The following is a 144179-nucleotide window of genomic DNA, read 5'->3' as shown; positions in this document are numbered from 1 at the left end:
TATATGTGATGGTAAAGTCATATTGTGAGAAAAAATGCGCCCACCGGGCTTGTCTGGAATTGATGCAATCCATTGACTGTAAAACTTGTAAATTCTTATGGTCGGTCCGGATTACAAAAGGGTGGTTGCACCCCTGTAAGAGGTGTCTCCAGACTTCACAGGCTTTTTTCATGGCTAGTAGTTCACGTTCTATTACTGAATAATTCCGTTGACTCGGAGTGAGAGTTTTTGATAGATATGCTATTGGGTGTTCCGCGTTGTCATGCTCTTGTAGTAGAACTGCTCCTATTGCTGCGGCAGAGGCATCTGTCTCAACAATAAAAGGTTTGCTTTGGTCTGGCTGGCATAGGATGGGAGCGCTGCAGAAGCTCTTCTTCAAGAGTTGAAAGCTTTCTTCAGCCTGTGGGCTCCAAATGAAAGGCACAGATGTCTTCTTTAACAAATTGGTAATTGGTAGGACAGTGTTGGAAAAACCTGGCACGAAACGCCTATAAAAATTAGCCAGGCCCAGGAATCTCTGAACTTCTTTGACTGAGGAAGGAGCCTGCCAATGGAGAATGGCCTCAACCTTCTTTTGATCCATTTGTACTCCTTGTGGTGAGAGGATAAACCCTAAGTAAGGGATCGAGGATACCCCAAAAACACACTTTTCACGTTTGGCCAATAAATGATGTTTTTTAAGGCGCTCCAGGACCTCAGTGAGATGTAGTAGATGTTCTGACATAGACTGTGAAAAAACAAGTATGTCGTCAAGGTAAACCACAACTGAAATAAACAATAAATCAGAGAATATTCGGTCTATGAACCTTTGGAATATAGCGGGAGCATTGACCAGTCCGAAAGGCATAACGTAGTATTCGTATAGGCCGAATGGTGTCCTGAAAGCCGTCTTCCATTCATCTCCTGGACTCACTCTGAGTAAATGATATGCATTGCGCAGATCCAATTTAGAGAAGACTGTTGCTCCCTGTACAGATTCCAAAATGTCAGGAATGAGGGGCATGGGATATCTATCCTTACAAGTGACTTTATTGAGTCCCCTGTAATCGATGCATGGTCTGAGGTCCTTAGAATCCCTCTTTGGAATAAAAAACAAGGGAGCACCCGCCGGGGATTTAGAGGGTCTGATGAGACCGTTGCACAAGTTGTCATCCAGATATTTTCGTAAAGCGTCCTTTTCAGTCTTGGATAAAGCAAACATTCGTCCAAATGGGACCAGGGCATTAGGTATTAGCTCGATAGAGCAGTCCTCCGGTCTGTGAGGTGGTAATGCCATTGGAGCGGATTCAGCAAACACCATAGGGTATTCTTCCAATACCGAGTCAATGGAAAGCACCCCTATACTCGTGGGGAGAACAGTGGGAGATATCTTTACCTCCTGGTAATGTGCTTCTTTAAAGCAGTGTGTCTGGCAATAGCTGGAATTAAACTGCAAAGTGTTAGACTTCCAGTCGACATGGGGATTATGTTGTCGCAACCAGGTAATCCCCAAGATAAGAGGAAAATGGGCTGCTCGAATGATGTCAAAAGTAATGACTTCTGAATGTTGAAATATAGTCAGAGGAAGGGGTTCGGTTGTCTGAACAATGAGTCCTGAACTCAAAGGTGTGCCGTCTACTCCTTCTACTTTCTGACCGTGGCTGCGGTCTATCCGTGAAGCACCCACTTTGTCTACCCAAAGGGTGTCAGCGAAGTTTCCTGCGGCACCGCAATCCAAGAGAGCCAGCGTCTCTACGGGGCTGCCATTGATAGTAACCTGGACCGTTATAACCATCAGGCGGGAATCTTCAGAAGGGTTCGAGGAATCAATAGACATAGTAACGTAGGGACTGGAAGATTGCCCTCGATAACCCGTCCCCACTAGGTTCGAGGGTTTGCGTTTTCCGCCGGTTTCTTGGTTAGTTCAGAACAATTATGCACCGTGTGGCGATCAGAGGCACAGTAGGCACATAGGCCCTGTTCCCTTCTCCTCCTTCTTTCTTCAGGTGTTAAAGAACGGCGAGTAGTGCCGATTTGCATGGGCTCATCGTGAGGTTTGGGCGCTGCCGAAGGAGGTGAGGAGGTCCTTGAAAAGGAGGTACGTGCTTTTCTTCTTTCTTGACGCCTTTCTTGCATCCTGAACTCCATCTGAAGGGCGGCCGTCATAAGATCCTGCAGGGAAGTAGGCCGAGGAAAGTGAGCCATTTCATCTTTTAATTCTTCTCGAAGTCCTCTGCGGAACAAAATAAATTGAGACTGTTCAGACCAACCCGTCTCCATGGCCAATCTCTTAAATGAGGAGATATAAGACAGCACATCAAACTGTCCTTGACGAATGTCCATCAAGTCTTCACCAGCTGCCATTGAGACTTCGGGTCTCTCAAAGGTTTGTTTAACAAAAGCAATGAATGCATCGAAATTCTGAAGGACAGGGTCATTTCCGGTGACTAGAGGGGTGGCCCAAGCTAGAGCGTTCCCTGTCATATTAGACACCAGGAATCCAACCTTGGCATGATCTGAGGCGTAGGTGCGGGTTCTGAAGGAAAAATACACCCTGCAAGCGTCAAGAAATTCTTTTAGGGTCTTGGGGGAACCATCATACTTCCCTGAAGACAAAGGCATAGGGGGCAGGTCTGTGTTGGGGGGCTCCCTTACTGCCACCATTTGTTTTAACAGATTGTTTTCAGTTTTCATATTCTGCATTTCTAGAGAAAGGCTTTGTACCGCAGCGATTAGTTCCTGCACTTGCTCAGGAGTAGCCATGATTGGTGTTTGTTGGCGTTGCAAACTGTCAGCTTCCGATTCTACCACTGGTGTAATACCCTTCTTTCTCTCTTCAACCTCCTCACCTGTGGAGTCGAAATCCTCTTCAGCTGGACTGAGTGCTCGATGCGCCGTATAATCCTTTTCCTTTTTTCGAGGTTGAGAGTGTCTCCCACAAGAGGAAGCCACAGTGAGAGCGTGTAAATGCGCCCTGACCGTGTCCCCCTCCCGGGAGAGACAGGAAGGGGGAAAAAAGCCAGAGTAGGCAAAAAACCCCTTGGACCGGTAAGTATCCTGATGGCCGCTGGACGTGTATGCAGATGAATGATGGGAGAAGGCAGCAACCGGAACCAGGTGGAATTATAATGCAGCGAAAAACGCCAAAAGGTAAAGAAAACAAAGTAAAGGCAAAGAGCTGGAACTAAGGAATGGAGGTAGAGAGGAAACGAAAGACTGGGACCGGAGTAGGACCGGTAATAAGGACGGAAAGAGTAAGAGAAAAAATGCTCGAGGAGCAAAAGGTAAACAGCGTGTAGCAAGACCGCGGCAGCGAGGAAAAGCAGCTGACCGTGGAAGGTTGCAACGCGCTGTGCTCAGGGAGAGGAGTGGTTAAATAGCGCTACGGCGGAGAAGACTAGACCGCATAGAGAGAACGTAGCGTCAGCGTGACGGGAATCAGGAAGTCCCTAAGCGGCAGCGGGGCCAAAGACGCCAGGTGCGGAGGCGGCGCATGACAATACCCTTGGCACACCATAGCGGTTGATTTCATTGTGGAACTTCCTCCATCTGAAGAATATACCTGTATCATGGTTGTAGTGGACTGTTTTTCCAAAGCAGCGCATTTTGTTCCATTCTTTAAAATACCAACTGCTACTCAGATGGCATCGGCATTTCTTTTGGAGATATACAGGTTACACGGACTACCGCAAAAAATCATATCCGACCGAGGGTCTCAGTTCTTGTCATCATTCTGGCGTCAATTGTGCAGCCATCTCGGCATTCATCGTGCACTCAGTTCTGGATATCATCCTCACACCAACGGCCAGACAGAAAGGACTAACCAGACTCTGGAACAATATCTTCGCTGTTTTGCCAATGCCACTCAATCCAATTGGAAGTCTCACCTGGTTTTTGCTGAAGTCTCCTATAACAACGCAGTCCATTCAGCTACGGGACTGAGTCCGTTTTTCTGTTTGTCTGGCTTACATCCTAGATTGGTACCCTTTTGTCCTGTACCTTCGAGTGTGGTTCCCTCTGCTGATTGGCTCATCACTTCCATTCAAGATCAACACTCCTTGGCTCGCAGTACTTTGGCAGAGGTCCAGACTCGGATGAAGAGACAGGCTGATAAGGGGAGGTCACCTGAACCTGCTTTTCAGGTGGGGGATTTAGTTTGGTTGTCCTCAAAACATCTTCCCATTCGCAATCTACCCACCAAATTGGCTCCCCGGTATTTTGGCCCTTTCAAGATCACTAAACGTCTGTCTGCTGTGGCTTTCCGTTTGCAACTGCCTCAAACTTGGCGGGTGCATCCGGTTTTTCATGTCTCCTTGTTAAAGCCATACGTGGTGGACACATTTGGCCGATCTACTCCTCGTCCAGCGCCTGTTGTTATCCGGGGGTCTCCCGAATTTGAGGTACAGGAAATATGCGATTCTCGCATCAGGCGAGGGGTGTTGCAGTATTTGGTGGACTGGAAAGGCTACCCAGCCTGTGATAGAACTTGGGAACCACACAGTCATGTACATGCCCCCCGCCTGGTCCGAGATTTCTATCGCCGTTTTCCTTGGAAACCTGGGGCTTCTGGGCTTTCTGGGAGGGGGCAAAGTGTTACCACCTCACCTACCTGTCAGAGGGGGCGCGGTTATGGGTTCCGACGCGCCCCCTCCTGGCGTTGTTATCCCCGATACCGGTTGGGGGGATCGCGGCCATCCGCGGCACCCAGCGTTTCCGGGGTTTCTGTGTCCCGGGGTCTGCGCATGCGCGGAAAGCCGCGTCTCGGTCTCCGCGCATGCGCAGTCCACAAGCTTGCTTCCCAAGCCTCGTTCCGGACGCGGCAGCACTCGGGACAGCACGGCTTGCGTTCCAAGCCTCCTGAGTGCTGCCGGTCCTATTTAAGCAGCGAGATCTCGAAACTCAACGCGTCTCAACGCGGTTTGTTTTGCGGATCGTGTCCTCGCTCCTGAAGCCTGCCTTCCAGCCCTTACCTGCCTCAGCCTGCCTTCCAGCCCTTACCTGCCTCAGCCTGCCTTCCAGCCCTTACCTGCCTCAGCCTGCCTTCCAGCCCTTAACTGCCTCAGCCTGCCTTCCAGCTCCTACCTGCCTCAGCCTGCCTTCCAGTCCTTACCTACCTCAGCCTGCCTTCCAGTCCTTACCTGCCTCCAATCTACTCTTCAGTCCTGCTCATCTGGCTCGCCTTCCAAGACCTGCCTGCCTCTTCCTTTCCGCCTACCTGCTGCCTCCAGATTGCGTCTTCTGTAATATACTACTGCAATCAGTCTGCAATCCTACCTGGCATATTGTTACATTCTGCAAGAACAAGGAAGGTGTACTTTTGGGGCGTTGGGAGCTGGTCCACCTCTAACCCTGTTGACTTCAGGGGAAGGGATGCGCTGGTTTCTCGCGTTTCATAATCTACAATAACCTATCGGACAGCCTGGCGACCTCACCACGAACAACTACCGGAAGCCCAGGTACTCAGCGACCTAGAGACGCCATCTTTAACACCTACTGCAAAACATAATTCCAACCAAAAAACTACTTCTAGCGGACAAACCTGCTTCTGACAATCACCTACCCACCTTTAATGAGAACACAAACCCCATATTCTACTTTACTCCTGTCTCACAAGAATTTGTGTTTGACACCATATCCAAGCTCAAAGCATCTAACTGCAAAGGAGATTTTGTCCCAGCAAAAGTAGTTAAATCATGTGCACACACACTGACACCCATCATAACTAACTTTGTAAATGAATTATTTAATACCAAACTGGTTCCAGCCAGCATTAAGGAAGCGTGGGTTACACCACTCCTAAAAATATTTTTTTTTTAAATCAGCCTCGACCCTGCTATGCCCAATACTTATAGGCCATTAAGCACCGGAGAAGAGAGGGGGAGGCCTGGGGAGGCACTCGGCGAAGCCAAGTCTGTGGAGCAGGCCTGACGCTGGAGGACATAAGCAGCCTTACCACCCAAGAGGGTCCATTATTGGGTCTGCCAGAACTGACGCTGGGGCAGATCGCACTGCCTAATCTCCCGAACTGCAGTGCACATCAAGTCGCCTCTCAGAGGTACGACCACATTCACACACAAGGGAAGCAGAGTGCCCCAACAAAGGGAAGGCATCAAACATCCAACTTCAAGGTAAACTGGCGGGAGCACAAAGGTAACCTTGGACGGCCACCTGACGAGGTGAAAAGGGGAAGACGTCGCATAGACTGGCACAGCAAAGCGTGCCAAGTAAATCGAAAAGTGGAAGACGGAGACAGACCAGCATCGGCTCCTTTGCCAAGAAGTCTGGCGAGAGGCAATCCACTTCACTGGGTGGAACCATGGCCTTGAACAGCACTGCACAGCAGGGTGGGAACAATGGCGAGAGCCCAATCTTGGAAGCCATAGCGGCCCTGAAGACATCCCTGGAAAACAAAATGGACACAGTTATGGTGGACATGGGTCTCCTCCGGCAAGATGTAAAGACCCTGGCGGACAGAGTGGGTACGGCAGAACAACAGATGCAGCAAAATACCACCGATATTGCAACTACCCAGACCCAAATGTCCGATGTGCTGCAATGGGTGCAGGTCCTGGAACAAAGGGCAGAGGACGCCGAAGGGAGAGCCCGGAGGATTAATATCTGGATTGTCGGGCTGCCGGAAGGAGAGGAGGGCAACAACCCCACAAACTATGTTGAGAACCTGCTGCTGCAGGAGATCGGGGTAGGAGTACTGTCCCAAGACTTTGAGGTGGAGAGAGCCCATAGAGCCCTGATTAGGAGACCCCAACCGGGAGCTCCCTGAGATCAATGATCGCAAAAATACTGAACTTCAAAGACCGGGAGAAAATATTGACATTTTCCAGGGAAGAAGGAGTAGTAACAAGGAACTCCTCCAGCATACAATATACCCGGATTATACAGTGCTGGTACAGAGGCAACGGGCACGATATGGCCCCCACCAAAGAACACCTTAAAGCAGCAGGTATACGCTACATGCTGCTGTACCCGGCAAAACTGAAGGTAATATGAGATGGCAGATCGCACTTCTTTGAGACAACAGAAGAGGCCCATGCATGGATGGTCCAACAGGGTATCCCGCAACAGAGACCCAGAAATGCCAATAATAATGAGAATCCACCTTGGAGACAGCAGGAATGAGCCTACCATGGGACAAGACAGCCCGACACCATAGACAGCAAGCCAGAAGGAATATAGTAGTTTGTTTATTAGTTATAGTTAGAAGGTTGTTTAGTTGGTTGGAGAAAGGCACGAATAGTGGAAGAAACCGCACACAAAGAAACACGAGGCACGGTGAGAGTAGTGACGGAATTTAGGAGGAGCAAAGGAAGCCAACACAGAAAACGTTCCCTAGCCTGGGGCCCCTGACAGCGTCAGCACACAAAGACATTAACGGGGGAAAGAAGACAACATGCCCGAAGGGCAGTATGACAGCGCAGACTGGAGCCAGAGCAACAAGGATTAAGCAGGAGACCTTGCAGGAATACAGGTTAAAGGCCTGACCACAGGGCACACCAAAAAAATGGGGCCGGACGAGGTAACCATTGCAACCTGGAACGTCAGGGGTCTCCACGCTTATGTCAAGAGACTCAGAGTGTACGCCTGTCTGAACAGGATGAAAGTAAAAATAGCTTTATTACAAGAAACTCACTTGATCCGTGAGAAGCAAACTAAAGAGGCCAAGAAATGGGGGTGCCAAATGTACAGCTCGACATACTCTAACTATGCCAGGGTGGTACTGATATGGGTTGTTTCGGGGGTCCCATTTCAATTGATTAAGCAAGAAAACGACCAGGAAGGCACATTTGTGATAATACAGGCAATGCTGGAGAACGAGGAATTATGTTTGATAAACACATACGCCCCGAATCATAATGCAACAGACTTCTTCAGGAAAATAGCACCACGGCTAGCTCAATACAGAGAGGCGACGTTCATCTGGGCAGGTGACTTTAATTACACACTGGACCCGCCTATGGACAGATCTGATGACAAATACAGGAAGCCGGCGCTGCCAGCAAGAGCCTTACAGAAGATACTTAGTCAACTGCACCTGGAAGACGTCAGGAGGAAGCTACATGGACAAGGGGCGCTCCTCACAGGATATTGACACGCATAGACTATCTGTTCACAGGCACCGAATCTCTGGGTGAATTCATGGGGATTAACATTAGGGAACGGACACTATCAGACCATGCACCACTCCTTGCGACATGGGCTCATACCCACGTGGCGACTGAGGGCGGAGGCATTGAAAGAGGGAGAGCTTCAGGAACACATGCAAGATCCGATAGATGATTACTTCGAGCATAACGCAGGAAGCGTAGAGAGTAACAGTATACTCTGGGATGCCTTTAAGGTAGTGGTAAGGGAAGCAGCAATGGGAAAAATGGGAGGATTAAGAGGAGGCACCCCGGCGGACCTTGGGGAAGTGGAGAAAGAGATTGAAGTAGCAGAGCACCAAGTGGGTATAACTGGGAGGGAATCTGGGGTACTCACTAGGTTGAGACTGAAATGTTTAGCTATCTGGGAGAGACTGGGGAGATTGGATTATGGGAAGAACATACAGAGACTCCACGCTGAGCTCCCATCGGGCAAAATCCCAGGACCCAACGGACTCCCAGGTGATTTTTATAAGGAATACAAGGGCACCTTAGCATCGAGGCTGTTGGATACTTATCAAGAGGCATTCAAGAAAAGGCAGCTGCCTAATAGCATGTCAGAATCGGTCATCATACCTGTCCTGAAACCGGGGAAATAACCACTAGACTGCGCCTCCTATAGGCCAATCTCCATGATTAATCAAGACTCTAAAATCCTCATGGCAGTGCTCGCCAATCGACTCAAGTAGGTGATACCCACACTAATCCACTCGGACCAAACAGGCTATGTCCCATGAAGGAATACGACGTGGAATCTACAAAGACTCCACCATGTGGTAGACCAAACAAACCAGAGATGAGGCAAGAAAGCCATAGCATCACGAGACACTGTCAAAGCCTTCAACTCCGTAAATTGGGAGTGGCTGATGAGTGCCCTTGCCTACTTTGGGATAGTAGAGGGGTTCCTCCATTGGGTCAAGCTGCTTTATAAGGATCCCAGAGCGAGGGTGAAAACTGGGAGACATATCTCAGAGGCTTGGAAGATCTATAGAGGCACAGAGCAGGGTTACCCACTGTCACCAAAGTTGTACATACTGGCCCTTGAACCGTTGGCTGTCTTCCTTCAGGCCAAATACGGGGGCACTGGGATAGACGTAGATGGGGACGTACACCAAATCTTGTTATATGCGGATGACATGCTCCTCTTAGTGTAAAGCCCACGGATAAATCGGCCAAGCCTACTGGAAGCGATATATACATACACCAGACTTTCAGGGATAGCTATCAACAAAGACAAGTCCTTACTCTTCCCCCTAGCCGATCTCAGATGGGTCCCCTTGAACCAACTCCCAGACCTGGTACTCACATGGGCACCACACTCCTTCCGTTATTTGGGGATAGAAGTGCACCATAACATTCTGGATACACATAATTCTAATACACGGGAGGCCCTCGAGAAGACACAGAAGGCCATGACCTTCTGGAAACCATTCCCGCTTGGGATGATGGGGAGGGCGGCCCTGCTGAAGATGACAGTATTGCCACGGATGCCGTACCACTTGACAAATATCCTGCACATTATACCTAAGGTATTCTTCACACAATTAAACACAATGGTAAGGGAATTTCTGAGGGGAGGAGAGAGGAATAGGATTGCGCTGGATACCCTGCAAAGAGACTATGAAGCAGGGGGCATCAGACTGCCGGACTTTGAGTGGTACTACCCAGCAGGACAACTGCAATTTGTGGATAGATGGCTGGGGGAGGAGACATCAGTAGATTCACTACTCTTCCAGCCGGCGCTGAAGCAATATTACCTGAGAGAGACGTTATGGATCGACACGTCCCTGATCAAGACCTTACCAAATAAGATCACACTGGGCCTGACCTTGTGGAACAGAGCATGGAAATTCCAGGGAGTACAGAACCCCTGCTCCGCTCAGATCCCCCTCACAGGATTTGTAGGCAAGGACACAAGGACCCTCGAAATATATAGATCCCATTGGGAAGCGAAAGGCATAGCGCAGCTATGAGACTTGAGAAAAGAAGAAGGACACTGGGTGGAATTCCATTAGTTGATGGCGGAGCACGACAAACAGAGGACAGTTCATACTATACAACAGGATAGCCTAGAAAATCAAAAACAGATGGCCAGAACTCCTAGATGATGAGGACCCGAAGGGAAATCTAGATGCATGGTATGATGTATCGGAAGGGGGTCATACGGTCTCTAGACTATATCAGCAGCTGCTGACATCTAACGAGCGGGAGCTGCAAATGAGAGAACGCTGGGAAGAGCAGCTCCAGAGGCCCTTCACAGACCAGGAGTGGTCCAGGGTCCTGAAATACCCCAAGAAGGTGTCCAGAAACGCAAGATTTAAACAGGCACAACTATACCTCATGCACCAAGCAAATCTGACACCCAAAAGAATTACTGCGATGGGAGTTAGGGAGCCACGGAGCTGCCCAAATTGCGCTGAGGGGGAAGCAGACATTCTGCACATGTTTTGGACCTGCTTGGTGATAAATACGTTTTGGGAAAGAATCAAGCAAAGGGCGGAGGAGGGTGGAATCCACATGCAAGCATGGACCGCTGAATCCAACCTACGGTGCCTCTTTCCTAGAGGCGACAGAGAACACATCTGGCCAAGGTGAAGGACCTAGTGTGCATTTTTGCAAAGCGCTGCATAGCAATGGCATGGAACTCCAACTCGGGACCGAACATAGATTCGTGGTGGGCAGACCTCAATAAATGTACGGTGGCGGAGACAGCAGTGTGGACGAGGGCGGTGCAGAGAGGAGAAGGGGAGAGTGGACACAAAATACTGGCATGGAACTCCATGATACAGGACTTATCCAGACACAGGGAAGAGAGCAGCACAGATGAACCTGGGGAAGCGGAAGAGCACAATACTGAGAACAGACAAACGAGCAGAACACCCCCGGCCAGATCGAACACATGGAATTAGACGTGAGATCGGACTGGATATGAGGGTTGGCCAGAGATCACGGAGCACAGCCACAGGACCATGCCATGAAGAATGATGACTTAGGGAGGAATCCACAAAGGAGTGCCAGAGTGATTGTTATGTTTTGTTTGTTGTTGGTTTTGGTTAATGTTGTAAAACAATAAAGAGGTTTTTTTTAAAAAGATGCAATTATGGGTTTTGTTTTCAGTAGAAGAGATCTGTAGCTCTCCTCTTGATGTTTTCCCAGGGGGTCATTCCCCCTAAGGTTTCACATTTGAGGCTCTCTCAGTGTGTTTTCCAAGGGGTCTCATATGTTGGGATTCCCTACTCTGTATCCCCTATTGATTTTTACAGGGATTGGGGAAAAGTTTACACACACAAAGGTTAATTTGTCTTCGCAGGAGATAAGAGGTAACATTTTGTATCTGCCTTCCATACAAGGCAAAATAAAAAAGCACCAACCCAAGGGATATTGGACTCTTATTTGCAATGAGATTAAAACCTTGTCCTTTCCCTGTAGGAAATAAGCCTGAGGGCAACGTCCTTTTGAATGGGTGAAATGGCTCGAGAGGTCAGAGAAGAAAATTGCACTCCCACAGCCTCATTATGAGTTTGGAGGCAGCCATGCCCTTAAGAAGGGTATGGCTGCCTCCAAACTCCGGTCCGGGTTCCCTGAATGGGGAAATACCGGACCATTCTGACTTTGGAGGGCCGGTATTTCCCCATTCAGGGAACCCAGACATCCCCATTCGAGCCCCCATAGGGCTCAATGGGAATGGGGAGGGAGCTAGCAACGGGCCCGTCAATAACAGGCCTGTTGTTAGCTCCATGGTCCCCTCGCGGGACCCGCTAAGGATGTCTGGTTTTAGCAAACATCCATAGCAGGTCCCGCAAGGGCACCTCGTAATAGGGCGGTATGGGTTTAACGGTGGCGGCACCTTTACCGGCGCCGTTAAACCCATACCGCCATGGTCGTAATGAACCCCCCCCCCCAGTCTTTGTTTCAAGGGCTGAAAGGGTGTTGCAGGGCTTTCCACAAATTTCTCCCCATTAAAGGGGAAAGGGGTCTGATGAGGTCTGCCTTTTGACTGCAAGATGTTTGAGTCACCTGTGAGAAAATTGTTGTTTTGCTCGTTCTCCATCTCTGAGGGTAGGACATGAAAATAGATTCTCAACATGTTAGTGGGCTCTCCAACTATTATCAATTGGATCATATCCCACCCCTTACACCATATGTGAGGACCTGATGGTGGCAACAAGTAAGACAGACACAAGTGATCACAGTTCATGGGTGTTTATTGGAAAAACACCTACTCTAAACCTAAATCTAAGATGCGAGCAAGCGTCAACCATCAAATGAAAAATAAGACAGTCCTAGTGGCGTTGCGTCAAATAAAAGGGCCTGTACTAAGAAACCTATTGCCAAGCTTCATAACTAATAGAAAAAGAGTGTGAGATGGTTCTCATGAAAAGAAAGAAGTGTTCGCAAATAATATGTTAGGATGCCATAGCCTGGATCTCCCTTCCCCACGCTTTGGACACGGGTTAAGATAGGAGTTGGAGCACAATACAGTCCCTGGCTTCTCCAGCACAAGATGACACTTATAATGGCCGCTCTCAGGACCGTCAATGGCCAAGTCTCGAATCCTTGAAACTATCTTGTCTCCAAGGACCTGATGTCTTCAAGTAACAAAAACAAAAGTTCCTTTAACAAATGAAAAGTTTGTTTCCATTGTTCACTGGGTGATGGGTTCCCCCTGGCACCTCCTCTTCTTGGAGCTGACACTTTTCGATTGTTTACCACAGTTTCACGTCAAGTGATGGCTTAACACTTGGGTCCCCCTCTTGTGAGCACAGACAATTCTTAACCCCTGGGTCCCCCTCGGTCGGGCTCGGACCCCTCTTGACTACCAGTGCTTGGGTGATGGCTTCACCCCTGGATCTCCCTCTTCTGGGCGTAGACTCCTTGCGATTAATAGCCACAGTTCTACTAAATAATGAACAAACACAAAGTTCTATTCTACATGTCCTGAGTAGGTTGGGAGTGCAAAAAATAATAATCAGAGGGACGGGATGCAGAAGGATGGTGAGTATTCGAATGGAGACCAGTGAAACAAGGATTCTGGGAGTTATGCTTTTTTGGGGATACTGGGTTTGGGACCCTAGAGGATTGATTACGTACAGAGAAATCTTTTTAATACAAGCCAGAGTGAACCCGACGGAGGGAGGCTGATACTCGATAAAAGGTCTGAGCCCGGAAGAGGAGGACTCAGGGGTGAAGAATTCTCACCTAAAGTATATACAGAGAGGAACTTTTGTTTATTATTTTGACCACATCAGGTCCTCGGAGGCAAGAGACATTTTGTAGAAAAGAGACTTAACCACCGAAGGTCCTGATAGCTGAAGCTGGAACTGTGTTCCCGTGCTAAGAAAGCTCAAGCATGTGCTGTGCTCAGGAATCCCGCCTTGTCCTGTGCTCAAAACGTGGGGGATTCCCCCGTCTACCACAGCAAAAACAAAGAGGTGATGGCTGGAAGGTTTAGACAGAATCTTAACCACTGGCATTGCTCGGGGCAACCCTCCAGACCATCGTTCTTCGCCTGCCAAGCCATTACAGAAGGGGAAAGACCATATGCAAATCAGGCTTGGCCCCACCCCAAAAGGGGAAGTCCAGCCCGAACTGGTAGGTCACATCCCTTCTGCATGAGACCGCAAGCATCCCCCAAACATGTTTCACCTTTGTTGGGGCTCATCAGTGAGGAGTAGCTTGGGTCTCTAGGTCCAGCAGGCACGGGACCCACGTCTGGGCATACCCGTCCCACTCGGGCTGACAAAGCAAAAACAAAGAGGTGATGGCTGGAAGGTTTAGACAGAATCTTAACCACTGGCATTGCTCTGTGCAACCCTCCAGACCATCGTTCTTCGCCTGCCAAGCCATTACAGAAGGGGAAAGACCATATGCAAATCAGGCTTGGCCCCACCCCAAAAGGGGAAGTCCAGCCCGAACTGCTAGGTCACATCGCTTCTGCACAAGACCACAAGCATCCCCAAACATGTTTCACCCTTGTTGGGGCTCATCAGTGAGGAGTAGCTTGGGTCTCTAGGCCCAGCAGGCACGGGACCCACGTCTGGGCATACCCGTCCCACTCGGGGTGACAAAGCAAAAACAAAGAGGTGATGGCTGGAAGGTTTAGACAGAATCTTAACCACTGGCATTGCTCGGGGCAACCCTCCAGACCATCGTTCTTCGCCTGCCAAGCCATAACAGAAGGGGAAAGACCATATGTAAATCAGGCTTGGCCCCACCCTAAAAGGGGAAGTCCAGCCCGAACTGCTAGGTCACCTCCCTTCTGCACGAGACCACAAGCATCCCCAAACATGTTTCACCCTTGTTGGGGCTCATCAGTGAGGAGTAGCTTGGATCTTGTTGACTTACTCGCCGACACACGTAGCATTAAATCATATGTTTATTGAGAATACATGTACGGCGGCAGGCTCCGCCACGGAGACTCAAACAAACTGTCTCCCAGAACCTTTCATCCACACACTCCATGCTGGAATGTCATGATATCACAATGGTGACTTGCATATGTACTTCGCCTAAACTAATGCATGAATACTTGAACTATGTACATACAGCATAATGATAACTGGTTGCATTACTCTATTTTTGCTTACCATCTTAACACATCTCCCTCCTTCAAACACAAAGTTTTACTCAACATAATCTCTTAACCATGAAGGTTTGCTCCTTGTTCTCCTCGTACCTTCATCACTATTCTCTGGCTCAACACGGCTGTTCCCAGAATCCTGTGTTTTATTTACAATACTATCTTGACTCTCACACTCTGGAAAATCTTCATTGAAATCACCCTTTACTAAACTTGACATTGACCAACATTCTCCTCCTTCTAATATCACCACATTGTTTCTTACCTTAGCTATTCTTTTTGGCCCTAAGAACTTGCTAACAGTGCACTTAGGTGACAATCTGGGATTCCTTATATACACCCACTCACCTTCCTTCACATCCAACCTCTTACATTTCTTGTCAGAATTGAACCTGTTTTCATAACCATTTTGAGCCTCCTTGATTAATGTCACAATCTTACTTCTATCAATGTTGACTGACTTATCCAAATTCAACCACCCTGGACACAATTGAGAGCCAGGTTGCCTCCCTTTAAGAGACATAAAGGGAGAAATCTTGGTTACAGTATGCGGTGTGATACAATAGCCCCAAATCATTTCTCTTAGAAGTTTCTTCCAATCTAACCTCGCAGCCATGGCCAGTTGTAACCCTCCCTTTATAAACCTGTTCGCTCTTTCCACAAGTCCATTAGCCCTAGGGTGATAAAGGGCCGTTCTATAATGTCTTACACCATACTTCCTGAAAAACTCCATCATCTTACAAGAAGTGAATTGGACACCATTGTCCGATATCAATTCTGTCGGAAAGCCCTCCTTGTAAAAAATATCTTCAAAGAATGCAATCATCTGTTCAGTTGTAGCTTCTCTAATAGCCCTGTACTCAATCCACTTGGTGTGATAATCTACCATAACTATTAGGTATTTGAGGTCCTCTCCCAAGTCTTGCAAAGGGCCTATTAAGTCTACCGCCACCTTCTTCCAAGGCTCAGTGGGAACACTGACTGGTTTCAAGGGTGCAACTCTTACAACCTTGGTTTTATCACTCCTTATACAATCATAACAATCTCTCACACACCTGTCAACTTCCCCATCCATTCCTGGCCACCAATAGGACTCTCTAATCTGTCTCTTTGTGCCAGCCATACCTAAATGTCCTTGATGAGCTAAATTTACCAGTGTAGGCCTGATACCACCAGGTGGTATGACTTTCAAACCTTTTCTAAGATGAATCCCATCTTCTGACATGCTGAGTTCATCCTTTACATTATAATAGCATTCAAAACTTTTTTCCACCTCTGTCTTGCGAGGCCACCCTGCCTTGGTCCAAATCTTGACCTGTTGCAATACCATGTCTTCTTTGCTAGCAGACTCCCACTCTTCCTTGCTTATGGCATTATTTTCCACTTCAGCAATTACCACCCTCTGCTCATAATGTACACCCTCAACCTCTTTCTCCTCAGCTGGTAGTCTAGATAAGCAATCCGCAACTACATTGTTTTTTCCTGCCACATGTACAATCTTAAAGTCATAGCCTAACAAGTCCACCATCCACCTTGACACTCTGGGCGAGCTTTTAGACCATTCAACACCACCTAGTAATTGAACTAAGGGCTTATGATCAGTTTTGACCAGAAATGTTTGCCCCCACAAGAAGAATTTAAAATGAGCCACGGCCCAAAACACCGCCAAAGCTTCCCTCTCGATCACTGAGTAATTGATCTCTGCTCCCCTCAGTGGTCTTGATGCAAATGCTATTATGTGTTCTACTTTATCAGAGTCATGTTGTGTCAACACCGCCCCCAAACCTTGGTTGCTTGCATCCACTTCTAATACTGTCTTCCTTCCCACTACAAATCCTCCTAGCGAAGGAGCTCCAATGATACTCTCCTTGATTTTCTCAAAAGCTGCTTGACAGTCACTTGACCATTCAAATCTTATATTCTTCTTAAGTAAGTCTCTCAACGGTGTGGAAATTGTGGCAAAGTTGTTAACAAACTTATGATAGTATTCTGCTAATCCCATAAACGACCTTAGCTGATCTTTGTCACAAGGTTGGGGCGCTTTACTTATACTATCTACCAGCGATTTCTTAGGAGAAATACCATCTTTTGATATTCTATGACCCAGGTAGTCCACTTCCTGAACAGCAATTCTACATTTACTCCTCTGTACAGTTAGGCCAGCTCTCTTAAGTCTATTCAACACAGCTCTGAGATGATCATCATGTTCTGCCTCCGTGTCCGCAAACACCAGGATATCATCCTGGAAAACTGTCACGCTTTTTAAACCCCTAAGTACCTCTTCCATAATCCTTTGAAACACAGAAGCCGCAGAGGCTAATCCAAATGGCATTCTTTTGAATTGGAAAATGCCATCTGGTGTGATGAATGCCGTAAGATGCTGCGAACTCTCTGATAGCGGAACTTGATGATACGCTGCTGATAGGTCTATAATGGAAAAAAACTTTGGTTCACCTAATGTGGACAATGTCTCAGGAATGTTAGGAAGAGGATGCTTTTCCACTACAATGTTTTGGTTGAGACTGCGCAGGTCGACACACAGCCTTAAATTTCCATTCGACTTGGCCACCAACACAATAGGTGATAACCACTCCGTGGCAACTACTGGTTCTATCACACCTTTTCTTATCAAGTCCTTGAGTTCTCCAGTTAATTGACTCTTCATTCTCAATGGGACTTGCCTCACCTTGTGTTGAATGGGTTGTGCCCCTTTTTTGAGTTTGATGTGGTGTTCAAAGTTTTTTAGTTTCCCAAGTTCCTCCGAAAATACTTCAGGAAAATTCCTTGACCAAATGTCTCCTATTTCCGCTATGGATATGGGATTTGATGCACTAGCTTGAATCCTCACACCAAGATTCTTTTGCTCCTCCCATCCTAATAAGGATGAACCTCTTCTGGACACAATTATGTTGGCTTGACAAACTTTTCCTTTGTAGGCGATTATGGCTGGAAACTCCCCCATGATGTCAATGGCCGATTCTGCATATCCACATGCTTTGACATTCGTGGATCTAATCAATTTTTCTTCTTTCTTTAATACGTTTACTAGAGTGTCTCTAGATACTATTGTCCAGGGAGAACATGTGTCAACCTTCATCTCTACGTCACACCCATCCACTTGGAATATATCACTTGGACCATTTCCTTCACCTTGAATGGTGGAAATCTCAAATACAAACTTTGCGTTTGGTTCCTGATTAGCCGAGATCTCCTGAATATTATAATTTCTCTTGACTTCCTCTTCATGGTTAGATCTTGCGTCCACCGTTGATTCTATCAGGTTTACTGAGCCAGCTTTGCAAAAATTGGCGAAATGTCCTTTTCCTTTGCACCTGAAACATTCTGCATATCTAGCCGGACATGATGGAAAGTTTGCACTATGTCTAAAATTCCCACATCTAAAACAGGAACCCTTCGCACTCCAGTTCCCTCTTCTTGGATTAAGGGAGTTACTTCTCTTCCTCTGGTCAACTGAGCAAACTGACATGGCCGTGGTAATTTGTTTATCATCTTTAAGTTCTTTCACGTAATGAGATGTCCGCTCTATACTTCTTGCCATATCCAATGCCTCCTCCAACTTCATGTCCCTTGCTAGGAGCTTTTCTTGAATTTTTGGGTTATTGGTGCATCTAAGTAGTTGATCCCTTATTAAAGAATCTGCCAACTGTTCGAATTCGCACGAATAACTCAATGACCTGAGACACGCTACATATGACTCCACTGACTCATTCTGTTCTTGCGTTCTTTGGAAAAACTTGTGCCTTTCAAAGCTTATGTTTTTTTTCGGTTCAAAATGATCCCGTAACTTCTTCACTGTTTGGTCATAAATGTCAGCATCATTATCATCCAATGTTTGACTGCCAGCTAAACCATCCAGAATTCTGCGTCCCTCAACCCCCAGGTTGTGTATTAACAGAGCTTTTTTACGTGCTGGGGAAAACCTGTCACCTCCTATAGCCACTAAATAATTTTCAAAAGCGTCCTTCCATTTGTCCCATGTGAGGAAGGGCCTACCAGGCTCCTCCAAAAATGATCTGGGAGGTGGAATTGCTGTGGCCATGATGGTCTTACTGCTAGCTGACCAAAATAGCAGTTAAATGTAAGTTGCAACAAGTATATATTTGCTTTGATTCCCAAGTTGCTGCAGGCGATCTGTTAACTGAGCTGCCGTGGCTTTAATTGCCTGTGTAGATGTATCTTGAGCAGCCTCAACAATGTACTGTATTGAACAAACCAACAATGGCCTGTACTTTTCTTCAGAGATGCAGCACGATGAGTTCTGTTGGTTTACTTTGTTTTCCTGAGGCAGCTGAGTGCTGGTTGCTAGGAAACCCACGTCACAATGGCCTGTTTACTTTAGGATTAGGCCTTGCTGACGCTCCCAGCTCATCTTTCATGAATGCACGATACTTAAACAAACATTTTAAGGGCTGGCAGGGATCACTGTATAATTCACTTGCCTTTGTTCTGCTGTGTGCGCACCAGATCGCTGCGTAAATCACTTGCCTTTGCTCTGAAATTCCCTTCCACTTTACATCAAAGCCTGCCACCGCCGCGAAGGGAAACGCTCGTTAATTCAATGATTTACAGCTCAGTCCACAGCAATCGACGCGCGCGGAGCCCACATCCCATCCTCGTCGCCAATGTTGACTTACTCGCCGACACACGTAGCATTAAATCATATGTTTATTGAGAATACATGTACGGCGGCAGGCTCCGCCACGGAGACTCAAACAAACTGTCTCCCAGAACCTTTCATCCACACACTCCATGCTGGAATGTCATGATATCACAATGGTGACTTGCATATGTACTTCGCCTAAACTAATGCATGAATACTTGAACTATGTACATACAGCATAATGATAACTGGTTGCATTACTCTATTTTTGCTTACCATCTTAACAGGTCTCTAGGCCCAGCAGGCACAGGACCCACGTCTGGGCATACCCGTCCCTCTCGGGGTGACAAAGCAAAAACAAAGAGGTGATGGCTGGAAGGTTTAGACAGAATCTTAACCACTGGCATTGCTCGGGGCAAGCCTCCAGACCATCGTTCTTCGCCTGCCAAGCCATTACAGAAGGGGAAAGACCATATGTAAATCAGGCTTGGCCCCACCCCAAAAGGGGAAGTCCAGCCCGAACTGCTAGGTCACATCCCTTCTGCACGAGACCACAAGCATCCCCAAACATGTTTCACCCTTGTTGGGGCTCATCAGTGAGGAGTAGCTTGGGTCTCTAGGCCCAGCAGGCACGGGACCCACGTCTGGGCATACCCGTCCCACTCGGGGTGACAAAGCAAAAACAAAGAGGTGATGGCTGGAAGGTTTAGACAGAATCTTAACCACTGGCATTGCTCGGGGCAACCCTCCAGACCATTGTTCTTCGCCTGCCAAGCCATTACAGAAGGGGAAAGACCATATGCAAATCAGGCTTGGCCCCACCCCAAAAGGGGAAGTCCAGCCCGAACTGCTAGGTCACATCCCTTCTGCACGAGACCACAAGCATCCCCAAACATGTTTCACCCTTGTTGGGGCTCATCAGTGAAGAGTAGCTTGGGTCTCTAGGCCCAGCAGGCACGGGACCCACGTCTGGGCATACCCGTCCCACTCGGGGTGACAACGCAAAAACAAAGAGGTGATGGCTGGAAGGTTTAGACAGAATCTTAACCACTGGCATTGCTCGGGGCAACCCTCCAGACCATCGTTCTTCACCTGCCAAGCCATTACAGAAGGGAAAAGACCATATGCATATCGGGCTTGGCCCCACCCCAAAAGGGGAAGTCCAGCCCGAACTGCTAGGTCACATCCTTTCTGCACGAGACCACAAGCATCCCCAAACATGTTTCACCCTTGTTGGGGCTCATCAGTGAGGAGTAGCTTGGGTCTCTAGGCCCAGCAGGCACGGGACCCACGTCTGGGATACCCGTCCCACTCGGGGTGACAAAGCAAAAACAAAGAGGTGATGGCTGGAAGGTTTAGACAGAATCTTAACCACTGGCGTTGCTCGGGGCAACCCTCCAGACCATCGTTCTTCACCTGCCAAGCCATTACAGAAGGGGAAAGACCATATGCATATCAGGCTTGGTCCCACCCGAAAAGGGGAAGTCCAGCCCGAACTGCTAGGTCACATCCCTTCTGCACGAGACCACAAGCATCCCCAAACATGTTTCACCCTTGTTGGGGCTGATCAGTGAGGAGTAGCTTGGGTCTCTAGGCCCAGCAGGCACGGGACCCACATCTGGGCATACCCGTCCCACTCGGGGTGACAAAGCAAAAACAAAGAGGTGATGGCTGGAAGGTTTAGACAGAATCTTAACCACTGGCATTGCTCGGGGCAACCCTCCAGACCATCGTTCTTCGCCTGCCAAGCCATTACAGAAGGGCAAAGACCATATGCAAATCAAGCTTGGCCCCACCCCAAAAGGGGAAGTCCAGCCCGAACTGCTAGGTCACATCCCTTCTGCACGAGACCACAATCATCCCCAAACATGTTTCACCCTTGTTGGGGCTCATCAGTGAGGAGTAGCTTGGGTCTCTAGGCCCAGCAGGCACGGGACCCACGTCTGGGATACCCGTCCCACTCGGGGTGACAAAGCAAAAACAAAGAGGTGATGGCTGGAAGGTTTAGACAGAATCTTAACCACTGGCGTTGCTCGGGGCAACCCTCCAGACCATCGTTCTTCACCTGCCAAGCCATTACAGAAGGGGAAAGACCATATGCATATCAGGCTTGGTCCCACCCGAAAAGGGGAAGTCCAGCCCGAACTGCTAGGTCACATCCCTTCTGCACGAGACCACAAGCATCCCCAAACATGTTTCACCCTTGTTGGGGCTGATCAGTGAGGAGTAGCTTGGGTCTCTAGGCCCAGCAGGCACGGGACCCACGTCTGGGCATACCCGTCCCACTCGGGGTGACAAAGCAAAAACAAAGAGGTGATGGCTGCAAGGTTTAGACAGAATCTTAACCACTGGCATTGCTCGGGGCAACCCTCCAGACCATCGTTCTTCGCCTGCCAAGCCATTACAGAAGGGCAAAGACCATATGCAAATCAAGCTTGGCCCCACCCCAAAAGGGGAAGTCCAGCCCGAACTGCTAGGTCACATCCCTTCTGCACGAGACCACAAGCATCCCCAAACATGTTTCACCCTTGTTGGGGCTCATCAGTGAGGAGTAGCTTGGGTCTCTAGGCCCAGCAGGCACGGGACCCACGTCTGGGCATACCCATCCCACTCGGGGTGACAAAGCAAAAACAAAGAGGTGATGGCTGGAAGGTTTAGACAGAATCTTAACCACTGGCGTTGCTCGGGGCAACCCTCCAGACCATTGTTCTTCGCCTGCCAAGCCATTACAGAAGGGGAAAGACCATATGCAAATCAGGCCTGGCCCCACCCCAAAAGGGGAAGTCCAGCCCGAACTGCTAGGTCACATCCCTTCTGCACGAGACAAGCATCCTCAGACATGTTTCACCCTTGTTGGGGCTCATCAGTGAGGAGTAGCTTGGGTCTATAGGCACAGCAGGCATGGGACCCACGTCTGGGCATACCCGTCCCACTCGGGATGACAAAGCAAAAACAAAGAGGTTATGGCTGGAAGGTTTAGACAGAATCTTAACCACTGGCGTTGCTCGGGGCAACCACAGCCTGACTTATCATTTGCGGACACGTATTTCTTTCTTGTGAACACTATCCCACACTCTTTTTGGTATTTAGTTGAGAGGATTTGCAATAGCTTTTTTTTAGACTAGGCTCTTTTATCTGACAAGACGCCACTAGGAATGCCTTACTATTATTTGATGGTCGTAGCTTTATCCCATCTTAGATTGAGTTTTAGATTAGGCGTTTTTCCAACCTGTAGAAGCAGTTTAATAAACACCCTTGGACTGTGATCACTTGTGTCTGCCTTTACTGTTGCCACCATGAGTTCCTCACAGTTTCCACAAATGGAAAATTGGATAGAAACCAATTGTCTCAGTTTGAAAGCCTCAAAAACAGAGTCGCTAATAATACCTGCACGACTATCTGCGACTTCCACTTTCAATGTCTCACAAGTAGTTCCATTTCACAAAGTAAACATCAAATTCCAGAAATCAGTACATACTTTGGGAGTCTATTTTGACTCTCATTTTCAAATGACCCAACATGTCAATAAAGAAGTTAGTTCTTCTAACTACTACCTGATACGGAGACAAATGAGGCCTTTTAACTCGGAGCATCACGCAGCAGCCATAGCTCCAGCAGCCATTAGTTCCAGAATTGACTACGGAAATGCATTATTGTTTGGAGCACCCCAATATGCGACAACTATTGTGACGAATCACAGGATTCTGTCACTTCTCCCCAAGGGGAGTCTTTCCTTGTGAATCTGGGGGGGTGAACCTGCTACGCAATACCCTCCCAAGGATTGAGGCAAGCCGACCTCACTGGGAAAGAATCCCCTTTGGGGACAAGGACTCCTATTCCAGTGAGGAACTCCCTAAACTCAAGATCATCATACCCTCTTTTACAAGATCTTGTGAAGGAAGACAGTAAGACCAAGCCCAGGTTTGTTATTGTCAACCAAGTATACCGTTAAGATCTCTAAGAGAAACTGGGACTTAGAGTCAGGGCACTCCCGTTTTCTTGAATGTTTACCATAACAACGGCTGTCCGTATAGTTAGTCCTTCATTTGTGTTGAGAACCGTTACTATGGTTACCTTAGAGACACTGGATCCATCACAAGACCTTCATTTGCTGTCGCAGACCCGACCCACAAGACACATATCCTTGCACAAAGGGTACGACTCGATTCTATACATTGATCGCGTCATTGCGATGTGTACACAATACAGCTATTTACCCTTATTATATCAGCTAGTGCTTTTTCACACGGTTTTGCAGCGCGTCACTTTAGTGTCCTACGCATTCTCCACGGTGACCATTCTGGAACTCGACCGTCCACGAGCTTCCCGTTTCTATGGACAGACCTGCAGTTTAAAGCCCATTCTCATACATTACAGGTAATCATTTAGACACACTTTTATGAATAATTAAAAATGTGCCTTTTAGAACCTTTTAGGAACTGAAAGAGTCACATCAGAATGAGCTTCTTTTTCAGGATGAAAAGCATATTTCTTTCATACATGGTTTTATAACCATTGTGACAACATGGGTAATTATGTTAAATGTTTGTATGTACAACACAACCGTAGTTAGACTATTCTCTTTACTTGCCATTTTCCGGTTACTTTCTCTATAGACACATTACCACAATGGGACCTCATGAGCCATACACTACTTTCAAGTGGAATTCCCTTGTTGTTTTAGGTAGTGCTCTCTATATTCTTTTTTTCACTTGACTCTATTCCATTAACAGTCACACCTTAACGAGGCATATGCTGCACATTTCTCACAATTAACAGAGCACACGGTGTACCATTTGGGTTTAGGGTTTCTTTCCTTTAATATTACTTTATTTCACATGGTTGGGAGTAATTCCTATACACATTTGCTTTATCTTGGCCCTATATCGCTTTTGTTTATAGTAATAAGATTGAGGCAACGTTTGATGGATGTTCTATTGGACGTTCAGTACTTTTAATTATGTTCATGCCCTGAAGATTGAAGTAAGTACTGATACATTGTCATCATTTGAAATTGCCTATACACTTGAAGAACATAGTTATACATTATACTGACAGACTGTCAATATTATAGCGCAGATGAAGGAAATGCGCCTGATGAAGGGAACCTGAATCCCGAAACGCGTTGTGCTGACGACTACAAATATAAAGTTAAACGCTTTTTCACATTGAATTTATGTTGAATTGTATTATTATTATTGTTACCACAGAGACACATTATTGAGTCCCATAGGCCGCCAGAGTACACAACTCATTAAGTTTAAAGCACTCATGATTGTATTTAAAGCTCTTTATTTGCAGCACAAATTCCGGTTGTACTCTGAGATCCAGCTACACCTCGACTGCAAGTATCATGACATGAAAGCGCTCTGGAGCAATGGGGCGATCTTATCACGTGCAGGCAGCCGAGCTCTGGAAGACTCTCCTAAAGGACCTCCACAGAAGAGCTTCCTCGTGACTTTGGGCTTCTTTTGCTGGTCGCTGGCACTCCCCAATGCTAAGGCCACAGCACAGCAGAGAGATGTGAAGAAGTGCCAGTGTTTATTTCTACTTCCGGGTGACATGGTCTCATTCACTTCCGGTGTCAATGAGGCTTCCCCGGATGTTTTTCCAGACGCTCGCGCGCTGCAGAGGAAATAGTATAGGTGAGCACGGTTCAGGGCACACGGTGCTGAGGCAGAGAAGCACGCGGTGCTGAGGCACGGAGGCACACGGGCCTAAAAAAGGGAGGCTGATTTTCAGACTAAAAACCACTGCCAGGTCAGAGGGGAAAATAAGCGCAACTCTCCTTCGAAACAAGCCCAAAACACGCGGCCTCCCATTCAAACAAGCGCAGGCCTAAAACACTGCGGATAGGCCTCAAAAGTCAGACACACAGCAACATACATAATATGTTAGAACAATAGGAATGTATTCCCAATTTTAATATTCTGACAATTAGTGTCTCTGTGAGTCTGTCTCCTCTCTGGCCCTTGGTGAGTTGCTCTCCTTTGGTCCTCAGCTCTGTGAGTCTGTCACAGTCTCCCCTCTGGTCCTTGGTGAGTTGCTCCCCTTTGGTCCTCAGCTCTGTGAGTCTGTCTCCCCTCTGGTCCTTGGTGAGTTGCTCCCCTTTGGTCCTCAGCTCTGTGAGTCTGTCTCCCCTCTGGCCCTTGGTGAGTTGCTCCCCTTTGGTCCTCAGCTCTGTGAGTCTGTCTCCCCTCTGGCCCTTGGTGAGTTGCTCTCCTTTGGTTCTCAGCTCTGTGAGTCTGTCACAGTCTCCCCTCTGGTCCTTGGTGAGTTGCTCTCCTTTGGTCCTCAGCTCTGTGAGTCTGTCTTCCCTCTGGTCCTTGGTGAGTTGCTCCCCTTTGGTCCTCAGCTCTGTGAGTCTGTCTCCCCTCTGGCCCTTGGTGAGTTGCTCCCCTTTGGTCCTCAGCTCTGTGAGTCTGTCTCCCCTCTGGCCCTTGGTGAGTTGCTCCCTTTTGGTCCTCAGCTCTGTGAGTCTGTCTCCCCTCTGGTCCTTGGTAAGTTGCTCCCCTTTGGTCCTCAGTCCTGTGAGTCTGTTTCCCATCTGGGCTTTGGCTCTCTTGTATAGCTGCCAGGGAGCCCCACATCACACATATGACATATGTGACAATGTGGGTCAGTCTCTGCATTTCCTTTTGAATGCTAGACTGACATTTTGGTCCTTCCCATTATAGGTATGCGCCTACAAGTACCAGCATGCACGTGAAAACCAAGGCCTGTATCCTGGTATCATGCATGCAAAGGGTCCATTGGGCAGCTTTGCCCTTGTGAGGTGCTCCTCTGACCTATCGTGCCTCTGGACCTTGATTGCATGGTGAGTCATTTTCCTCTGATCCAGGGCTCACTTGCAGAGATGCCAAATGTCATATGTGACAACGTAAGCCACTCTGTGCAGTTCTCGTTCAATGCTGGGTTTGGTATTTTTGTTCTTCCCACTATAAGTCTGGGCCTAAATGTACCAGAATGCAAAGGGAACGTCCTGGTCTGGCTCATGGTGTCACGCCTAACACACAACGTTTCAGAGCGCGACAAGGGAAGGGGAAAAGGGTAGAGCATAACAACGATGTGCAAGTGCATCGGAGAGGGGGTGACAGAAAGACATGGAAGGGGGGAGAAAAGGAGTATGTGGAGCAAGGAGAAAACCGATAAATAATAATAAATTAATGAATAATAAAGGCAACAAACAATGGTAGTGCAACCAGCAAGTGGCAAGTGCTGGGTTTAAGGCAGCAGACTGGGTAGGTCTGATAAGTGCAGGAAGGAAAGCGGGGGGACTGTATGGGTACAGATACAGACCCAGTAGAAGGGATGGCCCGGAGGCAGTGCACAAGGGTGGCAGGGTGAGCAGGTACCTGGGCCCGGAGGACAGAGGGTAGACAGGTGCACGGTGCCTCTGGTCTGTCACTTCTCTAATCGTTGACTGCCTGGTGAGTCACTCAACTGTGGTCAGTGGTAAAACAGACTCTGGTCATTGGCTCCCTTGTGAGTTGCATCTCTGGTAGCATCATGGCAGCTTGGGTTGTGGTTGTCTTTGCGGGTGCAAGTCCGTCTGCATTGTACCATAATACCAAGCTGTGATTTCTCATTTCTTTTGCTAAAAAATGGTTTCAATTATATGCAAATAATCCCATGTAAAATTCGGCAGTGCTAGATCAGTCCTCATTTTAACTTTGTATTCTGGGACCTCTTGCCCCACACTGTCTAAATAAAGAAAGCGATCTATCGGAGCGTATAACAACTGTTAAGAAAGATTACCTTTATGTGTAATTTTCCACCCATTTGTAAACCCCCCCTCAACTTTTTGCTGTTGTCTGACCATCCTAGCCTGACTTTTGCCAGTGGAGCCCAGCCTTCTGCTGCACTCCGCTGGGCTTTTGCTCATTTTGTTATGGGGAAAGTGGCATGGCCTTAAGACAGTCAGTACTGGGAGACTTTGTTTCCCTTAGTCTTTCACTTTGTTGCTATTCGTTAGTAACCTTTTATCAGTGCACAAAGTACCTTATGGTACAGGGCGCTGGGGTCCCTTTTTCATTTTCAAGGTCCGAGACAACCTCAAATGATTTTTTGGTGAATGTACAGATATGCCTTGGACAGAGCTGTTACTTTTTATGTGTTTTCAACTCTTTTCAATGGTCGAAAGGTCCAAACTGCGCTTACCGCGTTTGGCCCTGGACAGTGGTCAGTGCCTAAAATGGCCATGCCACAAGGTCCTTTGGCCATCTTGTCCCTTTGCCTTCCTCAGGTCGAGCAGACCCCCGCGCAAACTGAAGCTTTCGCAGTCTTCTGCATTCCTTTTCTATGTGCGCCCAGGATGTGGGCTTGAGCGGTCTAGGCTCAATACACTTCCTGGGTGGCAGGTTGTTTGGTCTGCTGGGATGACTGGGACCACCATGATCTGTGATTGGTCTTTGTCTGGGATGTCTGATGTGAGCAGATTTCCTATTGGTTTGTCTTCGTTTTGGCGTGAAGGAGATTTTGGATAAGAGAAGGTATCTTATCTTGGTTTTGTTATTATTGCTGAATAATTACTTTGTGTTTGACTTAAAAGGCCTTTAATAAATGTGGATATATATTTTTGATTTACACCTGAGTCATGTGTGGTGTTTACTGTGTGTGCTCGGCCTTTAATAAATGTGTATATATATTTTTGATTTACACCTGAGTCATGTGTGGTGTTTACTGTGTGTGCTCATTGTGGTCTTTCGATCACACGCACCCCTCCTGACACCTAGTCTGGACCGCTGCTAATGCTACTGTGATTGGTCTGGCTTGTCCAGAAGGTTACCCTTTTCCAAGAAACTAGGTTGGCCTTCTGAAACTCTGCCCACCAGAGTACAGAAATCCATCTTAACAACAATGCATGTTGGTTTGAGGCAGGGATGAACTTTAGCGCCCTGTCTTTTCAACCTATATGTCTCCGATGCTGGTGAATATTTGACGGATGCCGGGTTGATCGCCCCTAAGATTGGGCCCAATAAAGTGCAATGGTTGGCTTATGCTGACGACTTCCTATTATTTGATAACACAAAAGTCGGATTGCAATGACTTTTCGCAACCTTTTCCAAGTATGCAAAAGAGAACAGCTTACTAATTAATCCACAAAAAAACAGGATTCTGGCTATGTCTAGGGCAAGAAAATGAAATAGTGAGCTATGGTCCATAGAAATACTCCTATAAGCACCTTTTTGAGCTTTGTCGATCTGGGTTTTCACTTTGGTGTGCAGCCTGGTCTGAAGAATCTTCGTGAAATACTAGTGAATAAGTCAACAATTCTTATCAATCAAGGACTTTCACATCTGCACGTTTTCAGACCCTGTAGGCTTCCATGTTGTTCCTAATTAACTGTGAAAAGGACTGATTGGTGTCTGGCCATCGTCCCAGATAATGGTCATCACAGATGTGTTGTTGATGATTATTGTCCAATTACGGTTGAAGAAGCCGTCAACTGGAAGATTGAACCCATGACAGGCTCACGTTGGTAGAATATAACTAAGAAAAATCGAGAATGCAAAAATATACTTCAGTGCCCAGTTTACAATACAAAATATGCAGTACATTAATATGTTCACTATCAATTTACGTTACCATTAACACATACAGTGTCTAGACTCTATTCTTGGCATCTATTTAAACATTCATCCGTCCCATTTTTAATCCTGTAGCATACATCACACATGCCATCCTCACTCGCCTAAATATTACGTAGGGGTATACTTACATTATGTCTTGAGGTTCCATTCTCTCTGTGACGGATGACGAACCGCTTTGAATGACAGATCTTAGTAATAGAAACGTCATTTTCCTATGTCCGCATTCAATATAATGGGCCTCATCACGGGTTGGGCATAGCAGTATAAATACGGCGGTAATGCTATTACTGCTCCGCCCAATCCAGAGTTTTGGCAAAGGTCAGAGCACTCACCTCCAGCTTTGAGCTGGGGTGAATGTGCCGATTTTCTGCCCATTTTTTGCACATTTACCACATAGTATGGACTCATGAAAACATGGGGATTAACAGCATTGCCGCAACTTGTGATCCGTCGCTAATAGCAAAGTTGTGACCACACTCTTTCTGGGCGCAGACTTGCCTATACAGCGACAGGGCAATGCCTGAAACAAAAATGCAAATTGATCATGTGGGACAGTTTTTGGGGTCAAAGTGAGCCACTTTTTTTCTCAAAAAACATTCGAATACATTTCATGAAAACGGGCTTTTCCACCTTGACCCCACATGGGGTCCAGCCGCCAGGGTCAGCTCCTTTGTTGCCAGGCTGAGTCTGGGCACATGGGTGGACCCGGCGCTACCTTGGTGCAGTTGGCAAGCGTCCCGAGTTCCTGACACTAGAAGCAAGGTCTGAAAAAAATGGCCAAACCATCAACCTGGAAGCATCGACCATCAGGACAACCAGCCGACCTCCGGAATAGTGTAAAGGACTCTCCCAGATGAAAATAAATGTCTCTACCGCCATGGAACCCCTCCAGGCACTCTAGCCCCCTTTCCTTTGGGTAATTAGACCATGGGTACGTAGACTACCTGGGGTGGAACAGAAATCCCACAAGACCTCTGTTATTTAGCGTTCATTACTAATATTGTTATCCCGAAAACCTTACTCCATTTGCAGCCTGTGTCTTTTCTTGCTGAGGTCGCCTCTCCCGTTTCCGGCCTAATAGAAAATGGATAAATGGTGACTTGCATGTGGCCAAAAAACAGACCTTGAAACTATGGGAGGTGGCCCCACACTCGAACATTGCCGCTGGGTTCAGGATCTCCTTGTCCCTTCTGCATGGGATAGTGTCTTGAACTGTAGGAAGATTGCTCAAGAGGATTACAAACCTATCTTCACTACCTTCAATAAATGATATGCCAGATTTCTTCATGGGTGCGTTGTCAACTTGTGTGCACCATTTCTCCCTAACATTTCCTGTGTCATTGAAGTCTGTCAAGAGAGAACATATAGGCTGTTGGTGGGGATTTAATATTATTGACTGCAATAAGCTTTTTATTTCTTCCTGCATAGAGGTACACACCTGCCTTGGCTTCAGTGTAATTAGAACCTTACTATTGCCTGGAATTTGGAATGTGTTCACAATAAAACGTTGTTTTGAAAAGTCACAATATTACTGAAAAAAAACTTTCTAACTGCTTCCACAAATAAACCAAAAAATATATCGCACAGAAAAGACACATTCCAAAATAAAAAAATTCGCACAACAGGAAACATTCTACAATTCCACTGTGAAAAGAATATATAATTTCCGTGAATAATGCAGAGCATGCAATATGTGTCCACAAATGGTACAAACTAAAGGACCACAAAGGGAATGAAATACTTCCAATATGCCTTTTTCTCCAGTAACGCTCTTCTCTTTTGTGGCTCCTCTTCAATGTATTGGTGTCGGCGGAATAGGATGTTGGTGTTGGGGGTGTCACGGTATTAGTTTTATGATGGTACGATAACCTTCTTGCCAAATGACGGTATACCATGGTTATCGCGGTATAGCAGGTGTAGTTAACCAATCTTAACAAATATTTTCTAAAAGGTCATATACATTGTCAGATTTAGCATCACAAACAAAACCAGGCACCCAGGGCCAGAATTGGACTTTTCAACTTACTTTCCACTGAAATGCCATCCCTTGCTTCCACCAAACACAAACACGTGTGGAGGGGGGGGAGGGGCTGCTGCAACTGGCAAAGCAAACTGAATAGCTTTTCTTAAGTGCTCATTTTAGCTTTTAGCTCCCCCACTGGCTACTGGTGAAGATGAACATGTTGCCATCTTTATAACCTGCATGCCACAGATCAATGGAGGCTGATGGTAGTATAAGCTTGTGCGCATACACACACATGCACACGCACGCTCTCTTTACGTTACAGCCTTTAGTTTACTTGCGGGCCAAAAGAAGGTGTTCATGTAATCACAGAGATGTTACCCTTTGGTATGGCAGCAGGGAATACCCACAGAGATGAGTGAATTTCGCAGTGTGACTTATTGTATGTAAATTCAATGATAGAGCTAGGCAAATACCCCATTGTCTTATGTTTAGCTAACATTATCCATTATAAATATATATACCCCAAAGTAAACACTTTCCAATCTTGGAACTGTATTTATTCTTCCTATTGCTAACATATTGATTTTGTGTCGGGCACATGTGATTTATGGAATGGCATTAAAAACTGCTCCAACTGAAACTACTTGGCAGATGGCACATCCAACAGTGCAAGACCAAGACTGTGCAGCACTTGCTTACTGCAGCCTTTCCAAATTAGATAGAAAAGCGCACTTAACGGTATGAAAGGTATACCGGTATAAACAATGTGACGGTTATTATTGTTCAATTGAGTGGTTCACGGTATCTTTAACGGTATACCGTTATACCGTTACATCCCTAGTCGGTGTGTCCTCTCTTGTTTGGTTTGGCATCTTTCTCTAATGGTTTCCAGTTGCTCAGGACTCATACTCTCTCTGAAGTTGCTGTGAGCTTCTCTTGGTCTGGAGCGTCTCCCACTGTTGCGCGTTCCTCACCCTCCAGCTGATTCTCTCCTTCTTGGTTGCACTGTATTTAGGTTCCTCCCTGAACGGAGGAGGAGATTCCATTGGTTCGATGTTTCAAAAAAAGACAGTAACGGGTACAGGCCAGAAACCAAGCCATCCACTTTAGGGGCCCTGGTCGTTTCCATGGTCAGTTCCCATATAGCCCATAAGTGTCTGGGACCTTGCAATGGGGAGGTGAAAGGGAATCCCTACTTGGACATTCCTTTTCCCCATAGGGTGGGCTCAGCCCCCAGTGGGGACCCCACTGGCACTGTCCCCTAGGAGGGTATTGCATATTAGGCTCATCTCCCTAGTCCCAAAGAGGGTGCCCCCCCCCTTGGGGAGGAGGGACACATTCCCTGGATTTGTCACAGTACGTACATGCATTATTTAAGGCGACTAATTGTTGGTATTCATTGAAAGGATACGCCTAGAAAAGAGGGGTCATGGGAAGAGGACATAACATAGCATTTGGATATATTTACTCTGCACGGTGGTTATAAACATTCTTTTCAATTTTTCCTCTTTCTAGACGCCTGCAACCTGGACAATCAACGGGAAAAGAAAAGATATAATTGTCTTACTTACCGGGGACCTCCAAGCACAAAACAAAACAATCAGGTAATCTGATTGGGATTACAAGATTACCTAAAGTGTTAATATAAAGTAACGTTTTTTTTCACACAAGAACATTGGTAAGAAAAATAAACATTTTTTGTAATAGTTATTTAAAGTACAGTAAATGTGCCAACTACCGTAAACCCTAGACAGAAGAACACCCTTTCTCTGTGTGGGGTGCCTGTCCCTAGGAAGGCGGTGGTGGATCGCCTATCTAATAGAGATAGAGAAGAGAACTATCCCTGTATCTACAATGTATGCTGGTATTATATTGGAAACTGAGTAGGAGCCGTCTCTGAAGTTGCACAGTCCCACTTTTAAGTCTGTTGCAACCAGTTCGTACCACCAAGAGCAACACCACCAGGCAGAACAGTTTTAACTACACTGCTACAATATCCAAGCCAAGTCACCTTTCCCCTAGATCATCTGGAAAAGCAACTATACAAACCTGGATCCCCTGGTGCCCTGACCAGCTCTCACAGCCTGGAGCCTCTACAACAAAGACAAGCTCTCGCAGCCTGAAGCCTCTGCAAGCCTGACCAGCTCACGCAGCCTGGAGCCTCTGCAAGCCGGACTGGCTCTCGCAGCCTGGAGCCTCTGCAGGCCGCACCAGCTCTGGCAGCCTGGAGCCTTTGCAGGCCGCACCAGCTCTGGCAGCCTGGAGCCTCTGCAGGCCAGACCAGCTCTCGCAGCCTGGAGCCTCTGAAAGCCAGACGAGCTCTCGCATCCTGGAGCCTCTGAAAGCCAGACCAGCTCTCGCAGCCTGGAGCCTCTGAAAGCCAGACCAGCTCTCGCAGCCTGGAGCCTCTGCAAACCAGACCAGCTCTCGCAGACAGCAGCCTCTGTCAGGACCCTGACCCCCAAAACTATGAAACACATGAAGCAATCGGCTTGCTAGCAAGTAAAGGCAATATTCTGGCGGCATCCAGCAGGAACGCAGGTGCTTGTATGATCCATAAATCTGTGTCTGCTGTATCTGAAGTCCCTAAAATGGCCCTCTTGGCTACACTACAGCGCCTGGAAGGAAAAATAGATCACTTGCAGAGTACAATGGAGGGCATGCCCGTTACGGTTACAGAGCTCATGAAGCAAATCTGGCTAACAAGGGCCGAGGACAACTTGAAGGATAATGCAGTATCTGTGGAGATTCGGAGTCCAGTCTCAAGCAGGGACAGTAATGTCAGCACATTTCCAAGAGAGATGAGCCTATTTCTTCAACCAGGATTTCATCATGTACCAGGACAGCAACAGGACCAGTGTGTACAACCAGGCATGACCACTGGGCAGGACCAACACATTCTGTGTGCACAAACTGTGTGCACTGATGAGCACAGCCAACAACAGGACCAGTGGATGCAACCAGTCTTCCCCAATGGAGATGACCAGCAACACAACCAGTGCATTAAAGAAATGTTCCCTGATGAACAGAACCTCGATTTGAGCCCCAAGCTCGAACTACTCTGTCCTGATGACCAGGAGCAAGAAGAGACGCAACTACGTCAGAGCATGATTTCTGATGAAACGAGTCAAGAACTGAACTGCAAACTTGAACTATTGGGCGCTGATGAGCTGATAGGCATCTCTGGTCAGTACTACGAACCAGACCCAGTGGTACCACTTTGTTGTGATGTAGATGAAGACGACCAGCTAGAACCAGGGTCTCCTGATGGTCCAGTCGCAGGTCAGGAGCACAATTCCCGACCACTGTGTCCTACTGGGCATTGTTCACCTGATGCGTTGCCCTCCCTGGGATCAGATACTCTTCCTGTAGATGAAGCCGTCTTCACAAACTCACTGGTGAGAACAAATGCAGAATCCAGCGTTCTGAAAGCCGCCCAAGGTGTGTATGTTTTATCAATTGTTATGCATTTGTAGTTTGGGATTTTATGTAGTGCAAATCTACCTGGGAAGCAGCAGAGCCCTGCACATGTCAGTATTTATTCATTCTTAGTTTGTAGGGGAGACACCCACAATGTAAGAACAGTTGTCCTTTTTTTAAAAAAAATAGACATATGCATTGGAAAGATGTAGCCACAATCATTTAAATGTACCAAATAATGTAATGTAAATGGTCAACTTTTTTACTGCTGAACTATGCACATGAACACCCGTGTCAACATAATGAATCATCTGAGCAGCTCTCGGGGTCCGTCTGTGAAGCTAATGATTAATATGTGTGGCTAGAAGGCTCTTTTGTGAAGCCTTCCATTAACTTAAGATGGTGACTCAAGGGGAGGCAGAGTTTAGAGTTTACATTTTAAGTGCATCATATTGGGGGTCATTATGAACCTGGTGGTAGCGCTGCCGGCGGAGTCATTTTTCTACCGGCACCCGGCTTCTGGCACTTACTGGGGCATTCTGGCCCTGGCAGATCCGGTAATTCCCCGAAGTCCGGTGCCGGTAATGATTAGTTCCGATTCCCATTTGAGCCCCATAGGGCTCAGTGGGAATGTGGAGGAGGGTAGCACCGGCACTGTTAATAACGGTCCCGGTGCTACTGTCATGTTCTGCAAGTGGGTGCCGGTCCATCAGACCTGCGGGAAAGTAAGGCAAGCGCTCGCAGAACTCATAGTATGGTGGTACGGTAGCAACTGTGCTGGGAGCTTACCGGCACCGTTGTTACTGTACCGCCATACTTGGAATGAGGCCCATTGTCTTTAAAGCTTCTGTGCTAAAACCCAGAGCTGCCTACCATTTGAGGAACCCAGACGTTTATCCAGGTTATCACGAAGGCGGTTGAGCAGGATGGCATGGTTGACCGTGTCAAAGGCGGAAGAGATATCGAGTAAGATGAGGGCAGAAGGGATGTTATAGTCAAGGTTGAAGAGCAGGGCTTCATGGATGTTCGGGAGAGCAGTTTCCATGCTACTCGCAGCTCTGAAGCCAGAATGATGGTCATGGAGACAACCAAAAGAGTCAGTGTTGAGGTTAAGCTGGGAGATGGCTAGCTTTTCCAGGAGTTTGCCCAGGAAAGTGATAGAAATCGGCGATAGTTAGCCAGGAAAGAGGGGTCGGCTGTGGGTTTTTTGAGAAGTGAGTGTACAAGAGAGTGCTTTAGAGGGGAGGGGAAGGCTCCAGAGGCAAAGTAATGGTTACAGAAGTTGGGCAGAGTCAGAGCAAGGGTGTCAGTGTGGTCTTTGATGGTTTTGGACAAACAGGGAAGAATTTGTTTGACAAGAGTTTCATAGATCGGTCTTGTCTGGAAATCTTGTTGGGGAGAATAGAGGAAAAGATGAGAAGGAGGGAGGAGAAGCGGCTGCAGGGGGGCCAGAGGAGTCAGAGAGAGAGAGAGAGGGTGGAGGAGGAGGAGAGGACAAGAGGGTGGTCAAGATGTCCTGGGTTTTTGAGATGAAATGAGTGGCCAGGGCCATGCAAAGAGCCTGGGAGGCGATAAGAGAGGTAGAGACTGCAGCAGGGTTGGCCAGCTCCTTGCAGATTTTAAATTGTTCGGCCGAGTTGTTAGATGTGGCAGAAACGTGTGCTTGGATATGGGCTCTCTTCTTAGTGCAGACAAGGAGCCAGTATTGCCTTTGCAGCAGGCGGCAGCCATTTTTTCATAGGATGCACAAGAAGCCTGCCATTTCCTCTCAGCCACCCTACACTTGTGTTCTTGGGTGGCTAGGTCAGAGTCGTAACAAGAAATGCACTTGGCTTTGGGCTTCAAGCGGATCCTCATGACAGGGGCAAGAACATCAAGAGTATCCGAGATAGCGGAATAGAGCGTGGAAAGGGCTCTGTCAGAATATGTGTCAGCCGGAGGAGGAGGGGGAGAGAAAGTGGTAGCGGAAGCCTCAACTGACACATGCTTCATGGGTCGGATGATTGTGAAGGTAGGTGGAAATGTTGGAATTGGCATGGCCTGAGGGGTAGCGAGGAAGAGATGGGAGGAAAGGAGAGAGTGATCACTCCAGGAGAGAAATGTGATGAAAGGGATAGAGAGGTGAGGTCTGAAGAGATCAGAGCATCCAGAGTGTGTCCTGCAGAGTGAGTCGGGCCAGAGGGGAGAATAGAAAGCGAGAGAGTCGCAGAGGTCAAAACATTGTCTGGATGAGGGACAGGAAGCATCCAGTTGCACACAAATCCATCCTGACCAGTGTTTGGAGCATATATTGTAGCAATAGTAATCAGGGTCCCACCGAAGATGCCTTTTAATGCAATAAAAAGTCCCTCCTTATCTTTGATCACCTTTTGCACTTCTATCCCCGCTCACTCCCTTAACCATCAACCCAACCCTTCCATTTTAATCAATGCCGTTGCACTGCATAAGAGCAAATACGCACTCTGCTCAAGTCCTTCAAAAGTAAATAGGCCTCTTCAAAAGGCAACCACCTCGGGTATTGTGGTTGGCAACATAAAGTCCACCTTCTTTCTTTTGGCCGTGACAACTTCCTTCAATATCTTTGGGTACCTGATAAAATATAAAACGATAGAGCTGAAAAGCCGGCCCTTCTTAGCCGGTAAGGTGCTCAGCATGTTCAACGCTCGCTGCTGTGATCTGCATGTCGCAGGTTCGAATCCCGGTAAGGGCAACGCGACCTTTCATCCTTCCAAGGTCGATAAATGAGTACTAACTTTAGTTGGGATGATTAATGTATCTAAGTATGTTCTATGTACAGCGCTTAAGCGCAATCGCTATCTAAATAACAAATCAATTCCTAGCTCACATTGACGCTGGGGAATTCTCCCACCCACTCCCAAACAACAACATAAACCAAAAATAGAACAATAGAAATGTAAATCTTCAGGGATCCGTTCATTGAACCCAAATCAGTCTCTGAGTATACTATATCGCAGATAGACCGGCAACAATCCCTCAACATAGCAGGGCATCAAAATCCCTAAAAGTGGATTCACTTTGCGCCCTTAATGCACCCCCAGCCCAGCCTTGCTATGTTCTTCAATTCCCCCATCACCAATTCCCCAGCCCCTCAACCTCAACCCTCAAAACCCTCTTGATGATATCCATGATCCATCTCCCTATCAATACATTAAGGAAGGCATGGTATCAAAGCAAGACAGACGCAAGTGATCACAGTTCAAGGGTGTTTATTTAACTGTTAATCTGGAAACGCTGTGTCAGAGGAAATATTGCTGCTTTGTTATCCGAGACCTCTGTTATCACTTTAAAGGCTAGTTGAACGGCCACGGAGGAAATGCAAGGTTAAAAGCAGAACGTATCCACCCATGTGGCGTTAAGCCCGCTGTGGAGTCAAGGGCGTTTTGTGGCTGTTGGGCTGTTTGGCAAGTGGCAGAGTGGAAACTAGCCCGCTGGTAATTTAACACAGAATTAGAAACACACTCTTGAGCCCGACCACGTACGGAGAGTCACCGCCTTGTATGTTTGAAAAATACTCGGAAGTAAGTTTGCAGTTTGGTACTTCTGAAAGAGTCCATCTGGCTGGGGGGAGAGTCGGATTTAGGCAGCTCCTTGCGCTGTCGGGCGTGCCCTGCCTTGACTGTCCCCCTTCTTTTCTCTGGAATTACACTTCGTAGGCTGCACACTGCTACGGACTGTGTTTGGTACTGTTATTGAAGGGGAGATTATTGCTCTGCAAACAGCATTGTATAACGACCTTTAGGTTGGCGTCTGCTCGTTATGGTGTAAACGAGCATTATAAGTGCTCTTAATTGAATACACTATTGTTTGTCAAATTTTGGAACTGTGTATGCTACATTTATAATTAATTAAAAATCTGTTCCTGGAATCCAGACAACAGGTGATTGGAGGTTACGAGGATTCTCTCCCTCCTCGGTAGGACTAACAAGTGATTCTATTGGATGAATGTTTTGAACACTCACATTGTGGATTTAATGGTGCCAGTTGGATTATATATATCGATTGCTCTCTTCCACACGGTGGTTGCGAAGGAGTCCCCCCCCATCCTGTGCTTATTGTATTGATATTTTATACTTAAATGTACCTTATGGACATATAGACCCTGTGTCTACACTCTGTATATTGTTCCTTCTCTCCTGCTAATACACAGACCCTTTGTGATTTATATACCATTGTTGTGTAGGTCAGTGAAAGCTAGAAATCCGGTGATTGGAGGCTGCGAGGGAACCTCTCCTCCATTGGTGGGATTAATAAACATCCCTAGTAGATGTATGCTTCTTATTACCTACATTGTAGAATAGAGGGTGTTAGTTGCATTGTCTATATTTATTGCATCATTTCGGACGGGTGGCTTCTCCCCTGTGAAGGTGTAATGTTATTTGGTATTTATCTGTATACCCTTACGGTTACATCGTTCTTTTCTGTTGATATTTTGCACATTGCACTTTACCTTTGTGGTCACATAGATCCCAGGGGCTTGTAAAGCATTGTAGTGTAATTACATTGGGACAAAGAAGTGGATACTTCTGTGGCTTCAACTCTTCTTGATCCCCTTGTGTAATAGATAGGATTAGTATTTAAGGAGAGTAATATGGGATTGAATTTGCAGTCAAGAAAAGGCAAGGGAAATACGCCATCTGATCAAACAAAACAAGTGTAATAAGGGGTTGAAAAAGGGAAAGGTAAGAAGGGTAGAGGAAAACAAGATACAAGTCAGATGGTACAGGACAAACTGACCTTAGATCAACCAAAAAGAATGAGTTTCCTTACAAGAAATCACAACCATAAGGAACCTTTGATGGATGATATTCATCTTGCCCCAGAAAATAGCTCGATGATAGATAACAATTCCCTGATGAATCTTGTACAAGATTTCAGACGACAATCATTGGGATTACAGACAGATGTGGGCATGTCACATGTCGAAACAAGTACTGAAATTGCCATAAATATGAATAATGTGATTGGTATGAATCTGTCTGCTACACTTGATCTGGGAAAACGTTCCCAGGAAGATGTGGAAAGTATTGATGGCGAAGGGACCTGGAATGATTCAGGAAGTTTAATAGAACATTTGTTTAACCTGGAATCCGGTAGTAGAAGTGATAATTCCCTAAATTAAGAGAAAAGACGGATGCCTTGACAGCTACAATTGATGTACTTTTAGGTGTATGTACCAAACTATTGAAAGAACAAAACGAGATTAAAATATTGGTACATCAGACCATAGAGAATACAAAAGCTTTGGGAATATTGATCGAGGAAAACAGCAAAAAATGTACAAATTGTAAGAAAGATGAATTTAGGGTTGGGAATGATGGTATGGGTTATTTGAATGGACTGTGTTTGGTAGTAGAAGAAGATAGTGAGAAACACAAAATACAGGAGTAAGGGAATTTGTAACAAGGGCGTATCTGAGTGGAAATTATTGGAAATAAGGATAATTATGATGAGGGAATGAGTGAACCAAAATCTTCCTATTGGTCAAAGAAACGAACAAGACGAAGACGTAATTACATTGAAGCCACCAGAAGTAGGAGGGCTATGGTCAATGTTCCAAAGAATATGTGTGTAAAAAGGAATTGTGTTGCTTTGGCTGTAACTGTACCTACAGATATTGAATGTGTGGAAGTAGGAAATAGATTTTAAATCGCTGACTCCCAAAAGAAAATGGCTGAAGAGAACACTCCCCCAAAAAAAGATGGGGGTCTAGAAAAGTGGCTGAAAGGAAAATCCCATGAGCCTGATGTGGTGGAGATAGAAGAAGAGAATGATTTGGAAATTGAAGTGTGATGCCTAAATATCCCCATGAATAAAGTAGCCCAGTGTTAGGGAGAATTCTCAGAAATGTGCTAATTCCTCTCTACCTTAGAGACCCCCGGCACTTTTGCTGGAATCTAGGACTTTACATTTTTAACCTGGCGAGAGTGAGACCTTTTTCCCACTCTCTCATGTATTTTTCTGTGATTTAAACTCTGTGGGCCTCATTAAGAGGTTGGAGGTAAGGGATTACCGGCACCGGTAATCCCTTACCTCCATATTCCGAGGTCCCTTAGCGGGTCCCGCAATGGCCGCCTGGTTTTAGCAGGCACCCTTAGCGGGAGCCGCTAAGGGACCAGAGAGCTAATAACGGGTCCGCTAGTGGGCCCATTATTAGCTCCATCCCCATTCCCATTGAGCCCTATGGGGGCTCGAATGGGAATGGGGAATGGTTCTCGGAATGGGGACTTACCGGGTCCTCCAAGGTTGGAATGACCCGGTAAGTCCCTATTCCGCCAACCCGGACCCAGAATGCGGTAAGGGGGTAGCCATGGTGCTAATAGCTAATACATTGTAACGTTCTAGACCCAGCACACGCTATCTTACAGTAGGGTGCTGGAGGGATTACTTAGTAGCCCCTTTGTCTAGCTTTTCATGTAACATTTTTTATGTTGCCCTTTACACAATTAATGGCTGGTGGCAGTGGTTACGTTTTACTACTGTATCAAGTCTTTACCACAGGCTGCAATCGCAGCTACAGTAAAGCACCCATGGCTGCCATTTTTATCAAAATGTTCCCGGTCTTCTTTTTCATTATTTATTGTTGTTTTCGTCCTTCTTGAGATTTATTCTGTGCGCCAAACCAGGTTTGGTCCATTTCTTTGTTTTTGTCTTTGGCGGGCTTCACAAGTGAATCCCGCCTCTGGCTCCAGAATGTCTGGTGGGGGCAGGAAGTGAGGGAGGTGCCCGAAACTCCCTGTACTCGGTCTCCTAGGAGACAGGAATGCACTCTAAGGTGATTGGCCGACTTTGCAAGTCCGCTGCATTTGTGACCCTCTTGCCCCTGAAGCCTGCTGCAGTGAAACTGGGGCGATGCCCCTGGGGCGATTTCATCCACCCATAGCGGAGAAATCGCCACTGTCCCGTTTGGGGATAACCGCTGTATCTCAGGAACTAAAAGGTGCAGAGGCGTCCTTTTTGCTGCAATTCGAACCTGAAAGCCAAGTGGACTAACCTGCTGAAGTTTGGGTCCGCCTGTATCACATACCGCTGAGTACTCAATACCCCAACCGGTGGCCCCTAGCACGAGGGCCCATTTTTACGCATGAGTGGCCCCTGCGGGCCCCTCTCCTATCCACTGCCGAACTCTCGAATTGCCTCAGCCTTCGAGTGGAGGTCCTTCTTGAATAGTGGGAACCTATTCATCACCTTACCCACCTTCCTGAGCTGCTAGAGACCCCTGAAGAGACCCCATTTTGGCCATTGGAACAACCGTGTGCATTTGCATTGCATGTACTATTGAGCACAAGGCTGCCTTCTTCTTAGGGCTTGGACTGCCTCTTAGTTAGGTGTATTGTCAATGCTGAAGGGGCCTAAAGACTATCTGCACTGCCTGTTTCCTTCCCCTCCAGGTTGTCAACATATTTCGTGCATTTAACCCTTTGGTCCCCAGTGGTCTTGTATATATATTGTATTGATTGTGATGTGTTGATTTACTTAGTGTTACTGCGATTCTTTTGCTATGGTCTATGTTACAAAGGCCTTGTAAAATGTGTCTATACTTTTGATATAACACCTGTCTGGAGTAATTTGTAAGTGTCCTTGCTCTGTGTGTTCATTGAAGTCTTTCAGTCACCCTCACCCCTCCTGAGAATTAGGGCCTCATTACGAGTTTGGCGGCAGCCATGGAGCTATTAGCTCCATGGCTCCTGCCAAACCGGGCTCCTTTACCGGGTTCCCTGAATTGGGAATTACCGGGCCATTCCGTGTTCGGAGGGCCCGGTAATTCCTCCCTCAGGGAACCCGGGCCCGGACCTTCCCCATTTCCATTTGAGCCCCCATAGGGCTCAATGGGAGAGGGAGCTAACAACGGGCCGATTACGACCGGCCCGTTGTTAGCTCCCTCTTCCCCTCGCTGGGCCCGGAAATGACGCCTGGTTTTACCAGGCGTCCTTACCGGGTCCTGCGATGGGACCTCGTAATCAGGCGGAATGGTGTTAACGGGTCTGCACCCATTAGCGGAACCAGTTAACCCATTCCGCCTGACTTATAATGAGGCCCTTAGTCTTGACCGCCTGCCAAAGCTACCTTGGTTGGTCTAGCTTGTCCAGAGGTTACCCTGTTCCAAGAAACTAAGCTGGCCTTCTGAACTTCTGCCCACCACGTCAGAGTTTAGAAATCCATCTTAACACTTGTCAGTGTGAATCTCTGTGTAACTCCACTACTGCTCACATTGACCCCTCTTGAGATATGTCAACTAGAATTCAAACGCACTGTGGGGTGAGACAAGGCGGTGTACCGGCACCCTGGATCTTTAATCAATTTCTGTCTGATGTGGAAGAAAGTTTGATTAAAGAGGGGTTTTTGGCCCCAAGATTAGGCCTAAGCAAAATCGTATGGTTGGCCTATAGGGACGACTTTTTGTTGTTTGATTGTTCCAGGGTGGGTTTGCAGCGCCTTTTGGACACTTTTGCAAAATATGCAAAAGAAAGCCTTCTTGTTATTAACCTGAATAAAACTAAAATCCATGCATTCACGAAGGCACAAGATAAGAACCTGCACCCTACCTGGAGCTTGGAGGGAAGTAGGGTTGCCATTTCCCCTAGTGCCACTTATTTAGGCTAGCATGTTGGCACACACAAGGGTGCTAAAACTCAGTTGGAAATTGTCACACATAAAGCTAAGCTTTTCGAAAATCAGATATTGAAAATTGACCGTAAATATGGGAGATGCTCTATAAAACCAGCTCTTATGTTCTTTGAGGCAAAGATAGTCCCTAAACTGGTATATGGTCTAGAACTGTGTACTGATGTAATATTGAACAAGTTGAATCAAATAGAAGGTGGGATCTGGAGACGGATCCTCGGTATACCCAACGCCGTGCCCTTAACCGCGAGTCTTTCAAAGTACTTGCCAATTTAAACAGAGGCTTCTGAAGGGAGATAAGGTCTTGCTGGTCACAGTTATTCTATGGCAAGTGCGTGCTTTACAATATCACAGTTCGCGTGGCGTTCCCCTCAGCCAGTTCACACTTTCCACAGTTCACAATTTCTACAGCTTGTCAACGACTTTCGACTGTACAAGGGGTTTGGCTTGACCCTTGTATGACCACCTTGACACCCCACGCTGGCCTTCTCTATGGCCTCTTGGTATTTGTAGTTTTAATCTCTTTCAGCTCAATATTTTCTTTGTTCAGGAGTGGGGTACCAGCCAGAGACCTTCGAATGAGCACCCACATGGCGCCGGACTATTCTATCTCTGTACCAGGTTTGTTCACAAAAGACCTCTGTATCTTAATCTTCTGAATGTTGCCACTGCAACCTTGAGCTTAACACAGTCAGGCCCACTATCCGGTTCTTCCAACTCACCGGCTGTGCTGAACTTGTTGGCGTTTCTTTTGCCGCTGAAATCACGGATGGTACCACAATGGCAACTGCATCTTCCTGCCCTGGCTATCAGTGTGGGAGGGTTCCACGTACCACTGACCTCAGTCACACCATTCGCCAGCTGCGATTCCCGGCCTTATGTTTCTTTTGTCGTAAGCTTTGCGGGTCTGGGTTGGAAAGTGCAAGGCCGACTCCCTCCTTGACGTCCTTTCAGGTCTCGCCACCTTTCTCCTCCGTTTGTACTGCGTCCTGGAATGGCTGCTTCCTCGTGCTTTCGGCTTTGCTCAGAGTGTGCTCTTGTTTGTTTGTTTATTTATTTATTTGGTATTGCGCACCAAACTCTTGGGTAGCCGGGCGCAGCAGAGGTCAAGACAACTTAAGCTTAGTTACAGAATGTGTACAAAGAATCATATAATATACAAAACAGTTGGAAAATAGGTGCTGCCAGGATAGTTGCAATGGCATACGGAAGGAAGCACGGTAAGAGACATGCAGCAGAGACAACAGTGCAAGGTACCGAGAGGTAAGCTAAAGGTCATTCGTTCGTAGCCATTTAATTACATTGAGTCTAAATTTGGAATACGGTTGTTCCTTTCTGAGGTCATGCGGTAGTGCATTCCAAGTTTGTGCTGCAATAACTGGGAAGCTAGATCCTCCAGCTGTGACACGTTTAAATCTAGCCATTTCCAAGGTATGGGCATTGGCTGCTCTCGTTGGGCGTGTGGACGATGTTCTGTTTATCCTTTCAGCAAGGTAGGGTGGGGCTAAGTTCTTTAAGCATTTGGAGGTGAGGGAGGCTGTTTTTAGGAGTATCCTGTCAGATATTTTTAGCCAATGAACCTCTCTTCTTGCATCTGAGATGTGTTCTCTCATAGGGATATTCAGAGCTGCTCTTAGGGCATTATGCTGTTATTATCTTATGCTCTGCCATTTATCCCAATGGGGAAGGGAAATGGTAGTGAGGTGTGTGTAGTAGGTTGCAATTACCTGACTCTGCCTGACCCTTGTGTTGGGACATGTCAGGTAAACGGCTCTGGTATTAGTCCTTTGTCACTTACAGTGTGAGAAAGTGTTCATGTTGTAAAAGGGGGGGGGAAGGGTAGAGTTTCTAAGTATCCTGCTGGGCAGGAGGGGGGAAAATGTGTCATAAGGAAGGAGATACTGTGTCTCATCCTTCGGTGTCCCACTTCCACTCTCCAAATACCCCCCCCCCCCAATCCAGTTCAATCCAGTTGATCCTCTTGCACTGGTCCACCCCCAGGAACTGGATCCAATAGCGATGGCCGTGTCCTGGTCACCTAGATGACAGATCTCTGGGGACTAGCGGGTGAGACACCTTCAGGGTTCTCACAATACCCTCATCCCTGTTTAGTACCAGAATATAAAGAGCGAGGACCCCAGGGGTCTCTTCCTCTCGAGAGAGGAGTCGAGACCTTAGAACACTCCCAACTTCTGATTTTACCTGGCAGCATAGCTTGACCTCCAAGTTGCTTATCGGTCTCCAGCCCTTCTGAATCAAGACATAACAAAGTCACACCTTCATGAGGTATCGTGATGCACCTCTGGATGCCTTCAAATGTAAATGAGGCCAAACGGAAATGTCCAACGATATTGAATATCTCGCCTCTGAAGCTCCGTCACCACTGGATTTATTTCTTTACATTTTTTTGTTGAGTGCTTGCCGCCAAGTCCTGGAACAATTGTACTTCTTTGCCGTTCACTCAGAGAGAATCACCTTTTATAGCCGCCAATAGGATGTACTCTTTTTGAGGCTATGATGAAAGAGCTACAATACATCCTTTGGTCTACAGTCTCTTGGGGCTAGATCAGGCCCTCCTTTAGGCTTATCCATATGCATCCAGCACAGCAGAGATCAGCCCCCTCCTCTATAGATGGGCAATCGCAAAATGGGATCACAGGAAAAGCTTCAGACCCAACTCAGGAAATCGAATCTCAAAATATCTCTGCAACTTGGGTCTTTTCCAAGCCACTCTGCGCTGGTGCCTTTCCCCGAATTGTAACAATAGCGCAGATACTGCGGTTGCACTTCTCAGCGACCCCAAAGTAGAAGCTATATGGCACACCCACTAGCCTCCAAAAATAAGCTCCACTTTCACCCTTTCATTCAGGAGACCATCAAGCACTGCCACCTGTTCCTGCAATGAGAGTTAATAGGCTCTATTTTGCATTGGTCTTCCCCAGAGCCATAGCAGAAGCAACATGAGAGCTTCACGGGGATAGCGCCTGGAGAAGAGTATCAACGGAACCCTTCGCCATTTCATTCCTCACATGCACTGCCATCTGCTCCCTGTCTGGAGCTCAGAGTCCGACCCCATGAACAGCTCAAGTCTACACCTTTGCGTACCCCACAACCTCTGAAACCTGTCAGGTTGCCTCTCGGGGAACCAGAGGTCAAAGCTGCTCTTAGCTACTTCACTAGCGCTGCCACCAAGGGTGAAGGAGAATGTCACCAGTGTCAACACAACAGGATGACTGGAGTCTACCCTTCATCACAGAGGGAGAGGAAGAGAGAAACCATTACTATTTGTGCTCTGAACGGGCCTTCAGAAGGAGGTGCACAGAAGCTCACGTCCGTCTTGTCCCTGCCCCACCTTGGAATCCTTCTTTCCCTTCTTAAGCAGTCTTCCAGATTTCTAAACTCTTTTACAGTTGGGCAGCTGGTACAGGCTGGCTGAGGTTCGAGCAGGATCTCCCTCTTTCCCGAGCTGCAGGAGCAGCCCAATGTATCCACACACACTGCCTGGTGCAAGGTAAGCCTGGAGGCTACACCTTTTATTATTAGGCACTGCTCATCACCACTGTCCAAAATGCCATATTTTTCCATTTAAATGAGGCGTTATCCAAGCGTTGCCTCTGCAAGCATTCTGGCCCTCTGCACTGCTGAACAGAAAAACGAAATGAATGCAATCTAAATTCGTATTTGCAAAACACGAGGCTTTTGCCACTTTAAGATGGCCATTGCCGCTTTGGCTGCTTGATCTCCACCTGGTCCCAAGGCCAGAAGCCCGCCTTGCCTCGTGATTGGCTTGCCTGTGAGTGCGCCAACCATCCATCTACCAAGGTGAGCCCCCTTCATCAATCCTGTCCGGCCACTCCACCACTTCACTGCAGCGTTCTTACTTAGAGTCAAGGCTCACAGCTGCACCACCCTTGCATCACCAACGTTAAATGACGAACACCTGCGATTTCAACACGCCAAAGAGCATTACTTAATGCCCGAGCATCTCCAATCCTCATACGAACTATTGAACTGTCCTTCCTTCGAGTGTTATGCAGATGATCACACAACCTCTGCATCCGAATGTACGTTCACTATGCTATCATGCTAACTTGCGCCCTCACTGGTTACCCATACTTGCACTATTAACCCACCCTGCGTTTTTAACTGCCCTGCCATCAATGCAAATCTGCTCTGAATAAGCCTGACTATTGCTCCATTTAACATGTGCTGACTGCACAGTGTTTGATTGCCTGCGCTGCTTCTAACAAGTCTGGCTACTGACTCCTCTACTGTTTGATTGTTGCTACGTTATTAGCCTGCCCTGCCTCTGCGAGCGACACAAGCCTATGCGAACCTTGCCTATGTGAACCCTGCCTGCAATGTGTATCCTGCAACTTGTATCCTGCAACTTGTCATTGTGTGCCTTGCCGTTGTTAGCTGTATTGTAATAGCCTGCAATAGTTGCATCTAGACTGTGTACCCTCAGCCTGACATTGTGCGCCATGCCTTGATAGCAACATTAGCCCATGTGCCCTGCCTTGGCTAGCTACATTAGACTACGAGTGCCTTGCCTTGTGATAGCTGCATCCAGATTATCTGATCTCGCTTCTCAGTACACATGTGCCCTACTTTGATTATTGTTTCTAGCTCATTTTGTGCCTCGCTAGCATTAGATAGCTGTGCCCGCCTAGATCACTCTCATTCTTGGCTGTATTTTGATTCTCAAATCTAGATGTACTGACAGACTTAGTTTCTATGACCTGCTACTTCGCCTGCCCACCTAGAAAACTAGACTAATTAGCCTTTCGCCTAGTTCAGGATACCCTACACATTATATAATGCACCTTTTATTGGCCAACCTAGTACACTTGGGCACTTTACTCATACTACTGGAACTTCACAGTATGTCGCCCTTTACAGGAACTATAATACAACAACCCATGATACAATGTAACATAGCCGAGAGAAATGTAAGATTACGAACACGACTACCGAGAATCTTTGATCCTCTTACCAAATATGAAACAAACAACCTTCGAACCAAAATGGCCACTGAACCCAAGCCCAAACCTAGCTTTCACAACTACAAAAGGCAGAACAACCTTCAAATAAATAGAGAATAAAGCTGCCCCTCCACAGCGTCAATAAACCTTATCTCACTCCCACCCACAAACTCTGCATCCAAACTTAAAGGAGCCTTAATAAACGCTAGATCCCTAGTCGCCCATGCCATAGAAATATCTGAAGTCATCTCTACTGAAGACTACGACTTCCTAGCCATAACAGAAACATGGCTGCATGAGGCCTCATGCCCAGCTCTATCACTAGCTGTTCCTGAGAACTACACTATCCTCAGAACGGATAGATGTGGAGCTCGAGGTGGCGGACTAGCCATCATCGCCAAAACTAAGCTTGATATGAGACTTACTCCTTCACCGACCATTGAATCTTGCAAGATAATGTCCACTAAGACTCCCACAGCCAACTCTCAAACTCCATCTGATATATAGACCTCCTGGTCCCATCAAGACTTTGATAGAAGACTTATCTACCACCCTATCAGAAAATCTCAAGGACACCACCCAATCAATATAACTTGGCGACCTTAACATTGGCTTCAATAATATCAATGGCCCACAAGCCATAGCTGCCTGAACTGGGCTACACCCAAAGAGTGTTTGAGCCACACATATCAAAGGGAGAACCCTAGATTGGATTGCTGACCATAACTGCAAATCTCCACCCTCACTATCTCTCCCCAAATATGGACCGATCACCATCTAATTTCATTCTCATTGGACGCTACTACTCCTAAACTGCAACAACCTTGTGCACCACCTGCACTTACCAGAAACAAAAAAAATATGACACTAGACAAACTACTCCCCGGGATCATGCCCACTTTGAACGCTTTACCTAACAACCTAAACCCCAATGAATTAGTGGAAGAATTTAATAACATTATGAACAAAACCCTCAATGATATCGCTCCACTTAAACTTAGAAACAGCAAACCACAGAGCCACCTGAACAACTGGTTCACCCCTCTCCTAAAAAATCTCAGATTAGAAAAAAGGAAATGGGAAAATACGTGGAAAGCCCACCCCACTCCGGAAAATAAACTGAAATTAACTAACATCTCATCTCAATATAAAAAAGAAATCATCTCAGCTAAACAAGAGACCTACAACAACAGAATTACGCAAGCTAATTCAAGCACAAAAGAACTGTTCTCCATACTCAGAGAACTGGAAAATCCCATAAAACCTCAAGATAACTGCACTAAAGATAAAAAATAGTGCTCTGAAATCCAGCATGCATTATCCAATAAAGTCCTAAACCTCCAAAAAAAAATAGAACTAAAACGAGAGACCTTAGCATCGGCCACATCATCCTCTTCTAAAACGCCTCCAACCACCCAATTCCACTTCTCCAAAGTCTCTATACTAGAGGTGGAGAAAGTAATACAGGTACCATCCCGAGCAACCTAAAAGAGTCCTGGGTGCTCCCACTCCTTAAAAAGGCAACCTCAGACCCAGCTATTCCCACTAATTATAGACCAATTACTACCGTACCGTTCCTACTAAAGATTCTGGACAAGGTGGCATATATCCAAATCCAGAACTTCCTGGAACAAAACCATCTACTTGGCTCCCGTCAATCCGGTTTCCGTCCACGACACGGCACAGAAACTGCATTGATTGATCTAAAGCCCAAACAGATAAAGTACGAGATTCTGGTAAACCAGCTCTTCTCCTCCTATTAGATTTATCTGCCGCATTTGACTTAGTAGATCATAACGTCTTGTGTAACCACCTAGATACAGCAGCACAATTCTCTACTGAGGCTATAGTGTGGATCCAATCATTCCTTAGTGACCGCACCATGAGGGTCTTCTCACCCACTGCAGCTGCAGACCCCATCCCCATCACTTGCGGCGTGCCAAAGGGATCTTACGTTTCACCAACGCTTTATAACATTTTCACTAAGACCCTGTTTGATGACTTGGACCACCTGGGTATCGTGTACACTAACTACGCTGACGATACCCAGATCCTCCTACCACTCACAGGGGACTACGAAAAGGACTCAGCACTAGTGAACAAAATCTACAGCATCGTTCAGGCATGGATGGCAACCCATGGCCTATGCCTGAACGAGGATAAAACTGAGCTACTTATCCTAGGCACTGCTTCCCTCATTAAAAAACTAAGTACAAACTACTCCTCCTTCATCATCTATGAGAACTGCATACAAGTAGCCAAAGAAGTAAAAACGTTAGGTATATACCTTGACTCCACCTTATCATTCTCCAAACAAGTAAATTCCCTAGCCTCATCAACAGCTTACACATGTAAACTAATCGGAGCAGGAAAACAATTCTTACCTCAGCACAGTTGTCAAACACTAGCCAGAGCCCTAATCATCTCCAAACTAGACTACTGCAACGCATTGTACATAGGAGCTACTAAATCCACCATAAACAAAATTCAGATACAGCAAAACAATGCCCTCCGAGCAGCATTGAACATTCCCAAGAGAGAACACATCTCAGAAACAAGAAGGAAACACAAATGGCTCTCCACCTATGAGAAAATCAGACTCAAAACTGCATCCCTCACATACAAATCACTTTATAATAAAGCCCCACAATACTTAAAGGACAGATTCACCAGAACACACTCCACCAGACATACTAGACTAGCCAACACCAATCGCCTCCAAGTACCCCGATTCAAACTCGCCACCATAGGCGGAGCTAGCTTCCCAGTCAAAGCTGCTCAATTGTGGAATGAACTACCTATCACTGCGAGGCTAGAACAATCTTTCACCAAATTCAGACAATATGTGATCAACTGGTTGACAACAACAAATGATAAATGAATGTGTTGTTACCATGTTTTACTCGCCTGTAAACCTACAACTATTGTAACCTGTAACCGTGCTCTAAGCTGTACATCTTCTTACCTTCTGCGCCCTTATACCCCAGGGTCCGGTGCGCATAATAAATACTAAACAAACAAACAAACAAACAAGTGGATCTAGGTCACGTGACCTCTTCCCACCCCACCTGCTTAGCCCCTGCCCTTCCTTTTGTAACTGTCAGCTCACCGGGCGTTCCTCTCACTGGCATCCGAAGTGAAGAGCAATCAAAGAACAGGGCAATTCCTGTTATGGCCTGAAAAGAGCCACTGGTTAGTCACTCTCCCTGGTGGACATCTCTGTGCATCTCCTCCCCACAGCCCATTTCCCATCGTCTCCAGAGATCACATAGCCAAACCCCAAAGCAGCCTCAGCCAGCAATCCAGGTGAATGTTCTCAGTATCCCTTGTACGGCCCTGTAACTCGCACCTACTTTTGCATCCACCGTGTAATGATAATTAACACCTGCTCAACAGTCACTCACACCGCACACCTCGCAAGCCTCATAACCAGCAACTCTCTCAACACCATATTCATTACGAAAAGAGGTTTTTACCCTCCTCCCCAACATTTCTGACATTGTCCTACCACAGGGCTACAGTAGTCAAACTAGAGGAGCAGTCCTCCATACCATCAACTGGCCCTGAACAGTAATCTTCACCGCCACACACACCTTCTGTGATTCACTTTCATGCCGGTTTCCCAACCCTGGCAATGACCTGATTACATTCCACCTTATTTACAAGCCATCCCAGGGGAGTGGTAACTTCATGGATGATCTCTCCAACTTTCTCTGCTCTGCAACCCAACAACAAGCAGAACACCCACGTCACTCTCTTCTCCTTCACTGACACCATTTGCCATAAACATAGCCTACTCTTCCGCAAAGGCAAGGCACTTGATCTCCTCTTTACCACCTCTTTGCTCTGCTCGTGCTCATAACCCTGTCTCCCTCTGACTGGATCCGATGGAGTCATCACTGTTTTCCCGACAGTGACCTCCTCCCATGTGACCAGGTGACAGCCGCCGCAGCCAGGGTGTATCTAGGCTATGAGGGAGGATCACATGGGAGGAGACAACTACCGGGGAGAGGTCATGACTTCATTGGACGAAATGCGGTATCCCACTGCCTTTCCCATGAGAAAGACCCTCTAATGCCCAAGACTCGGCAGCTCCAAGAGGCAGCATTCTCCAGACCTGGACCTGAGAGGAAGCAGGCGTGTTACTGCAGAGCCACGAAAGAAGCAGGAAGGACATCTGCATGGGCCAGAGTGGGGAAAAAAGCAGCAGAGCCGCCCCACTGAAACACGAACAGGAGCAGAGACATTGGAGAGACCTGGTGAGCGGACCAGAAGGAAGTGGGGATCCCCGGCGTTCTGGCAACCACGCCAACATCAATTTGAATGTAATGAGATTTATAATACAGAGAATAGAAGACGTTTGAGTGCAGAAAGGCAAAGTACAGATTCAAACCCCAATGACATATCGATGCATGAGTGAAAGTGTGGGGCAAATTTTGAACAACAGTTACCGCAGCAACATGTATTGAGCCAAAAGCGGTACATGCAGTTTTGGTGATACAAAGGAACCGTAAAATGCATAAGAAGTCCTGGCAAGACAAGTTAAACCACAAGAGAAGTCTTGGCAGGTGTCAGGAATAGCGTTCCTGACACTGGGCACAATACACCTGCCAAAACAGCTATTTCTCATTTCTGTGCTAATTCCTTTCAGCCTTAGAGACCCCCAGCTCTTTGGCTGGACTTTAGGACTTTGGATCTTTAAGCCTGGAGATAGTGAGCCTTTTATTCTCACTCTCTCGTGTATTTTGATCAGATTTGGATTCTGTGTTAACTTTGTTTCTGGAGTCTGACGAACTCCATAGGCATCTACTTTTTGTATGGTGACGCACAGCACCCTCAGTGCAGTGTCGCAAAGAAAGCCTTTAGATTTCTCTTAAAGGTTTAAATACCTTTTCTTGGGTGAACTAGTGTTCCAAGAAATAGTAAAGTGAAATTGACTTAACTTGTAGGTCCAGCACACCCCATTTTATGTGGCGTGCTGGGGGGTTACTTAGTAGCCCCTTGTTCCCACTTACTCATGTAAACATTGTTATATTACCCTCACTACTTTAAATGGCTGGGGGCAGTGGTTTAGTTTTCATACCATTGTGCTTTTTGACCACAGGCTGAATCCTCTGCTGCAGAATAACACCCACGGGTGACCATGTCAAAATGATCCCTGTTTTTTTTGTGCCATTTCTTGTTTGCAAGGCCTTTTTTGGGTTTTACTCTGCACACCAAACCAGGTATAACCCTTTTGTTCGCTTTGCCTTTGACAGGCAACCTGAATGCACCCAGACCTGATTGGCTGGCTGTCTGTCTTGCAGGACAGCCACACTGCTGTGTGAGTGACAGCTAGGCTGTGCATGAATGGGAGAAACCTGCATAAAAGGCGAGACTTCTTGAACTGAAGACAGTCGACCACTGGAAGAAACATCCGACAAAGGAATCATGAAGAGAAGCTTGCTGCATCCTCTGGACAGCTGAACTGCTTGTTGAAGTCCTGCTGCTGTGCTGAAACTGCTTTTCCGAATCGACTAGAGAAGCTCTGGAAAGGGCCACTTCTTGCCTTTAGTTAGTGGGACTAACTGACCCCAAGACTAACTTTGCTGGAGGACCTTCCCCAACTGGCTGTACTTCTTTGCTGCTGCTGGAACCGAGTGCCAGGGGTCGAGAAACCCATAGTCGAGTACAAAGTCTTTAAACAAGTCAGAAGCTCTAGAAAGATCCAGAGGATCCTCTCAAAGCAGGACGACCCAAGCTCGAGTCACCTTACCAGAGTGCTGGACTCAAGGAGTGAAAGAAGGCCATCTTGTGCCTGAGATCCGCAGTGGTGCGATTTGCCGGTAGCTAAAACCGCAAAGTGCTGCTGAACTGAAAAGAGCCCGTAGCTGCCGCCAACCTTCAAACTGCAGTGCAGGAGTCCTCCAGCCGTCCTCCCTCTGGACCCCACTACTGAGGCCCAGGAACAGAGGATCTGCAACTCTGCAACCAGGACAGAAACCAGCTGGCTCCTCTTCTTCGAACCTAAGGTACTGTTCTAACCTTTGTCTGTAGCTTGCTTGTCTCAGTTGAGATGTGCAGTAGCTGCCTTTCTATGAGCTATTGTAGCTCTTTTCACAAGTGTAACAGCTTGTGGCCCAACCGTGATTTACTACAACAAACTCTCTGTGTGCAAGACTTTTGTGCTATCTAAGAAGTGCCGCAGCTCCATGGACATTGTTCAAAAGGACTATCTGTCCTGGCTCCCTGCAGACTCTTCTAAACCCATTGACTTTGATTCTTACTGTCCCTCATAGGCGATACATAGGTTTTTAACTAATATTGCTGGGAAAGGGTTTATCTACGCTTCATTGGGGGATTTTATAAGTGCTCATGCTCTGAGAACCTGTTAACCCTTTCCCTCCCCTTAACCTTTCCTCTTTTTCAACCTCAGAATTTTACAAAGTACAAAAGTGATATATAAATGCCAATACTGTCCTAGTTAGTGAAGTCACCTCTGGGTGTAGGAAGTGTGTATGAAGCATCTCTAAAGAGTATTTTGCCTTGATTCTGAGAAAGTATTTTGAAGTGTATTTTTATTGTTGCACATTGCCATTTTTAAAGAATACTTATTTAAAACTGACCGTTAAATAATTATTTTACAAGAAAACCTTGAGTGAAGTGTTATTTGGATACTTGTATTTGAGGATTTCGATGCTCCAGCTCTACAGCTCACATTTACCCCTCTTGAGATAAGTCTTGCTGCTCAGTCACTCTACCAACTTGTATAGTACAGACCTATACCAATAGGTGGGCTACCTAATGCCAAGAGAACAAGACTGGTGTAGTCTCCCACAGAGTTACTGCATTAAATCTTGCTGAACATTCCTGTAGCAGATAACTGCCCAAACATCTGTGGCAACCTAGATGGACTTCAAGATATGGGCCGCGATAAGTTCGTTACACAGTCATGGTTTGCTTTGTATCTGCCGTTCCAAGATGGGGGGCCTTCGAATACCTATATCCGTGCCCATCGTAAAATGGCTGCCATGACAGGCCAATGCCCTTCCTTCACCCAGAGAACCACAGAGCCTCACCTCCCAGAAATTGCTATTTAAATGCACGTTGGCAGAAACTGTGCATCTTGCAATCTGGAAATGCGACTATCATCAAGTCACACTGAGATATCGAGGAAAGAAGCAGACCTGACTTCATAGGTAATTAGTCAGGTATTTAGTAATTAAACCGCCGCAAGCGCGACACATGCAAACCGCTTTGTTCCTTGACACTGCGCTTCCTGCTGTCTCTGTTTTTTCTTTTTGGAACCTTACCCCGCAGTTTGTTTCCTACAAACGTACCTTGTGTACCCTAAAATCCGTGCACAAACACATGATCTCAGATGCCAGTCCGCTTGGTACACCTTCACTATTCATACTCGTACGACCCTTTGTATATAACCCTTGATTAACATAAAGGATGTAGACAACTGCAGAACTACTAGGAGCCTCCCATTCCTTTGGAAGCTTCTCAAGAAAGTAGTTGCAACCCAGCAGATTGCCAGAATCAACCAGCTTGGTCTCCTCCACGATTTCCAGTCTGGCTTCCAGCCCAAATGCAGCACTGAGATTGCAACTGAAGGCAAGTCCCAGTTTATACTCATGCCAGAAAGAATACAACCCTCCAGGGAAAAAGGCCAAGAGATTGCTTGCAAGGATAACAAGGTTCAATTGTACAAAAGTAAACAGGTTCAGCGGAGGACTCTGCTGCTCGAGAACGTTCTAACTCAAACATGATCATTCGTACATTATAAACGGCCACAGCATCACTGATGCCGTCATGCATAATATCTAAACCCGCACAGCTGGTTGGCAAGACAGTATGCATGGTCCTGCAGCATAGGGTATACCAGGCTATGATTGGTTCTCAACTCCGCTGTCTGTCTTTCCGCACGTGGGTCAGCTGGGCTCATCTCTTCAGGGACCAAAGGTTGGGCGCTTCACATGGTGCTGTTCCAAGGCTATTCCAAGGCTATTCCACTGGCCCGCCGCCTGCTCCGAAGGCAATACTGACTCTCTGTCCTCACTAAGAAGAGAGCTCACATTCAACCCTGCGTCTCTGCGGCATCTAACAACTCGGCTGAACTTTTTGCGAGGAACATAACAATCCTGCCGCAGTCTCTACCTCTCCTGTCCCCTCCCTGTGTCATGAACCGCCGAATTCGTCCATTCTGGACTTCATGGTCCATGATGCATTGCGGTATGAACTCCGTGATCCTTCCAACATGGCCGACAGTTCCGACAGTTCCGATACGCTTCACACCAGCCCTTGCACATTACGTTTGACTTCCTAGAAAACAGCCACGCCCCCGCGGCTCTTCACGTCTCAACGCTACTGCTTGGAGTAGTTAGACGTGTGTTGTCGGAGCCCGCTTCCATGCTCTTTGATTCCCTTTTTCCTTTCTTCCTATTCCTGGACCCCTGCTTGTTTCCTTCCTTACCTCTTATCCGTGGCTTATTCCTGGATTTATCCTGTGCTCTGTCCTACGGCCCCTTGGTTCCTTCCGAGTCTGGAACTCTATCTCCTTCCTGGCTCCACGTCCTGGATACTGAACGCTACCCGGAGAAGGGCAGCCGGAGAACTCACGGTGGAATCCGAAGACCCACGCCCAGGCCTATACAAGTCTCGGACAGTACGAAAGAAGGAAGCCACTTCCAAGAAGGTTGCAAGTAAAGAGAAACAGGTGAGAAGGGGAGAAACTTGTGACCGATTGAGACGCCTCAAACCAGATACAAAATCAGATATGGGAGCCGCAGTTCAAGACCTTATGAGAGGTATGCAAGAATTAACCACTGAAGTCCAAAACCTCAAGGCTGAGAATGCGGCATTAAAGCAGTTAGTCTTATCTCGCGACTCTGCAGCCAAGGAAAGTGTCCTGGTAGGGGGAGTAGTGGACAAATATGACGGATCATCAAACATCCTACGTGCCTTCCTTGATTCTTGTTTAGTACATTTCACCTTCAAACCGTACTATTTTTCCACCCCACGAGCAAAGGTCGGATTCATGATATCTCATCTCACGGGTAATGCCTTAACCTGGGCAACTCCCTTAGTCAATACGCGGGATCCTTTCCTGGATGATTACGATGGGTTTGTGGAAGCACTTAAGGCCATGTTTGACCGTCCAGAACTCGTCTATACTGCAGAAGAAAGATTGCTTGAATTCCAACAAGGGACTCAGGATATGCACACTTATGTGACTCGCTTTAAACAGCTAGTAAAGGAAGCCGATTGGTCCCAAGAAGCCAGCTTCACCCTCTTTCGAAGAGGTTTAAATGACGAGATAAAGGATGAATTGGATTAGCTCGTCCAAGTTCCTTCCAAGCTCTCATGGACCTCTCCCTACAGATCGATTTCCGGATCCAGGAAAGAAAGTCAGAGAAAAGGAAGTCTAAATCAACATACCCAAAGGCAGCCATAGGTTATCCCTGCCCAAAAGAAACAGCTGCTTCACAAGCCTCAGATCCAGAGCCCATGCAACTAAGGCGCCTTCCGAGGACCAATTTCTCCCCAAGAAAGGATTCGTCGGATTAATACCGGACTGTGCATGTATTGTGCCTCTGATAAACACCTTGTAAAAGAATGTCCTATAGCGCCACCTCGGCGTTTGGGAAACGCCAGCTCCCGATCCTAAGCGGAGCACAGCTTCGGGAGAAAGATGACTGCTTCTCATCTATTCCTTCCTTGAAATCTCCAGGACAGAACACTCTAGTGATTGTACAGACATTTGTGTCACCTACCAAAGAAGAATCCTACCCCATCCTGGCCCTAGTGGACTGCGGTGCCATGGGCGTTTTCATAGATCATGATTGGGTTATCCACCATCACATACCTCGAGAAACCAAAGAGGTAGTACAACCTGTTGAAGCCATTAATGGCAGACCCTTGTCTTTTGGACCCATAACACCCCAAACCAAGGACTTACTACTTTCAATAAACATCCATCAGGAAACACTTAGATTTGACATCATAAAATCTGCCCACTACCCCATGGTTTTAGGTATGCCTTGGCTACAGAAGCACAATCCATACATCAATTGGGCAGCAGGGTCCTTGTTTCTTGGTTCAGAACATTGCATGTCCCATTGTTTAACTCTTGCCACATTGCAAGGTCCTTCAGTGGACTTCCAGGAGCACAAGCAACCATCCATAACAGTATCCAACATTATCCAAAATCCTCAGGCGTACCAAACATACTAAGATGGGTTTTCAACAGCCATTGTGCAAGCTCTCCCACCTCATAGACCAGAGGATTGTGCCATTGATACAGACCCATCTGCGGTGATTCCTTTTGGGAGAATGTTCATTTTATCTGAACCAGAAAAGAAAGCTCTCAGAGAATATCTGGACACCAATTTGACAAATGGTACTATCCGACCTTCCAAATCCCCAGCCGGTGCGTCCCTCTTCTTCTTTCCTAAAAAAGACACTAAGGAACTTTGACCTTGTCTGGATTACCGTGACCTCAACCAATGCACACTCAAGGACTGCTATCCGCTACCACTTATTTCGGACATTCTGGAGGCAGTGAGGGGTGCTGTCATTTTCACTAAACTTGATCTCAGGGGTGCTTACCATCTCATTCGCATAAAGGAAGGCGATGAGTGGAAAATGGCCTTCAGAACTCTCTTTGGCCATTTTGAGTATCTGTTAATGCCCTTTGGTCTCGCCGATGCCCCCGCAGCTTTTCAACGTTTCATGGATCGGGTTTTTTCTGACAAGCTGTTCCTTTTTGTCATTGTGTATCTGGACGATATACTAATTTACTCCAATGAACCTCAGGCCCATCAAGAACATGTAAAAGCAGTTTTACAACGCCTACGCGAACACAAGCTCCTGGCCAAGCCTGAAAAATGCCTTTTCCATGTATCAACCGTTCATTATCTCGGATTTGTACTTAGTTCCAAAGGTATCGCAATGGACCCTTCCAAGGTTGACTCCATCCTGTCTTGACCCGCTCCCACCACTGTAAAACAGATCCAATCCTTCCTGGGACTTGCTAATCTTTACAGAAAATTCATACCTGCGTTTTCTGACATAGTGCATCCCATTGTAACACTCTTAAAGAAGGACATTCCGTATCAATGGTCCACGGCTCAAGAGACTGCCTTTCAACAACTGAAACAGGAATTCACTCGAGCTCCAATCCTAGCTCAACCTGATATAGATCGACCCTTCCTGGTGGAAACGGACGCGTCCGACTATGCCATTGGAGCATTCTTGAAACAAGAACTTGAGGACAAGATGGAGCATCCTATTGCATAATTATCCAGCACCTTGACTCCCAGCAAGACTCATTATTCCGTCCTCGAGAAGTAGCTGTTAGCCATCTGACAAGCCTTCACCGACTGGCGTCATCTTCTTTTAGGTGCCAAACACCCAGTACAAGTTCGTACGGACCATCGAAATGTACAAGTCCTACAGTCCCTGGAGTGTAGAAACAGCTGTCAGGCCCGTTGGGCCTTCTTTTTTGCCCAATATTAATTTCAAATACACCACTTTTCTGGAACACATAACATCAATGCAGATGCCTTGTCTAGACGTCCTGATTATGAGCCCCTCAAAGCACGGACCTTTCCTAAAATGTTTCCTGATACCGTGTTTGTAGCTAAAGCCATTTCTCTACTGGAGGACATTCGTGCGAAAACGCCTTCTTCCGAACTCTGGAAGGAATACAAAGGGAAAAATCAAAGGAATCTCATGATGGACGGATATCTCTTCAAGGAAACACGGCTGGCAATACCCACACAAGAACTGAGACATAAGATTACAAATCTATGCCATGATACCCTCCATTCAGGACATCGAGGCATCACCACCACCCTCCATTTTATACAGAGGCAGTTCTGGTAGCCAAGGATGATAGACGACATAAGAACCTATGTCCAATCCTGTGCAGTGTGCAACCAGAATAAACATGATAACAGAAAGCCAGCAGGCCTCTTACACCAACCAGTAATGCCATCACGACCTTGGGAAATCATCGCCACAAATTTTATCGTGGATTACCCCCATCCAGAGGATACACAACCATAATGGTTCCCATCAGTTTGTTTACACATATGGCTCACTTTACACCTTTGTTTAAGCTACCATCCTCATCTGAATTGGCTGGAATTTTCCTGGAACACATATTTAGGCTTCATGGACTACCTTCCAAGATCATCTCCGACAGAGGACCCCAATACATATCCCAGTTTTTGAAACAACTATGTCAGATATTGGGAATCCAGCACGCATTGTCTTCAGGATATCATCCACAGACCAACGGAGCAACTGAATGAGTCAACCAGACCCTAGAACAGTACCTTCGCTGTTTCGTCACCAAAGTCCAGGATGATTGGTCACTTTTGATTCCTGTGGCTGAATTCGCTTACAATAATTCGGATCATTCAGCTATCAAGACTAGTCCATTTTTTTGCAGTCAAGGATTTCATCCTTCAGTTCTACCATCTGTTCTTCCACATCCGACCCCAGTTCCTGCGATCGATTCCTGGATTGGAACACTGGTCAACATACACAAAGATGCCAAGGAACGACTGGAAAAGGCCAGAATAGGTGTCAAACGATATGCTGACACCAAAAGGAGACCTAGCCCTTCTTATGCTGTGGGAGATACGGTTTGGCTGTCTTCGAAACTTCTTCCTCGACATCTGCGACCAAATAAACTGGCCCCCAAGTATTATGGGCCCTTCTCTATAAAGGAAATCATGAATCCAGTGGCCTTCCGACTCCAACTTCCAGAATCGTGGAAAAGGATTCACCCGGTCTTCCACACTTCCTTGTTAAAACCATTTGTACAATCCACCCGAACTGCTCCAAGACCTACTCCTGTACTCATCAATAATCAACTTGAATTCGAGGTCTCCAGGATATGTGATTCCAGATACAGACAAGGCCAACTCCAGTATCTGGTTGAATGGAAAGGATATCCTCCCAGCGAGCGCACCTGGGAACCTGTCTCAAACATGAATGCCCCCCGTTTGATACAAAGATATCATCGAATCCACCCAGGCAAACCCAGAGGTGCAGGGTTTAGGAGGAGGCATACTGTCATGAACTGCCGAATTCGTCCATTCTGGACTTCATGGTCCATGATGCATCGCGGTATGAACTCTGTGATCCTTCCAACATGGCCAACAGTTCCGAAACGCTGCACACCAGCCCTTGCGCATTACTTTCGACTTCCTAGAAAACAGCCATACCCCAGCGGCTCTGCGCGTCTCAACACTACTGCTTGGAGTAGTTAGATGTGTGTTGTCGCAGCCCGCTCCCGTGCTCTTTGATTCCCTTTTTCCTTTCTTCCTATTCCTGGACCCCTGTTCGTTTCCTTCCTTACCTCTTATCCGTGGCTTATTCCTGGATTTATCCTGTGCTCGGTCCTACGGCCCCTTGGTTCGTTCCGAGTCTGGAACTCTATCTCCGTCCTGGATACTGAACGCTACCCGGCGAAGGACAGCCGGAGAACTCACGCTGGAATCCGAAGACCCGCGCCCAGGCCTATACAAGTCTCTGACAGTACAAAAGAAAAAAGCCACTTCCAAGAAGGTCGCAAGTAAAGAGAAACGGGTGAGAAGGGGAGAAACTTGTGGCACCATGTTCCTCTGTTCCCTCCTGGCTTCTCATTTCATCTGTAACACCTATGACATCATGTCCACCCTCCCTTCCTCTCCTGCTTCTCCTACTTCTCTCTCCTCCTCCTCTGGCCCCTGGGCAGCCACCCCCTGCCTTCATTGCCTTTCTCTCTTCACCCCTGATGGGGTTTCTAGACCAGTCCAATCTTAAGCAAGCCTTGTCAAAACAGGTTCTTCCTTGTTCTTCCAAAACCATGAAGGACCACATTGATACCCTCTCTCCAGCCTTGGCCAACTTCTGCAACCACTCATTTGCCACTGGAACCTTCCCTTACCCCCTGAAGCACTCTCTTGTGCACCCTCTTCTCAAGAAACACTCAGCCGTAACCCCCTGTCCGGCTAATGATCGCCCTATATCCATCCTCCTTTCCTGGGCAAATTCCTGGAAAAGCTGGCCATCACCCAGCTTAATCGTCGCACTGAATCTGTTGTTTGTTTCCATGACCATCAGCCTGGCTTCAGAGCAGCCAGAAGCACAGAAACTGCTCTCATGAACATCCGTGAAGACCTGCTCTCTAACCTTGATTCTAATCTCCCTTCTGGTCTCATCTTACTTGATCTCTCTCCTGCCTTTGACACAGTCAACCATGCCATCCTGCCCAACCGCCTCCATGATAACCTGGGTATCACTGATCAGGCTATGGCCTGGCTGATTTCTTTCCTCTTGGACTGACCCTCTCAGGTCCAACTTGGGTCCTTCCTCTCCTCTATCTTTCTCTACCTGTGGTGTTCCCCAGGGGTCTAACCTCTCACCCCGGTTGTTCAACCAATTCTTGGCACCTCTCGCCCACCGCATTGCTGTTCTCTGCCCCAACATTCAGTGCTATGCGGATGACACTCAACTCGCTTTCAGGCTCCCCTCTGCTGCCTCTTCTCCTTCCCTCATCCCAGATTGTCTGTATGCAATCCAGGAGTTGTGTGCAGCCAATGACCTCTGCCTGCTTGCCAGTAAGACAGAGATGCTCCTCATCGGCACACCTGCACCCTCTTTCCCTGACACTCTCTGGCCAGCCACCCTTGGCCCTCTTCCTGCTCCCACCTGTGAGGCTAAGGACCTTGTGGTCATCGTTGACTCCACACTTTCCTTCTCTCCTCACATCTGTGACATCTCTAAGAAGTCTAACTACCAACTGCCCTTCCTCAGAGGTATTCTTCCTTTCCTCTCCTTCCACCAGAATATCTCTGTCTCCAGAGCTCTGGTTCTCTCTAGGATTGACTACTGCAACAGCCTCTTTTTAAATCTGCCTGTGTTTACTCTCCGTCCTCTACAACTCATCCAGAACAGGACTGCAAGATTGTCCTTGGCCTCAAGTCCAGGGATTATATCTCTCCATCCCTGAAAACTCTCCATTGGCTCCCACTGGCTGCAAGGATCAAGTTCAAGACCCTTTGCATTGTCCACAAGGCCTTCTGGGGCCTGGGACCACAATACCCCCACATCTCTCTTCGGAAATATCTTTGTACTCGAGCTCTTCACTCTTCCACCTCCCTGAGGTGCATGTGTTTAGTGGCCCCAGTGATGCTGGCTTGGATATGGGCCCTCTTCTTCGAGCGGATGGGGAGTCTGTATTGCCTTTGGAGCAGGCGGCAGGCCAGTCTGTCAAAGGATGTGCCTGATGCCCGCCACTTCCGCTCAGCAACTCTGCACTTGCGTTTCATTGAGGCTAGGCCAGAGTCATGCCGGGTGTTCCACTTGGAGACAGGCTTCATGCGGATCCTTATCATGGGGGCAAGGATGTCCAGGGTGTTGGTGATAGAGAGATGAATATTAGCAAGGGCAGAGTCAGTGTGGGAGTCCGTAGTAGGAGTGGGAGGGGGAATGAAAGTGGCGGAAAAAGCAGCAACTCACACTTGCTTCATCAGTCGAATGGCTGAGATGGAGACTGGCAGTGCAGGCAGAGGCTTAGCCGAGGGACCTAAAAGATCCAGGTGAGTCGACAGGAGAGCATGGTCAGACCAGGAGAGAGGTGCAGTGAGAGGGTTGAGGATGGGGGATGTCTGCTGAGATGCGAGCATCCAAGGTATGTCCGGCTGAGTCCGGGATGAATGGGGAGGGATGGAAAGTCACAAAAGCTGCGGGAAGAGTCCAGTGGCCGAATCAGGAAAGTCAATGAAGTCTCCAAGGAGGAGAAGTTTGAAGGTGGAAGCAATAAGAGAAGATGATCGAAGAGACACCAAGCCTGCAGACGATGCATTCGAAGGAAGAGTAGGTCTGGATGGGTATGATAGGAGCAGACACCCATTCAGGGAAATCTGGCCACTCTGCCCTCAGGCCGTTTAAGTCTGGGCTTAGAGAGGATCTTGTAGCCCTCCAGGAGGAGTGTGTAAAAAACAGAGACAGAGCTGGCAGTGAACCAAGTCTTGGTGAGAGTAGGTACGTCAAGGTCGAAGTCCTCAAGGGGGTGACAGATATCAGAAGAGTGTTTAACGGCAGAGCGAGAGTTGGAGGTAGCCAAGTGGAGCTGGTTGCCACCTTTGAAGGTCTTCCGATAAGGGGTACAGGAATGTTGTACCCCCGTCGGTGGTAGCGATGGCGACTGAGGGGTGGCAGGAAAAGGGTGGAGTTGATGAGAGAGACGGAAGACGCCTATCAAGGAGGAGGAAGTTTGGCTGCGTGCCCTGGGCCATGACAATGCCATTGTGGTGGACATTAATGATACTCCTAGAGGTTGGGAAGTGTGCCTGGAGTTCTACTCATCAGGTTCCACCATTAATGTGCGAAGTAGAGAAAGGGGAGAGGACTGAGACAATTTGGGGAATCCAAAGGTCTGGGGAGGGAACGACTAAGAGGATGTTGGTGACAGTCTGCCTGGAAGAAGGGTTGAGGTTGGTGTCAGCGATGGGCAGGCCTGGATTGGCTGTGAACTCTCAAGTGGTTAATAACCACTGAACAGGTTATTAAGTCTGTTCTTTCGAGAGAGGGGCGCCCCCTACCTTTGCAAAACTATTTTTCAAGGAACCTGGGATTGGTAACCCTAGGTCTCCTGGGGGCAACCAGACGTGGTCTCCCTCTCACTGTGCTTAGAGAGGCATCAGCTTCACCTCACTGATGATCCCCAACAAGGGTGAAACACGTGTATGGGGTTGCTGGTGGTACTCTCGTTCAGGTTGGAATTGCCATTGCATTTCGGTGCTGGACTGCCCCTGGGCAGGACAAAGACTGATATGCAAATGGATATTTCCCATCTGTGAAAGGCACAGTGAGTAAAAGCAGTGGCTGCGAACTCTCAAGTGGTTAATAACCACTGAACAGGTTATCAAGTCTGTTCTTTTGAGAGAGGGGCGCCCGCTACCTTTGCAAAACTATTTTTCAAGGAACCTGGGATTGGTAATCCTAGGTCTCCTGGGGGCAACCAGACATGGTCTCCCTCTCACTGTGCTTAGAGAGGCATCAGCTTCACCTCACTGATGATCCCCAACAAGGGTGAAACACGTGTATGGGGTTGGTGGTGGTACTCTCGTTCAGGTTGGAATTGCCATTGCATTTCGGTGCTGGACTGCCCCTGGGCAGGACAAAGACTGATATGCAAATGGATATTTCCCATCTGTGAAAGGCACAGTGAGTAAAAGCAGTGGCTGCGAACTCTCAAGTGGTTAAAAACCACTGAACAGGTTATCAGGTCTGTTCTTTCGAGAGAGGGGCGCCCGCTACCTTTGCAAAACTGGATTGGAGACCAGTTGATCTTTCTTGAACTTTTTCCTTACAGACTTCGAAAGAGAGAGAGGATAGGTAATAGAATAGCAGTTAGAGTAGCTGGGTGAGAGCACCATGGAGGGGGAGAGCAGAGATATAGAAAAAGGGAGAAAATATGGACAGAGAAACTACACAATGCACAGCAGAGTCGCCAGGCAGTCTAGCAGAAAGACAGGCCAGACGAATCAGGTGACTTGGTGCTCCTTCAGCATCTGGAGGCCAGTGCAGTGCACTATTCAGCAGGGTGCCAGCATGATGGCTGGGCTCAGCGTAACACCTTCCCGCCCTTCCGAATGCTCCTGACAATGTCCAATTTCCACTGTGGGACTCAACAGTTCGGGGAGTTTCTCACTGCATTGTTCTCCATGCACTCCATTCCTTGTTCCCTCGCCTGCTTTGGGCCTCCAACACCTCGACTCCTTGGGTCAGCGGCCGCCTGACAGCAGCAGCCCATGCACTCTGCAGCTCCTCCTCTGATATCAGCAGGAGCTTCAACCATCAGTTCAGCAGAGCACACTGGGGGCAAGGTTGCAATGGGAGGGGCCCATACACACCACACCACCAAGCCCTCAGTTGCTGCTGTTTTTGGTCATGCGTTTTAGCACCACTCCTTCACGACCAGGTTCCATTCACTCTGCAGTGGGCCACCATCTTGCGACTTGCGCATTCAACATCTGCTGCTCCCTCCTGCTCTCTGATGGTGCAGGTGCCAACTCACCGCCCAGTCTACAGGGGGCGCTGCCAACCGGTGTCACCCACCACTTGCCTCCAGCCACCTACGTTCAGCTGCCCACTGTCTGACATCAGAGCGGGCTCGGGCACGCCACCCCTGGGGCTGCACCCTCCTTCTTGCATCGCAGAGCCTTTCTCTTTGCTACGCTGCTGGCAATATCACAGCCTGAAGGTTATTAAGGAAGCTTTGTCATCCCACAACGTTCTACAATGCAGCTGGCTATTTCCCTGCACTTGTAGCTTGCCGGGACCGCAGAACAGCAACATTTAGAGCCGCTGGTTGGAGCGGGACGGACGGAGACGTGCACCCTAACGCTTCACCATCTTAGTAAAATATTAATACATTCTTTTATGATTTTTATCAGACCTAGCAACTTATTCCAAGCTTCTTATAAAGTACTTTCAAAAATAATACACTCCTTCTTTCTCTGAGGAAACTCCCTCCTACTGCTACCCTGTATCAGGCTTTGTTCAGATTGGTTCCAAGTACTGAGACGAGGGAGATTACTCCTGAGGCTTCTTCCAATAACAGGTTTGGTGTCACTACTATATCGAGAGAGCTTATTCTTGATGCTAAATGCTGATACAATAGTCTCAATAGGGATACTAGGGAGGAGGAGATTACTCCTGATGCACTCTTCCTTGCAAGCACTGCAATGAGGGAGATTACTCTCGATGTGCTCCTTAACTGTCACACTTTGTTAAATCGTGGGACAAGTATTAAAACGAGGGAGATTACCCCAGAGACTCTGCCCCCTGTAGTCTGCTGCCAGCATTCTGCAAAGGACAGACTTGTTTCTCGTGACAGTGGTCTTCTCTTTGAATTCAAACTTATCGGGTTCGCAGGCCTCAGCCCTGTGGCTCTCTCCTACTTGGAGTCCCTTGTCAGATTTTATTCTTCTTGGCTGGGTGATTCATTCTTCAAGCCTCCTTGGGATCACCTCTTCCCACTATTTCCTATCTTCTCTAAAGGAGTGACCAGCACAACTCCTTCATTCTTCTTCACAGTACTTTGAGAATATACAACATTAGGTGTTATAGAAAGAAGGGCAGAAAGTTTACTGTAACATACAGTAGTATTATCAGATGGAGTCTCGGGAGTTAGAGGGTTAGGGAGTTCCGCCATGCAACGGGAGTCCCTCTCCCCATGAAGGGAGTCTCTCCCTGTGAGGTCCTTCCACATTTTACCACCCCTGAGGGGAATGTTGGGTAGCGGCCTCACCTACCTAGCCTCACAGGGAACGGGTCCCGTATGGGGAGAAGTGACATGGTCCCATGATTCGTCACAGTATGCAAATACCCAGTGAGTGTTTTACTGCAGCAATCCCCAGCGGAGCCTATCTCCTGTTTTCATGTTCCCTGTCAACTAGTATTGTAGGTCAACCCAGGATCTGGGTGGTGAGGGAGTAGACAATCGAGGGAGGTCGATTATGTAGGCTGGAGACACAATCTTTGGTGGTGATGGACAAAATAGACACTTTCAAAAACACAGTCTGAAGTTTCAGCAGTGTACTACCATTAAAGAAATGTACTTTCTTTGTTTGTTATTAGAGGTCTACACCATCCAATAATGCAGTCTAGGATACTGCACCTTTTGATTTCTACCTGTGTGCAAATGCTGAGGCTTATCAATAATCACATCTGTAAAGCTTCTACCATCTCCTATACCTCGTATAACTGTTAACTATGAATTGCAGAAGAGGTACTGCAGGTTACAGGAATAGGTACTGCATAGTTATTCTGCTGGGAAGTACAGGTGTTAACTTTTAAGGCAAACCTGATTAGTTCTTTGAAGGGTTTCCTGGGGTTACTCATTGAGGCTCTTATTTATGCTGGAGTAGGGAAGGATGGGCAAGACCACTGTAGTCCATGTTGCGTGCCAAGAAATTTCACTTCCTATAACCGTGTTCCACCAGTTGTTGAAGTTTGGAGTAAAAGGTAAATCACGATTTCCATGGGACGCTTTATGGGTGAGTGGAAACATTTAATTCTAGGACAGATGTGTTTTTATTCCATATATCTTTGCGCTTAGTACATGATGCTAAATAAGAGCTGGACGTGTCCCTTGAAGGTCCCCCTCATACCAAAATGCAATATTACCAGAGCCGCTTTCTGCGCCACTGCTCAGACAATACCAGTAGACCTGTGCGGCTGGAAGCAGGGTTTAGGCTTCTATGTGACCACTGATCAGAAAATACCAGTAGACCTGTGCGGCTGGAAGCAGGGTTTAGGCATCTATGACCCCACTGATCAGAAAATACCAGTGGACCTGTGCGGCTGGAAGCAGGGTTTAGGCTTCTATGGCGCCACTGATCAGAAAATACCAGTGGACCGGTGCGGCTGGAAGCAGGGTTTAGGCTTCTGTGTCACCACTGATTAGAAAAAAAACAGTAGACCTGTGCGGCTGGAAGCAGGGTTTAGGCTGCTATGTCACCACTGTTCCGAAAATACCAGTAGACCTGTGCTGTTGGAAGCAGTGTTTAGGCTTCTATGTCACCACTGATCAGAAAATACCAGTAGACCTGTGCGGCTGGAAGCAGGGTTTAGGCTTCTACGTCACCACTGATCAGAAAATACCAGTAGACCTGTGCGGCTGGAAGCAGGGTTTAGGCTTCTATGTCACCACTGATCAGAAAATACCAGTAGACCTGTGCGGCTGGAAGCAGGGTTTAGGCTTCTATGTCGCCACTGGTCAGAAAATACCAGTCGACCTGTGCGGCTGGAAGCAGGGTTTAGGCTTCTATGGCGCCACTGATCAGAAAATACCAGTGGACCTGTGCGGCTGGAAGCAGGGTTTAGGCTTTTATGTCGCCACTGATCAGAAAATACCAGTCGACCTGTGCGGCTGGAAGCAGGGTTTAGGCTTCTATGTCACCACTGATCAGAAAATACCAGTGGACCTGTGCGGCTGGAAGCAGGGTTTAGGCTTTTATGTCGCCACTGATCAGAAAATACCAGTGGACCTGTGCGGCTGGAAGCAGGGTTTAGGCTGCTATGTCACCACTGATCAGAAAATACCAGTAGACCTCTGCGGCTGGAAGCAGGGTTTAGGCTTCTATGACCCCATTGATCAGAAAATACCAGTGGACCTGTGCGGCTGGAAGCAGGGTTTAGGCTGCTATGTCACCACTGATCAGAAAATACCAGTGGACCTGTGCGGCTGGAAGCAGGGTTTAGGCTTCTATGTCACCACTGATCAGAAAATACCAGTAGACCTGTGCGGCTGGAAGCAGGGTTTAGGCTTTTATGTCACCACTGATCAGAAAATACCAGTGGACCTGTGTGGCTGGAAGCAGGGTTTAGGCTTCTCTATCCCCACTGATCAGAAAATACCAGTGGACCTGTGCGGCTGGAAGCAGGGTTTAGGCTTCTATGTCACCACTGATCAGAAAATACCAGTAGACCTGTGCGGCTGGAAGCAGGGTTTAGGCTTTTATGTCACCACTGATCAGAAAATACCAGTAGACCTGTGCGGCTGGAAGCAGGGTTTAGGCTTCTATGTCACCACTGATCAGAAAATACCAGTACACCTGTCCGGCTGGAAGCAGGGTTTAGGCTTCTATGACCCCACTGATCAGAAAATACCAGTGGACCTGTGCGGCTGGAAGCAGGGTTTAGACCTCTATGTCACCACTGATCAGAAAATACCAGTAGTCCTGTGCGGCTGGAAGCAGGGTTTAGGCTTCTATGACCCCACTGATCAGAAAATACCAGTAGACCTGTGCGGCTGGAAGCAGGGTTTAGGCTTCTATATCACCACTGTTTTCTACTTTTTTAGGGAGCAAAAGCGCCTGGTCCTTTGATTTTCTGTAGGATAGATAATGAGGCTGCTCTGTTCTTGGGGCAGAGTAATGATGTCAAGCAGTGGCACATACATTCTGATTATTCTACCTTGTGGTGCTGCAATTGTGATGCAATTATTCTCTTGACACAAATTGGGAGGCATGTTCTCCTAGCCCTTGAATTCCGTGATTTGAGTGACACATACATGAACTCTTATTGGCATGTTTTCCAGTGTACTCCTTTTGTCTGCCTTTATTACTTTTGGCAAAGAATGGGTCATATCTGAATGCTTTGCCATCCACATGAGGTATGATGAAGGTTTATTCCAGTGATACAAAACATGTTCATGCCTCTTGAAGTCTTGGTTGGTGTCTAGGTTCTTTTAAAACCACCTACAAAACATATGTTTTAGCTAATACATGTTAAAAAATTAAGTTGCAGTTTTATAATTATTTGTAAATAATTGCAGTAGCTGAAGCTGAGGAAGAGGAAATTCCATTCAGAGATAACTCGCTAATTGCCTATGCTCATAAAATGGCTTTTATTGTTAGCCAGTTGTGCACATGGATTAATGTGTGCACAAAAGTAAATGATTTCCAGACTTGTAAAGAAATAATTTTCATGAACATTGGCCAAGAGCAGAGTTTATCGGTAAGCCCTCAGTTGCTGTGTAGTTCTTCTCAGCAAGCAATAAGAGACATGAGGGGCATAAAGCACAATTTCACGACCACTCCAGTTTGGGAGTTTGTTCTCAGGGCAGCTTGTAATATGACACCACAGCTTTTGGCATTTGTGGAGAGGGTGATGGGAGATGCAAACAAACGGAATTGTAGATGTTTGGTAGGAAGTGGATCATATTCCTGTTTTATCCTGGTTGGGGTTGGGGTTGGGCTGAGAAACGTGTTCTATCACAAGGGAGGAGCCATGAATCCTCCTCTGTAGCGGTCACTTTAACTAATCTACTTCACCTGCCCACATTTGCCACTTAACTGTCTGACTTGGGCTTGTCTACAAGCTCTGAAATTAGAAATTTTTGTTTCTGCTTCACTCCCAAGCTTCAGTACAGTGCAACTGAAATCTTTGTTGGTTTCTGCCTCTTATGCTCCAGATATGTATGAATTCACCAGCATTTAGCACACAATCCGTGATTACTGACTGGTGAAAGACCACATTCTGATAGCTGATCCCAAAAGGATAAAATTAATTCACACTCACAAACAAAATGTGTGTGCCGATGCGGTTTAATCAAACCAAAAACCAAAAAGGGCGATAGGGCTTATCCAGGGACTTGGATGCTTCCTGTTGCATGCACTTGAACGATGGGCAACACTTGCCAGCAAGTTGGATCCATATCAATCTGGATTCCGCAGGGGAACCAGCACAGCTCTAAACAAGCTCTTCAATCGACGCTTTCTTTTCTTGATGACTCTAAGGCATTTGATTGTGTTGATCGAACAAGGCTTTGGGGAATGCTTAGGATATGGGGATGTCCGGAGGCCTTGAATCAGTTGCTGGAACTTCTGCATGAAGATGTCAGAATCAAGGCAGGCTGGACAAAAAGGGCATGTATTTGTGGTGTATTTCGGTGGATAGCAGCTTGCATCAGGGCTGTGTCCTAGCTCACTTTTTGTTTAATGTATACATCTTGGGAATTAGGGCAGCATTGGAAGGTACAGGTGTTAATCCCCCCGAGGTTGGGCCACGTGAAACTTCAGCATCTTTTATATGCTGATGATCTTGTGTTACTCGGCCACACTGCAATATGCCTCCAGAAATCCCTGATGCAGACACAGGAGTTCTTTAGGCACCTTGGACTGGATATCACTGTGACCAAATCTAAAATTCTAGTTATTAGCTGCAAAAAGATCTTTTCGGGTAGGTCGAATTGTGGCTTGTACATTGATGGTAAAAAGCTGGAGGTGGTCACTGACTTCAGTTATCTTGGTGTGGTGATCAAATCGATCAGTGTGTCTCGCTAATCAGGCCTTGAAGTTGGATGCTATCTCAGTGGTTGCTCAACTTTGAGTGCTGGACAGAGAATATGGTCGCTTTTCATTACTGCCAGCACTCAAAATGTACAACCAGGTGCTAGTTCCAAAACTAACCTACGGGGCAGAGGTCCAGGAGGTTGGCTTGGAATGGGCCAAGATGGAGTCCTTTTTCTGGAAACAATTTCGAATGGATTGTGTCCTCCAACATATTCCACATCTTTGGCATGTAATGTCCACAGCTGTGCTGCTTCGGAAATATTTTGGCAGAGAACGTCCTGCGTCGATGGCGTCAGGTCGATGTCCCTCGATGGCCTCGAGCATTTGCTACTAGAACTCGGCGCATCTTGTGTTATCTTCTTCGAAGAAAATGTCTTCATCTTCTACCCCACCGACTCTGCAGTCTGGATTTAAGACATGCCGGGACTGTAAGTCCAAAATGTCTATCACGGACCCACACCGTATCTGCTTGTGGTGTCTGGGCGAAAGTCATGCTACCGACGACTTCTCGAAGTGCCAGTCATTGCCTGCCAAGGCCTTACAGGAGCGTAAGGGGAAGTGGCAGGTAGGTGAAGGCAAGCGTCCCCAACCAGCACGATCCTCCCCGCAATGAGAGACAATGAAGGACTCTCCCAGAATGGGAATAAGGCCAAGACAGAGTGCGGGTGAGCGTAAATGGGAGTTTATCAATCAGAATAGGGCATGCAAAGAACTCTGCAAACTCTGAGAGCGCTCTGTCTGACAATAGCAAAGACAGGCGTATATATTTACAAAAAACGTCATCAGAACCTACATACTATAAGGGGCACAAGTTCAATGGGATTGGGTGGCGATGACTAGCTATAGGCGCTGCTGCGATGTGGTTGGCCTTGGCTGGAGGACGTCACTGGTCAGCCTCGTGGGTTGGGCTGGGCCTGGCAGGTCGGCTGAGTTCATCCGGGCGGTGTTTTTGTGCCATTGTGGCCAGTGTCAGAGATGAATGTCTTTTCCTGACTTCTTTGCCCTATGCCATGCACACCGCAGTCATTCAGTCATTGCAATGTTATCTTCTTTAGTAAATCTTTCAATAGGTTATTCTACAGGTTAATGCAACACAGGAGGAATGCACCTTGTGAGGGGTTTGATAGTGATTCATCAGTGCGTGGTTACCAGTGTCCTGTTGACCGGTACCATAGGTCGAGGGGCTAAGTCTCAGGGCATAGGACAGGCGGTACATGTCTTTCTGTCTTGTTAGAAGTCGTTTATGAATGAGCTGCTGTATGTTGCCACAGTATTGGGTGTCCTAATTTTACAGGGGCCATAAGTCTAAGGTGATCCGGTGGGTTGTGGGGTTTAAGAGGGGGCGCCTTTGGATTTGTGTATTCAGGCGGAGGTTTACTGCTGTGCTGTAAATAATGCAGGTGGCAGGCCGTGGCCTTGGGTGCTGCAGAGGGGACTACAAATCTTTGAAGCGGCTCCAGCCTAGTTGGGGGAGGTGGAGCAGCGCAGCGCGGGCCTCTGCTCTCTTGTTTGGCAGTCTTCGAAGGGTGGGAGGGGGAATGGCCTTGCACATATTCACAAAGGTATCTTCCTCGTGTGTTGCCGATTTTAGGTGAAAACATCATAAACATTTGAACACTCTATAATACTCATTTGGATCACTCGAAAACATACATTTTAACTTTGCTAAATGTCTCTCAAATATGGCCAGTCTGAGCACATTATTTGTACACTATGTTTTAACAACTACAGCATTTTGTTATATGCATATACATTTGCAGTAAGTGAGGTAGTAGTGAGGTTGGTGGAGCACATAGAAAATGACTCTCCACCGTACGTGACGGTAGTGGCACATAAGGGGCTTAGACATACACGCATGACAGGTGCATTCTCGCGCGTCCTTCACATGAGCCCTCTGTATGGTTACATTCGTCTTCCCTTGCACTCGAGCAGCATTAGTTCGGTTATGGCGCAGGACCATGGGGTGTAAGCTTTTCAAGGATACACATAACGAATAGTCCCCTGGAACGCTCTTTTATTGTTAGCACACAACTGCAGTGGTGTGGATTCTTCATTGCTAATGTCATGTAAGCATGCATTCTACCATGTTTATACATTTTACAGGTTTCCTTAATAGAAGAAGTTTTGTGGAGACATGCACGCTTTGCAAGTAGTCTTGGCATTAATATTTCGGAACTTTTGCTTTTATCCGAGGACCGTTTTACAGTTCTCTTTTTCACCCAGGCCTCGCTGGCCGGGTCATGCTGGGAGCAGTGATACACTGCGGGAGGTGAAATGTTACAGTGTTAGTATCTTACACTAGCTCATGTCCGTCTTGTTCGTGGGAACGGGCTCACAGCGGATCTGCCCGGGAGCTGCGGCCACAGGGATAATTGAAACTCTCCGAGGGTGGGGGCCGCGCTACAGTGCGCTGAGCTCACACCATCTTTATTAGACAAAATGGTTTCTGAGGCCTAGCTAAATTCAATATGTGTGGGCAATGTCTTCAGCAGGTGAGCCCTCCACCACCTGGGCCCTGGTGGTATGAGGGGACGCCTGATGAGCCATGGCCCTCACCTGGGGAAGGGATGTAGGCGAGGGGGGTCTTTTGGACCAATCCTCCCCTACATAGGTCGGGTTTCCAAACCTCGTAAAACCAAAAAATCTACAGGTATTTCCACAGACGGATTTGAGGGGTGACTCTCCCCATCCGAAGCTATCCAGGGGATCTCAGTCCCGGAGTGGTTCCCGCCATTCGTCGTCCTCGTCGAGGCACTCCCGGAAGCGGCGTCACCGTTCGCCTTCCCCGTCCTCTTCGGATGATGGCTCCGCGAGGAAAGTGGCTTGTCCCACTAAATCCTCTACTCCAGAGGAATGGGAGGCATTCAGGGAGCAAATGCTGGTGATTTTTCAATGCCAGGGCACAGTTCCGTCCATGCCTTCAATGGAAACTGGCAGGGAACGTTCTCGGTCCGTTGATCGCGCGCCTTTAGGCCCGGGCACTCGGCGCGATAAGCATCAGGAACCGTTGAGGTCCCGTGTTAGGGAGGATTCTCATTCTATGGCTAATTACCCTTTACCTATAGAGTCCCCCAGCAGCTTTGCTGGATTTGAAGGGTTTGTTTCTTTTTACCTGCTAAGAGTGAGACTCTTTTTCCCACTCTTAGGCATTTTTGCTATGTGTGTTCTAGGCTATTTTTGCGTTTAATGCCTATGGGATTTTCTCTCACCCATAGGAACCATCTTTATTCACATGTGTTACACAGCACCCTCAGTGCAGTGACACGGGGTGTCGTAGCGACCCCCAAACATAGACTCCATACCCTGGGACTGACTACTGTTTCCCAGGGCATGTAAAGTCCCCATTGACTTTACTAATCAAATCTTATGAACTTAACCAGTACGACCCATCTTACTATGGAGGTACTGGGAAGGGTTAATAGTTTTTCCCTTGGGTTCATTTTCGAGGGGGTACCTTAAAGTCACTCTCTCTAAAGTTTCTGGCTGGTGGCAGTGGTTACTACCATAAATATTCAACCGCAAATATTTTCATATGGGATTTTCCCATTGTTCGAGGCTACCACTTTTACTGACAGCCTCTAACATACCGCCGGTTTATTTTATTATTAACTTTACTCCGGTAGGTTTTATTTGCCAGAACATTAATATAAATTCTTTCTCGTGTTTTACTCTAAACTCCTAAACCAGGTCGGGGATACTTTGTTCGCTCTTTTGGCGGGCTTCTGCCAAGAAGCCCTCCTTTCGGCGCCTCTGAGTCTGGGGTGGGTCTGTTGTTTGGGAGGGGGAGTAGAACCCCTGGACAGAGTTGCCGCAGCAACTCAGGTCGCACTCTAAACTGATAGGCTGGAGGGTCTCCCGCCAAGAAGACCACTCCACTGTGTGAGTGGCAGCTAGGCTATATGAATGGGTCTCTTTCAGCATAAAAGCAGGGTCCTGAGGACTGGAAGAGCAAGACGTTGCCACTGGAACTACGGAACCAAAGGGGAGAGTAGCCACAGACATCTTCAGCATCTACACCACCGGTGAAGCCCTGCCGGATCGTCTCACCACTTTTCTTCCACACGACGAGAGGAGATCTTCATCAAAAGAGCCTTCTTCCCTTGAGCTGGTGGGACCAATCAGATCACCCATCGCTTCCTCAGACCTGCCTTAGTCGAATCGACAGTGCCCAGCACTGGGAGACCGGATAGCCAGGCAGCTATCGACCTGGACCGCGATTAAAAGGAGTGTACCTTTTAAACTTCGTTTGGCAGCACCACGGCTGGTTTCATCCCTGGGTAGTGAAGTGACTCGAACCTTCCTCCACGAGAGCCTCTCTTCCTCTGCTGGACCCCTCGAACTGCAGGAACCACCAGGAACAACTGCCACCACAGGAGCCACTTCTTCACGTTTAAGGTACATTGTTCCGCCAGGCCTCCCTTTCCCCGTGGTAGCCCTAAAGGTGTTTTAAATCCTTTATCTACTGGTTGGGTTGGCCGTCCTCTCTCTTAACATTGTCTTTCGCCTCGCATCTACCTTTTCAATATTCGTTTACCAAAGACTTGACTGCAGCTACAAGAACATTTGTGCTCCTAAACTCTTGGTCCTGGCTCTGTACCACTGACTCTGGCTCAGGCCCATTGACTCTGGCTGATTTGTTAGATCTGCTCTCACTAGATTGATTCTCAATGAGAAATGTGTTGATGCACCTGAATCTTCTAAACCCCTCTTCCTTCCTACTGTTTTCATTTGTGGAGTGCCATTCTGCTCAGTTTTCATTCAGTTATCTTTCTGCTAAAGTGTTACTGTGCATTACTTGTTCACAAAACTTCAGGGAAGGGTTGCTAGGGGGTGTCTGAAGATATTTCGGTTTAACTTGTGCTTTCCCTCCCTTTCGTTAAATTGCTAAAGTGCCATTTGTAGTTGGTTTTCACTGTACCGTTTTGCTCAGTTTTCACTCTACCACAAACTTGTCTACAATTGAATAGGGAGTTGTATATAGTTTTCCTTAACTGAACTTAACTTGCTTTATCAACTGTGATTCATGTGTTGAACTAGATGTGTATAAAATAAATATATATTCTCTTTTTTATACAAAGCTTTGGTAAGTATTTCCTTGTTCCATAGTGCTGTGATTCCTATTGTGTAAACCCTGAATACTGCTCATCTCCCTCTTGAGATAAGTCTGACTGCTTAGCCACAACTACCAACTAAATCTTTGTGGTACAGACTGATACCAAAGGGGATTTATATTGTTCTCATCTGTAGTCCTAATCCTGGGTAGTGCTCCCTGAGGGAACTGCACGGGATTCTGCCTAACCTCCCGTTCAGACAAGGCTCCGGTGGATCGCCAGAGACGTGCCAGATCTAAATTGCGGTCTTCGTCCCCAACGAAACTGCAGAAGTCTGGGAAGGGCTCGAGGACAGTGTTGACATCGCCCGCGCCGTGTCCGTCGAGTGAGGCTTTCCGGGCTTTGCCTTTGAGCCGGCCCTCCGAGCCTTCGGTGCCCTTGTCGACGCAGAGACCGTCGACGTCCTCGATGCCATCGGGGCATGATGGCCGGAATTTGCCATTGGAAACCCCTGTGACTGTGGATCCTCCGAGAAAGGCTCTGTCAAAGACGGTGAGGCCTGTTCTTGTCTCCAGGACCACTCCTGTCCCTAGGAAAGAGTTCTTTCATTCTCTGCAGGACTTTTATGAGGATGAGGATGAGGAGAGGTCTGAGCGGGAGTTGGAGCCCTTTGAAAATCCTGGTGTAACACCTGAGGGTCCTGACATGGTCTTTTCTGAGGACACTCAGTTGGAAGATCTGATTCAGTCTCTACATGATGCCAGTGGCCTTGACACTTCTCCAGAGATGGAGTTTGCTAGGCCTGAGCCTGGGGCTCATGCTGAATCCTCCTATGGGAGGTTGATGTCGAGGGTTACAGTACCTAGGGTGGTCCGCCCTCAGGTTGAATTCGATCAGGATGACCTGACTGATATAGGGTCCGTCCACTGACCCAGTGTTGCCTTTTCATTTGGCATTACAGAAAAGGGTGGCGGTTACTTGGCAGACCCCCAGAGTCTCTTCCGGCGGTCAACAAGTCGTTGACTAAGAAATACCACCCATCCAGAAGCGACCCCGGCTACCTATCCACTCACCCAACTCCTGAGAGTTTGGTGGTTCAGGCGGCCACCTGGAGGCAGGTGGTGTGCCCTACCATCCCTCCTGATAGGGACGACAAGCACTTCAATGGTTGGGCACACAAGCAGGATAATTCATGCAACACATTGCGCGTGGCTTACCTGAGACCTGTGCTGAATCCGTGCGGGTCCAACACGTCACTGCGACACCACGAACACCTTGCGCGATACGATCAGCGAAGGCGCACACCGTCCAGTGCACACACCTAAAAAGGGGGCGGAACATATGAAATGGGGAACAACACGCGAAAATGTGGGCGTTACAGGGGAAGCACCGAAGTAAAATCCTTGCAGCGCCCACATGCGCGCTAACAATACGTATTCATGGAATCAAACAAGGCTCACCAGCGCCCAGCAAAAGAAGTGCAAACCCGGAAACACGTACGCCAAGCGAAAGCAGGCAGAAGCGCCCCCACGCACCAAAGCCAATTCATAAAAGTACATGTAAACAACAAACGCGCGTCTACAGCTACGGTAAATGTACCATTCCTCGCAGCAGGGAGGAGGAGGAGGAGGAGGAGGAGGACCAGGACCACTGGGATGCCTGATAACCAGCTCTATGGCAGGTATAGGGTTCCACCTCATATCCTAGACCTGATCTCTGAGTGGGAGGATGACCTCACATCACCCACCCTGTACTCCCAAGCACTGAGCCCCTTGGAAAAGGTGCTCAATGTCCTGCATTTTTTGGCCACTGGGTCATTTCAGCGGACAACTGCCATAGTTGGTGGCGTCTCACAGCCCATGCAGTCATGCTGCTTACACCAAGTGTTGGCAATCATGACTGCACGCCCCTCGGTCCGCAGGCACATATACATGCCCAGAACACCAGCAGAAAGGCACGCCGTGTTCCAGGACTTTTACAGGTTGGCACACTTCCCCAAAGTGCTTGGTGCCATTGATTGCACCTATGGGGCCCTACGTCCACCTAGGGCCACTGAGCACATCTATCGCAATCGCAAGCACTGGCATTTCCATCAACGTGCAGGTTGTATGTGATGCTAAGGGAATCATTACCTCTGTAAATGCCAACTATCCAGGGTCCACCCATGATAGTTTTATATTCAGAATGTCCCCACTAAACCGGTGTTAGACTGAAAATCATTTCGTGCCTTCGAAGAAATCCGCGTTGCAAGGTTCTGTCCTTAGATCGATTTAGCTGCTATTTTAGGTTCATCCGCCATTTTGATTCTCACCCCAAAGTCACCCTGTGTTCTAAAATGGTGGACAGTGTTCTTTTGTTTTAAACATGGCCATCTTGACCTCTGCATACAAGTAAATGTCTAAACTGCCCGTAGGCCAAATGTTAGGGTCATGTAATGAGACCTTGTCCTTCGTTGACCTGTAGATCGATGATTACCTGTGCCAACGATACTAATCCGCGAACATATATTAAGCTCAATACTGTTTAAATACTGAATGTGAAAACTTGTTTAACTATATTGTATGAGACATGTACAAAGGCTTAATGTTGAATCCAAAGACACACTGTTGCTATCGTAACCTATTGGAGTATGTATTAAGAATAACCCATATGCCTATAGATGAATAAATTAGAAGCGAACTCGGCATGAACCCCTAGTCCGAGAAATGGTTAACCTACAAATGGGCTGGACATGATGTTAAGAATTGTATAAAAGAGCGAATGTTCCGATGTACAGTCCCACTCACTTCTCACACCGAACGGGCTGGTATTCGCTGTGATGTACTGAGGGCCTGATAGCTATCTGATACTTTGTCCTTTGAAAACTGTTCAGTTATAGAATAAAGATCTGTGTATCTTTGTAAACCCGTGTTTGGTGTTTTTCCTTTTGGGGCACTCAGCCTCGATATTCTCTTTTTGCTTTTACACCGGGACCTGGAAGCTGGGAGGCATGGCAACACATGGCTTATTGATGAGTAAAAATGCCTGTGCATGCATGCATGTCACACACAGAGAAATGGACAAACCCAACTAATGGCAACCATTATCACCTCGCCAGGGGACAGTGCCTAACCCTCTGAGCACCTACATGATGACGCCAATACGGAACCCCACCACACCACCCCAGGTAAAATACAACGCAGCCCATATTGCAAGCAGGGCCATAGTGGAGCGCACATCCGGAGTGCTCAAGTCACGTTTCCGATACCCTTGACCGCTCTGGTGGAAAGCTACTATATGCACCCCCAGTAGTGTGCAGGATCATTGTGGCAGCATGTGTCCTGCACAGCGTTGCAACATGGCGGGGTGTGCTGGTGGACATAGTGGTGCCCCCACATACCCAACCACATGCACGCCCACTGCGCATGGGAGGGGAAAGGGCACGTGGTGAGGCAGCCCTTACCCAGCTTGTGGCTCCATTTTTTACCTAAAATCCCACCCCTGCGGAGCGCACACAGGCCTGGCACATTCCAGGTGGCAATTGATGATGACAAAGGGACAGTCAACTGCCACAACTTTACCACCCTGAGAATGTGTCCTTGGAAGTGCTATATTGTGTGCATCCCTAGCTCCTTAAACAAACCCAATCCTGTGTGTGTCAGGAGGGGCCTGAGGGTAGAGGCGTGCCTACTAAGCTAAAGGGAGAAAGGCACACAAGAAGCTGGACTACAAGGAGTCCTGTAGACAAGCAAGGATAGGCAACAGAGGCTGTGAACAAAAAGGGGCCAGGAATACAAAGATACAAACAAGCTGGGTTCCCTCTTGGGTTGTACGCAGAATGGGGAAAGACTGTTCCACAGACCTTTGGAAACTCCAGCCTTCTGCACAGATTGCTATTACAGGGTCCCACTCTGAATGCTCATGGCTGGGAACAACAGCAGTGGGTGTCTGTACCTGAACCCTAAGGTACGAATAAGGTAGCAGTACTCACAAGACTGAAGCCTGTACAGGTCCAGCAGGAACCAAACAATGACTGCTTCCTGAAACAGGAACCAGTACACTGTAAACAATGGCACAAAGTACAACACTGAAACGCGACAAGGGAAGGGGCAGAGATTGCCTGCTGGAATATAACTGTCAAACTCTGTACATAGGATTTACATTAAACACAAGTGAAGACAAGAACAGAAATATCCAGGGAAAAGGAAGTCAAAGAGAGCAATGTTCAGAACAGAGAACCGGAAGAAAGGAAGGGCAGAAACCTAGTATCTAAATGCAGGGAATGGCGACTGGAAACTGTACACAGGAATCAAGAACAGTAACTGAGGGCTGGAAAGACAAGAGAAAGCTAGCAGAGGGAAATCAAAGGGATGGTCTAGTAAAAAAAAATATTTAAAAAATAGATAGGCAACATAAAATAAAATACTAGCATTCTCCGTTTTAAAACTTCCTATGTAAAATTTTGAGCTATTCAAGCTCAAAATTCGCAAAAGCAAGCACATGGGCGCATCCATTTTGTCCATTTTGTGAAATGGAGGCCCTCCTGTGCTGGCTTTTGCTTTTGCGGCACTAATGAAGGAAAAGCCAGCCAGCTGTAGTAAACAAAGGCTACCGCTGGGTGGCTTTCCCTTCATTAGTGCTGTAGGCGGAGGACGGGGATCGGAGACCAGAGCAGGAAAGCTGCAGCTGAATCTCGGTAAGTGCTATTTATTTTTTTTTTTTCAAATAAGCACTAGCTGCGTTTTTTTTTCTAAGTTTTCCGGGCTGGAGGAGCCCGGAAAACTTAGAAATAAAACCGCAGCTTTAAAAACGTATTTATGTTTGCGGTCACTTTTGAAGCGACCGCAAACATAAATACAACGTTATTGTGTTGGAAAACGCTGCGGTTTTTCTTTCCAAGTTTCTCAGGCTCCTCCGGCTCGTGTGTTACATGTGAGGTTCAGCCCCTCTTCTGATGTGCCCGCAGTGCCTTGTAAATGGATGCACATGTTTGTTGCACATGGCATGCATGTTTGTGCATGTGTGTTCCTTGCACTGACCTGTGTGTTGTGGAGGGTGATGATGGTTGTGACGTTTGACAGTGACACTCCTGTGCATTTGCTTTGTGTCAAGCAGGCATTTGTCGGTACACTGATGCCTGTGTTCCATGTCTCCCTAGCCACAGCGGAGATGGAGGAAGAGGGCAGAGACGCGCTGTGAAGCACTGCGGCGGGGATGCCTCTACCAAGCAGAGACGCAAGGCACAGTCATCCTACCAGGTTACTAAATTTTCTGGGAGCGAGGAGACTGGTGCTGCGTCCGCAACTATGGCCGCAGCTGCTGAGCGGACGCCCAAGAAGGTGAAGTTGGACGTGGCCTACTCGGCAGCGGGAGGGAGACGGAACACGGTTTGGAGTCATCCAGGTTGGTGGTGGGCGAGGGGGAGAAGGAGGCCACATCAGACCAGCACATGGGGCCTGGCGGGGGTTGATGAGGCAGGTGCAACTGGCGCAGTCCAGGGGCAGGAGGCAGTGCAGGTCACCACAGAGGGGTCTGTGCTTAATCTTGTCACTGAAACTGAGTCTGCATCTGTATGCACCTGCGGGCATGCCTCAGGCCAGACCGGTCCGCAGGTAGCGGATGAGTCTGCGTCAACTGACCTTCCACTACCTGCAGACGGGGCAATCCTTGACAGGGTGGAGCCCATGCTAGCCAGTATCGCGATGCGCTGAGGAGCCCATCGTGATGATTTGAAGGCTTCCAGTCGGGTGCTTGCACGTCATCACGAAGAGGTCTGGGCCCTCATGAAATGGCTAGCTTAGCTCATTGTCACGGGTTTGCTACTTGTGCTGTGCACTGCTGCGACCCACTCCTCCTCTTCCTCCACCATGCGCCAGTCGTCCTCCCTGCCGTCTACCAGCCCAGATGCCACCAGGGCCCACTGTGCACCTGTCCCAACCACGTCGGCCTGTCTGGTGGAGACCACATCCCTGCCACAGTCTGGAGTCGGAGGTTCAGCAGAGGTGGTCACCCTCACCCCAGCAACAGGAACAGCGGCAATGGAGGTTGTGCAGGCACCTTGCAGGCAGTCCGGGAGGCGCAGGCACAGGGCTCATGGGCAGCAGCAGGCTGGACGTAGGAGGCAACAGCACTCAGGGCCATCAACATCAGAGGGGTAGGTATCGGGCAGGAGGGAGATGTGGACCTTGGCCCAAGGATGTCTTCCGTGTTGCAGCTAATGGGCCAGAAGATCGGTGCAGAGCGGCAGCAGGCACGGGGGGGCACAACTCACTATGAGTACAAGGGGGTCCCTGAGGGCCCTCGAGGAGGGAGCACAGGCCCGCCTCCGGGATATTGACGCAGAGTTCAATGATGCCCTGGCCGAAACTCTTGGGATAAATGGTGAGTCGTAGGTCTAGCCCGCTGCCTTTGTAAATAGTTATTTAGTGGTAGGTTTCCTTTTTTTTTTTTTTTTGATAAAACATTTTTATTGTTTTAATATAACAATCACAAAAACAAAACCAACATAAGGACTATCATGTTCATTCAAAATCAAAAGGTATTACACATATTGACAATGATCAAAAGGCTTTTAACGTAAGTACATTAGTGTATTGGTCGTGCTCATACAACATGTGAAAAGGAGTATTCGGTCACCTCTTCTTCCCACCTATCCCATGTTTTGAGGCTTTGTTGGGACAGCCCCTTGCTGTATAGATCCTATGCTCCATCATGGCGCATATGTCCCTATCTGCCTTCCATTGGTCCAGTGTCGGGGAGTGAGGGGCTCCCCATTTCTGCGCTATATTACGCTTGATTAGACCTGTTGCGGTTTGTAGGAGCAATCTCTGCCATTTGTTAACCTCTATTTCGTAGGGAATGCCTAGGAGCAAGGCCCTTGGGTCCAATGGTATAGTACGGGCCAAGACTCTGGAAGGTTCGCCACAGCATGCATTCCAAAAGGTTTGTATCCTGGGACATGTCCATAGGATATGTATGAACGTTCCTTCTCCCTCCCCGCATCGTAGACAGTTTGGGTTTGGGGCCCGTTTCCATCCTTATAGGCGTGACCTGGGGTAATATACCCGGTGCAATATTTTCAGCTGTGCAAGGCGAAGCCTTGAGGAAATGGCAATTTCCCGGGGGTGCATGAGAACCTGTATCCAGTCGTCCGGGTCTATTTCCCCCACATCCACTTCCCATTTCGCTTTCAAATTGTTCAGCTCGGGGGAGGCAAAGGATGATATGGCGTTATATAGGATGGAGGTGCATTTAGTGGGGATGTATGCTGGTAAGATGTTACGCTCAATAGGAGTGTATTCCGGAACATTTGCGTCTGCAGGTATGTGGGTCTTCAAGGCATGGCCCAGCCGCATATAGTGATATCGTTCTGTACTTGGGATCTGGAATTGTAGTTGCAGAGTGTCAAATGAGGCCAATTTCCCATCTGTGAGAATATCCCCAACTCTCAGGACCCCCGCCCTCCCACATTTGGGCCATGGCTCAGATTTCCCGATTTCAGTCAAGTTGCTATTTTGCCATAGGGGTTGTGCGGTAGTGACTTTATTCTCCCACCCTATAAATTGGTGTGCTTGTCTCCAGACCATAATAAGGTGTATTGTTGTTGTGGGTGGAGAGGGTCTCGGAAGGGGTTGATGTAGGAGAGTCAGTGGGTCTGTGTTATGAATAGCAGCTATCTCGGCCCGTAGGTGGGGCAGCTCCCGGTCTCCTTGGAGTAGGTCATTAACCACTGCCAATTGTGAGGCGCAATAGGTTTGGAGACGAGGGACTCCTATTCCAACCTCCCAGATCGATCTCTGGAGTGTGCTTAGCGCAATGCGTGGCTGGCCTCCACCCCATATGAGTTCTCTGAGAAGTGCCTCCACCTGGTGAAACTCTGAATCTGGGATCTTGAGCGGGGCGTTCTGAAGGATGTAAAGGGATTTTGGAAGGGTCATCATTTTAAAGAGCACAGCTCTGCCCATAAGAGTCAGGGGGAGGAGCTTCCAATGTTGAACATCCATGATGAAGCGGTCCGTGATCGGTCGGAGATTATAATGTACATACCCCGTCAAATCCCCAGATATCCAGATTCCCAGATATCGAAAGCCCTGATGTTCCACACGGTACAGGCAGTCCTGGGGGATGGCCTGTGCTCCACCCTTTACAGGAAAGAGAACAGATTTTCCCCCAATTGATTCTACGTCCACTAAACTCACCAAAGCCGATGAGCATCTGCGTCACAATGGGACAGGACCGAGTTGGATCCCCCAGGTATATCAGGAGATCGTCTGCGTACAAAGATGTCCTGTCGTCGTAACCCTCTGGCCATCTAAACCCTATCCAGGCTGCATTCTGGCGAAGCCAAAGAGCAAGCGGCTCGATCGCAAGAGCGAAGATAAGGGGAGAAAGTGGGCATCCTTGCCGCTTGCCCCTACCAAGAGGGAAGGATCGGGAGGACCATCCATTTAATTTTACCTCTGCCTGGGTATTTGTGTATAGTTACCGCACCCATGCCAAAAAAGCCTCCCCAAACTCCATACAATGCGTGATTTCCCAAAGGCTGTCCCATCGAATTGAATCGAACGTCTTTTCAAATACGATTGCCAATAGAGCTAGAGGTGAATCTATAAACGGAGATCGCTCCAGTGCCAGATGGAGGCGCCGTAGATTCATCCGGGTCGATTTGTGTGGCATAAATCCACACTGGTCTGGGTGGACCAGGGTGGGTGCAACCAGTTGTAGTCGAGTTGCTAGGAGCTTAGCGAGGACCTTGGCTTCGCCGTTAATCAGTGATATGGGTCTGTAGGAAGCACATTTGTCAGGGGTTTTGTCAGGTTTGGGGATGACTACGATGGTCGCCTTACATAGGTCTGGGGGGAGGGTCCCTTGTTCTCAGGCTCTGGGGAACATTCTATGAAGGGGGGGCACTATCTTGTCTCCACCTAATTTTTGCCAGGTTTCAACTGGGAATCCGTTAGGACCCGGCATTTTCCATTTTGTAGTTGAGATATCGCTTCCGCTTCTGATAAGGCAGAGTCTAATTGTTCCTTCTGTTGCGCAGAGAGAGCCGGCAGTGTTATGGTATCTAAGAGGGAGGGGTCAAGCGGAAGAGTTGGGGTTCGGTACAAGTCTGCATAAAACTCGGCAAAAGCATCTGCTATCTCAGCGTCCGATTGACACTGGTTGCTTTGTGATGTGACTATTTCCCGGACATGGCGCTGTCCCTCATCTCTTTTCTCCAACCAGGCAAGCATTTTGCCCGCCTTGTCCCCAAGTTCATATATTCTCGCTCTAGAGTGCCAATGGGCCTGCTTAGCGTTATCCATCATCCTATTCCGAAGGCGCTCTTGAGTGCGTTGCAGGGATCGGTGAGTCTCAGGGGTGGGATCGAGAATGTGTTTAGTTTCCCAATTGTTCACTTTACCTTCGGCCTCCAGTATCTTCTGGAGCCGAGTATTCCTTTTATGTGCCGTCCAGGAGACTATCTCTCCTCTCAGCACCTTTTTATATGCTTCCCATGTTGTCATAGGGCTGTCTACCAATTCTTCATTGATTTCAAAGTATTCGGTGGACACCTCAGCAAGGCAATCAATCAGTTCAGGGAATCCAAGTTAGTAGTTATTTAATCTCCATGTTCTAGGGGTAAGAGCACCCTGCATACGTATTTCCATTGTCAATGGTGAGTGGTCCGAGATGCCTCAGGGAAGCAATTCTGCGGACATCGCCTTGTGGAGGTCTGTATTTGGTAGAAAGAAGTAATCTAGCCTGGATATGGAGCCGTGGGCTCCCGAGTGGAACGAGTATTCTCTAGTGCTGGGGTGTAACTCCCGCCACACATCCCGCAGCCCCAGAGCAGATATAAAGTTGGCCAGTTTTGTAGGGATATCTGGGCTCTGATTCCTAAGGTGGGAGCAGTCAATGCTGTTGCTCATGGCATCGTTGAAGTCCCCCCCTAGAATGTACGTGTCAGGGTGATGTTTCCCTATAAGAGTGGTGAGCTCATCTAGCAATTCCTGCCCCAGCCCGGGTGGAGAGTAGATCGAGGCAACAGCCAGTTTCTCACCCCAAAGCGTTCCTAAAATGAACACGTAGCGGCACCTGGAGTCCAGTTCTACCAGTCTGCAGGGTAAACGGGATACGCTTGTGTATTAGGATAAGAGTGCCCCTGGATCCCATTGTGTACCCCGCATGGAAAGCAGGACGGTAATTGGTTATTTGGAAAAAGGCACATTTTGACCCAGCCAGATGTGTCTCAGTTATAAGGGCCATATCAGGAGAATGTCTATTTAAAAATTGCATGATGAGGCATCTTTTGATCCCTGATCCCATTCCGTTCACATTCCAGGTGAGCAGTTTAAGAGATCTGGGATGTCGTACGGGTGATGCATGGGCTTGTATAGATGTCATTTACAGCGCATGATGGATGGTTTCAGGGTATTGTGACCAAAGAGAAGTGGCGGTATTCCTGCATCCTGTGCAGTGTGAGTGGGGTTACCATGTGAAGTGGTGTGAGGTGGTCCAAGTGGGGGACAGTGGTTAGATCGACCTGTGAACATGTAATAGTCCTGAAACAACAAAAAAAACTTTCAAACTCTCCCAACCCTCCCCCTCTCTATACTCCACCCCAAAACGAAGTACCTGTCGCCCAAACATTGCTGACACTCAAACCTAGGGTGTCAGCTCGAAATCCCAACACTTAAGTAGAGTTCAAGAAGAGGTGGGGGTTCACTGGGGGGGTGTTTGAGCCCTTCCCGGAGTCCCTTCTCTTGCCCCGATTGTTAGCATCATTCATGGTGGATTACATCTTGTGGCAGAACCGGGGGAGTAAATGCGGCGTGTCTGTGTGTTGCGGTTGTTCATCTGCTCCTTCTAATAGAGGATAGTGACTTGTTCAACATTCATCCTGTTCCGCAGCTAGCTCCGGGGCCTCCTGTCCCGCCAGTACCGGATTCCTCCTCGGGGAGGCCCGCCTTGGCCCGTGTTGGGGTCTTCCTCTTTGTCTCCTTGGTCTTGTGGTCCAATCACCCTCAATGTGAGCCTCTGCCCATTTCCAGGCCTCTTGTGGGTCAGTAAAGGGAACTGTAGATCCTTTATGGTAAATCTTAAGTTGAGCTAGGAAAAGCAGGCCGTATTTCACATTCAACTGAGCCAGTTATTTTTTGAGTGGCTCAAACGATTGCCGTGCGCGCTGCACTTCTCGGGTATAGTCAGGGAAAAAGGCAATTTGTGAGCCGTTATGAGTGATCGTCCCTTGTGAGCGCAACATCTGCAGGAGAGCGTCCCTGTTGCGATAATTAAGCAATCTAGCGATTATTGTTCAGGGCGGAGCACCTGGAATCGGTTTGCCCGAGGGCATTCTGTGGGCCCTCTCCACTGAGAAAAACTTTGAGAAGGAATGGGGTCGAAGATGTCCACGAGCCACTGTTCCAGGAACAATTCCATGCATTGTCCCTCCACCCCCTCCGGCAGACCAAGAATGCGAACATTATTGCGGCGAGACCTTCCCTCTCCCTCATCCACTCTAGATTCTACGGTTTTCAGGCGGTTTAAGGCTTGAGACAGCTGCCTATTAATCCCGTTGATGTTGTCCTCTGCTTCAGAGATGCAGTGTTCTGCCTCCCCGGTTCTGGAAGTCGGCTTTTGTAAATCGTGGCGCAGGAAGGAGACATCCGCCGCGATGCTATCCATTTTAATCTCCAAGGAGGAGCGGGAGCTGGCGATGGCAGCCATCACGTCTCATAAGGAGAGTGGGTCTTCGCCGGTGGGGGAGTTTGGTCGTGTTGCTGGGCCCGCTGGTGTTGTGGTAGTAGCGACCGCAAATTGGTCCATGCTACTTTGTTTTGACGTTTTCTTTTGCATATCTTTGCCCATCTTTACGGAGGTTGTGAACTTTATGCTGTGATGGAAGGCAGTACAATGTGTCCCGACCCAGGGATGACAGACAGGGTGCGATGGGGTCTGATACCGCCGTTTATGCAGAGTCTTGATGGTTGCACCCCACAGGTACCCTGTATTGTAGCCTTTTCCCCTTGTAGTGGGTCAATTGGGTGGTTATTAATACCCCAGGTCGATTTCCGCTGGGGGTGGGGGTTCCCCCCGTAGCGGGTCGGATGATAATGGGGTAAGGGTTCCCCAAGAGGGCCTTGAGCTGGGGCCTGTGTCCCTTATTGGACTTCTCCTGCCCTTTTAGTGTGTGTGGGCCTTTAGCGCCTCTGTCAGCCTCCCCGAGTGGGCAGTGGCCACCTCCTCGTTCCCGGTGTGTTTCGGTACGCGTTTTCAATGGGCACCGTTTACGAGAATAGTTCAGCGAGGGGAGGGCCCACTTACATGCACTGCATTGAGGCTGTACTTCGTCCGGGTGCAGTTCTCCCTCTCCGCAGAGTTCTCTCCGCACAGCGCCACCACCTGGGAGCCGGAGTGCAGCCGCGTCCAGGAGCCCAGCAGGCAGGATGTACGCCCGCGGCGAGTGGCGTGCAGATTCGGGGTTAGGAGCCGCACGTCGCCGGGACCGCAGGCGGGCCCCGCTCTCCTCTCCCTGCCTCTCGGGTACCGTGCCCCTCCTCAACGCACACAGCTCTGGCAGATCGGCCCCATCAGGACGTCCTCCGATTCTCCACGGGTCCTCAGCTGGTGGGCATCCGCAGACCCGGCAGTCTCTCGTTTGTATTTCGGGGGAGGCCACCAGTGTTTGCCTCAGTTTCTTCGCTGTGTTGCGCCGCGCCAGGCCGTCACGGGCGTCTCAGGTGGCTGGATGGAAGCTGTTCTCAGGCGCCGGTGGCCATCTTGGACGTGTGGCTTCAGGGACACCGGCCCTCAGTGTTCTGCAGATTTTCTCTGTCCCCCTGGCCGGGTGGGTGTTATAGAATCAGTTGTCCAGAGCCCATCGCCTCACGGGTTCGGTCGAGGTGCTTGGTTGCCACAACATATCCAGAAATCAGGATATAAACGCAGGATTATTTCGGCGCATGAGGGAGCTCACCAGGCTCACGTCTGCATCGTTCCCGTGCTGGCCACGCCCCAGGTTTCCTTTTTTTATGATTTGGAGTTAATGGACTTTGCTCCACATTTTGTAAATAATTGGTTTTTTGGGGTTTTTAAGGATGCATATTTGTATTTTGGGATCACTGACCCTTCAGACTAGTTGGACATATTTTTAATTTAAAAAATGTTTTTCACCATGGAGTAACGTTTTTTTTAATGATTTGGATTTTCATTTGGAGGACAAACATTGAACATGGAACACTTTTTGGAGTTTCTCATTTTTAAATATCACATTTGTTTTTGTTTTGATTTTCATTGGCATTCCTTTCATTTTCATTTTCATGGATATGTTTCAGTTGGTGTGGTTTTTTGTTCTTAATACATTTTTATTCATCACAATCAAAGTGGTGTCTGCTTTCAACGGTTTGGTGCATGTGTCACTCGTCATTGGCTCTGTCACGTGTCCCTGCTGTGGAGCAATGTTGGTCATGTCTTTGGGTACATGCATGTGTGCATTTGTGCTTCCCATGCCATGGGGCAGGTACTGGGGAGTAAGACCAATGGATGGGTGTTGAGTTGCACTGTGGGGGGGCAGCGTGTGGTTGCATTTCGATGGACATTTGATACATCATTGCATGTTGGAACAAAATGTTTGGTGGGGGGACATGAGTTGGGGCCTGCCTGCAGGTTGCCGTCACTGGTGGGGGTGGGGGGACATGGGTCGGGGCCTGCCAGCAGGTTGCCGTTACTGGTGGGGGAGGGGGAACATGAGTTGGGGCCTGCCTGCAGCTTGCTGTCACTGGTGGGTTGGGGGGACATGGGTCAGGGCTTGCCTGCAGGTTGCCGTTACTGGTGGGGCAGGGGGTACATGGGTCGGGGCCTGCGTGCAGGTTGCCGTCACCGGTGGGGGTGGGGGGACATCATTCAGGGGCCTGCCTGTGGTGTATGGTGCCGTATGGGCTGTCTGCGGGGTATGGTCACGGGTGATGGGGGGGCTCCCTTGTGGTGTGGGCTGCCTACGGGTATGCTCAAGGGTGATGGGGGGCTCCACACCACAAGGGAGCCCCCATCACACCTTGACCATAGCCCGCAGGCAGCCCACACCACAAGGGACCCCCAACACCCGTGACCATACTCCGCAGGTAGTCCACACCACAAGAGAGACACCCATGACCCGTGACCATATCCCACAGGCAGCCCACACCACAAGAGACCCCCCAACAGAGTGACCATGCCCCGCAGGCAGCCCACACCACAAGGGAGCCCCCCGTCACCCGTGACCATACCCTGCAGGCAGCCCACATGGGACCATACCCCGCAGGCAGCCCACACCACAAGGGACTGCCCAACACCGGTGACCATGCCCCGCAGGCAGCCCACACCACATGGGATCCCCCGTCACCACGCGATTTGGCTGTAGCGTGCCGGGTACACGATTTTTCCAGGGTACGCAAGGCACTTTTCACGCGATTTGACTGGCGCAAGCAGGGACGTGATTTCACAGGGTTTCACTAGGCACTTTTCACATGATTTGGATGGCGCAAGCAGGGTACTGGATTTCAAGGGGGTACGCAAGGCCATTTTCACATGATTTGACTTCCGCGAGCGGGGTAAGCTCCGATTGCGGGGCTGTGTGCTGGGCCAAGGATTGCGCGGGGCCTTGCGCCATATTGGACATTTCAGTGACTTTTTCCTGCGCAAGGGACGGTGTTGGGGGCGTTACTGGCGCAGTTGGATGTTTACTGTGCCGCGGCTATTTATGGCCCGGGAAATCCATGAATACACTTTGCGCACAATTGCTGCTTTTGCGCTGCGGCTGGCGCACATGAGGCGCATGCTCCCTCTCGTAGCACGGCGCTTGCGCTGCTCCTGTGCTGGATTCTATGAATCGGGCCGAAGGTATTTTCAGCTGGGAGTACGGCACTGAAGTCGGCCAACACTCCACCTGTGTCCTGCCAAAGTTTTCACACACTTTGTGGAATTGTCTCTCTATCGGCTGAGCATATTCCCGAGGGTGAGGAAAGGGATGGGTTCCTTTCTGTTGTGCAGGTTGGCAAGGATGCCATGTGTGAATCCCTTTAGTCTGGGTTCGACACAGCTGAAAGCGTTAGCCGGTCCATGGCCGCAAGCACTGTGATACGCATGTTTGCGTGGTTGCGAAAGTCGGATTTTGCTCCAGATGTGCAACACCATCTTCTTAACATGCCCTTTGATGGTTCTCATTTGTTTCGCAGCAAGGCTAACGAGAGCCTTAAGAGGTTGCATACCTCCAAAACAGCTGCTAAATCTTTCGGCACAGCTGTGTGTCAACCTCTGCCTTTTCGTCCTAGGGGACAGCAGTGGAGGGGGGGGGGGTTCCTTTCGTTACTATTCCTCTTTTGGTAGAGCAAGAGGAGCCACTAATCAAAGGGGCTACCATAAAGGTACCCATGGTGGACGTGGAAGAGGTGCCAAAGCCGCTCAGGCGGCTGCCTCTGTGCCTTAAGCCGCTGCCGCAGCCGCTCCTAAACAGCTATGAGGCCAGGTCCCAATGTTCACCGGTTGGGGGCAGACTGTCTCAGCATCTAGAAGAATGGGGAGCCATTACTTCAGATGCGTGGGTTCTGGAAACTATAGCCCACAGCTACTGCCTTCACTTCCTAAAGCGGCCTCATGAAAATCCACTGGGGAATCTCTCTTTGAAGCTTCCGGACCCGCTACTTGTGCAGGAAATCTTGACCCTGCTGGAGAAAGGCGCTATAGAACTAGTGCCTGTGGCAGAGAGGAACAAGGGCTGGTAGTCCCCATATTTTTTGATTCCCAAGAAAGACTGAGACCCATCTTGGATTTGCGTCGCTCAAACAAGTTCTTCCGGAAGGACAAGTTCACAGATGGTCGCTCTTTCTCAGGTCCTTCAGGCCCTTTGACTGACTTCAGGATTGGTTGGTGTCTCTGGACCTACAGGATGCTTATTTTCATGTGCCCATCCATCTGGAGCATAGAAAATACCTGAGTTTGCGGCTGGCAACTCGCACTTTCCGTTTCGGGTCCTGCCATTCGGATTGACCTCCACCTGAGGGTGTTCACCAAGCTAATGGTGGTGGTGGCAGCGTATCTCAGGTGAGGGGGGATTCAGGTCAACCCCTATATGGACGACTGGCTGATCCGGGCACATTCTCCTGAACAAGCTTTGGATCATCTCAGCCTTACCTGTCGCTCTCTTCACAAGCTGGACTTCTCCCTCAATTTCAAGAAGTCACATAGGACACCTTCCCAACTGCTCCACTACATCGCGGCTGTGTTGGACAAGTCCTTGGGGAAGTGCTCACCTCCTAACGTGAGGGCTCATCACATTGTACAGATGGTCAACAAATTTCAACATGCCCAGAGTCTTCCGGCTTTCGAATTCTTACGGTTGCTCGGCCCCATGGCATCCTGCATTTTTCTGGTGCCAGAGGCCAAACTGAGGGCGAGATCCCTTCAATGGGCTCTCAAGATGCAGTGGTTGCAATTCTCAGGCAAGATGTCGGATCCCTTTCAGATTCCACTCTCGGTCTCGCAGGATCTTCTGTGGTGGGCCGACGAAGGGAATCTGATGATGGGGGAGATGTTTTGGCAACCATGGACGGAGGTGACTGTGGTGGTGGATGCTTCCCTCACAGGATGGGGAGCACACGCCAACGAGCTGACCGCCAGCGGTCGTTGGTCTCCATCGGAGTACAAACTCCACATAAACCTTTTGGAGCTGAGGGCCATCAGGCGTCCCTGAAGGCTTTTTTGCCGTCTGTGCAGGGGAACCGTGTCCTGATCATGACGGACAACACAGTGGTGATGCATTACCTCAATAAAAAAGGGGGTAGGGTCACCAGCTGTGCAGAGAGGCAATGCAGCTCTGGTTCTGGGTGATACAGCAAGGAATATCGCTCTCCGCAGTTCATCTAGCCGGAGAGGAGACTGCGGCGGCGGATGATCTGAGCAGGCAGAGCACGGTCTCCCATGAGTGGGAGTTGGCTCAGGAAGACCTTTTGGAGATCTTCGCCCTTTGGAGAACCCCTCAAGTGGATCTGTTTGCGACTGGTGCCAACCGGAAGTGCGAGAGATTTTGCTCAAGGGAATTTCCTAAGAGCCTTAGGGGACGGGTTTGTCGTGGATTGGTGATTCCCACTTCTGTACGCGTTTCCTCCGGTCCCCGTCATTCCTCATGTGCTAAGGAGGTTCCGAAGGTTCGGGTCCCACATGATCCTCACTGCTCCGGATTGGGCCAGGAGAGCGTGGTACCCGGACCTTCTAGAAACGTCCATCTGTCCTCCACGCTGTCTTCCCCAGAATGAGGATCTTCTCTCACGCAAGGGGATTTGGGTTCTCCATCCAGAGGTCAAGACTCTCACGCTCAGTTTCTGAAAGGTTGAGCTATAAGGATTGGGACCTCCTGGATGACGTGATGAGGTGTTGCTTCCGGCAAGGCGACCAGCAACCAAATCCCTGTACCATTGACATAAGTTTTGCGACTGGTGCAGAGGAGACAATGTCGATCCTTTTCTTTTTTTGTAACTTTGTTTTTATTAAGTATTTCAACATACAAAGGAACCCCCAGCCAATACCCGGCGAAAAACATCAACTGCAATCATTAAAGAGACAATGCATACCAATTTTCCCCTCTTCCCCCCGCACCCTCACACAAAGGCACACCAGGCTTCACTAGGTGATAGGTTCAATAGGCATAGGGATAGAACTAGACTCTGATTAAAACTTTTCAGGGTGGCAACGACAGTGAGGTCCCACACAGCATTAATAGATGCGGCAAAAGAGTGGGCAACAAGTAATACCAGCAAGAATGTAGTGACTACAGAAGCACAGCCAATTCACAGTCTCATAGCATCACAGTCATCATTTAAAAGAACAACAGTCCAATCCTGTATGAAAGAAGACATTGGGCCTCATTACGAGCATGGCGGTCTGGGAACTACGGTACAGGTAAGCATGCCGGTACCGTAGTTCCCGGATCGCCATACTACGAGCTCAGTTCGCGGGTGCAGTCTCACTCGCCAGGTATTTCATGGCGGGTGTAACAGCACCCGCGAGCAGACCACGTCGGATGCACTGGCACAACTCTGAATGTGCTGGTGCATCCGACGTCCCCATCCCCATTCAGCCCTATGGGGCAGAATGGGGATCGGGAGGCCCTTGATTCCGGCACCCACAAATGGGCAATTACCGTGTCAGCCGAGCTCGGCATGAACTGGTTCTTGCCCATTCGCGGGTGCCGGAAAAAATGCAACTCCGGCGGCAGCCATGCCCTTTCTAATGGCACGGCTACTGCCAGAGTTTTAATGAGGGCCATTGTATCATTGGTGATGGCTGACAATTTCTCGTAAGTGGAAATAGCTATTAACTTGTTAAGCCATTCCGCCTTAGAGGGAGCAGAGGAACTCTTCCATTTTTGGGCTAGGGCTAGTCTCCCCCTCTCAACATAGCCCCTATCACCTTTGGGAAGGTAGAAAGCTCATCTTCGGGCATGGGCGTGCCCAAGAGGATTTCCAAGGGGAGAAGGGAGGGGCTCTTTCCCACTATGTCTTTGATCCAGCTGAGCAATTCTGACCAATAGACCTGGATAACCGGACACTCGCACCACAAATTGTACCAGGTTCCACGCTGTGAGCACATCAGAGACACATTCACAAACATTCTGGATAGGGTGACCGGGGGCCGATGCCATGAATGGAGAATCTTGAAACTATGCTCCATAGCTGAAATGTAGAACCTCCGAGAAGATCGACTTAAAGACTGCCTTCCATGTAGAATCCTCAAGGGTTAGGCCCATTCTTTCCTCCCCGATTTGTTTAAACGGCTGTCTGTCCTCTAAATTAGCGGTGACCAGTACCTTATAAATCTTAGAAAGGGAGCCCCTTCTGGCCTTGGATTCCACAAAGATCTTTTCATAGGGAGTCAAGGGGCGAGTCATATCAGCCAGCCAACCGGCTTGAGTAAGGATCCCCTTGAGACACAAATATTCAAAGATGGGGGGCGGGTTGTCCTCCAATGCCTCCGACAGCTGGTCATATTCAATGAAGACACCCTGGCGAAAGAGTCGAGATGCCCTTTCCAACCCCTGATCAGACCACGATTGCGTTTCGCGGAAACCCCTAGAACCAAGATTGAACAGGGGGCAACAGAGAGAAGATAAGGGGGAAGGCCAAGAAGAGAGCCATTTGTTATCTTTGTTTGGCTTCCAGGATGCCCACAGGGCAGCCAACGTTGAATGCGATCTGGTATGCGATGGAAGGGATCTTGGGGGAACCCATAGGAGATCCCTGACTTTTTTCGGGTGGGTCTGGACATCCTCCACGTAAGTCCAATAAGTCCCTAGGTCATCTCTCATGTGTTCTAGCATCACACGCAACTGGGCTGCCTTATAGTACAATCTAAAATCAGGGAGGCCAAAGCCTCCGAACGTTTTTGGAAGAGGTAGGGTAGAATATTTCACTCTAGCCCTCTTGCCATTCCAAATGAAGTGAAGAACACAGGACTGTAATAGTTCAAAAAAGGAATCGGGGACAATGCAGGGGAGGGCCAAGAAGAGATAGAGGAGTCGGGGCAGTATGTTCATTTTAACCGTGTTCATGCGCCCAAACCACAAGAGTAAGGGGAGCCCTACATACCACGCCGCTCCGAATCTTTGCCATAAGTGGGGGGAAGTTTGATTCAAACATTTTACCCAGGTCTCTGGGAATGTTGGTGCCTAAATATCTGGTGGCTTCCCGTTCTACTCTCATTCCCAGCACCTCTGCTCTGCCATTCATTTTGGCAGAGCAGAGGTGCTTTAATCTATCACACCAATCAGCATTATGCAGGATTTGGTCACGTGGACCTTTAGCCCTGAGAAGAAACCAAAGTGGCCAATGAGGCCAAGCAATTGAGGAAGGGAATCCTGGAGGTTAGTCGGGTAAGCCAAAATATTGTCCGCAAACAGAGATAATTTAAATTCACAGTCCCCACATTGCAACCCCGAGATTACGCTTTCGGCCCTGATCGCAATGGCGAGGGGTACCATCGCCAAAGCATATAAGAGGGGGGACAAGGGGCAAATCGCTCCATCACCTCCAGAATATACTGGAGGTTCTCTTCAGGGTATCGTAAATAGAGCAGCATGTCATCTGCATACAATGAGATTAGGTGTGACTCCCCCTTAATGTTGATCCCTATTATGTTGTATTGCTGCCTCAAATATATCGCCAGAGGTTCCAGCGCCAGGATATATAACCTAGGGGACCACGGGCATCCCTGTCTAGTGCCCCTGCTGAGTTGCCACCTCTCCGGTATTATCGCACCCGTCTTAACTCTGGCCAGCGGTGCACTATATAGCAATTTGACCCACCTAAGGTACCCTGGACCTATCCCGTAGTTGGCCAGAGCAGCCATCAGCCAAGGCCATTTAGATGAGTCAAATGCTTTTATTACGTCTAGTGATACTATCGCTATCTGCCCCAAATCCTCTTTAGTATGTTCTATAACTCGATGCAGTCGCCTAAGGTTATCAGATATGTTCCTGTGAGGGACATAGCCAGTCTTATCTGGGTCTATGAGTTTATTAATAATCCTTTTCATTCTATTGGCCATCACCGCCATAAGTATTTTACTATCTTGGTTGAGCATCGACAGCGTCCTATATGAGCTACAATCTTTGCCCAACTTGTTGGGTTTGGGGAGAGGAACTATGATCGACCTCTGTTAGTGATTCTGGCAATCGTCCTATGTCATATGACTCGTTCAACATTTCGAAGAGTGGGGGGAGTGCTTCCTCGCTATACAATTTTTAAAAATTTGCTAGGTAGTCTGTCAGCCCCAGGGGTCTTTCTATTGGGGAGGTGCCGTACCACCGCTTCCAGTTCTTCTAAAGTTATAGGGGCATCCAATATAGCTCGCTCTTCTGTGCTAATTCTCGGCATGCTTATGTCTTCTAAGACCTCCTGTATTTTCCTGCGGTCGCTTCGCTCTACGTCCCCATATAATTGCTGGTAATATTTCAGAAACTCCCGGTTCACGCCCTCCTGGGTGTTCTATATTTGCCCATCTACTCCCGCGATCTCTTGAATTATGTTTCTGGGGGTGTCGCTTTTGTATAGCCATGCTAATATCCTCCCTGGCTTATCCCCTCCCGCGTGCTGTCTTTCTACATATTTTTTATAGTTCAGATTGCATAGTCTCTCCCAATGCCCCATGCATTTATGTTGCAGTTTAAGTACGGTGTCCGCATCTTCTTTGGAGCCCCCCTCTCTACTTAGGACCCCTTCTAACTCCCCCTCAGTTTCCTGCAGTTCCTGTAAAATCCCTCCTTGCAATCCTTTGGACTAGGCTATGGCTATCCCTCATACTACTACCTTAATGGCTTCCCAGAGCGCGCCGGCTGACTCAACACTCCCAGTATTAATATCAAAGTAGTTTGTTATTTCTTCTCTCGGGTCCTCCCTAAATGTCACATCTTTCAGTGCCTCGGCTCTGAGTCGCCATGTGGAATCCTAGCTCTTGGGGGTCGATATTGCCACCTCAGGATCAATGGCGATTGGTCTGACAAAACCCTCGCTTTATATTCAGTCTGTGCAAATTCCACCAACAGCTCCTGCGTGGCAAACATATAGTCAAGCCTAGTGTGCAGGTTTTGCGGGGTAGAGTAGTGAGAGTATTGTCTATCCTATGGGTGGTGCACTCTCTATATGTCGGCCAGCCCAAAATCCTTCAATATTGACTGCAGCGCCCTAGCAGCTGGAGTTGGTCGCTTTATTTTGTTGTCTGGTCTATTTTTGGGTTCAACGTGCAGTTGAAATCCCCTCCACAAATCATCGCCCCCCCTAGGTACATGCTCATTTTACCGTATAGTGTCTTGAAATATGCCACTGTGTCCTGGTTCGGGGCAGCCCCTTTATTGCCACCATCCTCCCATATGCCGTGGACCGTAGCACCTGGAATGGCACATGCAGTGCCACCCAGGTGATCAGCCCCCTAGCATAGGCAGAGTATGTAGATCCCACCATAGTTCCCCTCCATTTCTTCCGGACCACTTCTAGTTTTTATTTCGTGAGGTGGCGATATCTATCTTCTGTCTGCATCACAACCTTAAGTACATCATAACCTTATTTCTTTTTATATAGCTATTGAGCCCCCTAACATTCCAGGTAATTACCTTAAGGTCCCCTATAGCCTCTTCGCATCCCGTCCCTCTCTGTCTATCTCCAAGCGCTGCTCGGAGACCATCGCTCGTGTATGTAAGCTCACCCCCCAACCTGCCTTAACTTTTCCCAACGCCCCTTACCTGTGCTTCCGTCCCTGCCCCCACCTTTCCCACCCCCCCACACAACACTCAACACCCCACACCCCCATTCCCCTCCCAACTGTTGCCCAGCTCCATCCCTGGATCTCAGGCTCCCCCACATCTAGCCCCTTTCTTGGCGCTGCCTGTATTCGTGACTCAGCGGGGGGATGCTGCCCTATTGGCGCACCTACTACTTCTACTAGTGGGGATATAGCGCATGCGTCCTGTGGCTCCGATATATCTATAGGTCGCTGTGCTGTGAATCACTTGTCTAAGCTACTTGTAACTATATTCCAGTCCACAATGTTCTTTTGGTAAGTGTATATGGCAGGTGGTCTCAGCCTTACTACCAGCCAGTTCTAACAATCACTGCCCCTTTACCCCTACACAATACCCCTCCCTTCTCTTTAGGCCACGCGTCGTCAGATCACTTAGCTTCTCTGTCTCGATCCTGATTCCCCCTCCGGTTCTGGGCATCCATGCGTGTCCAGCCAACGTGTCGTTTCCTCCGGGGTCTCAAAGAAATGGGCTTTGCCCTTATGCAAGACTTTTAGCTTTGCCGGGTATAGGAGCATGTATTTCATCCCAGAGTGTGTACTCTCCTCTTGACTGCCACATTGCCTCTGCACTTTCATAGTGTAGTCCGGGTAGGCCGTGATCGTTGCTGACGCTCGAGTTATTGTGCCACCTGTCCGGAAAAATTCCAGGATCTTTTCTCGATCTCTATAGTTCAAAATGTTAGCAATGATAGCTCTGGGCGTTGCTCCTGGTTGAGGCCTTCTCATCTGGGCTCGGTGTGCCAGCTCAACCGCAAACCCTTGGGAGAGTTTGCCTGGTCCTATTTCCTGGAATATCATGTTCTCAACATAGTCCGTGGGATCCGTGCCTTCTTCCCCTTCCAGTAGGCCCACACTTTTTATGTTACTACATCTCGCACGCCCTTCCACTTCTTCTGCCCGGTTTTCCAGGTTAGCCACTTGCTGTTTCAGCACGTGTACCTCTCTCAAGTTAGCGGTACTTAGTTCTTCATTCGTCTTTACGGCACTCTCCAAGCCATTGGTACGGTCCGCCAGCGCCCTCACATCTTGCCTCAGTAAGTTAACATCAATGCCCACCGCGTCTATTTTCTTTTCCAGCGTCTCCTTGAGCTCGGCCATTGCCGTTCCCCACAAGGATTTCAGTTCCGTGATGGCTGCAAGTATTCGTTGGTCATCTCTCGGCGTATTCTCAGTCTCTTGCACTGTAGTCCCAGGGTGTGTTGGCGGGGTTACGGGCTGCTGTACTTTAGTGAATATATCCATGGTGGGCTGCTTTGCCTTTACTTTGCCTCCCTTTTGGGACATTCTGTGGGCATCCCCTTATGCCTTGGCGGTTCACTTCTTGTGGCGGTGTGCCGCTTCGGCACTTTGTTCACCCCTCCGCGGGCTCTCGGCTACGGTGCTCCTCGCTTTGCTTCTTGTTCGTGGCGTGGGTCCACCCCTCCTGGGAAGAAGTATTATGCTTTATATGTTTGGCGTCTGTTGGGCACACTTCTCTCTTTTATGCTTGAGACCTTCCAGCAGCCAGTTCTTAGTTGCCATTTTTTTGTCTTTGTGGACTCCACCCTCCGTGGCCTCTGTGCAACCTCGCCGTTGGTCGCTGTGCCTGTCAGTCCTTTGCGTGTGACTCTTCTCGTCGCGCAACCCTTCCACAGCTTTCCCTACTTTAAGGGTCAGTCTCAGGTTTGGTGTCTCATAGCAGTGCGTGTGGCTGCCTACGAATCACTGCTGTGCTGCACACTGCAGACTCCACCATCCCTCCTCCGGTCTGTGCTCCCAGTACCTTGGGGTTTGGCTCACAGGCTCTTCTATTGCAGTCACAGTGTTGCCGGCCTTGTGTCACGTGCTATGGTGTATATTTACATTGCCATGTGTTGCGGGTTATTTCGCTCTCCTGCCACCTCTGTGTTATGCTGTCCTTGCAGCCATCGTAGTGCTGTCCATGCGGTACACCTTGTGGATGCTGCTACCTGGGGCTGCTTTCCACCCCTCTGCAACCCTGCGCACCGGGCTATCCTTTGCCTGCCCTGCGTGCCCAGGTTACCTCTAGCAGTGGTGTTTTATAATGTTCCTTGGGGCCCCCAGCCACCCTGTGCCCCCGGAGCAGCCCGCTCCTCATTATGGATACATGCACCGCAATGTGCTGCATATGGGCTGGCAGTAGTCCTTTATTTATGCTTTATTGTCATGCCCGGACCATGGGGTTCTGGTTCGCAGCTGTTTTCTGACTTAGCTGCGTAGCAAACTCCCTTGCGGCGGCGGCGGCCCTTTGTTCTCGTCGGGGCTCCCGGCCGTCCCTCGCCACCGGAGCTGCTCGCTTTATGTAATTAATGGATTTGCAGCCTGCGCTGCGTGTGACCATTACCTCCAGCGGCGGCGGTCCTCTTTTGCGCTCCTCAAGCTCCCGAATGTCCCGTGATTTCAACGCTGCCCGCTCAGAGTTATGAGTTGCATCGCCGCCCGCGCTGCATTTTATAGTTAAAGCAGCAGCGGTCCTTTTTTGTGCTCCCTGGGGGCTCACAGCCTTCCCGAATCACCGGAGCTACATGCTCCAAGCCATATGTTGTGTCGCTGTTCCGTGCTGCCCTGACAGTTCACTCCTGGGCTGACTGAAGCTCTTTGTCACAGTTGCCAGCCTCCGGCATGCCAGCCTCTTCTTCCTCGGGGTGCTCTCCTCGGATGTTCTTTGTGTAAAACCGCCGCCATTTTGAAGTCAATTTTGCAGCCCGGGTCTGAGACACAAAGTAGCTTAACTGTTGCTACATTGCCTCGAACATTCTGCGGGTACGTTCATTCTCTTCCCGGCATGTTCATACACGTTTAGTGTAACTTTGGGGCTGCAATCAGATGTCCAGCTGCACGCGCTTCCACAGATCTGTGTAACGGATCACAGAGCTCTCAGGAATTGCAGCCTACTCCATGGCTGACTAGCCACGCCCACTTATTTTAAGAGTCCTTTGATTTCCCAATTTCTAAAAGGGCTCACAAATGTGTTCCCGCCGTCACTTTTTCAGGTGCTGGGTTTGGGATCTGAATTTAGTCTTGAAATTCCTGATGGGTGCTCCGTTTGAACCTCTGCACTCTTGTCCTTTGAGACTGTTGTCTTTCAAGATTTTTGGTTGCAGTTACATCTGCTCACAGAGTGAGAGAATTGCAGGCACTTTCATCTAAGCCACCCTTTACTGTGTTCCACAAGGATAGGGTTGTACTGAGGGTACGTCCATCCTTTCTACCTAAGGTAGTGTCTGAGTTTCATGTGAACCAGAAAGTGGTACTTCCTGCTTTCTATACTCCCCCCCTCATCCTGGTAAGGAAGAGGAGCGACTCCATAGGTTGGACCCTAGTAGAGCCTTGAGCTTTTATCTCTCTAGGACATTCAGGGTCAGAGTGGACGACCAGCTTTTTGTGGGGTACACTGGACACCGATTGAGCCAGGCTGTTACCAAACAGACCTTGTCCAGGTGGATTATCCTCACCATTACTGAATGTTTCAGATTGGCGGGCAAGGACCCTCCTGAGGGGTTTCAAGCTCACCCCACTAGGGGCGTGGCTACACCCACAGCCCTGCAGCAGGGAGTTCCTATTAAGAATATTTGTGATGCAGCAATGCTGTATTCCATCCACACCCTTGTCAAACATTACTCCCTGGATACATTCCATGGTCAGGATATGGCCTTTGTTAAAGCGATGCTTTACTCTGCCATCTGATTGGGTATTCTAAATTCTCCTCCCTCCTCCATTCACTGATACTGCTTTGGGAGTCTGTCAAAGATGTGGAATACGTTGGAGGACACAATCCATTCGAAGAACAAGTTACTTACCAACTGGTAACGTTCTTTCGACTGGTTGTTCCGCCAATGTATTCCACATCGCCCTCCCAGCCTGCCCCTCTGAAGAATTTCCTATGCTATTGCAGCTTGCTTTCCTGCAAGGCTATGTGCAGTCAAGCAGGTATTTTGTACGAGCATGTCACACGTTATGGAGGGAAAAAACATAAACTGAGGTTACGGGCGCTGTGCGTCCTATTTATAACATCCGGTGACGTCACCCACGACAGAGGCCTTCGAGGGACATTGACCCGACGCCATCGACACAGGACGCCCTCTGCTGAATAATTTCCGAAGCAGCACAGCTGTGGACATTACTTGTCAAAAATGTGGAATACGTTGGAGGAACATCTTAGTCGAAAGAGCGTTACCAGTTGCTAAGTAACTTGTTCTTCTGAATCTAACAGGGGGTACTCCGTTCCCTCTGTTTAAGAATATTTTGGGTATCGCATCTCTAGACACAAAGGTCCACTGGAGAAAAATTCTGCTCTTACGATCTATTATGTTTCCGCCGGCTTCGACCCTATTTGTTCAATTGAATGCACTTTATAATCTAGGCAGTTGAGCAGCGCTTAAGGATTGGGTGAATTCTCATCCCTAATGAGAGAGCAGTATCGCTGGAAGAATTAAAGCATAATCCAGTCAAGGTTAAGAAACTATTATTTGAAAATGACTGGATCAAAAACAGGGAAAACCTTCTTTTTAAGTTGTTTGAGCACTTTTCTTTGGATATCAAACCTTTTAATTCTCCCCAGAAATATATGACAAAACATGCCTCATGATTTCTGAGAAACTTCTAGTTTCGCATAAAACTAAATTTACTCCCAACCAACGATGTCCTACAAGGCCGGTCATCTGCCCCACCTAGTGATCGCCTATGCCGTTGTTGTAGGCTTAATGGTGAAACCTTGATGCATCTAATTGTGGAGTGTCCGGCCCTAATTACATTGCGAGAGGACATTTTTAAATCTTATTTTATCACTCGCCCTTTGCTAACTTGGGAAGCTTTCTGGTGGAAGCTACTAGTTAATCCCAGTGATAGTTTGTTAATTAATGTGATGAATTTACTAAAGTTGCTTTTGTCTGTAAACGAAATTGCTTTGATTTAAAATGGTTTTTATCAAGAAATCTACAATGTTGAATGACTTTCTACACTGCAAATCTCATTTTATTGTGCTGAATGATTTTATGAGTGTAAAGTTTCAGTTTGTAAACTAAATCGCACAATAAATAAAATAAAATCTTTGAAGTGTTAATTATGATCGAATCTTGAATTACACTCAAAATTTTCTCGGTTTGTCACCTCTTTTCTGGTGGTTGCATTAATAGAGGTTGTAATGTTTAATCTGTTGTAGTGACTCAATGCAAATGAACCTTGCTGTGAAGTGAAATAAAATAAATACTGTAATCTTTCCTTTTTTCAACAGAAAGTTGGGCCACTACCAAGTCTAAGAGGTTGCGAGGAGCTGCCCCCAGATGGAGTGCTGTCCAGAGTAAGAAGAGAAACGTTGCTGAAGTTGGACTAGACCAGTCCACTGCATGGGACAAGAAATCAACAAGCTTGCAGGATAGTCAAACACCCGGCGCATGTACCGAACATGGGGAAAGCTTTACAGATCCATCCAACATCACAGGATACCAGGGATGCCCTATTAAGTGGAAACCCCAAAAATGCACGTACTGTGGAAAGCGCTTTACCCAGCAGTCACTACTTATGGTTCATTTGAGGAACTGCTTCAAAGAGCAAGCTTTTCCAGGCAGGGTCATTGGAAAATACTTCCCTAACCGGTCCAACCTTATCTTGCAGAAGCGATCCCACAGGGGGGAAGGACCTTATAAGTGTAAGGAGTGTGAAAAATGCTTCACTCAGCGCTGCAATCTGTACACACATCAGAGGATACATACCGGAGGCACGCCATTCCAGTGCACTGCATGTGAGAAAAGCTTCACTCATAAATCCATTCTAGAACAACATCGGAGGGTCCATACTGGGGAGAGACCATACCAGTGCACTGCATGTGAGAAAAGCTTCACTTTTAAATCCGGTCTAGACGGACATCAGAGAATCCATACTGGGGAGAGGCCTTTCCTGTGCACTGTATGTGAGAAAAGCTTCAGTCATAAATCCAGTCTATACAAACATCAGCGAATCCATACTGGGGAGAGACCATACCAGTGCACTGCATGTGAGAAAAGCTTCACTTTTAAATTCACTCTACACACACATCAGAGAATACATACTGGGGAGAGATACCAGTGCACTGCATGCGAGAAAAGCTTCACTCAGAAAGCCAACCTAGACGCACATCAGAGGATGCATACTGGGGAGAGGCCATTCCAGTGCATTGCATGTGGGAAAAGCTTCACTACAAAATCCACTCTAGAGCAACATTGGAGGCTCCATACTGGGGATAGGCCATACCAGTGCACTGCATGTGAGAAAAGCTTCACTCAGAAAGCCAAACTAGACCAACATCAGAGAATCCATACTGGGGAGAGGCCATACCAGTGCACTGCATGTGAGCAAAGCTTCACTCGGAAATCCACTCTTATCAATCATCAGAGAACCCATACTGGGGTGAGGCCATACCAGTGCACTGCATGTGAGAAAAGCTTCACTATGAAAGCCATACTAGACCAACATCAGAAAATCCATACTGGGGAGAGGCCATACCAGTGCACTGCATGTGAGCAAAGCTTCACTCGGAAATCCTCTCTTATCAGTCATCAGAGAACCCATACTGGGGAGAGGCCATACCATTGCACTGCTTGTGAGAAAAGCTTCACTCAGAAAGCCAAACTAGACCAACATCTGAGAATCCATACTGGGGAGAGGCCATACCAGTGCACTGCATGCGAGAAAAGCTTCACTAATAAGTCCTGTTTAAACAGACATCAGAGAATCCATACTGGGGAGAGGCCATACCAGTGCACTGCATGCGAGAAAAGCTTCACTAATAAGTCCTGTTTAAACAGACATCAGAGAAATCATACTGGGGAGAGGCCATTCCAGTGCTCTGTATGTGAGAAAAGCTTCACTAATAAGTCCTGTCTAAACAGACATCACAGAATCCATACTGGGGAGAGGTCTTTCCAGAGCACTACACGTGAGAAAGACTTCATTCATAAATCCAGTCTTATCAAACTTAAGAGGAGTCATACTAGGAAAGACCGTAGGAGTATATAGAGTGTATTCAAAGCTTTATAGATAATGTGTGCAGTGATCAAAGAATCCGTTCTGGTGAGGAGACGGCGCACACGTTCAAAGAGTATGTTCATATTTGTACTTGTTTGTCATGTTTTACAAGATGGCAGAAACCCCATGGTGGAGTTGCTGGGAATTAGGAGGGGTTTGGTCAGTGGTGGTTATAATAGGATTTAATTTTTATAAATCAGTGCCGGATTAAACCCTATGGAGGCCACTAGGCAGTCGAAATTCCGAGGGCCCCCCTCGCAAATTATCTCCTAATATGTTTTCACTTGTACCAACCAACAATTTTAATAAACCAATTGCATTACGCAAAAGTAAACATTAACAAAATTCAAAGGTATCTACTTGATTGAGAAAATTGCCACATTTGGTTAAGTAGAATATCATGTTCATGGAATATGGATTGACAACACAAAAACTGGCAAAGTTGGTAACAACATGTTTTTTTTTTAAGCAGGAGATCCTTTACAGTGACAATTCTCCAGCATGGGGTCTGGCATGGATTCACATGCTCATGAATATTCCCTGTCGTCAGGCCGGGAATCCTCGGTATAGAAAAAAAATCAGTATCAGTTTCGTTTCTGATCTGTCTTTCTTAGTAGTAACCAATCACTGGTCTCTGGGTCATACTGCCCCCAGCCAATGACTGCCCTCTCCCTAAGCCCCGCCTCCGGCAGCCATCCTCAGATTTTTACCGCACGTTCAAGTGTTGGGACTCCTCGTGCTGTAGCTCTCGAGCTTTTGCTGCGTTTTCGCGCTTTTTCAGGAGATTTTTCTCATTTTTCGCTTAAATAGAGCCTCAAGCTCCAATGTTTCTACATCCGATCAACGGGGATCCGTTTCGGAGTTTTCTACGCCCCTCAAGGGTGAAGATTTCGTCGAGCTACGCTTTTGGAGGATTCCAGAAGTTCCAAGGCCTACCCCGGACATGGCCCAGGAGAAAGGAAGCTCGACGCCCGGGAAGCTGTTCAGGACCTGCTCTGGATGCCAGCTTCAGAATGTTTTCAAGGAGGACGAGCATTCGTTATGCCTCTACTGTCTCCATGAGGACAAGACGCACAAGGAGAAGGACTGTGCGTTTTGTGGGAACATGTCGGAGCGGACCATGAAGGATCGCCACCTCCGTCTCGCCAACTGGCTGGAAGGGAAGAGCCCGTCAGGCGAGAAGAAGAAAAAGAAGTCCGAGCAGTCTTCTAAGTCCTGTGAGGGTGCCCCGGAGACGGGGGCCCAACAAAAGACTAAGCACTGCAAGTCCGCGGGCACCCGGAGCGCTGAACGGTCGGGCTCCTCGGCTGCCAGGCAGGGCGCATCCTCCCCGGCGCCATCAACCACGAGCCAACGCTCTGGCTCGGGTAAGAGGAAGTCCGAGAACCCGGCGAAGCTTCTGGAGAGGCCCCGGTCGATCTCGCAGATTCCGGCAGAGGGGGAGCGAGGCTCGGCCCCTCCCCCAAGGTGAAGGCCCCAGGCGTCCAGAAGGTGACGATGGCCTTAATTCACCCTGCTAAGACCTCGATTGAGGATGTCGCCGCAGCCCTGGCTCAGCCTGTGGATGCTACACCAGTGGAGGCGCCCTCAGGACCCAGAGTCTCCCTGCCACCGCGGAGGGAGTCGTCTTTCAGGCCCATTGAGAAGACCCCCACGAAGTCGTCGTTGGAAAAGGTGGGGGAGGAGCTGGTGGCCATCGTGGATACGGACACGACCTCTGAAGAAGAGCTCATCGAAGTCGTGGAAGAGGCCCAGCCCATCGGGAGGGATCCCGACGAGGGCGACGACGAGAGCGACGGTGTCGCCGACAAGACTCCTCAAGAGCCCTCGCGCCCGTCGTTTCCGGCACCACAGGACACCTCGGCGGCCATTTTGTCAGCAATTCAGTCCTTATGCTCGGAGATAAGGACAAGGTTGCCCCTTCCCCCAACGGAGGTACCTGAGCCAGACCCGACGGGGGAACCGGAGCCAGGACCTTCGGAGAGTCCACCGCATAAGAGGAGGATGACGCATCCTACGCCACCTCTCCCACCTCTGCGGCCTGCTCTGCCTTCCCCCCGCTCTACTACCCACGGGGATGATACAGGCACGGACACAGCTACGACAGGTACAGATGACGACGGAGGCGACGACGGGACGTGTCCCCCGTCACCCCCTGCTCGGGCGTCCCCGCCCGACGAGATTGGATCCTTTCATGCCATGATTTCCAGGGCATCCGAGCTTTTCCAGCTCTGCCCAGAAGAAAAGAAGAAAGAAGGGTTCCTTTACCAATGGGGCGAGGCTAAAAGGAAGATGGTCCTCGCCGTACCGCTTCTTGATGACATCTGGGATGAGGGGCTCGCCCCCCTCAAGAACCCTGCCACGGTGCCGGCAAAGAGGGACCGGTACGAGAAGAAGTGCCGGGTCCCCGACGCTGCCCCCTTGTGCCTTCGGGCACAACCTACCCCGGATTCGGTCGTCTCGGCGGCGGCAAAGAAGAAAGCTGGGGGGGGCATCGGCCTCGACATCAACTTCCCCGCCGGACGGCGAGGGCAGGAAGTTGGACACGATGGGACGACGGATCATCTCATCAGCAGCTACGACTATAAAGGCGGCCAACGCCCTGGCTATCGTATCCCGCTACGACAGGGAGTTGTGGTTCAAAATCGCCCCTCTGTTAGACTTCCTTCCAGACGCCAAAAGGGCTGAGGCCCTTGAAATCCTACAGGAGGTGGAGATTGCTTCGGACCACGCCATCATGGTGGCAACGGACATCGCCGACACCGGTTTCCGTCAGTTGGGCAACAGCGTTTGCTTGAGACGACGCGGATGGCTCAAGGCCACGGATTTCCGCCAGGACGTACAAACCAAGGTTTTGGACATGCCCTTCGACGGGAACTACCTGTTGGGGAAGGCGGTTGATGAGTCCCTTCAGGCCATCAAGACAGACACAGAGACTGCCCGGGCACTGGGAGTGCTCCAACAACGACGGCCGTCCTTTCGGAGCTCCGGAGGCAGACAAGGTGCATCCAAGGGATCCGGCAGTGGCTCCTCCACTTACCGCCAAGCGGCAAGATCTTCGTCCCAGGAAGCCTACAGGGGACGCGGCAAGTCAGGTGGTGCCCGTCGTCGTCCGTTGACAAGGAGGCAAGGCGGCCTCCAAACAAGACTGAACGCCGAAGCACCCCGGTGGGAGGCTGGCTGGCGAGGTTCGTCAGCGTGTGGGAGTCCATCTCCACTGACCGTTGGGTGCTGGACGCCCTGGCCCAAGGGCACGCCCTCGAGTTTCAGAAGAAGTGCCCTCGCGTTCCACCCGTGGCCAGGAGGGAAAATCACGTCCCTCAACTACTGTTGGAAGTAAGGGCGATGCTCAAGAAGGGTGCCATTGAGCTCGTCCCAAAGAGGCTTCGGGGCTCCAGAGTTTACTCAAGGTACTTCCTCGTAAAAAAGAAGACAGGAGGATGGCGTCCCATCTTGGACCTACGACGACTGAACAAGTACATCAAGGCACAGAAGTTCCGTATGGTCACCCTCCAGCATGTGCTGGGACAGCTGGAGGAGGGCGATTTCCTGTCGTCGTTGGACTTGGAGGATGCATACTTCCACATCCCCATTCTAAAAAGACACACGAAAGTTCCTCAGGTTCGTGGGCAAAGGGTGGCACTACCAGTTCAAGGCCCTTCTGTTCGGATTGAAGTCGGCACCCAGGGTGTTCACCAAGTGCCTCGCACCGGTGGCGGCGCGGCTGCGCCTACAGGGAATCCATGTCTACCCCTACCTGGACGACTGGCTCATCCGGGCAAGGACAAGGGAGCTCGCCATGGAGCACACTGCGAAGACCGTCCAGCTGCTCACAGACCTGGGATTCTCCATCAACTTTCCAAAATCCCACCTTGTTCCGTCGCAAGTAGCTCTGTTTCTGGGAGCCAAGCTCGACACAGTGGCGCGGCTGGCCTCGCCGTCGGAGGAAAGGACCAGGACCATTCTGGGCAAGGTGCAGCGTCTGCGGGCCACGGACATGGCCAGGGTAAAATCCATCAAGTCCCTCCTCGGGATGATGTCCTCCTGCATTTATCTGGTACGCCTTTGCAGGCTTCGGATGAGACCCTTACAGGAGTTCCTTGACGCCCGCTGGATCCAGTCGACGGGCAGCTTCGAGGACAGGATCCCTCTCAACGAGACGTTCCGTCAGGTGATCCGGTGGTGGAGTACCTGCTCCCATCTGTCGGCGGGCACAGACTTTCAGACCCCAGCTCACCAGGTGACGGTGACGACGGACGCCTCCCTGGAAGGTTGGGGAGCACACTCCGGAGATCTTCACGCGAGAGGCCTTTGGCTCCCGGAGGAGAAGTCTCTCCACATCAACATCTTGGAGCTCCGCGCGGTGTTCTGGGCCCTCAGGTCCTTTCTTCCGTCCCTCAAGGGCAAGGTGGTGAGGATCTTCACCGACAACACCACCACAATGTTCTACATCCGGAAGCAGGGCGGAACCAGGTCCCCGGCCCTATCCAAGGAAGCCCAGGATCTGTGGCATTGGGCCGTTGCCCAAGGGATGTTTCTGGTGCCCCTTCACCTGGCAGGAATAAAAAACACGATCGCCGACTCACTCAGCAGGGAGCTGCGCTCGTGCCACGAGTGGGAACTACGCCAGGTTCAAGTGGATCGACTCGTCCGACGATGGGGCGAACCCCAAATCGATCGATTCACGACGGTGACGAATTCCAAGTGCCGGAGGTTCGCCATTAGGTTCCCTCATCCGAGGAGCATGGGCAATGCTTTCTCATTCCCCTGGGACGGCCTATTTCTTTGTGCGTTCCCTCCGCTGCCGTTGCTGCTCCGGCTCATCAACCAGCTCAAGAGGTCCCGGTGCAGGATGATCCTCGTCGCACCGGCGTGGCCGAGGCAGATCTGGTTCCCGAACCTTCTGGACTTGTCAACGTCCCCACCAGTCAAGCTGCCGACGGACGTAGACCTTCTCTCCAGAGAAGGAGGCGCCATTCTTCACCACAACCCGGAGTCGCTGAACTTGCAGGCCTGGCTCCTGCAGCACTAGAGTTTGGAGGGTACAACATCCCGGCCGACTGCAGAGAGGTTCTTGCAAAGGCCAGGGTGTCCTCAACTCTCAAGTGCTACGGACATAAATGGAAGAGGTTCTCTGTCTGGTGCCGTGCACAGAAGATTAACCCTCTGCGGATTACGGCCCCTGAAGTACTGCCGTACCTACTGTCGCTGGCCAAAGCTGGACTGGCTCACGCCTCCATCAAAATACATCTGGCTGCAATCTCCCGATATACCAGGACGACGGGACGGGCGTCCTTGTGGTCTCATCGCCTGGTGAAAGAATTCATGAAGGGACTATTCCGATCATTCCCGCCGGTGAAGGCTCCTGCCCCGGCATGGGAGCTTAATGTGGTGCTGACCAAGCTCATGGGGGCCCCATTCGAGCCTATGCATTCGGCGCCTTTGAAGTTCCTGTCGTGGAAGACAGCTTTCCTCGTGGCCATCACCTCCGCACGACGAGTGAGAGAGATCCAGGCCCTATCTTGCAAGCCTCCATACTTGACTTTTCATGACACAAGGGTAGTGCTGAGGACACACCCATCCTTTATGCCCAAGGTGCCGTCGGACTTCCACCTCAATGAGCCCTTGGTGTTGCCAGTTTTCTTCCCGTCGCCTTCGTCGCCGGTTGAGAGGACTTTGCACTCGCTGGATGTAGCTAGAGCGCTGAAGTTCTACGTGGACCGCACGAAGAGTTTTCGGAAGACGTCACAACTGTTTGTGAACTTTGGGACTGTGAATCAAGGGAAGGCTCTCTCAAAGACTTCCATTTCCAGATGGCTCTCTGGCTGCATCATGCACTGTCACCGGTTGGCAAACCGACAGCTGCCCGGCCGTCCAAGAGCCCATTCGACCAGAGCGATCGCTGCTACCACGGCGTTCCTGTCTAGTGTGCCCCTGCTGGACATCTGCAGGGCTGTGACGTGGAGATCGACGCACACCTTCACAAGATTCTACTGCGTCGATCGGGACTCCAGGGAGGAGTCCAGGGTCGGCCAAGCAGTGCTGCGCAACCTGTTCGCCTAAGGTGAGCCTGGTGAGGAGGTAAGAGTTGCTTAATGTTGAGTTGTATTGCTTAATGTTGAGCATGTTGCCACCTCCCGTGGTTGTGCATGTGTGTACTGCTATGTATTCTCTTATTCGTGAGTCGTGAGCATGTGAATCCATGCCAGACCCCATGCTGGAGAAGGAACAATAACTGTTGTTCTCCAGCATGGGTCTGGCATGGATTCACATGCGAACCCTCCCACCTACCCCCCTGTGGCTCTTCACTTGGTCATACTGCCACTTTACGTGCTACCAAATCTGAGGATGGCTGCCGGAGGCGGGGCTTAGGGAGAGGGCAGTCATTGGCTGGGGGCAGTATAACCCAGGGACCAGTGATAGGTTACTACTAAGAAAGACAGATCAGAAACGAAACTGGTACTGATTTTTTTCTATACCGAGGATTCCCGGCCTGACGACAGGGAATATTCGTGAGCATGTGAATCCATGCCAGACCCATGCTGGAGAACGACAGTTACAGGTAAATAACTTGTTCCTTACTGCATTAACTCTCAGAAGACAACTTGGAAATAACACTGAAATGCCCTTAACAACAAACAGTTTCATAATAGAGCTAAATGAAATAGGCTCAGGATGGTGTGTCTTAGGCAGAGGAAGGTAGTGAGTGGGAGGTTCTATGGGCAGGGCCATGGGCGTTAGCAAGTGGACATTGTTATTTACCAATCCACTATGTGCCCATTTTAACATTCTATCTGAACTCCAATGAAATAGTTTCAGCCTATTGTTTTGCTAAGTGCCACACAGTAGATGAGGGTCGCCTGTCTGAGTACCGGCAGTGCAGTAACCCACCCAGGCAGGCCACACAAGGGAGTCTCTCTCTTTCACTGCACCCCTCCACCACTGGCCCAGTGCCCATTTTCAAGTACGCCATTCATGCACATTTGACTTTCACAGGAACCCACAGATTAGAGGAAGGTTTGAGGCAAAAGCTGGCAATCTGCACCCCAATTGTCACGTTATTTTGACAGATCAATGGTCGCTTTTCATTTTACTCACATTATGTACAAGCAGATTGCTACTGAATGGAAATAACCCAGTACCGCGGGAGAGAATCTGCACATGGCTGACCCCGGGCAGCCGCATGACAACACCACGAAAGGACCATGCATGCACACACAGGAGAATGGCATTTATTAGAAAAGTGTATGCCCACTGACCAGGCTACACACACTACTCCAAATGCTCAATTAAAACGCGTTTAATGACAAAGATGTGTGTTCATGCTTCACACAAACTTATACAAACAGCTGCTTATAGAAATCTCTATACGACGCCACAGCGAGGTGACAACAACATGTCGTGTTGCATGTCTTGCCTACTGCCTTATTGTAATTGGTTATTTATAGCGCGCTTAATACTCGGAGGTTTCTAAGCGTGGACCCAGGGATCGAACTTATGTTCCTCTGTCGTCTTACTTCCTAGGCTAATGCATTGCCCCTGAGTTTTCCTCCCAGTACTTATGACAACCACCGTCCTGTATCCTTACAACACCTCAAAGTACAACATCAGTTCTTTACTCAAGTTTACTGGGAAGTGGACAGCACAACTGCGCACATAGAACACCCCCGTGACATCTACAGAAGGAACACAGTTCATATACAAAAGGACATGTGTATAGCGACGACGCTTAGACAAGCACAATATGTCTGAGACTCGATACTGTGTATAAATGCAGAAAGGCTGGCAAAGCTGTGGGTAACAAACTAAGCATTCCAGATGACGGTTTCCAAACTTTTGACTTGCCTGCATTCCTCAGCTTCTTATTCCTGTACACAGACAAGATGACCAGCAGGGCACGTATCCAAGCTGCCGGCGCCGCCTGGACCTGAGAACCTCTGATGACTTGACTAGCCCTCCTGCTGCGCTTGGGCCCTGTCTAGCACACACGGGCATGCACGTAAAAAGAAAAGAAACAGAAATAAACGGAAAAGGCAAGTTTGACTTGGCAGGAGGGCCCATGTGGACGCAGGTGGGAGACAGACCGAAGTGATTTAAAATAAACACGGCGCAGGCTGCCGGCCCAGTATCCAGCCCCGGGGCACATTGTGTCAAGCACACATCCAAAATCCAAATTAAGCTCTGGTGGTGGACCCCCAAAAGGAGTGGGGCCCATAGGTTGTTGCCTACCTGGCCTATTGGGTAATCCGCCACTGTATTCATTCTCTGATGTTAGTCTTACACGTTCAAAGAGTAGCTTCATATTTTTACTCGTTTGTCGTGTTTTATAAAATGACAGAAAACCCACGTTTGTAGTTGCTGGGAATTACGAGGGGTTTGGTGACAGGTGGTTACAATAGGGTGTAATGTTTATAGCCAAACAATACCTTGTTAGTCCATTGTATTAATTGGTTCCCAATTGAAGACCATGAGCAGATTGACCTTATCCTGGGGTGTAGCTTACCTTATTATCCAAAATGGCCTCTCCCCCTGAAATTGCACCACCTATTGGGAGAATACAGATGGTATTATTCTCTTTTGCTTTTCTCTTTCTGGTAATGTGTGCAATCCATTGACCAAATATGGAATCTTGACCACTCCTTGGGTATTCTCTGACTGGAGTTCAGAGGAACGGATTGAAGTGATGGAAGTGGAGCGGGTGTATTCTCAGCCGCTATGGTTGACCCCCTGCATTGGACATTGCCTGGTGTGGGGATCCTTCCCTGTTTATAACCTTATATTTGTTTTACATTACAGGTGACACGGCTCATATTGCTAATGGATCCTTGTTGTTTCTAATGCAAATAAAAATGTTAATAAAGAACTTGATATGCATAATTAAAGTATGAAGGTTTGAAGACTGTGCTGGACATATAACGGTTGGGGGGAGGGTGATGTGCTGCTGTGCACAGTGCTGAGTGCTCTCCTAGAGGGACATGGCTAATCCACAAATGCTGTTCATGTCTTCAGGTGCGTACACAATGATACAACTTGTAAAATGTTAACCCGCAGAAGCCTCAGAACAACAAAAACAGTTTTAAGAAACCAGACACGAAAAAAATGAGACTCTAGGGAACACATGTGTTTTATTGTATTTGCATGTTTGTAGGTAACACACTAACTTGTTACTAGGTGCTACTCGGGTCATTGAGCAGCATGGAAACACTGAACACCGGCGCAGGAAGTGTGCGGCCTGGGCAAATAGATCCAGTTCATTAGACTGATTAATATGCAGGTCTTGGGAAGTGATGTGATGCTGTTATCCTCGATGGACATGGCTGGACAGACAGAACACTGGGGCAGGGGCAAGCAACCTGGGCAATAGATTCATTACACTCTACATTAGACAGATTAATATGCAGGTCTTGGGAAGTGGTGTGATGCAGTTATCCTCGATGGACATGACTGGATGGACAGAACACTGGGGCAGGAGCAAGCGACTTGGGCAATAGATTCATTAGACTCTTCATTAGACTGATTAATATGCAGGTCTTGGGAAGTGATGTGATGCTGTTATCCTCGATGGACATGGCTGGACAGACAGAGCACCGGGGCAGGAGCAAGCGACCTGGGTGATAGATTCATTAGACTCTACATTAGACAGATTAATATGCAGGTCTTGGGAAGTGATGTGATGCTGTTATCCTCGATGGGCATGGCTGGACAGACAGAACACTGGGGCAGGAGCAAGTGACCGGGCAATAGATTCATTAGACTCTTCATTAGACTGATTAATATGCAGGTCTTGGGAAGTGATGTGATGCTGTTATCCTCGATGGACATGGCTGGACAGACAGAACACTGGGGCAGTGGTAAGCGACCTGGGTGATAGGTTCATTAGACTCTTCATTAGACTAATTAATATGCAGGTCTTGGGAAGTGATGTGATGCAGTTATCCTTGATGGACATGGCTGGACAGACAGAACACTGGGTCAGTGGTAAGCGACCTGGGCAATAGATTCATTAGACCCTTCATTAGACTGATTAATATGCAGGTCTTGGGAAGTGATGTGATGCTGTTATCCTCGATGGACATGGCTGGACAGACAGAACACTGGGGCAGTGGTAAGCGACCTGGGTGATAGGTTCATTAGACTCTTCATTAGACTGATTAATATGCAGGTCTTGGGAAGTGATGTGATGCGGGTGTCCTCGATGGACATGGCTGGACAGACAGAGCACTGGGGCAGGAGCAAGCGACCTGGGCAATAGATTCATTAGACTCTTCATTAGACTGATTAATATGCAGGTCTTGGGAAGTGATGTGATGCTGTGATCCTCGATGGACATGGCTGGACAGACAGAACACTGGGGCAGGGGCAAGCGACCTGGGCAATAGATTCATTAGACTGTTCATTAGACTGATTAATATGCAGGTCTTGGGAAGTGATGTGATGCTGTTATCCTCGATGGACATGACTGGACAGACAGAACACTGGGGCAGGAGCAAGCGACCTGGGCAATAGATTCATTAGACTGTTCATTAGACTGATTAATATGCAGGTCATGGGAAGTGATGTGATGCGGGTGTCCTCGATGGACATGGCTGGACAGACAGAGCACTGGGGCAGGAGCAAGCGACCTGGGCAATAGATTCATTAGACTCTTCATTAGACTGATTAATATGCAGGTCTTGGGAAGTGATGTGATGCAGTTATCCTCGATGGACATGACTGGACAGACAGAACACTGGGGCAGGGGTAAGCGACCGGGCAATAGATTCATTAGACTCTTCATTAGACTGATTAATATGCAGGTCTTGGGAAGTGATGTGATGCTGTTATCCTCGATGGACATGGCTGGACAGACAGAGCACTGGGGCAGGAGCAAGCGACCTGGGCAATAGATTCATTAGACTCTTCATTAGACTGATTAATATGCAGGTCTTGGGAAGTGATGTGATGCTGTGATCCTCGATGGACATGGCTGGACAGACAGAACACTGGGGCAGGGGCAAGCGACCTGGGCAATAGATTCATTAGACTGTTCATTAGACTGATTAATATGCAGGTCTTGGGAAGTGATGTGATGCTGTTATCCTCGATGGACATGACTGGACAGACAGAACACTGGGGCAGGAGCAAGCGACCTGGGCAATAGATTCATTAGACTGTTCATTAGACTGATTAATATGCAGGTCATGGGAAGTGATGTGATGCGGGTGTCCTCGATGGACATGGCTGGACAGACAGAGCACTGGGGCAGGAGCAAGCGACCTGGGCAATAGATTCATTAGACTCTTCATTAGACTGATTAATATGCAGGTCTTGGGAAGTGATGTGATGCTGTTATCCTCGATGGACATGGCAAGACAGACAGAACACTGGGGCAGGGGCAAGCAACCTGGGCAACAGATTCATTAGACTCTTCATTAGACTGATTAATATGCAGGTCTTGGGAAGTGATGTGATGCTGTTATCCTCGATGGACATGGCAAGACAGACAGAGCACTGGGGCAGGGGCAAGCAACCTGGGCAACAGATTCATTAGACTCTTCATTAGAGTGATTAATATGCAGGTCTTGGGAAGTGATGTGATGCGGGTGTCCTCGATGGACATGGCTGGACAGACAGAACACTGAGGCAGGACCAAGCGACCTGGGCAACAGATTCATTAGACTCTCCATTAGATGGTTAATTAGATTGATTTATATGCAGGTCTTGAGGCTTTTTTTGAACTGTGGTAAAGCTGTGGCTTGGTGGTGTGGGTGGGAAGATTATTCCAATGGATTATGGCCATCACTAAGACCCCTTTGTTTCTGCTACTGGAGTATCTGGACTTGATGTTAATGGGCAGCTGATCAGCAGGGCATAGGTCTTTGGTAGGTGGGCATTATTGAATCCTGACTTTATGGTAAGCAGTGACTGTGAAGATATTTTAAGTCCAGCATACGAGTTTAAATGAGATCCATTATTGTTACTGGCAGCAATTGGCAGTTTCTCAAGAAAGGGGAGATGAGAAGCAGTTTCTGAATGCCAGCAGGTAGACCGCTCACTCAATTTTGAGTCAACATCCGAGTTCTTCAGCGTCATCAGTTGCCGCATGGTTCTTTTGATCACTAAGAGACTTCAGTTGCAAGAAGCACCATTTCACTACCACTCCAGTCTGGGAGTTCGGTCTCAGGTCAGCATTCCTTAGGATTCCTCAGCACTTGGGATGTGTGGATATGGTGATGGAAGACCCAAACAAAATGGCATCAAGATTAGTAAATGGTTGACATTTCTTTTTTTTAAAACATGTTTTTATTGGCATTTGTGATTATACAAACAGTAAAATACCCATCCCTTCTAGTCCCCCCATTTCCCCTGGAAGCAGCATCCAATCCCAGTCCATTCAACCTCCTTGTTTCCATGAGAGAATGTATTCAGTTACATGGTGTCCAATATTCACAAATTGTGCGGGCACCCCTGTTTCATGTAATCCCCTTGAAGCTACTCTAAGGCCATTCCCCAGTCCTGCTGAAATGTCCCAACATCCCCATGTATACTGTAGGTAACCCTCTCCATTGCTAACAACCCCCACAATGTTTGTAGCCATTCTACACATGTTGGCGGTATTCTTTGTTTCCAGTGCTTTGCTATCACCAACCAAGCCGCTATCAACATCATCATAAAGGCTTTACGCTGAGATTTAAATGGCAAATGAATCTTTGGATTGAACAGACCACACATCCACTCTCCGGGTGTCACTGTCACATCAAACGTAATCGTTGACTTTATCTGAGCAGTGACATCTTCCCAAAATATGCCCAGTTCCGGGCACTCTCACCATATGTCCCCAGTCCTCCCTCACTAACCACTGCCTCACTTGATAGTGTCCTACTCTGTCCCTCTCCGAGAGCCCTATATGATATTTGCACTCTTCAAATGTACGGATGTCCGATCCCTTCATCATATCCCCTAGCTTCCTACATCCCACCTTGTGCCACTGTTTGAATGATCCCTGCACCGTCCCCAGTAGGAATTGCGGATTCCCAAATAGTGGGGTGAAGGGGGACGGACGCGTGGTGAGAGAGCCCTGATCCAGTAACTGGTCCCATATGTCGCACACCACTGCTAATACCTGACTTGAGCTGGTGTTCTAGGGGCCTTTCCTGCCTATTCATTCATAAAATACCCGCCAGGGGCTCCCACCACTGCCCTATCCATCCTTGCCCTCGGCTTGGTCATGTCTCCCGAGAACCATTCTCGCAACTCCCCGCAACTGGGCTGCTTCATAGTATTTGCTGGAGTTCGTGAGGCCAACCCCCCTTTATCTTTGGGTGCCATCAGGTTCATCAGTGCTACTCGTGGGTGTTTGTTCTGCCATAGGAATCGTGACACCATCTTATTTATAGCCACAAAGAAAGGGCACAGAACTGGGATAGGAAAAACCTAAAAGTAATACAAAACCCTTGGTAGCGTCACCATATTCACCGTAGCTACACTGCCCAACCATGAAATTCCCAATGGCGTCCACTTCCCCAAATCGGCCTTCACCTGTCGAAGCATCTCAGGGAATTTCTTCTCATACATCTGTGATATTGTGCTTGCTATATTACCCCTAAGTACCTTATGCTGCTGTTTGCCTCTACTATCTATTGTTCTTCTGCTGCCTTCCCTCCTTGCATTCCCTGTTCTTTAGCCACCTTGGCACCCTGTTGTTGATACTCTGAGAATAATCATCCACCAACTGAACTTAAAAGGGATTTTTGCTCTGCGCCTTTTCCTTCTGCAACATTACTGTCAGGTCCACCTGTATATTCAGCCATTACACAGGGCAGAAGTATCAGGGGGGCCTGTTTCCATGATTGCCCATTTCTCTTCTCTTGCTGCCAAGCAGCACGAAGGGCAGTAAGTGGCAGCAAGAACCATTGCTTGGTGTTGATAAAGTGGACAACCATAATGCCAAACCAGATGCACCATCTCTCTACCCACCGCTCTGAGTTAGCAAACTCACCATTTCTGGTGTGTCACTTGCATTTCCCATCATGCAAGCCCCAGGTCGAGAAATCCTGAGAGTTGGAACTCTTCCATCTCTGAATCAGCAAATGTGAGATGCGCCCCCAAATTATGACCTGAGCTCCTTCTGAACGGTTGTGCAACCAGAAACCCTCTTAAAGTTGGTCACTCACTTGCAAGCCCCTCACAGAAACAATAAACCAAAGTATTGCTTAATTTCTTGTTCTATCATTTCCCCTCCCCACTCTTCCCTAAGTGTTAGACTTCAGGCTTCCCTGCGGGCCTCCTTGCAGAATACGACTTCCTTGCAGGCTCCTCTATGGTCCAGGTACAAGCTACCATGTCGTCTGTACAAACGTCGACGCACTCCGGGTCACCTGACACGTCTTGTACGTGGAAGACGTACAGCAAGCCACGCCCCTCTTACGACTATAAAATCACCGTCTTCCAAGGGGCTCGTTGCTGCTAATTAGCGTTACCAGCTACACACAGTTTCGTCCGTTTCCTCTTCGTGTCTCCCTACACGATTCCTCATCTGAACTCCTGGTTTTGACCTTTGCCTGACTTTTGGATTGCCTCGTCTCATCCTTTGTTCCTGTCGTGCTCGTCTGGTTCTTGGACTCGGAACGCTACTGGATCCGGCTCGTGTCTTGCAGTTCTTATTATTGGTTGCTGCTCTGCACACCAAATTGCTGTCTACTATCCGGATCATCTCAACGGCTACTCAACTATACTCGTGTACTCAGGTACATACTTGATTGATTCCTCATCTTTGCTATTTGTTACCTCCACGACTAGTTTGGATATTTGTCTTCTGTTGGATTCTGGGACATTGAGTGAATTTCCTGTGAGATTGCTCTTACGTGCATATAAACGCTTTCCTACACTGCACCAACCCGGCACTAGTGCATCCCTCGTGCCGTTCGGGGTTACTTCCCTATACTAACTTCCCTGTTTGTTATTTTCTCCTGTCGTTGTCTTCAGAATCCTGGACTCCTCTTCCTCCATTTATCCTTAACTCAGGTCAGTTGTTATCAATTCTATAGCTATAGTTGGAACCGATACTGACTTAGATCATTTCCACTCATTTGTGTTATTCTTTGTAGATCATCCCGGGGAAACTCCACTCAAATATCTATCTAGGTAGTTGCCCAATTACTTCAACTGTTCTAATCACTTGCATAATCTCAACACTGTCTAATATCTTTGTATTCCTTTGCAGCATTGGTATTGGCGGTGTGTGTTCTCCCCACTCTTTTATTCAATTGACACCTCTGTCTGTCCCAATTGAAACAGCAGAGAGGTACATTGTGGAAAAGAGCCCCTCTTTGAGGAAGCCTGAGTCTTGTACTCAGGGGAGCTGGGATGGAAGGCTGAATATTGAATCTTTTACCACCAACATCTCCAAGGTCATTTCTACTGCATCTTTGGCCTATTTCGGAGTGGTGAGTAACAGAATTAGCAGCCACGAAAAAAATGTCCACGGAGGCCAGTGATGCTTTGAATCAAATCGTGCAAATGGTCACGGATCTACGTACCGACTTGACCAATACACAAGAAGCACTGCGCCAACGCATGGACGCCATTCAGTCTTTGGTTACCACACCAGCGTCACAGATGGCTGGTGCTGGAGCTACAGCATCAGGTTCAGGGTTTCCCCCTCCACAGCAGGAATCAAACCCGATCATGCTTACAACCCAGTTCCCGCTAGCTCCTCCTAAACGCTTCCTAGTCGACCCTAAACAATATCGAACCTTCATTAACCAAATCAAATTACATTTTCTGTGTCGCCCTGCCTCATTTCCCACCTCTACAACTAAAGCGGCTTTTGTTTTGTCTCATTTGGGAGGCACTGCAGCCGCATGGGCTAATCCATTGTTGGAATCCAATAGTCATGTTCTTTACAATTGTGATGCCCTTCTTGCTATGATGATTAAAGTTTTTGATACTCGTTATACTACTCAAGCTACTGACCTAGAACTCTTAAAACATCGGCAAGGGAACAATTCTTTATTGGTTTATTTGGCCCGGTTCAATCAGTTGGCAGCAGAAACCGACTGGCCTGAAGAAAAGAAGACAGCCGTCTTCTATCAAGGTCTCTCAGATGAACTAAAGGACATCCTCTCCACTGTTCCTGTAGTTCCCGCGGAATTTGGGAAACTGCTAGACTTAGTCCTTCAGATTGATGCTCGTAAATCCGAAAGACGCAGCGAAAAGAAAACAGCATTGTTCAGCACGGTTTCAGCAGAGGCCTCGTCTTCACCTCCTGCGCCTGAACCTATGCAGATTGGTGTGGTTAGGGGACCGCTTACCCCTATATCGTCGATCACACAATCTCTGCATGTACTGTGGGGCCTCTGATCACTTATTACCTGAGTGTTCCAAAAAACCTAAAAGAAAGGCGGGAAACGCCAAATCCCGACAGTAGACAGAGTCCCTATGTCGGGAAACTCACCTTTGGACTCTACATTACAGAATCCGAGTCATTTAGTCCGCCTACCTGTTACTTTTTCCTTAGATCACGGTGTTTCATTCCAGACAACAGCCGTGATTGATTCAGGTGCAACAGGTAATTATGTTGATCAATGTTTTGCCGCCATGTCAAGAATGCCACTGGTTCGCAAAACTATACCTGAAACAGTGAATGCAGTGGATGGTTCACTTCTTGTCTCAGGAATGGTAACTCACCAAACAGTTCCACTGCATATGAGTACTGATGAAGGCCATACTGAAGACATATCATTCGATATAATTAAAGCACCAGCTTACAAAGTCATTCTGGGCATTCCATGGTTGAAACTTCATAATCCTGCCATCGACTGGTCGACATCTCAGATTCAGTTCCCTTCCAATATATAGAATACTCGATGTACTACATTACTTGGTATTACCCAGGATAGTCCAGTCAGGGCGCTAGTTTCTCCTACTATGCATATTGGAGCTGTCTCTAAAAATGTTGCCTCTGTGATACCTTCTCAAAGATTACACAGATGTTTTTGACAAAGGGATGGCGGAGACCTTACCCCCACATAGAGCCTATGATTGCCCAATAGACCTAATACCGGGAGTAAAGATACCATCCGGCAGAGTGTATTCCCTCACTCTCAAAGAAGATGAAGTCCTTAAAGATTACATAGACAAGGCTTTGACCATGGGATTCATTTGTCCATCCAAATTGCCAATTTCATCACCACTTTTCTTTGTCCCTAAGAAGGAAGGGGATCTACGTCCTTGTATTGATTATCGTGCTTTGAATGCAGCAACCATAAAAAACCAGTATCCTCTTCCTCTGATTTCTGTCCTCGTTGATCAATTGGGTTCTTCCAAAATATTCACTAAGCTTGATCTCAGAGGAGCTTACAATCTCGTCCGCATGAGAGAGGGAGACGAATGGAAGACCGCATTTAAAACACGTTACGGTCTATTTGAGTATCTTGTAATGCCCTTTGGGTTATGTAATGCCCCGGCCACCTTTCAGGCTTTCATGAACGATCTGTTTTATGACATTCTTGATCAATTTGTTGTTGTCTACCTGGATGACATTTTGATTTATTCACAAAACCAGGAAGACCACGAAAAATATGTCAAAACAGTACTCCAACGTCTGAGAGAATATAGATTGTTTGTAAAAGCCGAAAAGTGCATATTCCATGCCTCAGAGGTGGAATTTTTGGGATATTACCTTACTAACAATGGAGTGCGCATGAGTCAGTCCAAAATTAGTGCGATCCTGGAATGGCCTGTGCCCATTTCAGTCAAATCTTTACAATCATTCCTGGGATTTGCAAACTTTTATAGACACTTCATCAATGGATTTTCTGAAATCTCTGCACCACTTACCTCTCTGACAAGTGCCAAGGTACCATTTGTATGGTCTTCAGAAGCTCAGAGAGCCTTTGATCAATTAAAATTAGCCTTCACTTCCGCCCCTGTCCTCAAACATCCTGATCCCGAGCTTCCTTTTTTTGTTGAAGCAGACGCTTCAGGTTATGCTCTTGGGGCGGTATTGTCTCAAACCTGTCCTCATTCAGGAGATATTCATCCTGTTGCCTACTTCTCTCGTAAATTGACAGTTTACGAAAGAAATTATTCCATCACAGAACGCGAACTTTTAGCCATCAGAGACGCATTCTTGGAATTGAGGCATCACCTTCTGGGGGCCAAACACCTTGTAACTGTATACTCAGATCACTGCAGTCTGTTAGCCTTCAAATCTATGAAATGTCTTACGGCTAGACAGGCGCGGTGGCATTTATTCTTTTCACAATACCAATTTGTTATCACATACCGTCCTGCTAAAGCTCACGTTTCGGCTGATACTCTCTCGTGCTTACATGCGGATGGTCAGTCTCAACAGGTCGAAGCTCTTCCTCTTCTACCGAACAAAGTTGTTTGTGGTTGTTCGGTTCAGCCCTCTTTGCATTCAATCATCCTTGATTGGGTTTCAAAACATCCAAAAGAGATCACTGACCTCAATCTGGAAATCATTCAGAGTATGCCATTCATTCAAGGGCGCGTCTATATACCCCCAGGTCAAGCTAGAGATTTAGCGCTTCAGTGGTCTCACGATTCTTTGATTGCTGCACATCCAGGAAGTCAAAAAACTCTTGAAGCCTTACGGCGTTGGGCTTGGTGGCCTTCCATGGTTCGTGATGTAAAGGATTACATTTTGACTTGTTCCATATGCACTCAGTGTAAAACTTCTAGAGCCAAACCAGTCGGTTTGTTACAACCTCTTCCTGTGCCATACAAACCTTGGCAGATGCTGTCAATGGATTTCATTGTGGAACTTCCTGACGTTCCGGGCTATGACACTATTTGGGTAATCGTTGATTACTTCACTAAATATGCATTGTTCATACCTTGCTCTGGTTTGCCTGCTGCTCCAGAATTGGCGAGACTGTTCTTGACGAATGTGTTTCGTTTCTTTGGTTTACCCTCGGTTATTGTTTCCGATCGTGGCACACAATTTACGTCACGATTCTGGAAGCCTCTTACAGCTTCTCTGGGTATTGAGGACAGGTATTCCTCAGCTTACCATCCTCAAATGGATGGGCAGACTGAGAGAACTAATGCTACCATCGAACAGTACCTACGCTGTTTATGCCTTCAGTGCCAACAGTCTTGGTTTACCTCTCTACCTTATGCAGAATTTGCATACAACAACTCTATGCATACATCAACTGGAGTTTCTCCCTTTTTTGCCCTCTATGGTGGTCATCCTAGGGCACTCCCACTTGATCCGGTATTACCGGCCATTAATCCTACAGCAAAAGATTGCATCAGAGACCTCGATAAGATTCATCGGGATGTACGCTGTCATTTACTCCAAGCTCAAGATCGTGCCAAGAAGTATGCTGATGTGCATAGATCACCTGCTCCAGTCTATCGCAGTGGCATGAAGGTGTGGTTGTCGTCCCGCAATTTACGAATTGCAGGCAAACGCTCGCTCTGCCAAAATATGTGGGACCCTATGTCATTACTGATGTCATCAATCCTGTGGCAGTTAAACTTTCTCTACCGCGATCATGGCGCATACATCCAGTCTTTTACGTCTCCCTGATCAAGCCTTTCATCCATGGGACCCGTCTGCCTACTCGTCCTTCGCCGATCTTGGTGGATGGTGAGGAGGAATATGAGGTCTCTCATATCCTGGACTGGAGGGTGTCTAGGGGTACGTTGTTCTACCTCGTGGATTGGAAGGGGTATGGTCCTGAGGACCGTACTTGGGAGCCACTCTCCAATTTACATTGTCCTTTTCTTCTGAGGAGCTTCCATTCTGCCAGGGGGTTGTCAGAGTCTTTGGGGGAGGATGCTGTTACACTTCAGGCTTCCCTGCGGGCCTCCTTGCAGAATACGACTTCCTTGCAGGCTCCTCTATGGTCCAGGTAAAAGCTACCATGGCGTCTGTACAAACGTCGACGCACTCCGGGTCACCTGACACGTCTTGTACGTGGAAGACATACAGCAAGCCACGCCCCTCTTATGACTATAAAACCACCGTCTTCCAAGGGGCTCGTTGCTGCTAATTAGCGTTACCAGCTACACACCGTTTTGTCCGTTTCCTCTTCGTGTCCCCCTACACGATTCCTCATCTGAACTCCTGGTTTTGACCTTTGCCTGACTTTTGGATTGCCTCGTCTCATCCTTTGTTCCTGTCATGCTCGTCTAGTTCTTGGACTCGGAACGCTACTGGATCCGGCTCGTGTCCTGCGGTTCTTATTCCTGGTTGCCGCTCTGCACACCAACTTGATGTCTACTATCCGGATCATCTCAACGGCTACTCAACTATACTCGTGTACTCAAGTACATACTTGATTGAATCCTCATCTTTGCTATTTGTTACCTCCACGACTAGTTTGGATATTTGCCTTCCGTTGAATTCTTGGACATAGAGTGACTTTCCTGTGAGATTGCTCTTACGTGCATATAAACGCTTTCCTGCACTGCACCAACCCGGCACTAGTGCGTCCCTCGTGCCGTTCGGGGTTACTTCCCTATACTAACTTCCCTGTTTGTTATTTTCTCCTGTCGTTGTCTTCAGAATCCTGGACTCCTCTTCCTCCATTTATCCTTAACTCAGGTCAGTTGTTATCAATTCTATAGCTATAGTTGGAACCGATACTGACTTAGATCATTTCCACTCATATGTGTTATTCTTTGTAGATCATCCCGGGGAAACTCCACTCCAATATCTATCTAGGTAGTTGCCCAATTACTTCAACTGTTCTAATCACTTGCATAGTCTCTTGTACTCAGGGGAGCTGGGATGGAAGGCTGAAAATTGAATCTTTTACCACCAGCATCTCCAAGGTCATTTCTACTGCATCTTCGGCCTATTTCGGAGTGGTGAGTAACACTAAGACTCTTACAACGTTCCTATAACCATCGCAATATCCATCTCCATGTGAATTCCAACAATCTAATATGTTGGTGCCATCCTCTCATGTTACCCCTGCAACTCTCATTTCCCCTGTTTGTGAAACTGTACCAACCTATTGCACACCTTCAACACAAAGCCCCAGCCCAGTTTCTCTTTCCCCACAACTCTGCTTTTGTTAAGATTGTTTTCTTTGCAAACCCTAAAGTCTCCATCAATTAAGAGCTGATTAAACGGGTACCTTCTCTGTCTAGCTAGTCTCATCTTTGTCCACATCCTGACCTGCTTGGTGGTGTCTTGTGCTGGTAGGCTAGCTCAATCTACCTGGGCAATTATAGGCTGCGTACCTTCTCTGGCTAGCTAGTCTCATCTTTGTCCACATCTTGTCCTGCTTGGTGGTGTCTTGTGCTGGTAGGCTAGCTCGATCTTCCTGGGCAATTATAGGACTCTGTTCCTTCTCTCTCTATCTAGTCTCATCTTTGTCCACATTGTGTCCTGCTTGTTGGTGTTTTGTGCTGGTATGCTAGAACTATCTTCCTGGGCAATTATAGGACTGGGTACCTTCTCTGGCTAGCTAGTCTCATCTTTGTCCACATCTTGTCCTGCTAGGTGGTGTCTTGTGCTGGTAGGCTAGCTCAATCGTCCTGGGCAATTATAGGACTGGGTACCTTCTCTGGCTAGCTAGTCTCATCTTTGTCCACATCTTGTCGTGCTTGGTGGTGGCTTGTGCTGATAGGCTAGCTCGATCTTCCTGGGCAATTATAGGACTGGGTACCTTCTCTGGCTAGCTAGTCTCATCTTTGTCCACATCTTGTCCTGCTTGGTGGTGTCTTGTGCTGGTAGGCTAGCTTGAACTTCCTGGGAAATTATAGGACTGGGTACCTTCTCTGTCTAGCTTGTCTCATCTTTCTCCACATCTTGTCCTGCTTGGTGGTGTCGTGTGCTGGTAGGCTAGCTCAATCTTCCTGGGCAATTATAGGACTGGGTACCTTCTCTGGTTAGCTAGTCTCATCTTTGTCCACATTGTGTCCTGCTTGGTGGTGTCTTGTGCTGGTAGGCTAGCTCGATCTTCCTGGGCAATTATAGTACTGGGTACCTTCTCTGGCTCGCTAGTCTCATCTTTGTCCACATCTTGTCCTGCTTGGTGGTGTCTTGTGCTGGTAGGCTAGCTCAATCTTCCTGGGCAATTATAGGACTGGGTACCTTCTCTGGCTAGCTAGTCTCATCTTTGTCCACATCTTGTCCTGCTTGGTGGTGTCTTGTGCTGGTAGGCTAGCTCGATCTTCCTGGGAAATTATGGGACTGGGTACCTTCTCTGGCTAGCTAGTCTCATCTTTGTCCACATTGTGTCCTACTTGGTGGTGTCTTGTGCTGATAGGCTAGCTTGATCTTCCTGGGCAATTATAGGACTGGGTACCTTCTCTGGCTAGCTAGTCTCATCTTTGTCCACATCCTGTCCTGCTTGGTGGTGTCTTGTGCTGGTAGACTAGCTCAATCTTCCTGGGCAATTATAGGACTGGGTACCTTCTCTGGCTAGCTAGTCTCATCTTTGTCCACATCTTGTCCTGCTTGGTGGTGTCTTGTGCTGGTAGGCTAGCTTGAACTTCCTGGGCAATTATAGGACTGGGTACCTTCTCTGGCTAGCTAGTCTCATCTTTGTCCACATTGTGTCCTGCTTGGTGGTGTCTTGTGCTGGTAGGCTAGCTCGATCTTCCTGGGCAATTATAGGACGGGGTACCTTCTCTGGCTAGCTAGTCTCATCTTTGTCCACATCTTGTCCTGCTTGGTGGTGTCTTGTGCTGGAAGGCTAGCTCAATCTTCCTGGGCAATTATAGGACTGGGTACATTCCCTGGCTAGCTAGTCTCATCTTTGTCCACATCTTTTCCTGCCTGGTGGTGTCTTGTGCTGGTAGGCTAGCTTGACGTTTCTGGGCAATTATAGGACTGGGTGACTTCTTTGGCTAGCTAGTCTCATCTTTGTCCACATCTTGTTCTGCTTGGTGGTGTCTTGTGCTGGTAGGCTAGCTCGATCTTCCTGGGCAACTATAGGACTGGGTACCTTCTCTGGCTAGCTATTCTCATCTTTGTACGCATCTTGTCCTGCTTGGTGGTGTCTTGTGCTGGTAGGCTAGCTCGGTCTTCCTGGGCAATTATAGGACTGGGTACCTTCTCTGGCTAGCTAGTCGCATCTTTGTCCACTTTGGGTCCTGCTTGGTCGTGTCTTGTGCTGGTAGGCTAGCTTGATCTTCCTGGGCAATTATAGGACTGGGTACCTTCTCTGGCTAGCTAGTCTCATCTTTGTCCACATTGTCTCCTGCTTGGTGGTGTCTTGTGCTGGTAGGCTAGCTCGATCTTCCTGGGCAATTATGGGACTGGGTACCTTCTCTGGCTAGCTAGTCTCAGCTTTGTTCGCATCTTGTCCTGCTTGGTGGTGTCTTGTGCTGGTAGGCTAGCTTGAACTTCCTGGGCAATTATAGGACTGGGTACCTTCTCTGTCTAGCTTGTCTCATCTTTGTCCACATCTTGTCCTGCTTGGTGGTGTCTTGTGCTGGTAGGCTAGCTCAATCTTCCTGGGCAATTATAGGACTGGGTACCTTCTCTGGCTAGCTAGTCTCATCTTTGTCCACATTGTGTCCTACTTGGTGGTGTCTTGTGCTGGTAGGCTAGCTCGATCTTCCAGGGCAATTATAGGACTGGGTACCTTCTCTGGCTAGCTAGTCTCATCTTTGTCCACATTGTGTCCTGCTTGGTGGTGTCTTGTGCTGGTAGGCTAGCTCGATCTTCCTGGACAATTATAGGACGGGGTACCTTCTCAGGCTAGCTAGTCTCATCTTTGTCCACATCCTGTCCTGCTTGGTGGTGTTTTGTGCTGGTAGGCTAGCTCAATCTTCCTGGGCAATTATAGGACTGGGTGCCTTCTCTTGCTAGCTAGTCTCATCTTTGTCCACATCTTGTCCTGCTTGGTGGTGTCTTGTGCTGGTAGGCTAGCTTGATCTTCCTGGACAATTATAGGACTGGGTACCTTCTCTGGCTAGCTAGTCTCATCTTTGTCCACATCCTGTCCTGCTTGGTGGTGTCTTGTGCTGGTAGGCTAGCTCAATCTTCCTGGACAATTATAGGACTGGGGACCTTCTCTGGCTAGCTAGTCTCATCTTTGTCCACATCTTATCCTGCTTGGTGGTGTCTTGTGCTAGTAGGCTAGCTTGAACTTCCTGGGAAATTATAGGACTGGGTACCTTCTCTGTCTAGCTTGTCTCATCTTTCTCCACATCTTGTCCTGCTTGGTGTTGTCTTGTGCTGGTAGGCTAGCTCAATCGTCCTGGGCAATTATAGGACTGGGTACCTTCTCTGGCTAGCTAGTCTCATCTTTGTCTACATTGTGTCCTGCTTGGTGGTGTCTTGTGCTGGTAGGCTAGCTCGATCTTCCTGGGCAATTATAGGACTGGGTACCTTCTCTGGCTAGCTAGTCTCATCTTTGTCCACATTGTGTCCTGTTTGGTGGTGTCTTGTGCTGGTACGCTAGCTCGATCATCCTGGGCAATTATAGGACTGGGTACCTTCTCTGGCTAGCTAGTCTCATCTTTGTCCACATCCTGTCCTGCTTGGTGGTGTCTTGTGCTGGTAGGCTAGCTCGATCTTCCTGGGCAATTATAGGACGGGGTACCTTCTCTGGCTAGCTAGTCTCATCTTTGTCCACATCTTGTCCTGCTTGGTGGTGTCTTGTGCTGGAAGGCTAGCTCAATCTTCCTGGGCAATTATAGGACGGGGTACCTTCTCAGGCTAGCTAGTCTCATCTTTGTCCACATCCTGTCCTGCTTGGTGGTGTTTTGTGCTGGTAGGCTAGCTCAATCTTCCTGGGCAATTATAGGACTGGGTGCCTTCTCTTGCTAGCTAGTCTCATCTTTGTCCACATCTTGTCCTGCTTGGTGGTGTCTTGTGCTGGTAGGCTAGCTTGATCTTCCTGGACAATTAAAGGACTGGGTACCTTCTCTGGCTAGCTAGACTCATCTTTGTCCACATCCTGTCCTGCTTGGTGGTGTCTTGTGCTGGTAGGCTAGCTCAATCTTCCTGGACAATTATAGGACTGGGGACCTTCTCTGGCTAGCTAGTCTCATCTTTGTCCACATCTTATCCTGCTTGGTGGTGTCTTGTGCTAGTAGGCTAGCTTGAACTTCCTGGGAAATTATAGGACTGGGTACCTTCTCTGTCTAGCTTGTCTCATCTTTCTCCACATCTTGTCCTGCTTGGTGTTGTCTTGTGCTGGTAGGCTAGCTCAATCTTCCTGGGCAATTATAGGACTGGGTACCTTCTCTGGCTAGCTAGTCTCATCTTTGTCTACATTGTGTCCTGCTTGGTGGTGTCTTGTGCTGGTAGGCTAGCTCGATCTTCCTGGGCAATTATAGGACTGGGTACCTTCTCTGGCTAGCTAGTCTCATCTTTGTCCACATTGTGTCCTGCTTGGTGGTGTCTTGTGCTGGTACGCTAGCTCGATCATCCTGGGCAATTATAGGACTGGGTACCTTCTCTGGCTAGCTAGTCTCATCTTTATACGCATCTTGTCCTGCTTGGTGGTGTCTTGTGCTGGTAGGCTAGCTTGAACTTCCTGGGCAATTATAGGACTGGGTACCTTCTCTGTCTAGCTTGTCTCATCTTTGTCCACATCTTGTCCTGCTTGGTGGTGTCTTGTGCTGGTAGGCTAGCTCAATCTTCCTGGGCAATTATAGGACTGGGTACCTTCTCTGGCTAGCTAGTCTCATCTTTGTCCACATTGTGTCCTGCTTGGTGGTGTCTTGTGCTGGTAGGCTAGCTCGATCTTCCAGGGCAATTATAGGACTGGATACCTTCTCTGGCTAGCTATTCTCATCTTTGTCCACATTGTGTCCTGCTTGGTGGTGTCTTGTGCTGGTAGGCTAGCTCGATCTTCCTGGGCAATTATAGGACGGGGTACCTTCTCTGGCTAGCTAGTCTCATCTTTGTCCACATCCTGTCCTGCTTGGTGGTGTCTTGTGCTGGTAGGCTAGCTCAATCTTCCTGGACAATTATAGGACTGGGTACCTTCTCTGGCTAGCTAGTCTCATCTTTGTCCATATCTTGTCCTGCTTGGTGGTGTCTTGTGCTGGTAGGCTAGCTTGAACTTCCTGGGAAATTATAGGACTGGGTACCTTCTCTGTCTAGCTTGTCTCATCTTTCTCCACATCTTGTCCTGCTTGGTGGTGTCTTGTGCTGGTAGGCTAGCTCAATCTTCCTGGGCAATTATAGGACTGGGTACCTTCTCTGGCTAGCTAGTCTCATGTTTGTCCACATTGTGTCCTGCTTGGTGGTGTCTTGTGCTGGTAGGCTAGCTCGATCTTCCTGGGCAATTATAGGACTGGGTACCTTCTCTGGCTAGCTTGTCTCATCTTTGTCCACATTGTGTCCTGCTTGGTGGTGTCTTGTGCTGGTAGGCTAGCTCGATCTTCCTGGGCAATTATAGGACTGGGTACCTTCTCTGGCTAGCTAGTCTCATCTTTGTCAACATCTTGTCCTGCTTGGTGGTGTCTTGTGCTGGTAGGCTAGCTTGATCTTCCTGGACAATTATAGGACGGGGTACCTTCTCTGGCTAGCTAGTCTCATCTTTGTCCACATCCTGTCCTGCTTGGTGGTGTCTTGTGCTGGTAGGCTAGCTCAATCTTCCTGGGCAATTATAGGACTGGGTACCTTCTCTGGCTAGCTAGTCTCATCTTTGTCCACATCTTGTCCTGCTTGGTGGTGTCTTGTGCTGGTAGGCTAGTCTGAACTTCCTGGGCAATTATAGGACTGGGTACCTTCTCTGTCTAGCTTGTCTCATCTTTGTCCACATCTTGGCCTGCTTGGTGGTGTCTTGTGCTGGTAGGCTAGCTCAATCTTCCTGGGCAATTATAGGACTGGGTACCTTTTCTGGCTAGCTAGTCTCATCTTTGTCCACTTTGCGTCCTGCTTGGTCGTGTCTTGTACTGGTAGGCTATCTTGATCTTCCTGGGCAATTATAGGACTGGGTACCTTCTCTGGCTAGCTAGTATCATCTTTGTCCACATTGTCTCCTGCTTGGTGGTGTCTTGTGCTGGTAGGCTAGCTCGATCTTCCTGGGCAATTATGGGACTGGGTACCTTCTCTGGCTAGCTAGTTTCATCTTTGTCCACATCTTGTCCTGCTTGGTGGTGTCTTGTGCTGGTAGGCTAGCCTGAACTTCCTGGGCAATTATAGGACTGGGTACCTTCTCTGTCTAGCTTGTCTCATCTTTGTCCACATCTTGTCCTGCTTGGTGGTGTCTTGTGCTGGTAGGCTAGCTCAATCTTCCTGGGCAATTATATGACTGGGTACCTTCTCTGGCTAGCTAGTCTCATCTTTGTCCACATTGTGTCCTGCTTGGTGGTGTCTTGTGCTGGTAGGCTAGCTCGATCTTCCTGGGCAATTATAGGACTGGGTACCTTCTCTGGCTAGCTAGTCTCATCTTTGTCCACTTTGTGTCCTGCTTGGTGGTGTCTTGTGCTGGTAGGCTAGCTCGATCTTCCTGGGCAATTATAGGACGGGGTACCTTCTCTGGCTACCTAGACTCATCTTTGTCCACATCCTGTCCTGCTTGGTGGTGTCTTGTGCTGGTAGGCTAGCTCAATCTTCCTGGGCAATTATAGGACGGGGTACCTTCTCTGGCTACCTAGTCTCATCTTTGTCCACATCTTGTCCTGCTTGCTGGTGTCTTGTGCTGGTAGGCTAGCTCGATCTTCATGGGCAATTATAGGACTGGGTCCCTTCTCTGGCTAGCTAGTCTCATCTTTGTCCACATCTTGTCCTGCTTGGTGGTGTCTTGTGCGGATAGGCTAGCTCGATCTTCCTGGGCAATTATAGGACAGGGTACCTTCTCTGGCTAGCTAGTCTCATCTTTGTCCACATCTTGTCCTGCTTGGTGGTGTCTTGTGCTGTTAGGCTAGCTCGATCTTCCTGGGCAATTATAGGACTGGGTACCTTCTCTGGCTAGCTAGTCTCATCTTTGTACGCATCTTGTCCTGCTTGGTGGTGTCTTGTGCTGGTAGGCTAGCTTGGTCTTCCTGGGCAATTATAGGACTGGGTACCTTCTCTGGCTAGCTAGTGTCATCTTTGTCCACTTTGCGTCCTGCTTGGTCGTGTCTTGTGCTGGTAGGCTAGCTTGATCTTCCTGGGCAATTATAGGACTGGGTACCTTCTCTGGCTAGCTATTCTCATCTTTGTCCACATTGTCTCCTGCTTGGTGGTGTCTTGTGCTGGTAGGCTAGCTCGATCTTCCTAGGCAATTATGGGACTGGGTACCTTCTCTTGCTAGCTAGTCTCATCTTTGTCCACATCTGTCCTGCTTGGTGGTGTCTTGTGCTGGTAGGCTAGCTTGATCTTCCTGGACAATTATAGGACTGGGTACCTTCTCTGGCTAGCTAGTCTCATCTTTGTCCACATCCTGTCCTGCTTGGTGGTGTCTTGTGCTGGTAGGCTAGCTCAATCTTCCTGGGCAATTATAGGACAGGGTACCTTCTCTGGCTAGCTAGTCTCATCTTTGTCCACATCTTGTCCTGCTTGGTGGTGTCTTGTGCTGTTAGGCTAGCTCGATCTTCCTGGGCAATTATAGGACTGGGTACCTTCTCTGGCTAGCTAGTCTCATCTTTGTCCACATTGTCTCCTGCTTGGTGGTGTCTTGTGCTGGTAGGCTAGCTCGATCTTCCTAGGCAATTATGGGACTGGGTACCTTCTCTGGCTAGCTAGTCTCATCTTTGTATGCATCTTGTCCTGCTTGGTGGTGTCTTGTGCTGGTAGGCTAGCTCGGTCTTCCTGAGCAATTATAGGACTGGGTACCTTCTCTGGCTAGCTAGTCTCATCTTTGTCCACTTTGGGTCCTGCTTGGTCGTGTCTTGTGCTGGTAGGCTAGCTCGATCTTCCTGGGCAATTATACGACTGGGTACCTTCTCTGGCTAGCTAGTCTCATCTTTGTCCACACTGTCTCTCGCTTGGTGGTGTCTTGTGCTGGTAGGCTAGCTCGATCTTCCTGGGCAATTACAGGACTGGGTACCTTCTCTGGCTAGCTAGTCTCATCTTTGTCCACATCTTGTCCTGCTTGGTGGTGTCTTGTACTGGTAGGCTAGCTCGATCTTCCTGGGCAATTATAGGATGGGGTACCTTCTCTGGCTAGCTAGTCTCATCTTTGTCCACATCCTGTCCTGCTTGGTGGTGTCTTGTGCTGGTAGGCTAGTTCAATCTTCCTGGGCAATTATAGGACTGGGTACCTTCTCTGGCTAGCTAGTGTCATCTTTCTCCACATCTTGTCCTGCTTGGTCGTGTCTTCTGCTAGTAGGCTAGCTCGATCTTCCTGGGCAATTATAGGACTGGGTGCCTTCTCTGGCTAGCTAGTCTCATCTTTGTCCACATCTTGTCCTGCTTGGTGGTGTCTTGTGCTGGTAGGCTAGCTCGATCTTCCTGGGCAATTATAGGACTGGGTACCTTCTCTGGCTAGCTAGTCTCATCTTTGTCCACATCTTGTCCTGCTTGGTGGTGTCTTGTGCTGGTAGGCTAGCTCGATCTTCCTGGGCAATTATAGGACTGGGTACCTTCTCTGTCTAGCTAGTCTCATCTTTGTCCACATCTTGTCCTACTTGGTAGTGTCTTGTGCTGGTAGGCTAGCTCAATCTTCCTGGGCAATTATAGGACTGGGTACCTTCTCTGGCTAGCTAGTCTCATCTTTGTCCACATCTTGTCCTGCTTGGAGGTGTCTTGTGCTGGTAGGCTAGTTCGATCTTCCTGGGCAATTATAGGACTGGGTACCTTCTCTGGCTAGCTAGTCTCATCTTTGTACGCATCTTGTCCTGCCTGGTGGTGTCTTGTGCTGGTAGGCTAGCTCGGTCTTCCTGGGCAATTACAGGACTGGGTACCTTCTCTGGCTAGCTAGTCTCATCTTTGTCCACTATGGGTCCTGCTTGGTGGTGTCTTGTGCTGGTAGGCTAGCTCGATCTTCCTGGGCAATTATAGGGCTGGGTACCTTCTCTTGCTAGCTAGTCTCATCTTTGTCCACATTGTGTCCTGCTTGGTGGTGTCTTGTGCTGGTAGGCTAGCTTGATCTTCCTGGGCAATTATAGGACAGGGTACCTTCTCTGGCTAGCTAGTCTCATCTTTGTCCAAATCTTGTCCTGCTTGGTGGTGTCTTGTGCTGGTAGGCTAGCTCAATCTTCCTTGGCAATTATAGGACTGGGTACCTTCTCTGGCTAGCTAGTCTCATCTTTGTCCACATCTTGTCCTGCTTGGTGGTGTCTTGTGCTGGTAGGCTAGCTTGATCTTCCTGGGCAATTATAGGACAGGGTACCTTCTCTGGCTAGCTAGTCTCATCTTTGTCCAAATCTTGTCCTGCTTGGTGGTGTCTTGTGCTGGTAGGCTAGCTCAATCTTCCTTGGCAATTATAGGACTGGGTACCTTCTCTGGCTAGCTAGTCTCATCTTTGTCCACATCTTGTCCTGCTTGGTGGTGTCTTGTGCTGGTAGGCTAGCTTGAAATTCCTGGGCAATTATAGGACTGGGCGACTTCTCTGGCTAGCTAGTCTCATCTTTGTCCACTTTGGGTCCTGCTTGGTGGTGTCTTGTGCTGGTAGGCTAGCTCGATCTTCCTGGGCAATTATAGGACTGGGTACCTTCTCTGGCTAGCTAGTCACATCTTTGTCCACATCTTGTCCTGTTTGGTGGTGTCTTGTGCTGGTAGGCTAGCTCGATCTTCCTGGGCAATTATAGGACTGGGTACCTTCTCTTGCTAGCTAGTCTCATCTTTGTCCACATTGTGTCCTGCTTGGTGGTGTCTTGTGCTGGTAGGCTAGCTCGATCATCCTGGGCAATTATAGGACGGGGTACCTTCTCTGGCTAGCTAGTCTCATCTTTGTACACATCTTGTCCTGCTTGGTGGTTTCTTGTGCTGGTAGGCTAGCTCAATCTTCCTGGGCAATTACAGGACTGGGTACCTTCTCTGGCTAGCTAGTCTCATCTTTGTCCACATCTTGTCCTGCTTGGTGGTGTCTTGTGCTGGTAGGCTAGCTCGGTCTTCCTGGGCAATTATAGGACTGGGTACCTTCTCTGGCTAGCTAGTCTCATCTTTGTCCACATCTTGTCCTGCATGGTGGTGTCTTGTGCTGGTAGGCTAGCTCAATCTTCCTGGGCAATTATAGGACTGGGTACCTTCTCTGGCTAGCTAGTGTCATCTTTGTCCACATCTTGTCCTGCTTGGTGGTGTCTTGTGCTGGTAGGCTGGTTCGATCTTCCTGGGCAATTATAGGACTGGGTACCTTCTCTGGCTAGCTAGTCTCATCTTTGTACGCATCTTGTCCTGCCTGGTGGTGTCTTGTGCTGGTAGGCTAGCTCCGTCTTCCTGGTCAATTACAGGACTGAGTACCTTCTCTGGCTAGCTAGTCTCATCGTTGTCCACTTTGGGTCCTGCTTGGTGGTGTCTTGTGCTGGTAGGCTAGCTCGATCTTCCTGGGCAATTATAGGGCTGGGTACCTTCTCTTGCTAGCTAGTCTCATCTTTGTCCACATTGTGTCCTGCTTGGTGGTGTCTTGTGCTGGTAGGCTAGCTCGATCTTCCTGGGCAATTATAGGACTGGGTACCTTCTCTGGCTAGCTAGTCTCATCTTTGTCCAAATCTTGTCCTGCTTGGTGGTGTCTTGTGCTGGTAGGCTAGCTCGATCTTCCTTGGCAATTAATGGACTGGGTACCTTCTCTGGCTAGCTAGTCTCATCTTTGTCCACATCTTGTCCTGCTTGGTGGTGTCTTGTGCTGGTAGGCTAGCTTGAAATTCCTGGGCAATTATAGGACTGGGAGACTTCTCTGGCTAGCTAGTCTCATCTTTGTCCACTTTGGGTCCTGCTTGGTGGTGTCTTGTGCTGGTAGGCTAGCTCGATCTTCCTGGGCAATTATAGGACTGAGTACCTTCTCTGGCTAGCTAGTCTCATCTTTGTCCACATCTTGTCCTGTTTGGTGGTGTCTTGTGCTGGTAGGCTAGCTCGATCTTCCTGGGCAATTATAGGACGGGGTACTCTTGCTAGCTAGTCTCGTCTTTGTCCACATTGTGTCCTGCTTGGTGGTGTCTTGTGCTGGTAGGCTAGCTCAATCTTCCTTGGCAATTATAGGACTGGGTACCTTCTCTGGCTAGCTAGTCTCATCTTTGTCCACATCTTGTCCTGCTTGGTGGTGTCTTGTGCTGGTAGGCTAGCTTGAAATTCCTGGGCAATTATAGGACTGGGCGACTTCTCTGGCTAGCTAGTCTCATCTTTGTCCACTTTGGGTCCTGCTTGGTGGTGTCTTGTGCTGGTAGGCTAGCTCGATCTTCCTGGGCAATTATAGGACTGGGTACCTTCTCTGGCTAGCTAGTCACATCTTTGTCCACATCTTGTCCTGTTTGGTGGTGTCTTGTGCTGGTAGGCTAGCTCGATCTTCCTGGGCAATTATAGGACTGGGTACCTTCTCTTGCTAGCTAGTCTCATCTTTGTCCACATTGTGTCCTGCTTGGTGGTGTCTTGTGCTGGTAGGCTAGCTCGATCATCCTGGGCAATTATAGGACGGGGTACCTTCTCTGGCTAGCTAGTCTCATCTTTGTACACATCTTGTCCTGCTTGGTGGTTTCTTGTGCTGGTAGGCTAGCTCAATCTTCCTGGGCAATTACAGGACTGGGTACCTTCTCTGGCTAGCTAGTCTCATCTTTGTCCACATCTTGTCCTGCTTGGTGGTGTCTTGTGCTGGTAGGCTAGCTCGGTCTTCCTGGGCAATTATAGGACTGGGTACCTTCTCTGGCTAGCTAGTCTCATCTTTGTCCACATCTTGTCCTGCATGGTGGTGTCTTGTGCTGGTAGGCTAGCTCAATCTTCCTGGGCAATTATAGGACTGGGTACCTTCTCTGGCTAGCTAGTGTCATCTTTGTCCACATCTTGTCCTGCTTGGTGGTGTCTTGTGCTGGTAGGCTGGTTCGATCTTCCTGGGCAATTATAGGACTGGGTACCTTCTCTGGCTAGCTAGTCTCATCTTTGTACGCATCTTGTCCTGCCTGGTGGTGTCTTGTGCTGGTAGGCTAGCTCCGTCTTCCTGGTCAATTACAGGACTGAGTACCTTCTCTGGCTAGCTAGTCTCATCGTTGTCCACTTTGGGTCCTGCTTGGTGGTGTCTTGTGCTGGTAGGCTAGCTCGATCTTCCTGGGCAATTATAGGGCTGGGTACCTTCTCTTGCTAGCTAGTCTCATCTTTGTCCACATTGTGTCCTGCTTGGTGGTGTCTTGTGCTGGTAGGCTAGCTCGATCTTCCTGGGCAATTATAGGACTGGGTACCTTCTCTGGCTAGCTAGTCTCATCTTTGTCCACATCTTGTCCTGCTTGGTGGTGTCTTGTGCTGGTAGGCTAGCTTGATCTTCCTTGGCAATTATAGGACTGGGTACCTTCTCTGGCTAGCTAGTCTCATCTTTGTCCACATCTTGTCCTGCTTGGTGGTGTCTTGTGCTGGTAGGCTAGCTTGAAATTCCTGGGCAATTATAGGACTGGGCGACTTCTCTGGCTAGCTAGTCTCATCTTTGTCCACTTTGGGTCCTGCTTGGTGGTGTCTTGTGCTGGTAGGCTAGCTCGATCTTCCTGGGCAATTATAGGACTGGGTACCTTCTCTGGCTAGCTAGTCACATCTTTGTCCACATCTTGTCCTGTTTGGTGGTGTCTTGTGCTGGTAGGCTAGCTCGATCTTCCTGGGCAATTATAGGACTGGGTACCTTCTCTTGCTAGCTAGTCTCATCTTTGTCCACATTGTGTCCTGCTTGGTGGTGTCTTGTGCTGGTAGGCTAGCTCGATCATCCTGGGCAATTATAGGACGGGGTACCTTCTCTGGCTAGCTAGTCTCATCTTTGTACACATCTTGTCCTGCTTGGTGGTTTCTTGTGCTGGTAGGCTAGCTCAATCTTCCTGGGCAATTACAGGACTGGGTACCTTCTCTGGCTAGCTAGTCTCATCTTTGTCCACATCTTGTCCTGCTTGGTGGTGTCTTGTGCTGGTAGGCTAGCTCGGTCTTCCTGGGCAATTATAGGACTGGGTACCTTCTCTGGCTAGCTAGTCTCATCTTTGTCCACATCTTGTCCTGCATGGTGGTGTCTTGTGCTGGTAGGCTAGCTCAATCTTCCTGGGCAATTATAGGACTGGGTACCTTCTCTGGCTAGCTAGTGTCATCTTTGTCCACATCTTGTCCTGCTTGGTGGTGTCTTGTGCTGGTAGGCTGGTTCGATCTTCCTGGGCAATTATAGGACTGGGTACCTTCTCTGGCTAGCTAGTCTCATCTTTGTACGCATCTTGTCCTGCCTGGTGGTGTCTTGTGCTGGTAGGCTAGCTCCGTCTTCCTGGTCAATTACAGGACTGAGTACCTTCTCTGGCTAGCTAGTCTCATCGTTGTCCACTTTGGGTCCTGCTTGGTGGTGTCTTGTGCTGGTAGGCTAGCTCGATCTTCCTGGGCAATTATAGGGCTGGGTACCTTCTCTTGCTAGCTAGTCTCATCTTTGTCCACATTGTGTCCTGCTTGGTGGTGTCTTGTGCTGGTAGGCTAGCTCGATCTTCCTGGGCAATTATAGGACTGGGTACCTTCTCTGGCTAGCTAGTCTCATCTTTGTCCAAATCTTGTCCTGCTTGGTGGTGTCTTGTGCTGGTAGGCTAGCTCGATCTTCCTTGGCAATTAATGGACTGGGTACCTTCTCTGGCTAGCTAGTCTCATCTTTGTCCACATCTTGTCCTGCTTGGTGGTGTCTTGTGCTGGTAGGCTAGCTTGAAATTCCTGGGCAATTATAGGACTGGGAGACTTCTCTGGCTAGCTAGTCTCATCTTTGTCCACTTTGGGTCCTGCTTGGTGGTGTCTTGTGCTGGTAGGCTAGCTCGATCTTCCTGGGCAATTATAGGACTGAGTACCTTCTCTGGCTAGCTAGTCTCATCTTTGTCCACATCTTGTCCTGTTTGGTGGTGTCTTGTGCTGGTAGGCTAGCTCGATCTTCCTGGGCAATTATAGGACGGGGTACTCTTGCTAGCTAGTCTCGTCTTTGTCCACATTGTGTCCTGCTTGGTGGTGTCTTGTGCTGGTAGGCTAGCTCAATCTTCCTTGGCAATTATAGGACTGGGTACCTTCTCTGGCTAGCTAGTCTCATCTTTGTCCACATCTTGTCCTGCTTGGTGGTGTCTTGTGCTGGTAGGCTAGCTTGAAATTCCTGGGCAATTATAGGACTGGGCGACTTCTCTGGCTAGCTAGTCTCATCTTTGTCCACTTTGGGTCCTGCTTGGTGGTGTCTTGTGCTGGTAGGCTAGCTCGATCTTCCTGGGCAATTATAGGACTGGGTACCTTCTCTGGCTAGCTAGTCACATCTTTGTCCACATCTTGTCCTGTTTGGTGGTGTCTTGTGCTGGTAGGCTAGCTCGATCTTCCTGGGCAATTATAGGACTGGGTACCTTCTCTTGCTAGCTAGTCTCATCTTTGTCCACATTGTGTCCTGCTTGGTGGTGTCTTGTGCTGGTAGGCTAGCTCGATCATCCTGGGCAATTATAGGACGGGGTACCTTCTCTGGCTAGCTAGTCTCATCTTTGTACACATCTTGTCCTGCTTGGTGGTTTCTTGTGCTGGTAGGCTAGCTCAATCTTCCTGGGCAATTACAGGACTGGGTACCTTCTCTGGCTAGCTAGTCTCATCTTTGTCCACATCTTGTCCTGCTTGGTGGTGTCTTGTGCTGGTAGGCTAGCTCGGTCTTCCTGGGCAATTATAGGACTGGGTACCTTCTCTGGCTAGCTAGTCTCATCTTTGTCCACATCTTGTCCTGCATGGTGGTGTCTTGTGCTGGTAGGCTAGCTCAATCTTCCTGGGCAATTATAGGACTGGGTACCTTCTCTGGCTAGCTAGTGTCATCTTTGTCCACATCTTGTCCTGCTTGGTGGTGTCTTGTGCTGGTAGGCTGGTTCGATCTTCCTGGGCAATTATAGGACTGGGTACCTTCTCTGGCTAGCTAGTCTCATCTTTGTACGCATCTTGTCCTGCCTGGTGGTGTCTTGTGCTGGTAGGCTAGCTCCGTCTTCCTGGTCAATTACAGGACTGAGTACCTTCTCTGGCTAGCTAGTCTCATCGTTGTCCACTTTGGGTCCTGCTTGGTGGTGTCTTGTGCTGGTAGGCTAGCTCGATCTTCCTGGGCAATTATAGGGCTGGGTACCTTCTCTTGCTAGCTAGTCTCATCTTTGTCAACATTGTGTCCTGCTTGGTGGTGTCTTGTGCTGGTAGGCTAGCTCGATCTTCCTGGGCAATTATAGGACTGGGTACCTTCTCTGGCTAGCTAGTCTCATCTTTGTCCACATCTTGTCCTGCTTGGTGGTGTCTTGTGCTGGTAGGCTAGCTTGATCTTCCTGGGCAATTATAGGACGGGGTACCTTCTCTGGCTAGCTAGTCTCATCTTTGTCCAAATCTTGTCCTGCTTGGTGGTGTCTTGTGCTGGTAGGCTAGCTCGATCTTCCTTGGCAATTAATGGACTGGGTACCTTCTCTGGCTAGCTAGTCTCATCTTTGTCCACATCTTGTCCTGCTTGGTGGTGTCTTGTGCTGGTAGGCTAGCTTGAAATTCCTGGGCAATTATAGGACTGGGAGACTTCTCTGGCTAGCTAGTCTCATCTTTGTCCACTTTGGGTCCTGCTTGGTGGTGTCTTGTGCTGGTAGGCTAGCTCGATCTTCCTGGGCAATTATAGGACTGAGTACCTTCTCTGGCTAGCTAGTCTCATCTTTGTCCACATCTTGTCCTGTTTGGTGGTGTCTTGTGCTGGTAGGCTAGCTCGATCTTCCTGGGCAATTATAGGACGGGGTACTCTTGCTAGCTAGTCTCGTCTTTGTCCACATTGTGTCCTGCTTGGTGGTGTCTTGTGCTGGTAGGCTAGCTCGATCTTCCTGGGCAATTATCGGACTGGGTACCTTCTCTGGCTAGCTAGTCTCATCTTTGTCCACATCTTGTCCTGCATGGTGGTGTCTTGTGCTGGTAGGCTAGCTCAATCTTCCTGAGCAATTATAGGACTGGGTACCTTTTCTGGCTAGCTAGTGTCATCTTTGTCCACATCTTGTCCTGCTTGGTGGTGTCTTCTGCTGTTAGGCTAGCTCGATTTTCCTGGGCAATTATAGGACTGGGTGCCTTCTCTGGCTAGCTAGTCTCATCTTTGTCCACATCTTGTCCTGCTTGGTGGTGTCTTGTGCTGGTAGGCTAGCTCGATCTTCCTGGGCAATTATAGGACTGGGTACCTTCTCTGGCTAGCTATTCTCATCTTTGTCCACATTGTCTCCTGCTTGGTGGTGTCTTGTGCTGGTAGGCTAGCTCGATCTTCCTAGGCAATTATGGGACTGGGTACCTTCTCTTGCTAGCTAGTCTCATCTTTGTCCACATCTTGTCCTGCTTGGTGGTGTCTTGTGCTGGTAGGCTAGCTTGATCTTCCTGGACAATTATAGGACTGGGTACCTTCTCTGGCTAGCTAGTCTCATCTTTGTCCACATCCTGTCCTGCTTGGTGGTGTCTTGTGCTGGTAGGCTAGCTCAATCTTCCTGGACAATTATAGGACTGGGTACCTTCTCTGGCTAGCTAGTCTCATCTTTGTCCACATCTTGTCCTGTTTGGTGGTGTCTTGTGCTAGTAGGCTAGCTTGAACTTCCTGGGAAATTATAGGACTGGGTACCTTCTCTGTCTAGCTTGTCTCATCTTTCTCCACATCTTGTCCTGCTTGGTGGTGTCTTGTGCTGGTAGGCTAGCTCAATCTTCCTGGGCAATTATAGGACTGGGTACCTTCTCTGGCTAGCTAGTCTCATCTTTGTCCACATTGTGTCCTGCTTGGTGGTGTCTTGTGCTGGTAGGCTAGCTCGATCTTCCTGGGCAATTATAGGACTGGGTACCTTCTCTGGCTAGCTAGTCTCATCTTTGTCCACATTGTGTCCTGCTTGGTGGTGTCTTGTGTTGGTAGGCTAGCTCGATCTTCCTGGGCAATTATAGGACATTGTACCTTCTCTGGCTAGCTAGTCTCATCTTTGTCCACTTTGGGTCCTGCTTGGTCGTGTCTTGTGCTGGTAGGCTAGCTTGATCTTTCTGGGCAATTATAGGACTGGGTACCTTCTCTGGCTAGCTAGTCTCATCTTTGTACGCATCTTGTCCTGCTTGGTG

The 144179-nt window shown here is 48.4% G+C and overlaps 1 protein-coding gene across 1 annotated transcript; it reads left to right on the top strand.

Annotated features, from left to right (window-relative positions):
• Positions 1 to 24921: 24921 nt before the first annotated feature.
• LOC138565596 (zinc finger protein 271-like) lies at positions 24922 to 106469 on the top strand. Its single transcript, XM_069642991.1, has 3 exons — positions 24922 to 24984; positions 32414 to 34339; positions 104367 to 106469. The coding sequence occupies exons 2-3, from the start codon at positions 33448 to 33450 to the stop codon at positions 106124 to 106126; spliced, it is 2652 nt and encodes an 883-aa protein (XP_069499092.1). The 5' UTR covers positions 24922 to 24984; positions 32414 to 33447; the 3' UTR covers positions 106127 to 106469.
• The last annotated feature ends 37710 nt before the right edge of the window (positions 106470 to 144179 follow it).

This window comes from Ambystoma mexicanum, chromosome 1p (genome assembly GCF_040938575.1).
Source record: "Ambystoma mexicanum isolate Mex_15411 chromosome 1p, UKY_AmexF1_1, whole genome shotgun sequence".
Lineage (NCBI taxonomy): Eukaryota > Metazoa > Chordata > Amphibia > Caudata > Ambystomatidae > Ambystoma > Ambystoma mexicanum.
This window is presented reverse-complemented; position numbering and strand designations above follow the sequence as displayed.

What these genes read in the sequence shown, in the direction of transcription:
- LOC138565596 (XM_069642991.1), top strand. Translation starts at nt 33,448, where the DNA reads ATGATCCATAAATCTGTGTCTGCTGTATCTGAAGTCCCTAAAATGGCC. An exon ending in CGTTCTGAAAGCCGCCCAAG is followed by an intron (nt 34,340 to 104,366) that starts GTGTGTATGTTT and finishes TTTTTTCAACAG; the next exon opens with AAAGTTGGGCCACTACCAAG.